We start from the raw sequence: 143,788 nt of genomic DNA on the forward strand, positions 1-143,788 counted from the left end.
GAAAGAGGATCCAAAACCAAATTTGTGTAAAGTTGCAAATAGAAATTTCCAGTTAACTCTGTCAAACGCTTTTTCTGCATCAAGAGACAATATTATGGTTTCAATGTTTTTACTGCATGAGTAGTCTGTTAAATTAAGTAATCTACGTGTATTTGTTGATGAGTGCCTACCATTTATGAAACCAGTTTGGTCAGGATGAATTAAAAGGGGGGTCATTTTCTCTAATCTCTTTGAGAGAGCTTTGCAGATTATTTTAAGGTCTACATTAATAAGGGATATTGGACGATAGCTTGAGGCAAATACAGGGTCTTTGCCTGGTTTTAGTAAGAGACTGATATTTGCAGAGTTCATATTTGGTGGTAGTCTACCATTTTCTTTGATTTCCTGCAACATTCTGTAAAAAACTGGTGCTAGAATCGTCCAGAATTCTTTGTAGAATTCTGCAGGAAAGCCGTCTGGACCTGGAGCCTTATTATTGGGCATACTTATCAGGGCTTCCTGGAGTTCACCTGGCGTCAGTGGCGAATCCAGTGCCATTGCTTGGGTGTCTAATAATTTTGGAAGAGTTATGCTGTCCAAAAACTGATCAATTTCGTTTTTAGGTGGGTTTATTTGTGGTGTATATAAAGTTTCATAGAAATCCCTAAAAATTTTGTTTATTTTTTTAAGATCATATATTGTATTCCCAGATAAATCTTTAACAGCACATATAGTTGTTTTTTCTTTATTGATTTTTAACTGGTTAGCAAGAAATTGTCCGGATTTGTTACCGTGTTCATAATTTTGCAGGCGAAGTCTTTGTACTAAGAATTTAGTCTTTTTATTAATAATTTCATTTAATTCTAGTTTTGTTTTGCGTATTTTGTTTAATATTTCTTGATCTTGGTGTGATACATAGGCTTTTTCTAAGGATTTGATGTTTTTTTTCTAGTTCTTGAATATTTTTGTTTTCTACTTTCTTCTTATGTGATGAGAAAGAGATTATTTTACCTCTCATCACGGCTTTCCCTGCTTCCCAGAGGACAGATGCTGATGTTCCAGGAATGTCATTAAAGTCTAAATATGAAGTCCATTCTTTTTTAAAGTATTTGATAAACTCTTCATCTTTGAGCAGCGATGTATTAAATCTCCAGTTTTTACTTGGTGTGGTATTAATCTTCTGCATTAGTGTTAAAGATACAGGAGCATGATCGCTGACAGCTATAGGATGAATCTCAGTGTCTGAAATGTCGCTCAGCAGTGAGCTGCTGACCAAAAAATAATCCAGACGAGAGTAGGAGTGATGGACATGTGAGAAGAAAGAATATTCCTTACTGTTGGGGTGGAGGGAGCGCCATGCATCGCAAAGACCAAAGTCGCTCATATACTGTTTGATTATATTTGTGAACTGCCAATTGCACTGAGTTCCTGCTGTATTGAGCCTATCCATTTCTTCATTTAGTCCAAGGTTGAGGTCGCCTCCAAGAACAATTGTGCAGTCTAGGTGTTCGGAGAGTGCACTAAAAAAACCGTGGAAGAATGAGGGGTCATCAACATTCGGACCATATATACTTACAATACCTAGCTTTTGGTTAAGTATAGATAGTTTGACTATTAGGAATCTGCCCTCTGGATCTATAACTGTATCGAGTACTGTGAAATTAATATTTTTATGTATTAGAATTGCTACTCCTCTTTGTCTAGAATTATAACAGGCTGAGAACACATTAGGAAACTCAGGTGTTTTAAGTTTATTCAAACCTGTGACAGGCATGTGGGTTTCTTGTAATAAAACAACGTCTGCCTGTAGTTCTTTAAGTTGGTTAAGTATTTTTAACCTTTTTTCCCTAGAGCCAGCTCCATGCACATTCCATGAGACAAACCTTAGCGTGCCCATAGTTGTGTGTTTGTGGCTAATGACATATGCTGTGTGTCTTGCTTAGACGGGTGAGGAAAATGGAAACACATCTTTTTTTTTTTTTGTAAATAAAGAGAAGAAAATGCGCAGTGTGAAGCTCCATAGGTCTGACTATGTGTGTGCATAATAACTAAAATGAGCAAATGTGTGCGTGTGTGTCCTATATCTGTATGCGCTGTGTGGCTGTTGTAAATGTGTTGCCTTTAAACGCATGTGTGTGCGTGATCGTGCAGAGTGAGCATGTAGAAATAGACAGTGTCGTTTGTGGATGGATCGGGAAACAGGTGATCGACATAGTGAAAGAAAAGAGAAGCAAAGAAACCAAAGAGCAAGGTGAGCGACAAGAGAGAGAAAGAGGGGAAAAAGAAATAAAAACGGATACATTCCAATTAAGGCATTGGCGGAGAGTGACGGTGACGTTATACTAAGTTAGCAAACTGATATTACATAGTTAAGCAAAAGTTAATGCAAGAGAGTGTGAGTGAAGAGAATAGCGTAGCGGATTCTTATCTGGTGTGCGGTCAATACAGCCATGGAGTGATGCCGGGGTCGCGGTAGAGCTGTCCGTCCACGTAGAGCCGGTCCACGACGATGACAGCCCGGGAGCCTTTCTGAATAAAACTACGTCAGACTGGGAACAGGACCCTGCGTCGTTCCAGGATCTCTCTGGGGAACTGGTCGTTCACGCTGAAGTCTGTTCCTTTCAGCTCTCTGCCGCGACTCTTCACCTGCTCCTTCTGCTTAAAGTGGCCGAATTTGGCCACAATAGGACGCGGTCTCCCGCTTCCTGTCTTCGGAGCCCAGATGCGATGCACTCTTTCAAACCCTATAGTTTTTCACCGTGTCCTCTGGCAGCTTCAGGTGGATTTTAAAGAAACTTTGTTAAATTCTAGGCTACCATTCTTTTTTTTTTTCCGCCAAATCTCCGGCATCTGACATCACCTACAACATGGGTCGCTTACCTTACCCCGTCACTTCCGTCACTTCCCTCTCCGGATCATTTGAGTGTTTTTTAAAGTATAAAGTAGAGATGGACCGATCCGATATTACGTATCGGTATCGGTCCGATACTGACGTAAATTACTGGATCGGATATCGGCGAGAAATAAAAAATGTAATCCGATCCATTAAATATCAAAAAAGCACCTCAAAAAACTTGCGACACGGCGTAACTCGGCTCATAACCGTAGCACATCGGAGCAGTATGCATCACGTGACAGAGCGGCTGTGTGTATTTGTAGCCTCGCTAGCAATCCATCTCCGAGGAAGTTATCCCAGAGAGAAGTAAAGCAAGTGTGTAAGTTCATCTCTGAATGTTTATAAAGCATTCCCGCATTAAGCTTAACAACCGATATATGGAGTGACTGCCTCTCTCTCTCCCTCCCTCTCTTGTTGCTACTTCAGTCATGAAACTGATCAATGATCAGCTGATCGGCTTTTCTGTCGCGAGTCCGTCTCTCTTCTTTGTTTTTGGCCCACTTTGCACCAGAAAGAGGAAACCAGCGGCTGAACAACAGCAGCACGTTTAAGCTTGATAAGCTGTCGTTAGAATTTATTTAATATTACTTTTTACACCAGGATCCTTTTCTACGTAGCTGACGGCTGGTAGCTGTGCAGGGGCGGATCTAGCAAAGTTTAGCCAGGGGGGCCGATAGGGCATGAACAGGGAAAAGGGGGCACAAAGACGTACTTTTCTTTCTTATTCTCATTTAAATTGTCTAGCTTTTAATAAATAATTATCCGAATCTTACACCCAAAGTTTTAATCTGATGTAAAATGTATAGAAGTCCATTACTGTATATAGTAACTATAAAGTCTAATATACCCTAGTAAGCTATACTACTTTTTCCTTTGGGACGGTACCATCTGTGCAGTCTGCAATTCTGTTGAAGAAAGATGTTGAATCTATTTAATTATTCTTGAAAAATAATTGATTTCTGTGCTTTTTTTTCACACTGCATGAAATTAAAGTTGATTACGTCGATTAAGCATCACAAGGTGGAGGGTGGGGGTTCCCTATTTTTTTTTTTTCTTTTGCTGGGAGTTTTAGAACCCTATTAGTTAGGTTGCTTACTCTTTAAAATACCAGAATAGGAAGGATGGAGCAGGTTTAAGTTTATTAGGTTGATCAGTATTGCTGAACTATGAAATGTTTTGGGTGCAGTGTATTTTTTGCATACAGGTATAACAGAATAGCTTTAGTGTTTGTTTTTTTAACTTGAGTATGAACTTATACAAAAAGCAGCAAGATATTAACAAAACAGTTTTATTGATTAAAAAACACACTATATCGGATTCATATCGGTATCGGCAGATATCCAAATTTATGATATCGGTATCGGACATAAAAAAGTGGTATCGTGCCATCTCTAGTATAAAGTATAAATTGTCAATCAATTCAGTGTTACATCTTAGTTTTACTTAAGACCAGGGCCCTGTTTCAGAAAGCCGGTTTAGAAAACTCAGAGTTAAAAATGATACTCAGGGTTGAGTAACCCCGAACTGTCCAACTCGGAATATTCGGTTTCAGAAAGGCTGATAACAATTAGTTCAATCAACGCGGAGTTGCTTTAACCCCAAGTTAAGCACGCGCATAAAGCCCTGATTAGTGGAGCACAGATTAAGCGAGTCACCATGGAGACGGAGGGAAAGAAGGCGCGGCCAATGTATTTTACAGCGCTTGAGGCCGAAATTCTGATGGCAGCATGCCGATAACATGCAAATTTTGCGGAAAAAAATTAAGACAGCCTCAGCTGCAAAAGAAAGGGAGCATGCATGGCAATACATAGCCGACAGAGTCAATGCATGAGTGTTAATTTAAAAATTGATCTAGGGATTTCCACCCATTTAACACGTTATTTTATTATATTTCATTTTATTTTTTATTTTATACATTTTATTTTGTGATGTGATGTGAGCGCATGTGCAACCCAACAGGCCCCAAACGTTCCTGGCAGCAAGTAAAAATGAAATATAAAAAATGTAGAGGAAGAGGGTCCAGCCACTTCTCCAACAAACCTTTCCTCGGTAAGATGTTCAGCACTGATTTACAACCAACCTAAGTAGGCATGTACTATGAATGTCAATGCTATTTTCTGTGTTTCAGTAGCTCCCTGTAAAGCAGCTGTACAAGACCTGTTTGATCAAGAAAATAAAAAAATGCTTTTTGGAAATGGAACACTTCAAGCAGCAGAATGGAATGTGAGTGCCATCTATACAGCCAATCACGCCTGGGAACCCTGAAAATAAATGTAAAATCTAAGTAGTAGTTCAAGTATCACCACATCATGAATTAAGTTTTGTTCATCCTGATACCTGCAATTTTGTGGAATCCCTCTTTGATAAATCTTGTGGGTCTATGACCGGGGAACACCACAAATGAGTACAGGAGACGTTTCAGTGCAACTGTAACATTCCTGACTGCCCGACAGACGGTAGCCTTGGAAACATGCTCAGCGTCACCAATATTATACAGAAAGCTCCCGTTTGCAAAAAAACGAAGTGCAATACAAATAATATGTACAGAACTGAGAGAATGTCCGCGATGTGTCACATGAGCAATATAAGGCCTGAGGATGTTATTCAAATAAATTATCGATTGTGCTGAAAAACGGTAACGTTCACACAGAAAATCATCAGGACATGATAAAATGTCCAAACGCGCTCTAATCACTCTCTCCCGGCGGAGAGCTCTGCGGAGAATTTGGGCTTCAACATCTACTGGCTCTTCAAGGAAGGGGCACGCCATGTCTGACACTTCCTACAGTCAGGTTTCCGACAAAGAGGCGGAGAAGTTCAGGGTTAGTTGAAGTAAACCTGCTAGGGGGCAGGTTAGCTTCACGGAGTGTGTCGTCATAGTAACTCACTCAGAATTAATCTAAACTCGCTTTGTGAAACCGAAAACCCAGAGTTTTTGTTAACTCGGGGTATACTTACTCAGAGTTTGCACTAAACCGGCTTTCTGAAACAGGGCCCAACACATTAACACAAAATTTACCCAACATTATACTGTGGCATGCAGAAGAATCTTAACAAAGAAGCTCACAGAGAGATTGCAGTTCAACCCCAAACTGGTAGGGAGAGCTCTTTATTAAACACTTCTCTGTACAACACTGTGCTTCAGATGGTCAATAACCACAAGCCTGAACTCACTCATGGTACTACATTCTTTCATCAAATAACTGTCATTGAAATCACTATAGCATAAACACAACATTCAATGCAACAGCCAAAAGCAACGTAAACATAAACAACAAAACAAGAACATGAAAACAGCAGCACCTTCCCAAGGCATGATGGGAGAGAACCAGCCGCTCCCCCAACACGCCACAATACATTTTAGGGCCACCAGACCTTGTTTACAAAAAATACACACTGTTTTTTAAGCGGAAATAAAACAAGAAAATGTAATATTTAATTGTTTAGATAATTTTGACTATCTGACTAACTACAGAGTGCTGTATGTTGAACTTTAGTGAGAAAGTTTTTTTTTGAACCATTTATAAATTTTAAATGGCAGCACATAATCACACCTGTGGTCCTCAGGGGTCAAAAATGTCCCCATCTGGTTTGATTGATACTTAATTACTATGAAGTGGATTTCCCCCCCACTTTTAATTAAAACTTAATTCAAACATTCTGACACATTTTTTTTTATTCCATTTCAAATTTAACTCTGATAAAAACCTCATAAAAATGAATTTTTTCTTTGTTTTCGGGTAAAAAATAAATTAAATCATCAGTTATTGTGATTATCATTTCACAACCAGAGTCGGTTGCTTTAACAGATTATCACAGACGGGTTTATGTCGAAGTTAATTTAGAAAGCTGTTTTTAAACTACTTCAACTTTTTTACTGGCAGCAAATAATCACATCTGTTGTCCCCTGGGCTCAAAAATGACCCCGTCTGATTTGACTATTTATAAAGCAATAAATATAAAATATCATCCATCTCTGTGTTTCAAGGTTTTATTCAACTTTATTCCAACTCATTACCTGACATTTTTCTATGTTTTGGCATGGTAGGAACACCAGGGCATGGGTCTGAGTGAAGGCAAACTTTCATGTCCATATTTGACACAAGTGCAGGAGGAAGCTCAGGTTTATTCCTCTGCACTGGTCCCATCATGGACAGCTTTCTTTTCTGCAGTTGCAGGCCAAGGGTCATATTCAGTAAACAAGTTGTTACAGGTGATTGTTTTCTTTTGGAAACCTGCAATGTTAGGGACAACTCGCGTGCCCTGACTGCAGGCCAGACCGTTTGCCATCACACACTAGCATGTTCCATGTACAGCTGGACCTGGCATCACATACTGCCCATGTTTTTATCTCATAGTTCCCTGGTTTACTTGGGATGTTCTGTTGGAGGGGACAGGGTCCTCTGAAGGGAACTAGGCACTCATACAGTCACATCAGTATCAGGATCTTACATCACAGCAGGAGAAACACCCACTTGTTCCATACACCTCAAATCAGACATGGAAGTTAATTTGCTTAAAATCACAAAAACTATCGATTAATAGTAACTTAAAGTTATTACAATACAATTGGATCATGCAATTATATATAACACCGGTGAAATTGAACAAATATAATAATAGAATTCCAGATACATGTTTTAAATGTGGAGAAGCCCGTGGAACATTTTTTCACTGTATATGGGAATGCAGAATTATCCGTGCATTTTGGCAGGAGGTGATGAACAAAATAAACCAAATTTTGAATAAAAAGATTGTTTTAGATGTAGAAATGTTGTTATTACATGTGTATTCTAAAAATCTTAAACTAAGAACCCATCAAATTGTGTTTATGGATTATTGTATATTACAGGCAAAACGTATGATTGCATTAAATTGGAAAAAATTAGATCCTCCTGCTATTGGGGCTTGGATAAATTCTTTGGCACAGTGTATGGCAATGGAAAGGATAACGTATTTTCTAAAAGACAAGTTAACATATTTCGATGAAATTTGGAAGCCATTTAAAAACTTTATAAAAGAAGTAAACATCGGACAACTCCTGCAGAAATGTGGATGAGGAGAAAATGGTTTAGTATATGCTAGCTATTTTTTTTTATTGTTCATGTCTTGAAGTTGTATAAATACCACATATTGTACAAATGTATATATATTCTATGTGTTTTGTTTTTCCTTTTATTGTTTTTTTTTTGTTTGTTGTAGGTTTGGTAGAGAGCAGGGTGGGAGGTGAGGGTGGGGGAAAGGGTTTCTATTACTACAGCATATTACGGGGAAAACAAACCTTTGTATGCTGTTGCAAAAAGCAATAAAAATATTGAAAACATACACCTCAAATGGGAGCACGTTTGTGTCATGAACGATGATCATCTATTGTGTCTTTATCAAGAAATTATATCCTTTTTACGCTTCTATGATTAATGTAATTTGTTCATCTAATTGAATATAATCTATTTGTGTATGATTGTCAGTCCAAAGAGGGAGAGAGGAAAGAGGGGAACATGAGGCTACCAAAAGGTGATAGACAGATTTGCCAGTCAAGGTGAGGCGACATAGGTTAAAATAAATTAAAAAAATCTACAGAGCCATAGTAGTATCTGCAGTAAAGATCTTTTCATACATTGTACCATAGGCAAAGTTGCAAAACAGTGATGTCATGTATCGTGACGAGGACCCAGGCACACAGAGACTTGATGAATTTAAGAATCTTATGATTTCATAAAGAAATTTGCAGACTTGCACAGAGATGGTAAAATTATGATGACTGATAACAGAGACGAGGACAACAGACGATGAGGACAGGGTGGTACAGGGGTTTAAATGCACCGAGGAGACAGACAGAGAGAACTCGGGACAACTGGAGACATGTAGGAATGCAGGGACTGACAGAGACAGCGAAGACATCTCATCGTGATGAGTAAAGTTGATTTTGCCTGGCTGAGCAGCTCTGAGTGCTCAGCACCCCCAAAGCTCTGATCCTAGAATCGCCCCTGCTACCATGCAACCCAACATACTACACAAATGCACGGCAACGCCTTGAAGTCATTCTGTTGTTGCCAAAGAACTGATGAGAAAGATGTTCGACGAGCTTAATCTATGTGTTAGCCAGTAGTTTGTGTAGGAGTCATATGAGCTGTTCCGTTTTTGATTAAGTGGGTTGGTTTAAATGCACTCACTGTATTGGTAGACGGGTGTGGGGCATGACTCATGGGTGTGTTAGGTGATAAATGTGGTTGCACTCACCTGTTCACGGCACCTGATGTTGATGAGCAGAAAGGTAGGGTGAGCCTGAGGCGAAACCTTCTGTTGACCGCAGCTTGAATCATTTTGATGCATTTTTTGACTGTAACTTGATGGTTTATGTATACTTATGCACTAAGTTATGCAATAGGCCAATGTTGTAATTTGGCATAGTAAATGGTGCAGTTATTTGTACAGTCTGTGCATTTGTTTAATGGTTTGAGCCTGTGTGCCGATTTGTATAGTGGACAGTTGTATGTGGAATAAAAGTAGCAAATAGTACAGAAGTGTATCTCATGTGTTTAGCCTGCCGCGGCCGTTGGTTGGAGGAGCCGCAATAGTTTGGATATAGAGAATGCTGCTGGCATGAGTGAAAATTTTTGAAGCTTCGCCCAGTGATGAAATTGAAATCATAATAGGGAGGGATTCTTCTATCAGATGGAAAGATGAATTAACAGCAAAATTACAATATGTGAGTTTGTAAAGAAATATTATAGACAGTTTTGAAAGATATCGATAGATCTGTAAAGATGTCAAGCAGCTTCTAGATGCTTAAAGGAAGCAGTAAGGTCAGTTTCCATTCTGGGTTTTCAGCATTAATAAAGAAACCTGCAACAAGGTGAGTAATGTTTGAGGTCCAAAAGAAATCAACACAGAAATTTTTTACAGTGCTTTTCTACCTGAACATTCAAAGCGCTCTATACAGGTTGCCTCATTCACACCTGTTCATAGAAGCTCTTTTTCTGTGCTTTCTATCTAACATTCACACACATTCATACTCTGATGAATGCATCAGAGAGTGACTTGGGGTTAATGTCTTGCCCAAGGGCAGTTAGCATGCAGTCTGGAGCAGCCAGGGATCGACCCAAAAACCATCTGATTAGTAGATGACCTGCTCCACCTCCTGAGCCACAGCCACCCCCTTTTAGAGGTAAAGAATCAATTAGAAAGTAAGTACAGTAATTTTTTAAGATGATTTGATTTAAAAAAAACAAAACAAAACAAAACTCTTTTGCTTCTAATTACATAATTGTGTCCATACTTCAGAGGTGGAGTTTCCAGCATCTCACCTCGGCCTCATCTGCAAACAATCAGCAGGAGGGCTTCTTAAACCAGCGCTGCCTGCTACTCCTCGCCAGTTTGTTCTGCCATCTCCAGTGGTAACTAGGCTTCACCTCTGCTCCAGTTCTGGCTTGCTCGTTCCCTGTGTTTAGGTCTCCTCTGCCAACGTACTCATCCTACCCTCAAATTCCCTTACCCGTCCAGCAACTTCTTCTCCCTCTGTTGCAGAATTCCCGTTGGATTGTTCCCATCAGGAGCCAGGTGTTCAGTCTCTCGATAGCTTTTCCTCTGGTTCCTGCTCTCTGCTGACACTCGTAGCTCGAGCCACCTTCTCCATTCCCTCTCTTTAAACAAAGTCTCATAAATAGTTTAACCATGTGCATTGAATCTGCATTTGGGTCTAAGCCTTCTATGGAGGGAAGAAATCATCACAGTGACATCTATTCAATTTTCAATTCAGTTTTATTTATAGAGCACCAAATGACAGCAACAGTCACCTCAAGGCACTTGATGTTGTAAGGTATACTTACAAAGAAAACCCCAACAATCATATGACCCCCTATGAGCAAGCACTTTGGCGACAGTGGGAAGGAAAAACTCCCTTTTAACAGGAAGAAACCTCCAGCAGAACCAGGCTCAGGGAGGGGCGGCCATCTGCTTCGACCGGTTGGGGAGGGGCAAGGAAAACAGGATAAAGAGATTCTGTGGAAGAGAGACAGAGGTTAATAACAAGTACGATTCAGTGCAGAGAGGTCTATTAAACATAGTGGGTGAAGAAGAAACACCCAGTGCATCATGGGAATCCCCCGGCAGCCTAATGCTGGGCATACACTGTGCGATTTTTAGCCCATTTTGAGCCGATTTTTCAGTCGTGCGACCGTTTGGAGGATCGTGTGTCGTGCATCGTCTACATGGGGTAACGAGAAGCGATTAACACTTCTCGACCAGCTCCCGATCATCAATCGTTTGCTCGTAAGAAAATCAAACCTGTTTGAAATCCTGTCGGCCGTCCTGAGGGCGTCACCGCAGCGTCTTACACTGCGCACGCGCAAACGCAGAAATGAGTGTGAAAAGACGGAGCAGAACGGCGGTGCAGCGTGTGATCTGGACACGAGCGATGGAGGCACAAACTTCTCATCCCTGTGAGTCAATCGTACAGTTTGACCAGGAGCTGAATAACGCGACTGAAAAAATTGCAGCACAGTGTATGCCCAGCTTATTGCAGCATGGAGGATTCAGGGTCACCTGAGTAGGCCATCAGCCTACTAAAAGGATACTGAAGAAACCCGTCGAAATGGTGTTAGTCTTCATCACTGCTGCTGCTGGACTCAGTTGAACACCTCCGAAATTTGCATACAGGCAAGTATTCCTCTTCTTCCTCAAAATCCTCTCGGAACACTTCCTCGAGCCTCCACCTTCATGGTTGCCAAGCTCTTCGTGTGCATCTTCAAAAAGTTCATCACTGCTGCTCTCAGAGTGGTCGTACACAGCTGAGCTGGTCCCCGAATCAGAGTGTGCAAGCCTGGATTTTTTGCTATCACGCTCTTCTTCATCAACATCTTCCTCTCTGGACCTTTTCGTGGATCCACCAGGCTGCGGTTCTTCTTCTGTTGACTGCTGACTGATGTCCTCATCGGCAATATTACCTACACGAGGACAGCTCTCGCTATCAGTGTCACAAGCAGAGAAGAAGTCAGAGTCATCATCAGAAAACTCCTCGCTCCATCTGATTCTTTTGTTTGGTTCCACATCTTCTTCTTCATCCATCTCTCTAGACCTCCTCCTGGATACACCTGGCTGAGGGTCGTCTTCTGGGATGTGCTGGTCAACATCCACACAGTCTTCAAATGCCTCATCCGAATCCTCATTTTCAATGCCAACAACAACCACAGCATTATGATCCTCATGCTGTTCGTTGTTGTCAGCATTAGCATTAAATTCCCTTACATTAATATTTTGAACATTGACGTTGTTGTCATTGTCATCGTCATCGTCAGTGTCATCGTCAGCGTCAGTGTCATTGTAAAGGTAATTGTCATATTGTTCCAGTACTGAAGCTATTAGCCTATCCAGAAACAAATAAATATCACGAAGAGCAAGATAAAGATCGTTCGCGAAGCCCCGGAGTCCACCGATATCTTCGTTAGCTCGTCGGTTAGCTCGTCGGTTAGCTCGCCGGTTAGCTCGTCGGTTAGCTCGCCGGTTAGCTGGTTGATGAGCAGGTTCCTGATCTCCACTTGCAATTGATTGTGGGTTAACCTGTTGGCCTGCAAGATCATTTAATCTTTTAATTAGCATCCATAACTATCTGCTGAAAATCTGTTTTTGATCAATTTCAAGACTGAGTGCATGTGCTTACCGTTACGGTTAGTTTGAAATCCATCTCCACTTCCACTCATTTTGACTACAAGGAACACAAAACAACAATGATCACTAAACCTCAACTCAGAATGTTCAGACAATTTGCTTTTTTTGAGATGACTTTAGGCTGCGTCCGAACGTACACGGCTATGTTTGAAAACGGACGTTTTCCTTTTTCATTTAAAAAAAAAATCCAGTCCACATGTCCGTTTTCCTCGTCCACACCTAAACACAAAAACGTCGTTTTCAAAAATCCCCACCCTGGCAGGAGTTTTAAAAAAATCTCACCTTTCAGTGACTCAATCTGCTGTTTAGGTGTGGACAAAAGGCCCGAATGCAGAGACAAAGCTGCGCTTTCAAAAATAGCCGTGTACATGTGGACGCAGCCTCAGTTTGTTTGAGAACAAAACTTAAGTCTTCTCTATTTCCTAAATGAACAAAATAATCTCAGAAATAATCGTGTTAAAAAGAGCTTCTGTCACTCTAAGATATGATTAAGAACATTTTCAAATTTATGTATAATTTGTCAAATATTACATTTATATATTTAAGTAAATGATCTTAAGTTTATAAACTGAAATTTGAGCTTACTTTAGTTCTTGGTAAATTACGGAGCAGTTAATCCTCAGGGAAACGTCGAAATGTCACTAAATAGTGGTCTGCTTTCATACGGTTGCAGTGTCTCTTCAGTTTTGTGTTCATATGCTGATGTTTTCCTTCAAAACATGTTTAAATGCTGTGATGTCATTTTATGGTCCCTGGAGGCATCGCTATGGCAACAAAACAACATGTTCCAAACAACAACAACCAAGCTGTTTCCAGTGCTTAATATTTAACATGTCTTTGTTATAAACTTTATTTGTACAAATCTGTGATGTTGATGTGCACAACCTGGGATTCAGACCTCGGAGGGTTAATCAACAAATGACGAAAAATTAGGTTTAAATTTCTGTTCATGACGGTGCAGATTTCTGACATTTTGTGTACTTTAAGCATTTAACAATTTGATTGTTTTCTAATAAAAACTGTGTGAAACTCAAGTTAGACCTGTGTTTGTAAATGAACCGCTCCATGTTGTGTAGCTTTCTGGATTTTATACTTATTGGGCTACATATTAATTTATTATACAGGCTATACAGTAGATAAAATCTAAACTCACATGTTTAAAGTGTTTAATCATGTGGGCTACAGACAATAATCAAGTTATGGACTATATTGATATGAAAACGTGCATACTTACTGCATTTGAATCATTTTAACCATATGTAACCACCTGCATGTCATGGTCCGGGACTTCTACCTGGTTTTTGTGTCTCTTGTTGTTGTTTGATGTCAGTTTTAGGGTCCCTAGGTTGTTCTGTTAAGATGTTGCTTATTTGATTTCCCCTCGTGACTTTACCCCCTGTGTGCCCCCTCTGTATATCTGCCAGTCCCCATGCCTCGTTTCTCCTCCTTGTGTTGTATTCCATGTTTTCCCCAGCCCGCTATGTCTGTGTTCTCTTCCAATCTGGTCTGCGTCTCTGTGTGCTTCCTGTTTTACTTTGATAGTCTCCCGTCAGTGTTGTGTTACTCCTGCCGTGTCTCGTTATCAGTGTCACCTGTGTTCCCCGTGTGCTCCCACCTCCCTCGTTAACCCTCTGTGTATTTATGTCCGCGTCTCCTACATTTCCTACATAATAGAGCTGTAATAAATGTTTGTTGGGGTTTTTTAAGTACAGAAATCAGCTGCTAAAATAATTGTACTGATATTTGGTGTTGAGAATGCTTTACAGTCTGTTCTGTAGCAAAGCTGAATTAATATATTGACTGTGTGGCCCCTTCTGGCTACTTAATAGTTGCTGAAGGAGATTTTGTTCATCCCCAGCTGATCTCATCCATATTTATATAAAATCTAGCATACTCCACACCACACAAAGTCAGAAGCCAGTTAAAATCTGTACGTGGTACCTGAGGCGGCGCTGCACTGACCAGTTGTTTCTGGCTATTTGCTGGTTCAGCCTGCCTATCACTGCAACTCTTGGCTCTTATTGGTCAGTGCAGGCTGACGGCATGCTCACTCAGCACAATATGAAGAGGACAACAATAGAAACATTAGTGCTGTTAGTCTGCTCCATTATAGCTACAGCGGTATGAAAACTGCCTTTTCATTGTCGCTCACTCACTAGTTTTCACCTTCCCAGTTTATCACCCTCTATTTTCAGCATACCCCCTATGTAGCACTATATGGTGTGTGTGTGTGTGTGTGTGTGTGTGTGTGTGTGTGTGTGTGTGTGTGTATTGTAAAGACTTGATTCCCACAGTCCAAGTCAGGGTTTTAAAATGCGTTGCTGTTTCCATCCAGCATCAAAGCTGCAGTGAAATTTCCTTCAATGAAATTTTGGCTCAAAGAAAAACAGTGTTGTTATTGTCAATCTCCAATTAAAGTAAAAGTGTAATTAAACCAAGGCAGACTTGTATTGACTGGACATGGTAGAATTCTGCTGAATTACCCTCTTTATTGCTGAGTCATGCAAATGGTCTACAGATGGTCGCAGGAAGTGCTCCACCGCAGCTTTCCTGGGCCGCCACGACTTTCAACTCTCATCTGATCACACACGAGATAGCACGAGTCTGCACCTCAGCTGCCTGAATGCAAAGCAGGGAGGATCGTGTAAGGATCGCCAGACTCGGCATTTCAATACACAGATGGGGTTTTATTCGTTTGAATACGACTTATGCCCGAGAAGATGATCTTTAACACTTCCCCATTCCTGGTTACTCTACAAGTGAGAATCATCAACCATGAGAGCATTGCAAACATAAACTTCTAATGCATATTCAGCTCCATTTGTCATGGTTCAGAAAGCAAAAACAGGCTGAAGGCCCCAAGATGATGACATCTGTAGTTCAAACAACTTTAGCGTTAAATATTCTCCAGTTAGCAGTGACGCTGATAAAAATGTGTGCAGTCATCTTTCGCCATCTTTCAATGCTGTGATTGCAGCCATTCCCCAACTCTCTGTGAATGGTACTCATGGCCATTCGAGAATCTGTGTCTTTGATTAGTAGTCGTTGATCAATGGTCATAAGAATTTGCATACTAACAATCATGGAACTAACCCCCCAGCACATTGTTCATTCAGTGGTGCTAGTTTCCTTCGCTGTGCAAATGTACTGCTTATAAGGTTGGGGAAACCTGCAGTCAGCTGAGACTGAAGAAGTCACTTGGATGAGTGACAAAACGTTTCTCCCACTGAAAATGTCCAAATGAACAGAATCAACCTTTTGGAATTTACTTACCTGGATGATTGAGCACGCATCAAGACATTATTTTATTAATATTTTTGAAATGATAGCAGCGCAAACGAAAATTTTTGCAGCACAAACCAGCACAAACGTTTGATACCACTTTTGTTGGATTTGAAGAAAGGGGGGGGCAACTTCACTCACGTGATCTCCTAATATCACACCACAAATTATAATTGTGTAACTATGTCACATTATTGGAAACTGAAAGCAGCAGAGCCTGTTGCAAAAAAAGCTGTCACAACAATCGTCATGTGATTGACTGATACGGAACAAATCCAAGCGAAGATGATAAGTGATAAAAACCTGCTTTAAATCCAAACACTTGCAACAATGTGTGGATGGACACGTGGATCAGGTACATGTGTCACACTGCAAAGTCAATATTAGTTTCTGAAGGTGGTTACGGGTTTCACCTGCGCATCCTCACAACTTTATCTCTATGTGACGGCACCCAAGCTGTTGCAGTTTAGAATATCAGCCACTTGTCATGTTAATGAGGGCTAAATAAAGCTGAGACAGAAAATGGCCGGTGTGAAAACTGCTGAGCTGATCGTCATCTGTTTCATGCTGCTACAAGGTAAGGCAAGAAAACATTTTATCAACACATTTCACAACAAAGAAAGCAACAGCAATGTGTTGATTTACTTCCTGCACAGTCGTAACACCTTACACATATTTACTAATGTATGAAGGATTTATTAAAAGTTAACATTAAAACTTCCTGTAAGAAAAACAAACCTAACTTAGAGACTGAAGTTAAATGAAGTATTACCTTCATTTCTTTATACATGATATACATGCAGATTAATACAGAACAGAGAAGCTAAATGGTTAAATGTTTAAAAACTGTCCCATCACTATTATTTTTGTCATTAATTTTCAAACAAAGGAGGTCGTTCAGTTACATCCATCTCAATAAAGGGCAGCACTGGATCTGCTTTTATTTTTTAGTGTTTTCAGTACAATTACATTTTCATTACAAACAAAAGAAACGAGTAAACACACTCGGCTCCCACGTGTTTACCAGCTGTAATAAAATAAGCATCTGCTACACCAAAAAAATACAAATGGAAGAACTGAGGCTGCGTGTTTTCATGTTCAAGCATTTAACATAGTTGTACGTTTTCTTTGCTTGTTCTCTTCTTGATCTCAGGCTTTGTGGCAGCTTTCAACTGCACCAGCCCAACTCCTGCCGCCCTGTTTGATGAACTCGCAAAACATTTGTTCTCTAACAAACTGCTGCGTCCCGTCGAAACCTTTGCAAAGCCAATAAACATATCCATCAGCATAACAGTGGCAGGAATTTTAGGAGTGGTGAGTCTACACAGCTTATACACAAAATATTAACATCATGTCATCTATGTGGAACTAATAATCCTTATGACTCTAATATACCTTCTAATGTTACTCATCTTTAGGATGAAAAAACCCAAACACTGTCTTCAGTCTTATGATCCCGATCTGTGTCAACTTGCCAAAAGACTCCACCTACTAAAGACACATTTATTTTGGGGGGGTGTTTTTTCAGCTCTCTGAGATAAGGCATCTATAGCTGTAATCCAGACATTTCTTAAACACGATGGTAACTAAGACTGAGAAAGAGAATATGAGCTCACATGTGAAAATGATTTAATGAAAACTGTTCTGAGTTCTTCCTGTCTTTGGTGCTGTTTCCTGCAGATGTTTTCTTCTCCATCAGTCTGGCGCTGATGGTTGCCAGCCTGTTGGAGACGCTGTTCATCACAAACATTCAGTACAAGCCCAGAGAGTACAGCGCAGTGCCTCACTGGCTCAGTGTCCTCGTGTTACGTTATCTAGCTGTTCTTGTTTGTATCCCTCCAAAGGAAAGGAGCAACCGAGTCACAGTCTCCCTCAATCCATCTCACAAAGGTACGTTATTATTTTTATAGTCCCGTTATTAATAGATTTTGTTAAAAGCCCAAGTTGAAGAAACAGCTGTGGCCTGTATTGACTATAGTGGACTATGTGTTAGGTTAAACAACATAATGCTGGGATTATGGCTGAGGGTTGTGTGTTCCAGCTATAGAGAGATCACATTCCTGAGCCTCCCTGGGAAAGTCTATGCCAGGGTGCCGGAAAAGAGAGTCCGTTCGTTAGTCGAATCTCGGATACAGGAGGAACATTGTAGTTTATGTTTTGGTTACAGAACACTGGACCAGCTGTTTACCCTCTGGAGGATACTCGAGGTGTATGGGAGTTTGCACAACCAGTCTACATGTGTTTTGTGGACTTGGAGAAGGCATTCACCCAAGTCCCTTGTGAGGTGTGCCTCGGACGTATGGGGTGTCTAGCCCCGTTGATACAGGCCATTCAATTCTTATACAAATGTTGCAGGAGCTTGGTCCGCATAGCCAGCAATAAGTCGGACTTGTTTCTGGTGGGTGTTGGACGCCGACAGTTCTGCCCTTTGTCACTGAATCTGTTCATAATCTTTATGGACATTATTTTTAGGCATAGCCAAGTGACAGAAGGCTTCCACTTGGGTGGCCTCAGAATTTCATCTCTGCCTTTTGCATGTGGTGTGGTTGTGTTGGCTTCATAAGTGGCACTGGAGTGGTTTGCAGCCGAGTGTGAAGAGGCAGGATTCAGAATCAGCACTTCCAAATCTGAGGCCATGGTCCTCAGCCAGAAAAGGAGTGCCCACTCAGGGTCAGGGACGAGTTCCTGCACCAAATGAAGGAGTTTAAGTACACTCTAACATGAAAGCATAGTACAAATAAGCAATTGGAGTTTTAAAAAAAGTGATGGAATCAATTTCTTTTATGCAACGCAATGATGGCTGCATGTGTTTCTTTGCAGGTAACCAATGATTTCAAAAATGACCCTCCTTTTAACAAATCCAGTCCGCTATTTTAACTCAATAAATGAGTAATAATAATGATCTCCAGGCTTGTGCTCATCAACATTCTCATCTGAGTTAACAAGAAGATTGTTTAAATGATGTCAGCAGATCCTTTTATGGCAGCGATGAAATGCGGTGGAAATGCGGGTTTTTGGAATGACGTTTATTTTCATGGCAATTCATCTGATCACTCTTCATAACCTTCTGAAGTATTCCCAAATTGCTATCAAAAAACCTGAAGAAGCAAACTTTGTAAAAAATATTATTTGTGTCATTTTCAAAACTTTTGGCCGCGACTGTATCTCGTGGTCTTGTTCACAAGTGAGAGGAGAGGGAAGCTGGAGATCTACAGACAGATTGGTGCTGCTACTGTAGTGATGCGGAGGCTGTACATCATGTTGAAGAAAGAGCTGAGCGTAAAAGCGAAGCTTTCAGTTTACCCGTCGGTCTACGTTCCCACCGAAAGAGCAAGATTGTGGATACAAGTGGCAGAAATTAGCTTCCTCCGAAGGGTGGCTGGCGTCTCCCTTAGAGATAGGGTGAGGAGTTCGGCCATCCGGGAGGGGCTCAGTGTAGAACCACTTCTCTTCAACTTTGAAAGGAGGCAGTTGAGGTGGTTCAAGCAAGGATGCCTCCTGGGTGAGGTGTTCCGGGCATGTCCCACTGGGAGGAGGACCTGGGGCAGATCCAGGACACGCTGGAGAGATTATATCTGTCAGCTGGCCTGGGAACACTTTGTTGTTTCTCTGGACAAGCTGGAGGAGGGGGCCAGGCAGGAGGAGGTCTGGGCTTCTCTGCTTAGGCTGCTGCCACTGTGACCCGGCCCCGGATAAGTTGAAAACCATGGATGGATGGAGGGATGCAAGAAGAATAAACGAGTTGAGGAAAGTTTCTCCTTCACTGAATTATATTAACTTGTACCAGAGAGCCAAACCACTGAGAGCTTCAAGAACTAATAGAAGGATTTTTAAGGCAAATCTGTGTGTGTGTGCTGGGAGCCAGTGAAGTGACATAAACGCTTGGGTAATGGTTATATTTGCCTATATGTAAGACACTGATGATGGTGGTCATCCTGCAAACAGAGCGTTACAACAGTCTGACCCGTTCGATATGAACGCATGAATCATTTTCTCGCAGTCAGTTTGAGTTACCAATTTTTTTTAACTTGTAAACAATTTGATCCTGATGAATCTGGACATGTAAACTTTAGGTCACAACTCTCCACAGTCATGCCACGTATCTCTCAGCTGTAAAGTACTTTATGCTTATCCTTATTTAAGCCGGTAGTAATATAGTCAATTTTAATCACCAACTACGACTTAAGAAAAAGTAACCACTTCTTGTGGTCTCAGGGTGTTTTGTTTGTTTTTCACAGCGCCATCAGCGAACACAAGCGCCACAAGCCTCTCAGACCATCAGAGCATCTCAGATGTTACACTTTCAGGAAAAGCAGCTCCAGCTTCTCTGGACTCTCCAGAGCCAGTTGTGGAACAACTGAGGATGTTAGGCAGAGAGCTCACAGCTATCCGAGTTCAGATGGACAAATACTGTCAAGGGACCAAAGCCACGCAGGAGTGGGAAATGATCGGGACAGTGATCGATCGTCTGCTGTTTGGCTTGTACATCATCTTCATTTTTGTGAGCTTTATCACAATAATAAGCATCTGGATATGGCATAATTCATTTGCTACATGATTTGATCAAAAACTGCATCACATGGAGTAGTGCCATGGCAATCTTCACTTCACGCATGTACTTGACCCCGTGCTGATTCCTTATTTTTTTTGCATATTTGTCACACGTACGTGAAAGGAATTGATGACCTGAAACATTTTAGTGTGACAAATACACAAACCAAGAGCAAAGAGGGCATGAGATGGATTTGCTGAGATCAGGAATAACAGCATCATTTAGTATAATGAAAATAGCCCTGCTTCTGTTGTCTGCATTTCATTCCTGTAATCAAACAGCATCGGTTAATGAGCATTTGTCTGTCAGGTAGTTGGCCTTGGCAAACTCTGCATTTTACAGTCACAAACATGACTGTGGTTTACTGTATCCTAACACTATTTACTGGAGCTTTTTCTTTTTAACATATCAGTAGCCAGAGAAAATATGAAAGAGGGACACATTCATAAACTCACAGGCCTGGGCTTACATCCAGTAACCACCATTTTCCTTGCAAACCAGAACCATGAACACATTTAGACTCTAATGCCATTAATAGAAGTTGTACTTGTCTTTAAGATTCATTAGCAATTAAAAACTATTACGACTATTATTGTATTGTTTTTCCATTTCACTGGTTGTGGTTTACCTGCATAATCAAATTATAACAGTGGGTGATTTGGTCTGCAGCAATTTGTGACAAAGAAATAAATAAGTGTGACAATGAAATGTAAGCGATGGTCTCAGCTCTGCTACGTAACCAGCCAGGCATCTAAACTGAGTAACCAAAAATGACGTTTTATAACAATTAAAGCTGCTTCAGTTTGAGGTTATACCGCCACCCTGAGCACTCCAGATGTTGCTGATCTTGGAAGTTATGCAGGGTTGGGCCTGATTAGTACCTGTATGGGAGACCACTGGGTAATGTAAGCTTGGGCAGCTCTAGTTCAAGATGTAGAGCAGGCTGTCCACCAATCAGGTTTCATTTGCAAACCACTTCAGTACTGAACCCCAAATTTGCTCCAAATGCATCCATCAATGTGACTGGATATCACCTAAGGCAATCATTTCCAATCACCACACCAGCAGAAAATGAAGACTTTCAGCTGGGTTTTCATTCATTTTGATGTTCTGATGACTTGATTCTTCATTACAGCTTCACTTTTGCAAATCAGGATTTTTTTTTTAATTACATCAATAGACAATAGTGGATAAAAAATGAGAGACACTGAGAGAGGACTTTTTATTAGTGATCTTAACCATAATTTTTTTCATATTAATGTAATTTGTTCATCTAATTGAATATAATCTATTTGTGTATGATTGTCAGTCCAAAGAGGGAGAGAGGAAAGAGGGGAACGTGAGGAGAAAGTACAAGGTCAGGAAGAGCCAGGTAAGAAAACAGACAAGGAACAGTGACAGGCAAAACAGAAACCGTTTAACTGCTTGAGAGAGTTGACTACCAAAAGGTGATAGACAGATTTGCCAGTCAAGGTGAGGCGACATAGGTTAAAATAAATTAAAAAAATCTACAGAGCCATAGTAGTATCTGCAGTAAAGATCTTTTCATACATTGTACCATAGGCAAAGTTGCAAAACAGTGATGTCATGTATCGTGACGAGGACCCAGGCACACAGAGACTTGATGAATTTAAGAATCTTATGATTTCATAAAGAAATTTGCAGACTTGCACAGAGATGGTAAAATTATGATGACTGATAACAGAGACGAGGACAACAGACGATGAGGACAGGGTGGTACAGGGGTTTAAATGCACCGAGGAGACAGACAGAGAGAACTCGGGACAACTGGAGACATGTAGGAATGCAGGGACTGACAGAGACAGCGAAGACGTCTCATCGTGATGAGTAAAGTTGATTTTGCCTGGCTGAGCAGCTCTGAGTGCTCAGCACCCCCAAAGCTCTGATCCTAGAATCGCCCCTGCTACCATGCAACCCAACATACTACACAAATGCACGGCAACGCCTTGAAGTCATTCTGTTGTTGCCAAAGAACTGATGAGAAGATGTTTGACGAGCTTAATCTATGTGTTAGCCAGTAGTTTGTGTAGGAGTCATATGAGCTGTTCCGTTTTTGATTAAGTGGGTTGGTTTAAATGCACTCACTGTATTGGTAGACGGGTGTGGGGCATGACTCATGGGTGTGTTAGGTGATAAATGTGGTTGCACTCACCTGTTCACGGCACCTGATGTTGATGAGCAGAAAGGTAGGGTGAGCCTGAGGCGAAACCTTCTGTTGACCGCAGCTTGAATCATTTTGATGCATTTTTTGACTGTAACTTGATGGTTTATGTATACTTATGCACTAAGTTATGCAATAGGCCAATGTTGTAATTTGGCATAGTAAATGGTGCAGTTATTTGTACAGTCTGTGCATTTGTTTAATGGTTTGAGCCTGTGTGCCGATTTGTATAGTGGACAGTTGTATGTGGAATAAAAGTAGCAAATAGTACAGAAGTGTATCTCATGTGTTTAGCCTGCCGCGGCCGTTGGTTGGAGGAGCCGCAATAGTTTGGATATAGAGAATGCTGCTGGCATGAGTGAAAATTTTTGAAGCTTCGCCCAGTGATGAAATTGAAATCATAATAGGGAGGGATTCTTCTATCAGATGGAAAGATGAATTAACAGCAAAATTACAATATGTGAGTTTGTAAAGAAATATTATAGACAGTTTTGAAAGATATCGATAGATCTGTAAAGATGTCAAGCAGCTTCTAGATGCTTAAAGGAAGCAGTAAGGTCAGTTTCCATTCTGGGTTTTCAGCATTAATAAAGAAACCTGCAACAAGGTGAGTAATGTTTGAGGTCCAAAAGAAATCAACACAGAAATTTTTTACAGTGCTTTTCTACCTGAACATTCAAAGCGCTCTATACAGGTTGCCTCATTCACACCTGTTCATAGAAGCTCTTTTTCTGTGCTTTCTATCTAACATTCACACACATTCATACTCTGATGAATGCATCAGAGAGTGACTTGGGGTTAATGTCTTGCCCAAGGGCAGTTAGCATGCAGTCTGGAGCAGCCAGGGATCGACCCAAAAACCATCTGATTAGTAGATGACCTGCTCCACCTCCTGAGCCACAGCCACCCCTTTTAGAGGTAAAGAATCAATTAGAAAGTAAGTACAGTAATTTTTGAGATGATTTGATTTAAAAAAACAAAACAAAACAAAATCTTTTGCTTCTAATTACATAATTGTGTCCATACTTCAGAGGTGGAGTTTCCAGCATCTCACCTCGGCCTCATCTGCAAACAATCAGCAGGAGGGCTTCTTAAACCAGCGCTGCCTGCTACTCCTCGCCAGTTTGTTCTGCCATCTCCAGTGGTAACTAGGCTTCACCTCTGCTCCAGTTCTGGCTTGCTCGTTCCCTGTGTTTAGGTCTCCTCTGCCAACGTACTCATCCTACCCTCAAATTCCCTTACCCGTCCAGCAACTTCTTCTCCCTCTGTTGCAGAATTCCCGTTGGATTGTTCCCATCAGGAGCCAGGTGTTCAGTCTCTCGATAGCTTTTCCTCTGGTTCCTGCTCTCTGCTGACACTCGTAGCTCGAGCCACCTTCTCCATTCCCTCTCTTTAAACAAAGTCTCATAAATAGTTTAACCATGTGCATTGAATCTGCATTTGGGTCTAAGCCTTCTATGGAGGGAAGAAATTATCACAGTGACATCTATTCAATTTTCAATTCAATTTTATTTATAGAGCACCAAATGACAGCAACAGTCACCTCAAGGCACTTGATGTTGTAAGGCATAGGTGTCAAACTCTGGCCGCGGGCCAAATTTGGCCCGCAGCCTAATTACATTTGGCCCGCGAAGCCATACCAAATTACTAATGCTGGCCTACTGGTATTATACAGCTAATATATATATTGTTTAGTATTAAGCTTTGCTTGTTCCATATTCAGTTTTTCAGCAAAACTTGTTTGAGTCCATAAGAAAAGATTCATTCTTATATCTGGAGGAAGATTTTTTTTCAATAAATATTAATGTTGGCCCGCGACTTTGTTCCAGTTTTGAATTTTGGCCCACTGTGTATTTGAGTTTGACACCCCTGTTGTAAGGTATACTTACAAAGAAAACCCCAACAATCATATGACCCCCTATGAGCAAGCACTTTGGCGACAGTGGGAAGGAAAAACTCCCTTTTAACAGGAAGAAACCTCCAGCAGAACCAGGCTCAGGGAGGGGCGGCCATCTGCTGCGACCGGTTGGGGAGGGGCAAGGAAAACAGGATAAAGAGATGCTGTGGAAGAGAGACAGAGGTTAATAACAAGTACGATTCAGTGCAGAGAGGTCTATTAAACATAGTGGGTGAAGAAGAAACACCCAGCTGTTCCGTTTTGCATCATGGGAATCCCCGGCAGCCTAATGCTGGGCATACACTGTGCGATTTTTAGCCCATTTTGAGCCGATTTTTCAGTCGTGCGACCGTTTGGAGGATCGTGTGTCGTGCATCGTCTACATGGGGTAACGAGAAGCGATTAACACTTCTCGACCAGCTCCCGATCATCAGTCGTTTGCTCGTAAGAAAATCAAACCTGTTTGAAATCCTGTCGGCCGTCCTGAGGGCGTCACCGCAGCGTCTTACACTGCGCACGCGCAAACGCAGAAATGAGTGTGAAAAGACGGAGCAGAACGGCGGTGCGGCGTGTGATCTGGACACGAGCGATGGAGGCACAAACTTCTCATCCCTGTGAGTCAATCGTACAGTTTGACCAGGAGCTGAATAACGCGACTGAAAAAATTCCAGCATAGTGTATGCCCAGCTTATTGCAGCATGGAGGATTCAGGGTCACCTGAGTAGGCCATCAGCCTACTAAAAGGATACTGAAGAAACCCGTCGAAATGGTGTTAGTCTTCATCATTGCTGCTGCTGGACTCAGTTGAACACCTCCGAAATTTGCATACAGGCAAGTATTCCTCTTCTTCCTCAAAATCCTCTCGGGAACACTTCCTCGAGCCTCCACCTTCATGGTTGCCAAGCTCTTCGTGTGCATCTTCAAAAAGTTCATCACTGCTGCTCTCAGAGTGGTCGTACACAGCTGAGCTGGTCCCCGAATCAGAGTGTGCAAGCCTGGATTTTTTGCTATCACGCTCTTCTTCATCAACATCTTCCTCTCTGGACCTTTTCGTGGATCCACCAGGCTGCGGTTCTTCTGTTGACTGCTGACTGATGTCCTCATCGGCAATATTACCTACACGAGGACAGCTCTCGCTATCAGTGTCACAAGCAGAGAAGAAGTCAGAGTCATCATCAGAAAACTCCTCGCTCCATCTGATTCTTTTGTTTGGTTCCACATCTTCTTCTTCATCCATCTCTCTAGACCTCCTCCTGGATACACCTGGCTGAGGGTCGTCTTCTGGGATGTGCTGGTCAACATCCACACAGTCTTCAAATGCCTCATCCGAATCCTCATTTTCAATGCCAACAACAACCACAGCATTATGATCCTCATGCTGTTCGTTGTTGTCAGCATTAGCATTAAATTCCCTTACATTAATATTTTGAACATTGACATTGTTGTCATTGTCATCGTCATCGTCAGTGTCATCGTCAGTGTCATTGTAAAGGTAATTGTCATATTGTTCCAGTACTGAAGCTATTAGCCTATCCAGAAACAAATAAATATCACGAAGAGCAAGATAAAGATCGTTCGTGAAGCCCCGGAGTCCACCGATACCTTCGTTAGCTGGTCGGTTAGCTCGTCGGTTAGCTCGCCGGTTAGCTCTTCGGTTAGCTGGTTGATGAGCAGGTTCCTGATCTCCACTTGCAATTGATTGTGGATTAACCTGTTGGCCTGCAAGATCATTTAATCTTTTAATTAGCATCCATAACTATCTGCTGAAAATCTGTTTTTGATCAATTTCAAGACTGAGTGCATGTGCTTACCGTTACGGTTAGTTTGAAATCCATCTCCACTTCCACTCATTTTGACTACAAGGAACACAAAACAACAATGATCACTAAACCTCAACTCAGAATGTTCAGACAATTTGCTGTTTTTGAGATGACTTTAGGCTGCGTCCGAACGTACACGGCTATGTTTGAAAACGGACGTTTTCCTTTTTCATTTAAAAAAAAATCCAGTCCACATGTCCGTTTTCCTCGTCCACACCTAAACACAAAAACGTCGTTTTCAAAAATCCCCACCCTGGCAGGAGTTTTAAAAAAATCTCACCTTTCAGTGACTCAATCTGCTGTTTAGGTGTGGACAAAAGGCCCGAATGCAGAGACAAAGCTGCGCTTTCAAAAATAGCCGTGTACATGTGGACGCAGCCTCAGTTTGTTTGAGAACAAAACTTAAGTCTTCTCTATTTTCCTAAATGAACAAAATAATCTCAGAAATAATCGTGTTAAAAAGAGCTTCTGTCACTCTAAGATATGATTAAGAACATTTTCAAATTTATGTATAATTTGTCAAATATTACATTTATATATTTAAGTAAATGATCTTAAGTTTATAAACTGAAATTTGAGCTTACTTTAGTTCTTGGTAAATTACGGAGCAGTTAATCCTCAGGGAAACGTCGAAATGTCACTAAATAGTGGTCTGCTTTCATACGGTTGCAGTGTCTCTTCAGTTTTGTGTTCATATGCTGATGTTTTCATTCAAAACATGTTTAAATGCTGTGATGTCATTTTATGGTCCCTGGAGGCATCGCTATGGCAACAAAACAACATGTTCCAAACAACAACAACCAAGCTGTTTCCAGTGCTTAATATTTAACATGTCTTTGTTATAAACTTTATTTGTACAAATCTGTGATGTTGATGTGCACAACCTGGGATTCAGACCTCGGAGGGTTAATCAACAAATCACGAAAAATTAGGTTTAAATTTCTGTTCATGACGGTGCAGATTTCTGACATTTTGTGTACTTTAAGCATTTAACAATTTGATTGTTTTCTAATAAAAACTGTGTGAAACTCAAGTTAGACCTGTGTTTGTAAATGAACCGCTCCATGTTGTGTAGCTTTCTGGATTTTATACTTATTGGGCTACATATTAATTTATTATACAGGCTATACAGTAGATAAAATCTAAACTCACATGTTTAAAGTGTTTAATCATGTGGGCTACAGACAATAATCAAGTTATGGACTATATTGATATGAAAAACGTGCATACTTACTGCATTTGAATCATTTTAACCATATGTAACCACCTGCATGTCATGGTCCCGGGACTTCTACCTGGTTTTTGTGTCTCTTGTTGTTGTTTGATGTCAGTTTTAGGGTCCCTAGGTTGTTCTGTTAAGATGTTGCTTATTTGATTTCCCCTCGTGACTTTACCCCTGTGTGCCCCCTCTGTATATCTGCCAGTCCCCATGCCTCATTTCTCCTCCTTGTGTTGTATTCCATGTTTTCCCCAGCCCGCTATGTCTGTGTTCTCTTCCAATCTGGTCTGCGTCTCTGTGTGCTTCCTGTTTTACTTTGATAGTCTCCCGTCAGTGTTGTGTTACTCCTGCCGTGTCTCGTTATCAGTGTCACCTGTGTTCCCCGTGTGCTCCCACCTCCCTCGTTAACCCTCTGTGTATTTATGTCCGCGTCTCCTACATTTCCTACATAATAGAGCTGTAATAAATGTTTGTTGGGGTTTTTTAAGTACAGAAATCAGCTGCTAAAATAATTGTACTGATATTTAGTGTTGAGAATGCTTTACAGTCTGTTCTGTAGCAAAGCTGAATTAATATATTGACTGTGTGGCCCCTTCTGGCTACTTAATAGTTGCTGAAGGAGATTTTGTTCATCCCCAGCTGATCTCATCCATATTTATATAAAATCTAGCATACTCCACACCACACAAAGTCAGAAGCCAGTTAAAATCTGTACGTGGTACCTGAGGCGGCGCTGCACTGACCAGTTGTTTCTGGCTATTTGCTGGTTCAGCCTGCCTATCACTGCAACTCTTGGCTCTTATTGGTCAGTGCAGGCTGACGGCATGCTCACTCAGCACAATATGAAGAGGACAACAATAGAAACATTAGTGCTGTTAGTCTGCTCCATTATAGCTACAGCGGTATGAAAACTGCCTTTTCATTGTCGCTCACTCACTAGTTTTCACCTTCCCAGTTTATCACCCTCTATTTTCAGCATACCCCCTATGTAGCACTATATGGTGTGTGTGTGTGTGTGTGTGTGTGTGTGTGTATTGTAAAGACTTGATTCCCACAGTCCAAGTCAGGGTTTTAAAATGCGTTGCTGTTTCCATCCAGCATCAAAGCTGCAGTGAAATTTCCTTCAATGAAATTTTGGCTCAAAGAAAAACAGTGTTGTTATTGTCAATCTCCAATTAAAGTAAAAGTGTAATTAAACCAAGGCAGACTTGTATTGACTGGACATGGTAGAATTCTGCTGAATTACCCTCTTTATTGCTGAGTCATGCAAATGGTCTACAGATGGTCGCAGGAAGTGCTCCACCGCAGCTTTCCTGGGCCGCCACGACTTTCAACTCTCATCTGATCACACACGAGATAGCACGAGTCTGCACCTCAGCTGCCTGAATGCAAAGCAGGGAGGATCGTGTAAGGATCGCCAGACTCGGCATTTCAATACACAGATGGGGTTTTTATTCGTTTGAATACGACTTATGCCCGAGAAGATGATCTTTAACACTTCCCCATTCCTGGTTACTCTACAAGTGAGAATCATCAACCATGAGAGCATTGCAAACATAAACTTCTAATGCATATTCAGCTCCATTTGTCATGGTTCAGAAAGCAAAAACAGGCTGAAGGCCCCAAGATGATGACATCTGTAGTTCAAACAACTTTAGCGTTAAATATTCTCCAGTTAGCAGTGACGCTGATAAAAATGTGTGTAGTCATCTTTCGCCATCTTTCAATGCTGTGATTGCAGCCATTCCCCAACTCTCTGTGAATGGTACTCATGGCCATTCGAGAATCTGTGTCTTTGATTAGTAGTCGTTGATCAATGGTCATAAGAATTTGCATACTAACAATCATGGAACTAACCCCCCAGCACATTGTTCATTCAGTGGTGCTAGTTTCCTTCGCTGTGCAAATGTACTGCTTATAAGGTTGGGGAAACCTGCAGTCAGCTGAGACTGAAGAAGTCACTTGGATGAGTGACAAAACGTTTCTCCCACTGAAAATGTCCAAATGAACAGAATCAACCTTTTGGAATTTACTTACCTGGATGATTGAGCACGCATCAAGACATTATTTTATTAATATTTTTGAAATGATAGCAGCGCAAACGAAAATTTTTGCAGCACAAACCAGCACAAACGTTTGATACCACTTTTGTTGGATTTGAAGAAGGGGGGGGCAACTTCACTCACGTGATCTCCTAATATCACACCACAAATTATAATTGTGTAACTATGTCACATTATTGGAAACTGAAAGCAGCAGAGCCTGTTGCAAAAAAAGCTGTCACAACAATCGTCATGTGATTGACTGATACGGAACAAATCCAAGCGAAGATGATAAGTGATAAAAACCTGCTTTAAATCCAAACACTTGCAACAATGTGTGGATGGACGCGTGGATCAGGTACATGTGTCACACTGCAAAGTCAATATTAGTTTCTAAAGGTGGTTACGGGTTTCACCTGCGCATCCTCACAACTTTATCTCTATGTGACGGCACCCAAGCTGTTGCAGTTTAGAATATCAGCCACTTGTCATGTTAATGAGGGCTAAATAAAGCTGAGACAGAAAATGGCCGGTGTGAAAGCTGCTGAGCTGATCGTCATCTGTTTCATGCTGCTACAAGGTAAGGCAAGAAAACATTTTATCAACACATTTCACAACAAAGAAAGCAACAGCAATGTGTTGATTTACTTCCTGCACAGTCGTAACACCTTACACATATTTACTAATGTATGAAGGATTTATTAAAAGTTAACATTAAAACTTCCTGTAAGAAAAACAAACCTAACTTAGAGACTGAAGTTAAATTCAATTCAATTCAATTCAATTCAATTCAATCTTTATTGGCAGACTTCATGTCCATAAAAAACAAGACAGAAACACACACACATATATATCTATATGTAGATAAATAAGTATATAAAACATTAGTAAAATATAAAGCATTTGTAAAAATTTGTAAAAATATAAACCATAATATACATAAAACACAATTACTTAAAATAAATCAATAAATACACAAACACTTTAACCAGTGCTTTCTCAGACTGGATGAGTAACGGGAACCACTCAGTGTCGGATCTGTAAGTGCTAAAATTATACTGTTACTCGAACCATCCAGTCGTTCTCTAAAATTGTACATTAACTTTCTTAAAAGTGCTTTAAAAGTCCAAACACCCACAGCTACAAACATCTGACTGGCACTACCACTTCTAGGTATCCTGCAAAGGATTCTCATCGCATCATTATATGCAACATGCAGCTTCTGCATGCTACATTGTTTGTAGGATGACCACAAGGGGGCAGTATATAGCGGTGTGCAATACGCTTTAAACAAAGCCACTTTAACTGGAAGTGAACAAAAACTGAATTTGCGTGCAGTAGTATTTGCCTGCACATAGAGCTTACATCGTTGTCTGTAAATGTCATCATCATCATTCATTTCCTCAGTAATAAAGTGACCGAGGTATTTCACCTTTTTATGAACTTCAAGAGTTTTTTGGGCCAGTTTAAACAAAGGGAAATTTAGCTGTTTATCCTGCTTGGTTCTACATATCAAAACAGCACTTTTAGCAGCATTGTACTCTATGTCATATTGCACACCATATTCAGTACAGACATTAAGAAGATCCTGCAACCCAGCACTGCTTGGACTAAAAACAACCAGGTCATCTGCATACATAAGATGATTTATCAGTGTTTTACCTAATATACACCCAGTGTTACAGGCTCTCAGCTGTATGGACAGATCATCAACATATAGATTAAATAAAATTGGAGACAAAATCCCACCCTGTCTGACACCATTGCTGACACCAAAGGGGGCAGAAATACTACTTCCCCATTTAACCTGCATGCTCTGATGAGCGTACCAGTAAGAGCGAATCCTCACGATGTATTGAGGAACTCCCCGTCTCTTCAATTTATCAAAAAGTTTTCTGTGGTTCACTCGATCAAAAGCCTTAGAGGCATCAATGAAACACATGAGGACAGATGAATTTTTAGCCCTATACAAACTGACTATTTCCTTGAGTGCATATATGCACATGTCAGTGCCGTGCTTTGGTTTGAAGCCAAACTGATTATCCACAGAAGAGATGAACACACTAACTCTGTCAAACAAGATTCTTTCTAACACCTTAGATAAAATACTGGCTAGTGCAATCGGCCTGTAATTATCCAAACAGCTCACTTTTGAAGCTTTGTCTTTCATAACTGGTACCAATAAAATACACAGCATTGAGTCTGGTAATATGCCATGAATCATAAACCCAGTGAAACAGAGTGCTAAAAGAGGAGCTAGCCTTAAACTAGCATGTTTTAAATGTTCTGCAGTGATGTGATCCAAACCAGAGGATTTATTATCAGGCAACCTATGAATGGCTTCATATACTTCATGTGTCCTTACACTTATTGTGTCATTACTCATGTCAAAATTGTCCTCATATGGATCACTTTTTATACAGTTAAACAACGCGCTGTAATGCTGTCTCCATAATGCTGCAATGTTATCTGCCCCAGAAACACCTTCAACAGTTGATGGTAAAGATGGTTTACAGTTATTAAGAGCTTTCACCTCTTTCCAAAAATCTGTCATATTATTACACAGCATTTTCCTGGCCAAAGAATCTGCTCTCAGCATTTGCTCATTTTTAGTTATAAAGCGAACAGCGTACTTATATCTGGCATTCGCACATTTTTTCTGTTCAAATTCTGGGCCTTGTTTAGGTCTTCCAGCCATGGCCCAACATTTATAAGCTATACGAGCTTCATCATGGTACATAGATACATGTTCTTTCCACCCAGGTCTGATGTTAGGTTTCTTATGCTTATATTGTTTATCAAGCAGTGTACCACTTTCATACAGAGCAGTCACTATATCATCATACACTATATCATCATACATTAAATGAAGTATTACCTTCATTTCTTTATACATGATATACATGCAGATTAATACAGAACAGAGAAGCTAAATGGTTAAATGTTTAAAAACTGTCCCATCACTATTATTTTTGTCATTAATTTTCAAACAAAGGAGGTCGTTCAGTTACATCCATCTCAATAAAGGGCAGCACTGGATCTGCTTTTATTTTTAGTGTTTTCAGTACAATTACATTTTCATTACAAACAAAAGAAACGAGTAAACACACTCGGCTCTCACGTGTTTACCAGCTGTAATAAAATAAGCATCTGCTACACCAAAAAAATACAAATGGAAGAACTGAGGCTGCGTGTTTTCATGTTCAAGCATTTAACATAGTTGTACGTTTTCTTTGCTTGTTCTCTTCTTGATCTCAGGCTTTGTGGCAGCTTTCAACTGCACCAGCCCAACTCCTGCCGCCCTGTTTGATCAACTCGCAAAACATTTGTTCTCTAACAAACTGCTGCGTCCCGTCGAAACCTTTGCAAAGCCAATAAACATATCCATCAGTATAACAGTGGCAGGAATTTTAGGAGTGGTGAGTCTACACAGCTTATACACAAAATATTAACATCATGTCATCTATGTGGAACTAATAATCCTTATGACTCTAATATACCTTCTAATGTTACTCATCTTTAGGATGAAAAAACCCAAACACTGTCTTCAGTCTTATGGCAGGTCCTGGTATGTCTTGAACAGCTCTCAGAACTAAAACAATAATGTCACATTTCTTATATGATTATACTGACATTTTGTAAATTATTTCTGTTGCAGCTGTTTGTATTTTCAGCACAATGAACCAATCCAGAGCGATTATAAGAATGAATCAAAATGTTTGGCCACTGAATTAATACATAAAGAATACATTACTTGTTCTTTTAGATTTCCTTAAGTCTGTAACAGTAATTTCAAATATTTATTATCAGTTGGGAACTTTTTCTTATAGTCTAACATGACTTAATACCAGATGTTGTGTTTCCCTGTTTCAGCAGTTAACATGATAGCTGTAGTGCTGTGGAACAGTTTTGCTGTTGTTCTGTTTAATGTAGGAGTGGGATATCGAAGGACTGAACTGGGATGAGAAGGAATGTGCAGCTAAAAGAGTTTCGGTTCCTCGGGACAACCTTTGGGTCCCAGACATTCAAATAAAACAGCTGTAAGTTTAATGAATTTTGTAAATCAAGTCGAAGAAATTAACTTTTAATTAAAACACTAAAAATGTCAGAAATGACAAAGCAGTCATGAGAGACATCGACGTCGACATCAGGCTGAGCTGGAAGACCAACACTTGCACTGTAAACAGAAAGTGGAAGAGCAGGCTTTCTTTGCTAAGGAAGCTTACGTCCTTCCACATGTGGTATAATGATGAATATTTTCTATCACTTACTTCTGATGAGTGCAGTGTACTTTGCTGTGGTCTGCTGGGGGAGCAGGAGATAAATAAACTAATCAGGAACCCCGACCACCCTCTGCACCACCTACTGGACATTTATTTTCAGTGTTTTCAATTCAATTTTATTTATAGAGCGCCAAATCACGCTTTATATTGTAAGGTAGACCCTACAATAATAAAAACAGAGAAAAACCCAACAATCATATGACCCCCTATGAGCAAGCACTTTGGCGACAGTGGGAAGGAAAAACTGCCTTTTAACAGGAAGAAACCTCCGGCAGAACCAGGCTCAGGGAGGGGCGGGGCCATCTGCTGCGAGAGGGTGAGAGAAGGAAGACAGGATAAAGACATGCTGTGGAAGAGAGACAGAGATTAATAACAGATATGATTCGATGCAGAGAGGTCTATTAACACATAGTGAGTGAGAAAGGTGACTGAAAAGGAAAAACTCAATGCATCATGGGAATCCACCAGCAGCCTACGTCTATTGCAGCATAACTAAGGGAGGATTCAGGGTCACCTGGTCCAGCCCTAACTATATGCTTTAGCAAAAAGGAAAGTTTGAAGCCTAATCTTGAAAGTAGAGATAGTGTCTGTCTCCTGAATCCAAACTGGAAGCTGGTTCCACAGAAGAGGGGCCTGAAAACTTTACTTTTAAATACTCTAGGAACAACAAGTAGGCCTGCAGTGTGAGAGCGAAGTGCTCTAATAGGGTGATATGGTACTACAAGGTCATTAAGATAAGATGGGGCCTGATTATTTAAGACCTTGTATGTGAGGAGCAGGATTTTGAATTCAATTCTGGATTTAACAGGAAGCCAATGAAGGGAAGCCAAAACAGGAGAAATCTGCTCTCTCTTTCTAGTCCCTGTCAGGACTCTTGCTGTAGCATTTTGAAGACTTTTCAGCGAGTTTTTAGGACATCCTGATAATAATGAATTATTGTTCTCCTACACTCATCATATATTGTTTTTCATATATATTTTCTTCAATGTTTTGTTATTGTATTCTGTTCTATTCCAGCCTGGACGAAGCCAGCTCTACCAAAACTCCCTATGTCTACTTATATAATACAGGTCATGTATATGATGATAAGCCCATCACAGTGGTCACTTCTTGCCAATTGGGAATCTACACCTTTCCCTTTGATATCCAAAACTGCTCGTTGACCTTCGGATCATATATACACTTTGGTAAGGCTGCCTGAAAATTAAAAACAAACAAAACTCAAAGAGTCTTAAAAATTATTTTTTAAACTCTAAAACCATCCCTATAGACCATCCATATTCTGATTTTAACACAAAACTATGTGCTAATATGCAAATAAGCAAAACTCTTGAATGTCACTCTAGCTACAGATATTCAGATGATTCAAGGCGCCACAGCTGAAAAGGTCCTGAAAGAGTCCCGAGATGTGATCGTAACCAATGGGGAGTGGGAGCTGGCAGATATCAATATTGCCGATTCCAGCCTGCATTTAGACGATGGAAGCTACTCTGAGATCACATACTATGTAAGCGTGTTTTTACTGACTTTTTCATCCTTCTGATAATTTATTTTGTACTGTTATAGCTGATCACACTTTATTGTTTAATAGTTCCTAATTGTGGGAAGTCTTTATGAACCAGTCGCTATCATATTGAACATGTTTGCCGTGAGAATGAAAGTAAAAGTAAAATCAGGTGCAGATGATGCATGAGTGAAACATAAAGAAACTGACCTGTGCTGTGGTGGCACAGGACAGCAGGGATTACGTCCACCATTTTGGAAGTAGTTTCCGTTTTAAAAGCTTCATTTCTATTATTTGATGTAATGAGACATCTCATTTATTAAGCCAAAATTCTGAAGCAGTTTGTAAAAACTAAGTACATCCCATGATTCAGTGACTTTAGCAGCAACAACTTGATGTAATCATTTGCTGTCCGTCACATCGCTGTAGAGGAAAATCTAACAAAAATCTTACAGGTTTAATACTTTTGTCTCTTCCCAAGATCGTGCTAAGACGGAGACCAATCGTCTATGTGGTCAACCTCCTGGTCCCCAGCTGTTTCCTAATCACAGTGGACCTCTTCAGTTTTGTGCTGCCCCCACAGAGCGTGGACAGATCCTCCTTCAAGATGACACTCATCCTGGGCTACACCGTCTTCCTGCTCATATTGAATGACCTGCTGCCTGTTACCGGGGAGAAAACACCGCTCATCAGTGAGTGTACATAAATGTAGTGTCGGCTGCATAGTTCTTCTTTTGAAGAAATACACTTAAGGAATTTAGAGACAGTGTTTCTGAAAAACAATACAGTGTCCTTTGGATTATGAAGGGTTGAATTCAAACATCTGTGGAACAGACGTCTTAAAATCTGTACAAATTTCACCAAAACTGTCAGTTCCTAAAAAAACAAGTTTTCTAAACTGTGAAACTCTTCACCGAAGTACATTTTGCAAAACTGGATGATCCCGATCTGTGTCAACTTGCCGAAAGACTCCACCTACTAAAGACACATTTATTTTGGGGGGGTGTTTTTTCAGCTCTCTGAGATAAGGCATCTATGGCTGTAATCCAGACATTTCTTAAACACGATGGTAACTAAGACTGAGAAAGAGAATATGAGCTCACATGTGAAAATGATTTAATGAAAACTGTTCTGAGTTCTTCCTGTCTTTGGTGCTGTTTCCTGCAGATGTTTTCTTCTCCATCAGTCTGGCGCTGATGGTTGCCAGCCTGTTGGAGACGCTGTTCATCACAAACATTCAGTACAAGCCCAGAGAGTACAGCGCAGTGCCTCACTGGCTCAGTGTCCTCGTGTTACGTTATCTAGCTGTTCTTGTTTGTATCCCTCCAAAGGAAAGGAGCAACCGAGTCACAGTCTCCCTCAATCCATCTCACAAAGGTACGTTATTATTTTTATAGTCCCGTTATCAATAGATTTTGTTAAAAGCCCAAGTTGAAGAAACAGCTGTGGCCTGTATTGACTATAGTGGACTATGTGTTAGGTTAAACAACATAATGCTGGGATTATGGCTGAGGGTTGTGTGTTCCAGCTATAGAGAGATCACATTCCTGAGCCTCCCTGGGAAAGTCTATGCCAGGGTGCCGGAAAAGAGAGTCCGTTCGTTAGTCGAATCTCGGATACAGGAGGAACATTGTGGTTTATGTTTTGGTTACAGAACACTGGACCAGCTGTTTACCCTCTGGAGGATACTCGAGGTGTATGGGAGTTTGCACAACCAGTCTACATGTGTTTTGTGGACTTGGAGAAGGCATTCACCCAAGTCCCTTGTGAGGTGTGCCTCGGACGTATGGGGTGTCAGCCCCGTTGATACAGGCCATTCAATCCTTATACAAATGTTGCAGGAGCTTGGTCCGCATAGCCAGCAATAAGTCGGACTTGTTTCTGGTGGGTGTTGGACGCCGACAGTTCTGCCCTTTGTCACTGAATCTGTTCATAATCTTTATGGACATTATTTTTAGGCATAGCCAAGTGACAGAAGGCTTCCACTTGGGTGGCCTCAGAATTTCATCTCTGCCTTTTGCATATGGTGTGGTTGTGTTGGCTTCATAAGTGGCACTGGAGTGGTTTGCAGCCGAGTGTGAAGAGGCAGGATTCAGAATCAGCACTTCCAAATCTGAGGCCATGGTCCTCAGCCAGAAAAGGAGTGCCCACTCAGGGTCAGGGACGAGTTCCTGCACCAAATGAAGGAGTTTAAGTACACTCTAACATGAAAGCATAGTACAAATAAGCAATTGGAGTTTTAAAAAAAGTGATGGAATCAATTTCTTTTATGCAACGCAATGATGGCTGCATGTGTTTCTTTGCAGGTAACCAATGATTTCAAAAATGACCCTCCTTTTAACAAATCCAGTCCGCTATTTTAACTCAATAAATGAGTAATAATAATGATCTCCAGGCTTGTGCTCATCAACATTCTCATCTGAGTTAACAAGAAGATTGTTTAAATGATGTCAGCAGATCCTTTTATGGCAGCGATGAAATGCGGTGGAAATGCGGGTTTTTGGAATGACGTTTATTTTCATGGCAATTCATCTGATCACTCTTCATAACCTTCTGAAGTATTCCCAAATTGCTATCAAAAAACCTGAAGAAGCAAACTTTGTAAAAAATATTATTTGTGTCATTTTCAAAACTTTTGGCCGCGACTGTATCTCGTGGTCTTGTTCACAAGTGAGAGGAGAGGGAAGCTGGAGATCTACAGACAGATTGGTGCTGCGACTGTAGTGATGCGGAGGCTGTACATCATGTTGAAGAAAGAGCTGAGCGTAAAAGCGAAGCTTTCAGTTTACCCGTCGGTCTACGTTCCCACCGAAAGAGCAAGATTGTGGATACAAGTGGCAGAAATTAGCTTCCTCCGAAGGGTGGCTGGCGTCTCCCTTAGAGATAGGGTGAGGAGTTCGGCCATCCGGGAGGGGCTCAGTGTAGAACCACTTCTCTTCAACTTTGAAAGGAGCCAGTTGAGGTGGTTCAAGCAAGGATGCCTCCTGGGCGAGGTGTTCCGGGCATGTCCCACTGGGAGGAGGACCTGGGGCAGATCCAGGACACGCTGGAGAGATTATATCTGTCAGCTGGCCTGGGAACACTTTGTTGTTTCTCTGGACAAGCTGGAGGAGGGGGCCGGGCAGAAGGAGGTCTGGGCTTCTCTGCTTAGGCTGCTGCCACCGTGACCCGGCCCCGGATAAGTTGAAAACCATGGATGGATGGAGGGATGCAAGAAGAATAAACGAGTTGAGGAAAGTTTCTCCTTCACTGAATTATATTAACTTGTACCAGAGAGCCAAACCACTGAGAGCTTCAAGAACTAATAGAAGGATTTTTAAGGCAAATCTGTGTGTGTGTGCTGGGAGCCAGTGAAGTGACATAAACGCTTGGGTAATGGTTATATTTGCCTATATGTAAGACACTGATGATGGTGGTAATCCTGCAAACAGAGCGTTACAACAGTCTGACCCGTTCGATATGAACGCATGAATCATTTTCTCACAGTCAGTTTGAGTTACCAATTTTTTTTAACTTGTAAACAATTTGATCCTGATGAATCTGGACATGTAAACTTTAGGTCACAACTCTCCACAGTCATGCCACGTATCTCTCAGCTGTAAAGTACTTTATGCTTATCCTTATTTAAGCCGGTAGTAATATAGTCAATTTTAATCACCAACTACGACTTAAGAAAAAGTAACCACTTCTTGTGGTCTCAGGGTGTTTTGTTTGTTTTTCACAGCGCCATCAGCGAACACAAGCGCCACAAGCCTCTCAGACCATCAGAGCATCTCAGATGTTACACTTTCAGGAAAAGCAGCTCCAGCTTCTCTGGACTCTCCAGAGCCAGTTGTGGAACAACTGAGGATGTTAGGCAGAGAGCTCACAGCTATCCGAGTTCAGATGGACAAATACTGTCAAGGGACCAAAGCCACGCAGGAGTGGGAAATGATCGGGACAGTGATCGATCGTCTGCTGTTTGGCTTGTACATCATCTTCATTTTTGTGAGCTTTATCACAATAATAAGCATCTGGATATGGCATAATTCATTTGCTACATGATTAGATCAAAAACTGCATCACATGGAGTAGTGCCATGGCAATCTTCACTTCACGCATGTACTTGACCCCGTGCTGATTCCTTATTTTTTTGCATATTTGTCACACGTACGTGTTTCAGATCAAAGGAATTGATGACCTGAAACATTTTAGTGTGACAAATACACAAACCAAGAGCAAAGAGGGCATGAGATGGAGTTGCTGAGATCAGGAATAACAGCATCATTTAGTATAATGAAAATAGCCCTGCTTCTGTTGTCTGCGTTTCATTCCTGTAATCAAACAGCATCGGTTAATGAGCATTTGTCTGTCAGGTAGTTGGCCTTGGCAAACTCTGCATTTTACAGTCACAAACATGACTGTGGTTTACTGTATCCTAACACTATTTACTGGAGCTTTTTCTTTTTAACATATCAGTAGCCAGAGAAAAATATGAAAGAGGGACACATTCATAAACTCACAGGCCTGGGCTTACATCCAGTAACAACCATTTTCCTTGCAAACCAGAACCATGAACACATTTAGACTCTAATGCCATTAATAGAAGTTGTACTTGTCTTTAAGATTCATTAGCAATTAAAAACTATTACGACTATTATTGTATTGTTTTTCCATTTCACTGGTTGTGGTTTACCTGCATAATCAAATTATAACAGTGGGTGATTTGGTCTGCAGCAATTTGTGACAAAGAAAATAAATAAGTGTGACAATGAAATGTAAGCGATGGTCTCAGCTCTGCTACGTAACCAGCCAGGCATCTAAACTGAGTAACCAAAAATGACGTTTTATAACAATTAAAGCTGCTTCAGTTTGAGGTTATACCGCCACCCTGAGCACTCCAGATGTTGCTGATCTTGGAAGTTATGCAGGGTTGGGCCTGATTAGTACCTGTATGGGAGACCACTGGGTAATGTAAGCTTGGGCAGCTCTAGTTCAAGATGTAGAGCAGGCTGTCCACCAATCAGGTTTCATTTGCAAACCACTTCAGTACTGAACCCCAAATTTGCTCCAAATGCATCCATCAATGTGACTGGATATCACCTAAGGCAATCATTTCCAATCACCACACCAGCAGAAAATGAAGACTTTCAGCTGGGTTTTCATTCATTTTGATGTTCTGATGACTTGATTCTTCATTACAGCTTCACTTTTGCAAATCAGGATTTTTTTTTAATTACATCAATAGACAATAGTGGATAAAAAATGAGAGACACTGAGAGAGGACTTTTTATTAGTGATCTTAACCATAATTTTTTTTCATATTAATGTAATTTGTTCATCTAATTGAATATAATCTATTTGTGTATGATTGTCAGTCCAAAGAGGGAGAGAGGAAAGAGGGGAACGTGAGGAGAAAGTACAAGGTCAGGAAGAGCCAGGTAAGAAAACAGACAAGGAACAGTGACAGGCAAAACAGAAACCGTTTAACTGCTTGAGAGAGTTGACTACCAAAAGGTGATAGACAGATTTGCCAGTCAAGGTGAGGCGACATAGGTTAAAATAAATTAAAAAAATCTACAGAGCCATAGTAGTATCTGCAGTAAAGATCTTTTCATACATTGTACCATAGGCAAAGTTGCAAAACAGTGATGTCATGTATCGTGACGAGGACCCAGGCACACAGAGACTTGATGAATTTAAGAATCTTATGATTTCATAAAGAAATTTGCAGACTTGCACAGAGATGGTAAAATTATGATGACTGATAACAGAGACGAGGACAACAGACGATGAGGACAGGGTGGTACAGGGGTTTAAATGCACCGAGGAGACAGACAGAGAGAACTCGGGACAACTGGAGACATGTAGGAATGCAGGGACTGACAGAGACAGGGAAGACGTCTCATCGTGATGAGTAAAGTTGATTTTGCCTGGCTGAGCAGCTCTGTGTGCTCAGCACCCCCAAAGCTCTGATCCTAGAATCGCCCCTGCTACCATGCAACCCAACATACTACACAAATGCACGGCAACGCCTTGAAGTCATTCTGTTGTTGCCAAAGAACTGATGAGAAAGATGTTTGACGAGCTTAATCTATGTGTTAGCCAGTAGTTTGTGTAGGAGTCATATGAGCTGTTCCGTTTTTGATTAAGTGGGTTGGTTTAAATGCACTCACTGTATTGGTAGACGGGTGTGGGGCATGACTCATGGTTGTGTTAGGTGATAAATGTGGTTGCACTCACCTGTTCACGGCACCTGATGTTGATGAGCAGAAAGGTAGGGTGAGCCTGAGGCGAAACCTTCTGTTGACCGCAGCTTGAATCATTTTGATGCATTTTTTGACTGTAACTTGATGGTTTATGTATACTTATGCACTAAGTTATGCAATAGGCCAATGTTGTAATTTGGCATAGTAAATGGTGCAGTTATTTGTACAGTCTGTGCATTTGTTTAATGGTTTGAGCCTGTGTGCCGATTTGTATAGTGGACAGTTGTATGTGGAATAAAAGTAGCAAATAGTACAGAAGTGTATCTCATGTGTTTAGCCTGCCGCGGCCGTTGGTTGGAGGAGCCGCAATAGTTTGGATATAGAGAATGCTGCTGGCATGAGTGAAAATTTTTGAAGCTTCGCCCAGTGATGAAATTGAAATCATAATAGGGAGGGATTCTTCTATCAGATGGAAAGATGAATTAACAGCAAAATTACAATATGTGAGTTTGTAAAGAAATATTATAGACAGTTTTGAAAGATATCGATAGATCTGTAAAGATGTCAAGCAGCTTCTAGATGCTTAAAGGAAGCAGTAAGGTCAGTTTCCATTCTGGGTTTTCAGCATTAATAAAGAAACCTGCAACAAGGTGAGTAATGTTTGAGGTCCAAAAGAAATCAACACAGAAATTTTTTACAGTGCTTTTCTACCTGAACATTCAAAGTGCTCTATACAGGTTGCCTCATTCACACCTGTTCATAGAAGCTCTTTTTCTGTGCTTTCTATCTAACATTCACACACATTCATACTCTGATGAATGCATCAGAGAGTGACTTGGGGTTAATGTCTTGCCCAAGGGCAGTTAGCATGCAGTCTGGAGCAGCCAGGGATCGACCCAAAAACCATCTGATTAGTAGATGACCTGCTCCACCTCCTGAGCCACAGCCACCCCCTTTTAGAGGTAAAGAATCAATTAGAAAGTAAGTACAGTAATTTTTTGAGATGATTTGATTTAAAAAAACAAAACAAAACAAAAATCTTTTGCTTCTAATTACATAATTGTGTCCATACTTCAGAGGTGGAGTTTCCAGCATCTCACCTCGGCCTCATCTGCAAACAATCAGCAGGAGGGCTTCTTAAACCAGCGCTGCCTGCTACTCCTCGCCAGTTTGTTCTGCCATCTCCAGTGGTAACTAGGCTTCACCTCTGCTCCAGTTCTGGCTTGCTCGTTCCCTGTGTTTAGGTCTCCTCTGCCAACGTACTCATCCTACCCTCAAATTCCCTTACCCGTCCAGCAACTTCTTCTCCCTCTGTTGCAGAATTCCCGTTGGATTGTTCCCATCAGGAGCCAGGTGTTCAGTCTCTCGATAGCTTTTCCTCTGGTTCCTGCTCTCTGCTGACACTCGTAGCTCGAGCCACCTTCTCCATTCCCTCTCTTTAAACAAAGTCTCATAAATAGTTTAACCATGTGCATTGAATCTGCATTTGGGTCTAAGCCTTCTATGGAGGGAAGAAATCATCACAGTGACATCTATTCAATTTTCAATTCAATTTTATTTATAGAGCACCAAATGACAGCAACAGTCACCTCAAGGCACTTGATGTTGTAAGGTATACTTACAAAGAAAACCCCAACAATCATATGACCCCCTATGAGCAAGCACTTTGGCGACAGTGGGAAGGAAAAACTCCCTTTTAACAGGAAGAAACCTCCAGCAGAACCAGGCTCAGGGAGGGGCGGCCATCTGCTCGACCGGTTGGGGAGGGGCAAGGAAAACAGGATAAAGAGATGCTGTGGAAGAGAGACAGAGGTTAATAACAAGTACGATTCAGTGCAGAGAGGTCTATTAAACATAGTGGGTGAAGAAGAAACACCCAGTGCATCATGGGAATCCCCCGGCAGCCTAATGCTGGGCATACACTGTGCGATTTTTAGCCCATTTTGAGCCTATTTTTCAGTCGTGCGACCGTTTGGAGGATCGTGTGTCGTGCATCGTCTACATGGGGTAACGAGAAGCGATTAACACTTCTCGACCAGCTCCCGATCATCAATCGTTTGCTCGTAAGAAAATCAAACCTGTTTGAAATCCTGTCGGCCGTCCTGAGGGCGTCACCGCAGCGTCTTACACTGCGCACGCGCAAACGCAGAAATGAGTGTGAAAAGACGGAGCAGAACGGCGGTGCGGTGTGTGATCTGGACACGAGCGATGGAGGCACAAACTTCTCATCCCTGTGAGTCAATCGTACAGTTTGACCAGGAGCTGAATAACGCGACTGAAAAAATTGCAGCACAGTGTATGCCCAGCTTATTGCAGCATGGAGGATTCAGGGTCACCTGAGTAGGCCATCAGCCTACTAAAAGGATACTGAAGAAACCCGTCGAAATGGTGTTAGTCTTCATCACTGCTGCTGCTGGACTCAGTTGAACACCTCCGAAATTTGCATACAGGCAAGTATTCCTCTTCTTCCTCAAAATCCTCTCGGGAACACTTCCTCGAGCCTCCACCTTCATGGTTGCCAAGCTCTTCGTGTGCATCTTCAAAAAGTTCATCACTGCTGCTCTCAGAGTGGTCGTACACAGCTGAGCTGGTCCCCGAATCAGAGTGTGCAAGCCTGGATTTTTTGCTATCACGCTCTTCTTCATCAACATCTTCCTCTCTGGACCTTTTCGTGGATCCACCAGGCTGCGGTTCTTCTTCTGTTGACTGCTGACTGATGTCCTCATCGGCAATATTACCTACACGAGGACAGCTCTCGCTATCAGTGTCACAAGCAGAGAAGAAGTCAGAGTCATCATCAGAAAACTCCTCGCTCCATCTGATTCTTTTGTTTGGTTCCACATCTTCTTCTTCATCCATCTCTCTAGACCTCCTCCTGGATACACCTGGCTGAGGGTCGTCTTCTGGGATGTGCTGGTCAACATCCACACAGTCTTCAAATGCCTCATCCGAATCCTCATTTTCAATGCCAACAACAACCACAGCATTATGATCCTCATGCTGTTCGTTGTTGTCAGCATTGGCATTAAATTCCCTTACATTAATATTTTGAACGTTGACATTGTTGTCATCGTCAGTGTCATCGTCAGTGTCATCGTCAGTGTCAGTGTCATTGTAAAGGTAATTGTCATATTGTTCCAGTACTGAAGCTATTAGCCTATCCAGAAACAAATAACTATCACGAAGAGCAAGATAAAGATCGTTCGCGAAGCCCCGGAGTCCACCAATATCTTCGTTAGCTGGTCGGTTAGCTGGTCGGTTAGCTCGCCGGTTAGCTCGTCGGTTAGCTCTTCGGTTAGCTGGTTGATGAGCAGGTTCCTGATCTCCACTTGCAATTGATTGTGGGTTAACCTGTTGGCCTGCAAGATCATTTAATCTTTTAATTAGCATCCATAACTATCTGCTGAAAATCTGTTTTTGATCAATTTCAAGACTGAGTGCATGTGCTTACCGTTACGGTTAGTTTGAAATCCATCTCCACTTCCACTCATTTTGACTACAAGGAACACAAAACAACAATGATCACTAAACCTCAACTCAGGATGTTCAGACAATTTGCTTTTTTTGAGATGACTTTAGGCTGCGTCCGAACGTACACGGCTATGTTTGAAAACGGACGTTTTCCTTTTTCATTTTAAAAAAAAATCCAGTCCACATGTCCGTTTTCCTCGTCCACACCTAAACACAAAAACGTCGTTTTCAAAAATCCCCACCCTGGCAGGAGTTTTAAAAAAATCTCACCTTTCAGTGACTCAATCTGCTGTTTAGGTGTGGACAAAAGGCCCGAATGCAGAGACAAAGCTGCGCTTTCAAAAATAGCCGTGTACATGTGGACGCAGCCTCAGTTTGTTTGAGAACAAAACTTAAGTCTTCTCTATTTTCCTAAATGAACAAAATAATCTCAGAAATAATCGTGTTAAAAAGAGCTTCTGTCACTCTAAGATATGATTAAGAACATTTTCAAACTTATGTATAATTTGTCAAATATTACATTTATATATTTAAGTAAATGATCTTAAGTTTATAAACTGAAATTTGAGCTTACTTTAGTTCTTGGTAAATTACGGAGCAGTTAATCCTCAGGGAAACGTCGAAATGTCACTAAATAGTGGTCTGCTTTCATACGGTTGCAGTGTCTCTTCAGTTTTGTGTTCATATGCTGATGTTTTCCTTCAAAACATGTTTAAATGCTGTGATGTCATTTTATGGTCCCTGGAGGCATCGCTATGGCAACAAAACAACATGTTCCAAACAACAACAACCAAGCTGTTTCCAGTGCTTAATATTTAACATGTCTTTGTTATAAACTTTATTTGTACAAATCTGTGATGTTGATGTGCACAACCTGGGATTCAGACCTCGGAGGGTTAATCAACAAATCACGAAAAATTAGGTTTAAATTTCTGTTCATGACGGTGCAGATTTCTGACATTTTGTGTACTTTAAGCATTTAACAATTTGATTGTTTTCTAATAAAAACTGTGTGAAACTCAAGTTAGACCTGTGTTTGTAAATGAACCGCTCCATGTTGTGTAGCTTTCTGGATTTTATACTTATTGGGCTACATATTAATTTATTATACAGGCTATACAGTAGATAAAATCTAAACTCACATGTTTAAAGTGTTTAATCATGTGGGCTACAGACAATAATCAAGTTATGGACTATATTGATATGAAAAACGTGCATACTTACTGCATTTGAATCATTTTAACCATATGTAACCACCTGCATGTCATGGTCCCGGGACTTCTACCTGGTTTTTGTGTCTCTTGTTGTTGTTTGATGTCAGTTTTAGGGTCCCTAGGTTGTTCTGTTAAGATGTTGCTTATTTGATTTCCCCTCGTGACTTTACCCCCTGTGTGCCCCCTCTGTATATCTGCCAGTCCCCATGCCTCGTTTCTCCTCCTTGTGTTGTATTCCATGTTTTCCCCAGCCCGCTATGTCTGTGTTCTCTTCCAATCTGGTCTGCGTCTCTGTGTGCTTCCTGTTTTACTTTGATAGTCTCCCGTCAGTGTTGTGTTACTCCTGCCGTGTCTCGTTATCAGTGTCACCTGTGTTCCCCGTGTGCTCCCACCTCCCTCGTTAACCCTCTGTGTATTTATGTCCGCGTCTCCTACATTTCCTACATAATAGAGCTGTAATAAATGTTTGTTGGGGTTTTTTAAGTACAGAAATCAGCTGCTAAAATAATTGTACTGATATTTGGTGTTGAGAATGCTTTACAGTCTGTTCTGTACCTATTTTATTTTTATTAATATTTTTGAAATGACAGCAGCGCAAACGAAAATTTTTGCAGGACAAACCAGCACAAACGTTTGATACCACTTTTGTTGGACTTGAAGAAAGGGGGGGGGGCAACTTCACTCACGTGATCTCCTAATATCACACCACAAATTATAATTGTGTAACTATGTCACATTATTGGAAACTGAAAGCAGCAGAGCCTGTTGCAAAAAAAGCTGTCACAACAATCGTCATGTGATTGACTGATACGGAACAAATCCAAGCGAAGATGATAAGTGATAAAAACCTGCTTTAAATCCAAACACTTGCAACAATGTGTGGATGGACGCGTGGATCAGGTACATGTGTCACACTGCAAAGTCAATATTAGTTTCTGAAGGTGGTTACGGGTTTCACCTGCGCATCCTCACAACTTTATCTCTATGTGACGGCACCCAAGCTGTTGCAGTTTAGAATATCAGCCACTTGTCATGTTAATGAGGGCTAAATAAAGCTGAGACAGAAAATGGCCGGTGTGAAAGCTGCTGAGCTGATCGTCATCTGTTTCATGCTGCTACAAGGTAAGGCAAGAAAACATTTTATCAACACATTTCACAACAAAGAAAGCAACAGCAATGTGTTGATTTACTTCCTGCACAGTCGTAACACCTTACACATATTTACTAATGTATGAAGGATTTATTAAAAGTTAACATTAAAACTTCCTGTAAGAAAAACAAACCTAACTTAGAGACTGAAGTTAAATGAAGTATTACCTTCATTTCTTTATACATGATATACATGCAGATTAATACAGAACAGAGAAGCTAAATGGTTAAATGTTTAAAAACTGTCCCATCACTATTATTTTTGTCATTAATTTTCAAACAAAGGAGGTCGTTCAGTTACATCCATCTCAATAAAGGGCAGCACTGGATCTGCTTTTATTTTTTAGTGTTTTCAGTACAATTACATTTTCATTACAAACAAAAGAAACGAGTAAACACACTCGGCTCCCACGTGTTTACCAGCTGTAATAAAATAAGCATCTGCTACACCAAAAAAGTACAAATGGAAGAACTGAGGCTGCGTGTTTTCATGTTCAAGCATTTAACATAGTTGTACGTTTTCTTTGCTTGTTCTCTTCTTGATCTCAGGCTTTGTGGCAGCTTTCAACTGCACCAGCCCAACTCCTGCCGCCCTGTTTGATCAACTCGCAAAACATTTGTTCTCTAACAAACTGCTGCGTCCCGTCGAAACCTTTGCAAAGCCAATAAACATATCCATCAGCATAACAGTGGCAGGAATTTTAGGAGTGGTGAGTCTACACAGCTTATACACAAAATATTAACATCATGTCATCTATGTGGAACTAATAATCCTTATGACTCTAATATACCTTCTAATGTTACTCATCTTTAGGATGAAAAAACCCAAACACTGTCTTCAGTCTTATGGCAGGTCCTGGTATGTCTTGAACAGCTCTCAGAACTAAAACAATAATGTCACATTTCTTATATGATTATACTGACATTTTGTAAATTATTTCTGTTGCAGCTGTTTGTATTTTCAGCACAATGAACCAATCCAGAGCGATTATAAGAATGAATCAAAATGTTTGGCCACTGAATTAATACATAAAGAATACATTACTTGTTCTTTTAGATTTCCTTAAGTCTGTAACAGTAATTTCAAATATTTATTATCAGTTGGGAACTTTTTCTTATAGTCTAACATGACTTAATACCAGATGTTGTGTTTCCCTGTTTCAGCAGTTAACATGATAGCTGTAGTGCTGTGGAACAGTTTTGCTGTTGTTCTGTTTAATGTAGGAGTGGGATATCGAAGGACTGAACTGGGATGAGAAGGAATGTGCAGCTAAAAGAGTTTCGGTTCCTCGGGACAACCTTTGGGTCCCAGACATTCAAATAAAACAGCTGTAAGTTTAATGAATTTTGTAAATCAAGTCGAAGAAATTAACTTTTAATTAAAACACTAAAAATGTCAGAAATGACAAAGCAGTCATGAGAGACATCGACGTCGACATCAGGCTGAGCTGGAAGACCAACACTTGCACTGTAAACAGAAAGTGGAAGAGCAGGCTTTCTTTGCTAAGGAAGCTTACGTCCTTCCACATGTGGTATAATGATGAATATTTTCTATCACTTACTTCTGATGAGTGCAGTGTACTTTGCTGTGGTCTGCTGGGGGAGCAGGAGATAAATAAACTAATCAGGAACCCCGACCACCCTCTGCACCACCTACTGGACATTTATTTTCAGTGTTTTCAATTCAATTTTATTTATAGAGCGCCAAATCACGCTTTATATTGTAAGGTAGACCCTACAATAATAAAAACAGAGAAAAACCCAACAATCATATGACCCCCTATGAGCAAGCACTTTGGCGACAGTGGGAAGGAAAAACTGCCTTTTAACAGGAAGAAACCTCCGGCAGAACCAGGCTCAGGGAGGGGCGGGGCCATCTGCTGCGAGAGGGTGAGAGAAGGAAGACAGGATAAAGACATGCTGTGGAAGAGAGACAGAGATTAATAACAGATATGATTCGATGCAGAGAGGTCTATTAACACATAGTGAGTGAGAAAGGTGACTGAAAAGGAAAAACTCAATGCATCATGGGAATCCACCAGCAGCCTACGTCTATTGCAGCATAACTAAGGGAGGATTCAGGGTCACCTGGTCCAGCCCTAACTATATGCTTTAGCAAAAAGGAAAGTTTGAAGCCTAATCTTGAAAGTAGAGATAGTGTCTGTCTCCTGAATCCAAACTGGAAGCTGGTTCCACAGAAGAGGGGCCTGAAAACTTTACTTTTAAATACTCTAGGAACAACAAGTAGGCCTGCAGTGTGAGAGCGAAGTGCTCTAATAGGGTGATATGGTACTACAAGGTCATTAAGATAAGATGGGGCCTGATTATTTAAGACCTTGTATGTGAGGAGCAGGATTTTGAATTCAATTCTGGATTTAACAGGAAGCCAATGAAGGGAAGCCAAAACAGGAGAAATCTGTTCTCTCTTTCTAGTCCCTGTCAGGACTCTTGCTGTAGCATTTTGAAGACTTTTCAGCGAGTTTTTAGGACATCCTGATAATAATGAATTATTGTTCTCCTACACTCATCATATATTGTTTTTCATATATATTTTCTTCAATGTTTTGTTATTGTATTCTGTTCTATTCCAGCCTGGACGAAGCCAGCTCTACCAAAACTCCCTATGTCTACTTATATAATACAGGTCATGTATATGATGATAAGCCCATCACAGTGGTCACTTCTTGCCAATTGGGAATCTACACCTTTCCCTTTGATATCCAAAACTGCTCGTTGACCTTCGGATCATATATACACTTTGGTAAGGCTGCCTGAAAATTAAAAACAAACAAAACTCAAAGAGTCTTAAAAATTATTTTTTAAACTCTAAAACCATCCCTATAGACCATCCATATTCTGATTTTAACACAAAACTATGTGCTAATATGCAAATAAGCAAAACTCTTGAATGTCACTCTAGCTACAGATATTCAGATGATTCAAGGCGCCACAGCTGAAAAGGTCCTGAAAGAGTCCCGAGATGTGATCGTAACCAATGGGGAGTGGGAGCTGGCAGATATCAATATTGCCGATTCCAGCCTGCATTTAGACGATGGAAGCTATTCAGAGATCACATACTATGTAAGCGTGTTTTTACTGACTTTTTCATCCTTCTGATAATTTATTTTGTACTGTTATAGCTGATCACACTTTATTGTTTAATAGTTCCTAATTGTGGGAAGTCTTTATGAACCAGTCGCTATCATATTGAACATGTTTGCCGTGAGAATGAAAGTAAAAGTAAAATCAGGTGCAGATGATGCATGAGTGAAACATAAAGAAACTGACCTGTGCTGTGGTGGCACAGGACAGCAGGGATTACGTCCACCATTTTGGAAGTAGTTTCCGTTTTAAAAGCTTCATTTCTATTATTTGATGTAATGAGACATCTCATTTATTAAGCCAAAATTCTGAAGCAGTTTGTAAAAACTAAGTACATCCCATGATTCAGTGACTTTAGCAGCAACAACTTGATGTAATCATTTTCTGTCCGTCACATCGCTGTAGAGGAAAATCTAACAAAAATCTTACAGGTTTAATACTTTTGTCTCTTCCCAAGATCGTGCTAAGACGGAGACCAATCGTCTATGTGGTCAACCTCCTGGTCCCCAGCTGTTTCCTAATCACAGTGGACCTCTTCAGTTTTGTGCTGCCCCCACAGAGCGTGGACAGATCCTCCTTCAAGATGACACTCATCCTGGGCTACACCGTCTTCCTGCTCATAATGAATGACCTGCTGCCTGTTACCGGGGAGAAAACACCGCTCATCAGTGAGTGTACATAAATGTAGTGTCGGCTGCATAGTTCTTCTTTTGAAGAAATACACTTAAGGAATTTAGAGACAGTGTTTCTGAAAAACAATACAGTGTCCTTTGGATTATGAAGGGTTGAATTCAAACATCTGTGGAACAGACGTCTTAAAATCTGTACAAATTTCACCAAAACTGTCAGTTCCTAAAAAAACAAGTTTTCTAAACTGTGAAACTCTTCACCGAAGTACATTTTGCAAAACTGGATGATCCCGATCTGTGTCAACTTGCCGAAAGACTCCACCTACTAAAGACACATTTATTTTGGGGGTGTGTTTTTTCAGCTCTCTGAGATAAGGCATCTATGGCTGTAATCCAGACATTTCTTAAACACGATGGTAACTAAGACTGAGAAAGAGAATATAAGACAAGATAAGATAAGATAAGACTTTACTGATCCCACGACGGGGAAATTTTTGCGTCACCTCAGCTCAGGTACAGATATCAGAAAGAAATACAAAAAAAAATACAAATAAGTACAATCAATGAAAAAAGTAAGATAATACACTATATACAATGGTAGCACACACAGAATATGAGCTCACATGTGAAAATGATTTAATGAAAACTGTTCTGAGTTCTTCCTGTCTTTGGTTCTGTTTCCTGCAGATGTTTTCTTCTCCATCAGTCTGGCGCTGATGGTTGCCAGCCTGTTGGAGACGCTGTTCATCACAAACATTCAGTACAAGCCCAGAGAGTACAGCGCAGTGCCTCACTGGCTCAGTGTCCTCGTGTTACGTTATCTAGCTGTTCTTGTTTGTATCCCTCCAAAGGAAAGGAGCAACCGAGTCACAGTCTCCCTCAATCCATCTCACAAAGGTACGTTATTATTTTTATAGTCCCGTTATTAATAGATTTTGTTAAAAGCCCAAGTTGAAGAAACAGCTGTGGCCTGTATTGACTATAGTGGACTATGTGTTAGGTTAAACAACATAATGCTGGATTATGGCTGAGGGTTGTGTGTTCCAGCTATAGAGAGATCACATTCCTGAGCCTCCCTGGGAAAGTCTATGCCAGGGTGCCGGAAAAGAGAGTCCGTTCGTTAGTCGAATCTCGGATACAGGAGGAACATTGTGGTTTATGTTTTGGTTACAGAACACTGGACCAGCTGTTTACCCTCTGGAGGATACTCGAGGTGTATGGGAGTTTGCACAACCAGTCTACATGTGTTTTGTGGACTTGGAGAAGGCATTCACCCAAGTCCCTTGTGAGGTGTGCCTCGGACGTATGGGGTGTCTAGCCTCACAGGCCATTCAATCCTTATACAAATGTTGCAGGAGCTTGGTCCGCATAGCCAGCAATAAGTCGGACTTGTTTCTGGTGGGTGTTGGACGCCGACAGTTCTGCCCTTTGTCACTGAATCTGTTCATAATCTTTATGGACATTATTTTTAGGCATAGCCAAGTGACAGAAGGCTTCCACTTGGGTGGCCTCAGAATTTCATCTCTGCCTTTTGCATATGGTGTGGTTGTGTTGGCTTCATAAGTGGCACTGGAGTGGTTTGCAGCCGAGTGTGAAGAGGCAGGATTCAGAATCAGCACTTCCAAATCTGAGGCCATGGTCCTCAGCCAGAAAAGGAGTGCCCACTCAGGGTCAGGGACGAGTTCCTGCACCAAATGAAGGAGTTTAAGTACACTCTAACATGAAAGCATAGTACAAATAAGCAATTGGAGTTTTAAAAAAAGTGATGGAATCAATTTCTTATATGCAACGCAATGATGGCTGCATGTGTTTCTTTGCAGGTAACCAATGATTTCAAAAATGACCCTCCTTTTAACAAATCCAGTCCGCTATTTTAACTCAATAAATGAGTAATAATAATGATCTCCAGGCTTGTGCTCATCAACATTCTCATCTGAGTTAACAAGAAGATTGTTTAAATGATGTCAGCAGATCCTTTTATGGCAGCGATGAAATGCGGTGGAAATGCGGGTTTTTGGAATGACGTTTATTTTCATGGCAATTCATCTGATCACTCTTCATAACCTTCTGAAGTATTCCCAAATTGCTATCAAAAAACCTGAAGAAGCAAACTTTGTAAAAAATATTATTTGTGTCATTTTCAAAACTTTTGGCCGCGACTGTATCTCGTGGTCTTGTTCACAAGTGAGAGGAGAGGGAAGCTGGAGATCTACAGACAGATTGGTGCTGCGACTGTAGTGATGCGGAGGCTGTACATCATGTTGAAGAAAGAGCTGAGCGTAAAAGCGAAGCTTTCAGTTTACCCGTCGGTCTACGTTCCCACCGAAAGAGCAAGATTGTGGATACAAGTGGCAGAAATTAGCTTCCTCCGAAGGGTGGCTGGCGTCTCCCTTAGAGATAGGGTGAGGAGTTCGGCCATCCGGGAGGGGCTCAGTGTAGAACCACTTCTCTTCAACTTTGAAAGGAGCCAGTTGAGGTGGTTCAAGCAAGGATGCCTCCTGGGTGAGGTGTTCCGGGCATGTCCCACTGGGAGGAGGACCTGGGGCAGATCCAGGACACGCTGGAGAGATTATATCTGTCAGCTGGCCTGGGAACACTTTGTTGTTTCTCTGGACAAGCTGGAGGAGGGGGCCAGGCAGGAGGTGGTCTGGGCTTCTCTGCTTAGGCTGCTGCCACCGTGACCCGGCCCCGGATAAGTTGAAAACCATGGATGGATGGAGGGATGCAAGAAGAATAAACGAGTTGAGGAAAGTTTCTCCTTCACTGAATTATATTAACTTGTACCAGAGAGCCAAACCACTGAGAGCTTCAAGAACTAATAGAAGGATTTTTAAGGCAAATCTGTGTGTGTGTGCTGGGAGCCAGTGAAGTGACATAAACGCTTGGGTAATGGTTATATTTGCCTATATGTAAGACACTGATGATGGTGGTAATCCTGCAAACAGAGCGTTACAACAGTCTGACCCGTTCGATATGAACGCATGAATCATTTTCTCGCAGTCAGTTTGAGTTACCAATTTTTTTTAACTTGTAAACAATTTGATCCTGATGAATCTGGACATGTAAACTTTAGGTCACAACTCTCCACAGTCATGCCACGTATCTCTCAGCTGTAAAGTACTTTATGCTTATCCTTATTTAAGCCGGTAGTAATATAGTCAATTTTAATCACCAACTACGACTTAAGAAAAAGTAACCACTTCTTGTGGTCTCAGGGTGTTTTGTTTGTTTTTCACAGCGCCATCAGCGAACACAAGCGCCACAAGCCTCTCAGACCATCAGAGCATCTCAGATGTTACACTTTCAGGAAAAGCAGCTCCAGCTTCTCTGGACTCTCCAGAGCCAGTTGTGGAACAACTGAGGATGTTAGGCAGAGAGCTCACAGCTATCCGAGTTCAGATGGACAAATACTGTCAAGGGACCAAAGCCACGCAGGAGTGGGAAATGATCGGGACAGTGATCGATCGTCTGCTGTTTGGCTTGTACATCATCTTCATTTTTGTGAGCTTTATCACAATAATAAGCATCTGGATATGGCATAATTCATTTGCTACATGATTAGATCAAAAACTGCATCATATGGAGTAGTGCCATGGCAATCTTCACTTCACGCATGTACTTGACCCTGTGCTGATTCCTTATTTTTTTGCATATTTGTCACACGTACGTGTTTCAGATCAAAGGAATTGATGACCTGAAACATTTTAGTGTGACAAATACACAAACCAAGAGCAAAGAGGGCATGAGATGGATTTGCTGAGATCAGGAATAACAGCATCATTTAGTATAATGAAAATAGCCCTGCTTCTGTTGTCTGCATTTCATTCCTGTAATCAAACAGCATCGGTTAATGAGCATTTGTCTGTCAGGTAGTTGGCCTTGGCAAACTCTGCATTTTACAGTCACAAACATGACTGTGGTTTACTGTATCCTAACACTATTTACTGGAGCTTTTTCTTTTTAACATATCAGTAGCCAGAGAAAAATATGAAAGAGGGACACATTCATAAACTCACAGGCCTGGGCTTACATCCAGTAACCACCATTTTCCTTGCAAACCAGAACCATGAACACATTTAGACTCTAATGCCATTAATAGAAGTTGTACTTGTCTTTAAGATTCATTAGCAATTAAAAACTATTACGACTATTATTGTATTGTTTTTCCATTTCACCGGTTGTGGTTTACCTGCATAATCAAATTATAACAGTGGGTGATTTGGTCTGCAGCAATTTGTGACAAAGATAATAAATAGGTGAGAAATCAGCTTCTGTGACAACGCAATGTAAGTGATGGTCTCAGCTCTACTACTTAACCTCCTAGGACCTGGTGTCCACATATGTGGACATCACATTTTGGGTTATTTAGACCAAAATACTGAAATTTTTTTTTTTTTTTCTTTTTTTTACAAGGGCCTGATATCCACTTGCGAGGACATTATACTGCTACTGTTCTATCAAAATTTTAAACGAATATCCTCATATGTGGCTCTTAATTTTCTTAAAAACAAAAATAAGGGGAAAAAAAAAAATCTGGTAATTCTTTGTTTTTACATTCATCGGGCCCCAATATGAGCAAATATCAAAGAGAAATTAAAAATGCATGCCGTGGAAGAGTTCGGGTCTTAGGAGGTTAACCAGCCTGGCATCTAAAACTGAGTAACCAAAAATGATGTTTTACGATAATTAAAGCTGCTTCAGTTTGAGGTTATACCGCCGCCCCGAGCACTCCTGATCTTGGAAGCTATGCAGGGTTGGGCCTGATTAGTACCTGTATGGGACCACCAGGTAATGTAAGCTAGAGCAGGCTGTCCACCAATCAGCTTTGATTTGCAAACCACTTCAGTAATGAATCCCAAATTCGCTCCAAATGCATCCATCAGTGTGACTGAATATAGTTAGATATCACCTAAGGCAGTCATTTCCTAAGGCAATCATTTCCTATCACCACACCAGCAGAAAATGTCTTTCTGCTGGGTTTTCATTCATTTTGATGTTCTGATGACTTGATTCTTCATTAACAGCTTCACTTTTGCAAATTAAGATTTTTTTTTTTTTTTAATTAGATCAATAGACAATAGATTAAAGTAGATCAAAAATGAAAGTAGGCTCAAAAAAAAAGAAGAACAATAGCAATTAATTTTTTCTGATTATTTATTCATTTTCAAAATTACTTTGCTTTATTATGTTCGTTCAGTTTTTTTTTTCATGGCAATTTTAAATCAAATTACAAAACCCAAGTCATAAATTTCTTCAGGATTCCAAAATAATCATAATCAGAGTTTTCAAACAGAAAAATCTATCAGATTTTGGAGCCACGTTTTCCTATAGACTCTTATAGGAATCAAACCAAAAAGATAATCATTTGAGTCACCCTAGAAATAGGATTATGGCTTATTAAAGTCTCAGAAGTGCATTTAAAATTACACATTCCTATTTATTTAAACTGCATGTAAATTACATATATGAAGGATTTAAATTAACGTTCAAAATGTGTTATTGTTAATGATCTCCTGTAGTCGATCTGGAGTACCTTTACGACCCACCAGGGGGCGCCAACCTATAGTTTTGCAATCACACACAAAAACCCCCAAAACAAAACAAAAAAACCAAACAAAAACAAACCACAACCTCTGGGTCTTGGCAGCTGTGACTCTGATGTATTAAATATTACTGATTATGAACATACACAGCAGATAAACTTCTAAGACTTCTGTTTATTAATTTTTCTTGGTAAATAAAAAGTGTCATTCTTCATTTGATGAACAGTCTAGCCAGTCATTTATTATCAACATGATTACAGAACCAAAGCAAATGAACACACAATCATAATAATCAACTTTTTTAATAACATACATTTGGATCTGTAGTGCACTGTAAGGCTCCTTCGTTCCTCCATGTTAAAGGCAAAAAACACAATAATCGTCATCTAAATGGAGGTTTGTCCGTAGAGCTGAGCAGTCACTTGGTTCAGTGTTTCTTCTAAAAAGCATCTCGAAATTCAAAAATCAGTCTTTCTGGCAGTTTTTGAGGACATAAATATTTCATCCTTATGTGCCCAAAACCTCAACTTCTTCAAATCTACAGATGGGATACATAAACTCTGGAGTTTTATCTAGTCTATCGAAGGACTTGAGGACTACAAATGCGATCAATTCAGCTTACAACAGAGCCACTAATCAGACATTTCTATTCCTCTGTGCGATGCTCAGTTTGCAAAAAAGTCATCAAAATGAAACGATCAGAGTTATAAAGATATTTTTGGTTCAACTACTGAAATTCCTCATCTGCTACCGATGATCACGGCACTCTCATACAAGGTCAGAACCTACAGCCTGTTACAGTCAGTTTAAACAGTTAAAGGAGACTCCAAGCTAGCAGTCCCATTGGAAGGAATTGCACTCGCACACAACTCTGTGTTAAAACAGTGAACCGTCGTGTTTACTTTCAAACTGCTGGAAGAAAAAAATAAAAATTTAGCCCAAGAAGTGATAATGGTATGTCTCTTCTACCTCGTGGATCTTATTTGTTGAGAAACTCAGCTGGCAGGAACTTTTAAGACTGTTCAAGATCAGGGTTCATGTTCCTGACACACATCTAATCTAATTCACCCAAAGAGTGATGTCCCACCCTCACCCCCTCCAACAAAAACATGGGATCAGTGCAATTAACCAAACCTTCTCCAATATTCCAAATTCTACAACGAGCAGCCGCGTGCCAGTTGGGCTACACGCACAGCAGGTAGACATGTGCACAAATAAACACAAGCACCCACACTCACGACACACCTCTCTCCAGTAACCAAATGCACACAAAGCAGCAGCAGCACAAAAAAAATTATTTAAAATACTCTCAATGCTGATTTGAAACACCTCCTCTGAAGTGTTTTAAATGCAGCTTTGTCCAAGAGGCACACAAATGTGTGTAAAACGGCTAAAATCGGGACAGTAAGGAGCGAGGAAGAGAGAGCATTCATGGGTTATTTTAATACAGTGTCTTAACTGGGAAACTGATCAGTTCTTCAAGAAAAAAAAATTAACGTTTTGCAATCCCAGTTTAAATATTTAAAAAAGAAAAATGGGGACTTTCTGACAGGTCGAGAATCTTTGGCTCTTTTCACACATGAAACTACAACATGAGAGCATCAAACATCTGTGTAAGGCAGCACGTTTTCTTATTCACACACAGCGATTTTATTAATTCAGGAATGATTCAGCACAGCTGAAACAAGAAAGGCGCCCTCTTTTAAAACTCACTTTGGAGCAACAGAAGCACTACCATACGGAGACGCTGGCAAGAATTTTTAGTTCGTATTTACAAGGAAATTTAAATAAAGTCATCAGCAAAGGACAGACAAATCTAATCCAATTGCCAAATCAGGGAGATGATTTCTAAAAATCACTACCATTCTAGCAGGATGCATTCTTAGAGTAAAGTGCATGTCTAAAAGAGATTCACCGGAAAAATCAACACCAGCCTTGGTCCTCTTTCTGAGTGATGCGGCTGCCCTGATGTAGTAAAACCTGCATTGCGAAGGCGCCGTCTCCCCGAGTTACAAAGGCTGGAGCGGAACGAGAGATGGTCAGCCACTACAATCATGGTCGTGTTGTGCTTCTCCTCCTCCTTCTCCTCTTTCTCTGAGGCTCCCCTGTTGCAAGCTTTAAGCCCCACCTCCCTCATCTTCCTGCTCCTCCATGTTTTTGCGTGCCATCCTCTCTCTCCGGTCTGCCAGCCGCTGGCAGCGAGGACAGCCTTTACCTGTGCGGAAGCAGGTGCGGTGGTAACACGCGTGGCAGTCTGAAAAAAAAGGGGAGAGAAAACATTTTTTTTTTTTTTTTTAAAAGAAAGCCAGTTTAACAGAGCTCATGTGTCATCTTAACAGGAAAGCAACACCTGCGCATTGTAAACCAGTTTAACTAGTTTCATCTTTGGACTGCACAAACAGCAGCCAATCACAATCAGAGCTGAGGCAGGATGGGTGGAGCGGGGAAGGTATAAAAGGCGCAGAAGAAAAAGGCAGAAAGCCACAGGGAGCAGGTATGTCAGGCAAGTCATATCCCGGGATAAGCTCAGCTCAAGGAAACCTGTCCAGACACGTCCTGTTTCATAACTCAGCCTCATTCCCATAAGATGCTCTAACAGAGGTGTCTTTTTTTCTGTTGATGATGGACTCATGAAACAACAGGCAACTCAAATTCAAAAACAATGTTTATTTTATGATGACATAAAATAAAATCAAGCTTAAATTATAGCAATCAGAAGCAGAAGCAACTAAAAAGCATAAATTACACATTCAATCGGATTCACCTCCGCACGTTAAAGTAGTTCCTTTGACAAAAGTCTAAATAATAAAATAAAAGGGTTTAAAAACACAGACAGGCGAGGCAGCGTAGCAACAACTGCAGCAGAGAGTCCAGATTTACATGACTCTTCTTCAGCCGACTTCACACATGAACAAAGGGAATGAAATCACCAGCTCAGGTGGAACACGTGCGAGAAGACGACTCTGACAAACACAAACACCGACCGAAACGAAGCATGCAGAAATGTAAACGTTTCAGAGCGATGCACCACTGTAGTTCAGTCGCCACGTTCCCAGGAAAGATCTTAAGAAGAATAAAAGCAGCAACTACTAGGAGCAGCGTCCCTGTCTCAGTGACACACAGCAGCAACACAGAAGCAGCTCAGAGCTCAGAGAGAAAGATGGGAACGTAGAGCGCCAGCACCTCCACAACCTCAGCCAAAAGAGATCCACCACCAAAAAAACTCCCAAAAGCATCTACCCTCCACCAGCACCGTAATAACGGAAACACACCAACACCTCAGTGACAAATAACAACAGTACAACTGTGAAGTGCCTCAGGTGAAAAAGACGGCCGAAATATGAAGGTACGACTACAACATCTAATAATAATTTAACACACAAGATATATTACAACACCTAAAGGGACAGTTCAGCATTTCCTGTGCAGTTAGAGAACACCACTCTTATGTCTGCAAAGTAATATTGAAACTACATATTTAACACTGGATGTAAACACACGAGACCCAACTCGTGCATCTGCAAAGTTTAGAGAAGTTTATAGACCTTTATTATAGGCCGTTATTTTACCTTTAACGGGCAAATATAAGAGTGGTATCAATATCATCATTAAACTCTTGGCAATAAGGATTGCCCAACTTGGTTTCTATAAGACTTGCTGGTTTTGGTAAACATTAATGCACAGCTACACAAGTGTTAACTGCCAAAAATGTGCGTTTGGGGTAGTAACATTTGTAATATCAAGACTGAACACTGTAAAAAACATGTAACTCAAGGGTGGACAAAATTAAATCACCATAAAATAACTGCTTGATAGTCTTATTCAAAGGATAAATAACCGTTAGGCTTTTGGTTAACTGTAATCAGAAATCCATCGCTTGTTCTGGACAAACAGGAGCTAGTTTTAATCCAGCAAATGTATCAAGTTAAACTTTGTCTTTGCTGTGAGCCGATTCCAGTTTTACCCAGGTTTCCTAATCCTTCGTGATCCCAGGACGCAGCCCTCCTTTTTCATGTCCTCCACCTCCCCCTGTGTCATCATCTATGTCGCTTGTCTTTGTGTTCTCCCCTCTTGTCTTATTTTTCTCCCTGCCTTCCCTTATCTTCCTGCCTCTGGTTAACTTCCTGCCTTTGCGAGTTTTATGATTTCTCCAGTTAATCTGCTTCACAAATCCTGATTCTTCTTGGCTTTCCTCCTCAGGGTTTCTCCCTCTTCCTCCATCACTTTCCCCACTTCCACTACTCTGCTCCTTCTCTTTGCTTCTCCCTCTGGAGAAACCAGTTGTCAGCTGATGAGATTCTAACAGTCTCATAACAGGAAGTTTGTCAGCCACAGATTCAGTTTTCCCCGTTCTTTCAGCTTGTGTCCCAGTTTTCTTTTCCTCTGCCGTTCCCCGTGCTTCCTCTGAGGATCTTTTTTTAAACTCTTCATTTCTATCTTCCTCTTTCACTTCTGGTTTCTGCTCATCCTCCACGTCTGTTTTTGAAGAACCTTTGACTCGACTTCCCATCACTGATACCTTGCCACCTCGCTTCCCCTCTTTTCCAATTTCATTTAAACTTTCCACGCTGCTGCCCATTTCTCTATCGCTGTCCCTTTTGTCTCCTTTTGAGATGCTTTTCTTTAATCTGTCTATCTGAAGAACCTTCAAGAAGTTGATTTTTTCCCTTCTTGTATCTCTGTCCTCCTTTTCCTTGCTCCGCTCCCCCTCACTGCTCTCCACCCCACCGTGCTGACCAACGCTTCCCTTGTCATCATGCTCCATCTGTTCCTCCCTCTCTGACTCCCCGCCTCTTGTCATCTCCTGCTCCTCCTCATTAAGCTTATTCCGGGAAAAAGCTTTAACCAGTTTTCCAGCAGTAAAACCTTGAAATAGCCCCCCTTTCTCATGTCTCACTTGTGCTGTGTCTCTTGATGCTTGTCTCACTTCCTTCTGCTCCTTTTGCTCTCCGCTCTTCACCTCATCTACTCTCATCCCTAAATCTTCCTCCCCACCCACCCCCTCTTTCATGCCCATCGCAAGGGCTTTTGCCAGGCTACGAGGCTTGGGGATCTTCCAGTCTGGCCAGGTAAACTGAATGGAGAAGCGGGAGGAAGGCCGTGCACCACCCAGGCCTGCCACCAGCAGAGAGGGCTCACCTTCGCAACGCTGGCACTTGCTCAGGTGGAAAGGGAAGATGATGTCTTTGTCGTTCCCACAGAACTCGCAAACAAAGCCTTTTGCTTGGCACAGCTGGGGATAAGATGAGGGAAAAGGAAATAAGAAAATTTTAGATTAACATGAAAAAAATAAAAAGCAGAGTGTTTGTTGATGTTATTGCCCAAAAGACCAATTTAACTTTAAAAAAAAAATATGCGTTTTATAGAGGAACCTGTTGCTCATCTTACCACACAGTTGGCTACATGCATGGTACCAAGTTTCAGCAGCTCTTTCATTCGGGAACCCAGCTCCCCGTTGCGCACAGCAGTGAGGTCGTTGAGGGAGAAGAGGTGAAAGTCCTCTGTCAGGTGACCCGGCAGGCTGTCGAACTGGTCCAACAAGCTGAGGAGAGAGACATACAGAACCTCAAAATAAGTTTGTTACCAGGTTTTATGAAATGATCGTAAACTACAAGAAAGCAGAGATCTCTTACTCTTTAGCAAGGCGACATGTCTTGAAGAGATTTTTCATGTGAAAGAGCTGCATCCTCAAAACCTTTATAGCACATTAGAAAATGATGTTTACTTCACTGTGCATGAGAAAAATACAGTCTTACAAGTCGTGTTTTACTGTATGGTGCAAAAGTCTCAAACCACCCCTCATCGCTTTATATTTTCCAGGAAAATCAGAAGTATGTGCAGTAATTTATTGAAACACATGCAAAAATATATGCAAATACAGGATATAAGATAAAGACAGAGTGTGAATTATTGCGAACACTCTTTCTTAATGATATTGCATGGTGGTGATGTTAGTCTGAACGTGATTAATGTCACTGCTGCCTCTGAACTCACCCGAACAGTCTCCAGAGATTTGTTTTTCTTGTACAGCCCGCTGTTGATATCGTTGAGGTTGAAAAGCGGATCTCCAGAAATCTTGCTCAGCAGGTCTCGGGCAAAGTTGCTGACATAGTATTTGCTGAAGTCCCACTTCCTCAGCACCCGGCCGGGAACGACTGCCTGAGCGTTTTCATGACAGCACTGGCAGAAGTACCGGCCGAGGTATTCACAGTAACGTAGCCGCTTAATGTAGTCTGAGGTGAGGACAGGTAACAAAAACACAGGGAGGTAAGGATGTGCAAGCAGAACAAGTCCTTTAGCTTTTATGTTGTTGCTGGTTATACCTGGGTCAATGCGGGTGCCACAGCCAGCACAGCGGTAGTTCTGTTTAGCCACAATTATCTTCCTCCTGAAAGACAAGAATTAGTTAAAAAAAAAATGCAAACTGCAAACAGTTGTGTCTCTTACTTGATTACTGCATGTCTGAAATGATTAATAAATATAAGCATATCTTTAAATTTTCTGTGAAAGAGCCCACACTCATCACCATTATTCCTGAAAAATATAAATTAATCTGACTGGTGCTCACAGAACCCTAATTTAGACTTTTCTCCTCCACCTACTGTATCCACTTTAATCCCTGCAGTAAGCTTACCCCTATAATTTTACCCTTCTTATTAATATTTTATATGTCTGTGTGTGTTTTCACAAAGATGAAGCAGATACTGAGGGCAGATAACATGATGTGGACTCACTTGGGTGCAGGATGAATGTTGAAGATTATCTGTGGTCGCGGCGGTGCCCACTCGAGGTTACCTCTCACCCGAATCCTTAACTTGTAGATGTCTGCGTGCTCGCCGTCATCGGGAGAGATCGGCAGAGAGTCTGGGATGGGCAACAACTGGGAAACGGCATGATCAGTTGAGTACAATGTTCAATGTCATGTCTGGAAAACTGTAAGCGGCAGGGATATGTACCTTCTGAGGGGCATCCTGTTCTGGGACCAGCCAGTCGAGCTCAGAAGCTGCAGGAAGCTGCATGCCCTCAAACTGCCTGAGTAAACCCATGGCTACTGACTCAGCTGAGTTAGACTGGAGGAAGGAGGGGGTGCTGCTACACACAGGAAAGCAAGACATTTTTTTAAAAAACAGGACAGTAAAATCCACAATCTGATTCATTTTAATAATCAAATTTGGAATTCACTTGATTGATTAAACTAACTAAATTAAGTCAATGGGGTGTGGGAAACCAAAGCATGCCTTGTATTTGGGGTTTTTTCTGTTTTTTTAAGTGACTTCAACTTTGGTCTTCAACTCCAAATAGGCAATGCCCTACTTGCACAGGCAAGTAGAGGAAATACTTTTAACCTTTTTCACTTAGTACCTACTTGGCTCAACTTGACTTGTTGTGATGGAAAATGATCTGCGTACCGCCCAATGTACGTGAGATCGTTACAGCAATCCAGCTGAAAGTCCAGTGGCAGTCTGTTGATGCCACATTTTCCGATCGTTTTAGATTGTTTGGAAGCTCGGCTCAGCAGGTAATAAAAAGGTAGCAGGTACTACCACCTAATAGAAAACCCTGAAAACCGAGTCGAGTCGAGCCGACCCCAGTAAGTACTAGAGGAAAAGGGCTATTTGAAAATTGCTGTGGTTGGGCCAGTGGCTATTATAAAGGGGGTCGGGAAACCCTGTGTCCTTGTTGTGATTGGTCCGTCTAGATAGACGATGTGGTAGTGAGCCAGTTTTTGAAGAAAACTGACAAAATTATGATGTAAAGAGAAATGAGAAACATGTACTTACAATGAATCTGAGCTGAGAAAAGATCTGCCGCTGGAGCTTACACTGGGCTTTATGTCCGCATCTAGAAGATACAGCGAAAAGGTAAAGGAGATTTGACCAACTGAAAACATAAAGTAGCAGGACTCATTTTAATCCAGCAGCCACAGACAGCAAAAACAACTTTTTAAAAGGGTGATTTTTTTGTGTCAGATGATACATAAATTTGTCTAGAGAGGGCTTCCAAAGGCTTGCAAGCAGCTGGAAGATTGGATGGCGTTTCTTTGGTTTGTTGCCACTATTTGCTACAGCAAAGCAGAGTTGAACAATGTGTGAAGAAATTAATCAAAAAGGTTGAAGATTAAAAAGTGAAACAAATTGAGGAAGATAAATTTGACCAAAATATCATCTCTTCTCTTCTCATTCAAGCTAATTTTAAATTCAATTAAGCAGAAAACATGCAGTGAAAGCTAAACAGTTTCAATAATATCACTAAAACATGTGTTCTTAAAAAAAGAAAAGAAACTAGGGGGCAAAGACAAAAGCAGCACAGGTTTGGCAGAACAGGAGACCGCCTGCATGGATTTACCAGTTTCTTTCAGGATCAACATTCCTGTTTGCTCATATGAGCCCAGGTTACAGCCAAAATTTCAGGATTGCAGGCAATTAAAGTTGGTGCAGAACAGATAAGATGGATTTTAAAAAAATCTTTTGATTATGTGTGTTATAATAGCTCCTACTAAGCAAACACAAGACCTACAGATACAAAGGTCTGACTGGTTGCATTTGTTCTGATTGATCGATGCGATTAAAAATCATTGTGTGAATGTGGAATTTTCAATTAGTGGCACACAACGTAAGTCATGTGAGCATAGAAGCTCTGACAACTGATTTTTTTGATCAGTCTGTGTTCAGAGGAGTGAGTTGCAATTACAGCACAGTTAGAAAGCTGATTAGATTTGTGGGGATATTTTAATCAGTGGTGTTAGCCAATTTCGTTGCCTTCTCTTTAAACTGGGCATTTTCAGGAAAATGCTATGAGAAAATTAAGGCTGCGATGTCTAAATGAAATTCCCCTAAGAGATAACCACTTCTTTGTCACTCCTCCTGAAGTGTACCTTATAAGGAATAATCCTAGTACCAGTCTGGTTACTGAGCCAACTTCTTTAAATATGAACACATGGTGAGAGGACGCATGTGTGATAACACCTGGTTGTCACTGGACACATGTTGGAAGTAATGAATAATGACTGGGATGAATGGATAGATGGATGAATAAGTGATAACCTCAAATGTACGGCCACAGGATGCAACTGGTTAACTCCCTTGTCTCCTTCCGAGAGCCTCTTTAAACAGGTACAGGCACATTCGTCTTCCTGCACCACCAAAACCCCGGAGCATTGAGCAACAAGCACTAACACAAAAAGCCAAGAGCACAGTTTCACTGAGGTGAGGAGGCAGGTGGCTCATCTCCAAACTGACAAGTTCTTGTAAAGAGATTAGATACTCTACACAACAAGGAAAATAAAATAACTGGAAATATGAGTGAGTATGAGATTGAGCCATTAGCATCACAACTGTGTTTGGTTTTTAGTTATGGAAGGAAACTGCATGTTGCTACTGCTTAGAGTGGTTATCCAGCACTCTATCATATGCAATGATTTGCAAATTTTATAAACTTGTATTTTATTCTTAATAGAACAAAACACACCAAGTGCTTAAACTGAGACATATTATATACATAAATATTAACTCGTTTTGATTTGATGGCAGCAACATCTCAAAAAAGTTTGGACACAGGAAACAAAAGGCTGAAGCCTAAGTGTTTCTAACCTATTTTGTCCACTTGACCAAATACGAGATGGAGACCACCCAGCTTGTTGTCAGCACTCATTTCAAACAATGGTATGCGAGTGCATTAGTGCCTATGGAATTAGCAGCTTGTATATCAGCCATCAGACCTGAAAGGTATACACAGGTTTTAGAGCAACATATGCTCCCATCAGGATGACTTGTTTTTCAGAGAACACCTTGAATATTTCAGCTAGATGTTGCAGACTCCATGTTCTGAACTGGCCTGTCTGCAGTCCAGATCTTGGAGCGTAATGAAACAAACAAAAAAATAAATACATACAAGTACAACAAAGACAACTGAGGACTGGAGAGCAGCTATTGTGAAATGATGAAGGGATGCTATGCGCCAGTAAAATTAAAAATGATCTTAAAAATGTTACATAATCTCAGTTTAAACACTTGACATGTTGTCCAAGTTTTTTTGTAAATAAGACTTACAAATCTGTATGTTCTCTTTATTTACATTTTACACAGATCCCAACTTTTTTGGAATTTGGTTGTAAATTAAACCCAGAAATATATCGTCAATTTTTTTAATGGCTTTGCTGCACAGCCTGCATAGCTCTCAATTAAATACTTAAAAACTATAAAAGCAGGTAAAGATAAGATATTACTGCAAAACCTTACATGCACAATAGTATAAAAATTAGTGGTTGAAGCTGGGTGAAATGGAAGTTTAAAAAAAAAAAAAGAAAAAAAAAAAGTATTAATATGAAACTAAAACAGTAAGTAGCGCGGCAATTATGCATGACCCACATCCAGCACAGTTACAGCGATTAATGAAAGAAGGTTTCTCAGTTTGGAGCAGAACCACCAGCTTCCTCTCAGAGGAGCACAGCCACAGAAAACTGCCTGTAAGTAGCTGTGGAGCCACGCCCACCGCTCCAGCCCGCAGATACCTGAGAAGAGGGAGGCGAGTGACAGGGAGAGGCCGTTCTGAGACATCGCCAACAGGGACTGACCCTCACAGCCATCTGAGAGACACAAACTGTCACCACATGCATACATTTTCACACTCCACAGAGTGTGTATCAGTGCCACACGCAAACATTACACTGCACTGCCGCATCCAGAGGAGCATGTACATGTGGAAGTCATGCAGGTACACAGGGCGAAAACACATGAAATGATTTTACTCCAATCTTCTCCTCTGACATCAACAAGGCTTCTTAACTCAGAGAAATGCCACGCACTGAATATTTTCTCCTTTTTTAGAAAAGTTTCAGTAAGATTGCAACAAGTTAGCAGTTTCTCCTAAATACCTTTCTTCCCTCTTCTAATGCTCAGTTTCAACCTCACAGAATTACAGCTAACCAGCTTAATATTTTCATTATAAGTAGTTTAACAGGTATATTGAATTAAAATGGCTGGTGAGTTTATATTCTGAGGAAACAGCAAATATTTTAGTTCTAGGTAAGATAACGTTATTAGTAATACTACACAAAAAACAAACAAACAAAACTGCTGCTTCATTATTGCAAAAGCAGGAATACATGCAAATGTATTGCAACAACCAGCAAAGAGAGTCTGTAACAAGCACCAATACTAAGAGACTAAAGTAAAGCTGAGTTGGAAATGATATCAGGTCGACAGATGAATAACTAAATATCGGCTTCATAGCATCTGTCCATGATTGTAACTTCCTGAGCACTTTGGGGTCAACGTTTCTTTTCCCCCCACCAACCAACCTAACCAATTCTTCTCTGCTAACATTTAGTTAAATGTTAGAGGACAGCCCTACTGTTAGCAGAAATCCCAAAGATGTTAATTTCCAAGTACAGTTAAATACATGTAAATACATTCATACATAAAACCCACCAAGACACAAGAAAAACCGCAACCCTTATTAGCAGAATCAAAGCAATTCATAGACTACTGTTGTTTGTTGTATGAGAAATATGACAGACTTCCTAGAATAGCTACGCCTTTCAAAATGAGTATGACTATAAAAATCCTTAGTGTGTGTGATCACATGACTTTAACAGCTATATATAAATGGCAACAGCAGAAATAGCAAGTATTATGTGGCCTCTACGCTCAGACATTCATATTTAGGGTCTTTGGTGAAATGTGACATGCTTGGTGAGCAGACAGGCTGATGAAGAGGTTATGAATTATGACCAGAAAGTGAATTAATGGATTCAATGATGAATTATAAAATCTAGAAATAAAACTAATAATTATTCCAAAATATATATATTTGCTTATTTAGCCCCCCCACACTGTTCTGTCATTCTCTCTCTACCTCGCAGTTCACACTCCTCCACCTCCTCTGCTGAGCCCGAGTCAGACAGGCCCTGGGAGGAGTCCTGAGAGCTCCTCCTGGAGCCTCCACTGTCAGTGGAGTGAAAAGCTGCACAAAAGAAAGGAAACAAAAATAAACAACGTGTACAATTAAAACTATTTCATAGATGGTTTCTCTAGTATTTTTGTGGTCCATCTGTATATGTAAGGATCTATTAAAAGCTGGTACTTATTTAAAGATCTGTGCATCAGTGAAAGCTACTTTTAATTAAACAGACACATTGTTTAGGAAGATTGACAACTAAAAAGCTCTCGCTCTACTGAGAGACCTAGAATCACACCAAGGAAGTACGGTGTCTATGTACAGATGACAAAAGGATTTCATGTAACTGATGTTTGCACACCGTGTTGGGAGTTTGCGGATGGCGGCAGACGGCTGCGTCTGATCTGCTGCCTCCGCAGGCGAATCTTCTGCTTCAGCTGCTGAATCTCGCTGTCACTGTCTCCTTCCTCCTCGCCCTCCTCCTGACGCCGCATGTTGCATTTCATCAGCTCAATGGCTGCAATAAGCGACTCGGAGATGCTGAAATGGGCATTTTCCTGCAGCACACAGAGGTAATTAAAAAACATTCAGAGGCAGAAACTAGAATAGAAGAATATAATAGAATAGAATAATCTTTTAAGTGGGAAATTTGGTTGTAATTATCATCATATCTTGACCCATAATTTCTACATTTTTCTCCATTTCAATGTGTGCATTATGTTTGCACTGAGATACAATTTACATTTGCAATGAATTAAGCTCTGACCTTCTCAAGGTCTGCACAGCTGCCAAAGTCCTGCTCTGACAGGTAGCTGATGAGGCTCTGCCCCTCTGACGGCCTCCTGAACATCCCCTCTGAGGTACTGCTGTACTGGGACCCATCTGAAGTAAACAAAGCATACACAGTTAAACACAAATCCATAAAAGACATTTACACACTGCACTGGAGTTTAAGTGTCATAATGCTGCTTACAAATCAAAAGGTTCTGATTTTTGGCTGCCAAAAGAAACATTTTTTAATTAATGTGTTGGTCAAGACAGATTTACTTTTATCAATTTTACATAATCTTGGACAACTGCATTTTGAATAAACAAAACTAATAAAAAAAAAAACAAAAGCCGAGGGTTCCTGACTACAAAGGCCATTTAACTTATTTGCTTTTTCTAATGGATGTTTTTAGGTCTCCCATTTTATGTAAAAATGTTTAAGCAAACCTTGCTTCAAGAAACAGAAACCTGAATAAATGGGAGATGGCAGCTGACATATGCGTGTCAGTATTCACACAGAAAACTCACGAGACTCCATGTAAAGAGAACTGGATGTGCTGGTATCGCTGTGCTGAGGTGAGAACGGGCTGTAGTCTTTCATGCAGCAGTCCTCGCCTGCTGATTCTGAGACACACACACAAAAAAAAAAGTATGTGTGTTAATACCTTTTTATCATCAAGAGTCATTCACCTCATTACGGTATTCTTTTAAAAGAAATGGATGCAAACATGCTTGAGTGCAGGAAAAGCAGCTGGTTAAATGCTTTGTGTTGGACAATGACATCTAAGGCTATTGTGTAGTGTATGGCTACACTGAAACAAAAATGTGGCTTTGAGTGCCAACCAGCCTAACTGCAGAGTGAAACAGAGGTAGTCTGTATCACTCAGTGACCCACTTTTACTTAAAGGCTACAAACTTACATTATTTACACTTTTATTGCTTTGCAAGTGTAAACAATACTGCATTAAAGTTATGTTTTGCGTTGGGAATCTTCCTCTGTGTGAGCTTCAGAATTTATATTAAAACTTCAAAACAACAGAAGAAAAGACAAGACTGCATGATTCTTTGAATAAAATACTGACACGTGGTCTTAGGGAACCTTTATGGTCGCCGGTTACCCCCATCACACTTCAGTTGAAGGCAATTTTGCTTTTTGGGTTCTCAAATAGACGGGACACTCCCAGGTATTTAACCTCTAATGGGGCTGTAACATTGACTATTCTGAGAGTCATTGACCCACCTCACTATCATGCGAGTTGTTGACCCACCTCACTATCATGCGAGTCGTTAGGGTCACATGAGCCAAGGTGTGAATTGTAATAGAGTCCAAGAACAAAAGAAAACAAAGTGATAAAGTGGGACTTTTTCACACCAGTCTGATTTGGTTTAAATAAACAAATAAGAAGAAAACAGTCCTTAAAAATCAAAAACAAATGATGGGCTGAAGACAAGAGTGGAGAATAAGAGGGATGGAGTTCTTCGCCATGCACACAAACAACATTTCTTTTTCTTTTTAAAAAAAGGGAGGGGAAATGAGAATTCATGTGATGGAGTACAGTGAAACTGCACCGCCAACCTGCTACCGGGTCCTCTATTATTATGGTGATTTTTCTGTGGCCCCCTCCTTTATGCAAACAGTAGAAGGGAGAGATAAGAGAAGGACAGAGCAGAAGAAGAGATGATTAATTCAAGCCAAGAATGGGGAAACAGTCTGAGCAAACAGAGCTGATATTAACTGGGTGAAAGCTTTAAAACCTCAGACAGGAAGCGTGCAAGAACACCGCCTAACCGCATATCAGAAAGCTGTGAAAAACACAAATACTATGCAGGTAGAACAACAGCTTAACCTCACCCTTAACTGCATTAGTCAGGTACATTAGTCTGCTACTTACAGTAAAATTAGGGTTAGTTTAATTCTGAAAATGACTTAAACTCTTCAGAAATTTACAAACTCGCTCCAGAGAAACACACCAGACAATTACAAGTAAATACCACAAGTACTACAGACCATGTTGTGATCTATGAACATGCAAAACAAAGTGACTAAGCAAGAAGTGAAGTGGCTACCAGCTGAAGCTGAACTTCACCACTTTAGGAAGTATTACAATCAGTTTTGGAGTAAAAGTTTATCTTTTGAATGTTTCTCATAGGAAAGAGACGTTCCTTAATTAAACAGAAAATTGCTATACACTGTAATTTAAATAAATAAAACAATCCCTTCCAAAGTGAAACTCTTAAAATCTCTTACTCACCATTCCTGAGTTTCTGATTGACCCCTGTGTCAGAGAATGATCGAGTGTGTCCTTTGAGCCCCCTCCCCGGCCCCTTCTGGCCCTCTGAAAAAGATGAACGCCTCTGCGGGGCCTGTGTAGTGGAACTCCGCTGCAGGGATTGGTCCGTGTTCTCCCCCCGCTCGCTGCTGTGGGTGGAGCTTTGGGAATTACGTCGACCGTTGCGTTGCCCGAGGTTACCGATGGCCAAATACTCTGGACCATCGTCAGAGTCACCGCCGCCACCGTACTCGTCGGCCTCGGACTGAAGGAAGGAGGATGTGGAGTTGGTGTCCGTTAATGAGATGGAAGGGATGGACGCTGAGCCAGGTGGGGGCGACGCACCTCGTGCGTTCTCCCCCGGCCTGGTGACAACCACCCATTGAGATTCCAGGCTGCTGGTTTGAGAGGTAGTGTCTGCAAGACAAATGAGAAAGACTAAGATTTGTACTCGTGTTTTGCTCATGGGTTTTTTTTGGTTTTTTTTTTACTACTAATTTCACATATTTAAATTTTTCTCCCAGAATTTTCTGCCCCACGTGGGCTTGCGTATGTACACAAGCATGTCTGTTTTTGTTCATACACACTGAGAGTCTAAAAGTGGTGACACGCTGCAGAGGTTTTAAATCCACTTAAGCCATTTTTTAACCACCCTTGTCCATTTTAGTGAGCACATTCAGCTCAGGACACTGACTTCGCAGGCCGCATCAACACATTCTTCACCAACTGGCTTTGCCCACAAACAATCAGGCCTCTGTACGGTTAACTCAGCCTGCCTATTCACATACAAACTGTAGTGTATTCATAGTGCCTTACCACAAATCCACCCGAGTATACATGCACGCACAGATGACAAAATAGTCACCAACTGCTCTCTGCGTACAACCTCAAAATTCTTCAGTAAAACAGACAAAAACATAAAGTCTGTGAAAATTATTTTTTCTGCTTCTGAGCGAAGTGCTGCAAAATACTGCAGAAACAATGATTAAGCAATGATCTCCAAGCTATTTTCAATATATCCATGAGAATAACAAAGTCAAAGAACAGTGAATATGCCAGGTATGCCACTTTAAGTATCAGAAAAAATAAAACGACAACCCAGCCTCTTTTCTCACTTGTGCTGCTGCTGTTTGGGGATTCAGCTGCTGTAGTGCTCGCAGAGTTTTGGCTGGTGGCGACTGCTTCTCGCAGAGAGCAGTTGGAGGTGGTGAGTCTGCGACTTAGAGATTCTCTGCTGGGAGCCTTGTCGGCGTTCCTCCAGGCTCCACCAGATCCAGGCAAGACACACAGACTCTGGCTCTTCAGTAGCCCTAGGCATGGTGGGGCCTTCAGAGGGGACAGCTGGGCGGTGGAAAGAAAGAGATTTTTATTAAAAGTCAAAGGAGTTTCTTTTCTTTGAAAAGTTAAATCACTTTAACACCACTCATCAAAGATGGGTGATGGTTAAAAACTGAATGATGTGTTTGAGGTGTGGTCAAACTTGAGTGAAACAGCGATGAAAAACCTTTGCACAAGTGACCTTTTCATGAATAAACAGGTGATATGTGCAAAGATGTCGGAAAACCCACCCCGACAGTGTCTACTTGGGCGAGCAGTTTGGGATTATTCTGCTCCACAGCTTCCAGACACTGGAACATGGCGGTCACATGAGGCTCGCTCAACAGAAAAGCATCATCTGAAAGATGGATACAGCACGAGAGAGGGGGGAAAAAGAAGTTAATACAATTTATACACCACAGCAATTTCTAATACAAGTATATCAACCTGGGCTATTATTAACATGGCTCACCATTGTAGTATTTACGCATGTGCCCCAGATGCTTGAGCAAAGGTCGGAGCTGCGCTGACAGCATGTGAACCTGTAAGCTGTGAAGCAGCCAACGCTCAGCCTTGTAGCTTTCACCAGCACTCTTTATCCCACTGCTCAGTACCGGCTCCAGGTGCCTGAACTGAGGATGGAAAGAGAACAGCAGATGGGAAAGTGTTGGCACAGGCTAACACTTTTATATGTCTGTAAAAGCACATTTCCATCTCTAATTATGTGATGAAACTTGTAAACCATCAAAATTTCAGCTGATGAGGCCATAAACATTTCCTTAACTGGATTTTGTTTTTGTGACAATCAGCAAGTGGTGCTGGCTTTGGAGTTCATCCTTGGCGGTTAATTTTTTCTACACCTACCCAGATCTTCTTCTCTTTATTTCAAACTAATTTCTATTGGTAAAAGAAACATGAAGCCAACACCGAGTCAACCTAACTGCTCCTTTTATGAGTTTTCCTGCAATCTTTCCCCATAAGCGTTTCCCACCTGTTGGTCTAAAACTTCGAGAAGGGTTTAGGAAGAAGAGACAGAAGCAGACACCAGGCTTGAAAAGAGAGAAACACAAGTGGAATGTCAGGTGATAAAAAGCAGCACAAAACTAGAGGACGGCAGCTATGAACAACAAACAATCATCACATGGTGATTGCATTATGCCTGAGTGAGCCCTGCTGGTCTGTAACACCAGGGGAATAATGAGGATAACTAGATTACTCCAAGTCCATTTGCTGTTATACAACTCCATTACCCCCTGACAGACAGAACTGGGGTTAAAGGGGGACCGTTTTCCACAACACACTAGGAAACAAAAAGTCAGCAATCAAGCAAGTCTAGTGGCTCTACTCAGGGCATCAGATCATGTGAGTTTTGGGGGGATTTTTCAAGAAATGTATTATAAGGCCCGTGTTATTTTTCTCAAACACATTCTAACATCACTTTATGGGGATTTTCCACAAAAGGGAGGCAGTTCCACAAATCTAGCCCTTCAGGCTTGATGGGACAAGCACACATTACAGGGTAAAACAAAGTAAACTATAATTTTTCCTCCAGAACAGATAAATCCTCCAAATCCAACCTTCGCACTAAAGATGTGTTGGGTTTGTAGTAAACAAATGCTTCTTCTGAGCCTACATTATGTAATTGCTCACTCTTTGCTTTTGCAGCTCTCTCAGGAAACTTGCCATATTTTCAAAACAAACACACAGCAACAGCAACAACAGAAAAGATATAAACAAACGTGTGCATCTCTGGTAGCTGTGAACAAGGATTGGAGAACTGAAACATTAGCTCTTTTTACAGGTTCCACATTTACAGTAAACTAATCAAAAAACACCCAACACTGTTTAAAGCTTTCGAACAAGATGACTCAGAAGTAGGAAACGAGGCGACCCCACTGGGGGAGAAACTTATCTAGAAATGAAAACCACATTAGCAACCAATGTAAAGTAAATAAACTACACATCACACTTAGCATTAAATCAGAGTAGCATATGTTGCTCATAAAGACTGCTAAACAGCAGCTATTAATTATTTAGTTAAGGAGAACCTGAGCCAAAAGAGTGTATACCGTATTTTCAAAATATACATTTTGTCACAATATTTAGGGAAAAAAAATTAAATCACAAGATAAAAACAAAAAACTGCTAAGTTTTTTTGTTAGCAGTAGACTTTAAGATGCTAAATTCTAATTTTTACATTTTTTTGGGGGGGGGGGGTGTCACAGAGAGGATATTTATTATGGTCAACTCTAGCACACAGCTCTGACTGTGAGCACAAAAGCCCCGCCCACCTGAGGTTCAAAATCTCTGTTTGTAAAGGCCAGCCAATCAGAAGAAAGCTGGCTTAAAGGGTGTTAGCGCTAAAGAGCTTGTTTCAGCCAGAGGATGAAATAAGAGTCTGTATCACAGTTTGGAATAAGAAAGAAATTGTACCATGCAAAGAAAGTCTAGTAGAAATATTTATGTGTCAGGAAAGTTTAAAAGAAAAAAAGTTACATCCCAGCTTTAACATGGCTGAGCATACCTGTTCAACGTGGGAGGCGAGCTGTGGGCTGATGTAGCGAACACACCAAACAAACGGCCAATAGTTTCTCTGCTTGTAGTACACCTGCAACACAAGGCCAGAGGCTTGTATGACCCAGTTTCAAAAGTACCAGCTTTAACCAACATAGTAAGTCATTATGAAGAAGGAGAGTTGTGTTCCAATATCGTATTTTCCTTAAATTTTAGAAGTGCAACTGAAAAAAAAAGGAGAAAATATTTATCCAGTTATGTAAAAAGAAAGTTTTGATAAATCAGTTTGCAGTAGTTTGCAGAAACACCTTAGTAACAATAACTTGAAGTTATGATTTTCTGTTTAACTTTATTAGTCTCTCACATTGGTCTGGAGCAGCTTCTCTATAACACTACTTAAGTTCATTGACATTTGCAGGCATTTGTTTATAGACAGCTCTCACGGCTCCACCACAGCATTTCAATCAGGCTAAGATCTGGACTTTGACTGGGCGGCTGCACTACTTTGATTCTTTTCATTTTCAGCCATTCTGTTGTACATTTGCTGCTGTGCTTGGGATTATTTTCGTGCTGCATTACATAATTTTGGCCAGGCTTTATCGTTGGACCAACGGCTTCACATTTGACTCAAAAATTCATTGATATGAGAGTTTAACAACTACAAGGTGTTCCTAATTCTGTGGCTGCAAAATAAGCCCAAATCCTCACAGTTCTTGACAGCTGGTATGAGGTGTTTGCACTGGTATACTGTGTTTGATTTTTACCAGACATGATGACAAAATTCTCCGAAGTGCTCTCATCTGTCCAAAGGACATTGTTCCAGAAGTCGTATGATTTGTTCAGATGTGGTTTTGCAAGCCTAAGCCTTATTGACATGTTCATTTTAGAGAGAAGAGTCTTCCCCTGGTAACGCTGTCAAACAAGCCAAACCTGTTCTGTTCCCCCCCCCCATTATACCATCATTTAGCATTTAACATGCTAACTGACGATCAGACCACCAAAACATTTGCTTGTACAGAGGTCCTCACACTTCCTGATGATCTGTTAATCAAATACATTTGCACCTTGCTGCATCTTATCCTCCTAATTCATGGACGCAGGGGTGTATTTAGATATATCACAAGACTGCACAGTCCTGTGAAAAAGTCTTTTTTTCCCCCCACATGACTGTAAACCACCTGATAAAAAAAAAAAAACAACAAAAAAAACAAACAAATCACACGCTTCCATCCCGGCCAGATTTATTAGGGTTTTATTTTTTTCTGATTAGTTCACATTTGTGTTTCACTTTTGTTTTCAATTTAGTTTGGGGGCAGGTGGTTTCCAAAGCAGGTTTTCCCATTAGCCTGATATGTAGAGTATCTGTCAATACAAACACTTCAGTCAACATCACTCACATAAAACATCCAAAGTCTCAATAAACGCATGCACCAAATCCTCATCAGGCAGGCTGTGTTGATACAGTTGATCAGGTTGATTTAGTTTATAATAACCTAAAACTATATATAGTCAGATTATATAAACAAGCAGTAAGTAAGAAAAATGTAGCTTCTCAGACTTGTCTCTATAAGTTACAGTTACATTCACCTTCAGTGCAACACTGTGTTTTTGTCCCCTTACAGAATCAGATGGCACAGACACAGCACGGGTAATACGATACAAAACACACAGGACGTATCTAGCAAAATCAGCATTCTTTATTTTCCCCCAAGCATGCGAATATGCTGATGTTATTTTAGCAAATGCCATCCTTTTTCTGTTTTGTTTTTTTGTTTTTTTTTCTTAAACAGCTGGTAGATAAGGTTTGTTGTTGTGACCGATATGGGCTTTGTGTGCTGACCTGCTCATTCCTAAGTCCATGGCTGAGGATGTTGTTCATGTCCTTGTGCAGCCGCTGCAAGCCACCATACCGCGACCACACGTTGGGGTTGTTGGTGGACAAGAGGCCCTCCACTGTGGTCTTCAGGCTGGACAGCAGCTTCCAGTGCTCCTTTCTGGAAGGCAACAGGGAAGCAAGAAGAAGTTTAACAAAGAGGAAGGAGGTACAGAGGTTTTGGTGTTGGCAATGTAGCTGATTAATTCATTAATCATCTAAACCAAAATTCTTTTCTCAGAAATAATCAGAAATTCAATGACTTATTGGAAATGCTGAGCATTACTGAATGTGTGAGCAGTGTCATTACATCCCAACATGAACACATGGACTTTTCCTGATAGACAAGAGTCTGTCTATCAGGAAAATTCAGTACTTTTGAACCCATTATTGATGTTATGATACATGACATTCTATATTTTGCGTACAAATGTAAATAAAAGGCAGGTCTTGAACCTAGTGATAGTACCTTCATGAAGGATACTGCAAAACAAATTCATTCATTGACATGTACACCCTGAGCACTGAGTCAACCCTTATCTTTAGGATACAGTCAGCAGTGGAAGGTTGTTTCTCAAAAAAAAAAAAAAAAAAAAAAGTCAGATACTACATAACAGACACTCCCCAAAAGCCATAAACTGCTGGCTCACAGGACTTCCTCATTCCACCTCAGCTCAGCAAGTCAAACTTTACCAGCCGTGCAAAAATGAAAAAATTAAACAAAGAAACCTTCGTGTTACCACTGAGGATGAACTCCTTGATTATAGGAGAACTTAACTGGACATGTGCTCCATGGTGTTAAGTAAATCCAGTAGATAATATAAAAACACAACTGCAACAAAATACAGCAGATTATGTGTTGTAAGGCTGTGAAACCAGACTTAAGAGTTCTTTGATCTAGGATGATATGGCCAAAGACAATCACAACAATTTTTGTTCCTAATAGATCAAAAACAGTATCTCAGGCAGAGACCGTGTGTGAAAGTAGAATGGCCAGCTAGAAAAGTCAATAAAACCTGAAAGAAGCACAACAGTGAACACAAGGTCTTTTCTTAGGCATCAGCAGAATTTCTCAGCAGCAGCAGCAGCATCACGAGTTAAGACACAGAGCCAACTAATCAAATCACATAACATGTGTAACACAGGAGGGGGGGGGGACGAGGCCGGAGGTTAGCGAGCATTCTGCACATACTGCGGAGCGTGGTGCATCTGTGAGAGGGGTGAAGTTATGTAATTAGCACCTCCACATCCAGGGGTAAAATTCCTCTAGACTCGGAGAGATTATTGAGGTTTAGGGATTACCTTCCACTCTTTTATTTGTGCGTGCTCATGCACGAGAAACAGTGGGCTGTGCAAAGAGGATCTGCAAACATGCATCCTTCTAATCTGCTAGGGAAAACAATCCTTGAACTTCCCAAAAGTCTTCCAGTACTTACACGGTCAGTAATTTTACTGATCTTCAGTAAACCTGCATATAAAAACCACCTGTTTAGCTTGCTGATTTCACGCATATTTTAATCGTATTAGACAACAGTTACTTTATGTGGTCAGTTTAGCTGTTAGCACAATCTCACTGTGTGACAGCTAACAGCTCTACCGCTGACGAATAAAAGCCTTTCTCTCGTCTTTCAAACAACGATTCTAACAACGCCATATTTTTACAACACTGTAAATAATAAACCAGAAGACCTTTGGGCTAGAGTCATTAGCTCCAGCCTGTCAAACCTTGGCATGTCAGGTTAGCCTAGCCTAGCTTAACGGCTAATATTGGTACAAGTACTTCACTAGTGTTCATACCTACCTACTTAGCCTGGCATTTTTTGCAGTTAGCTTAGCTTAAATGTGTTCCCTGCTGGTCACCCTTTTAAACGAAGCTCACAGGTAACAAGTGACATAACTCTAGTTGCGTTGTTTATGAAACCATGGGTGTTAGCCGTATACCAACGCTGCCCAACCTGTCACTCACCTGCGCTCCTCCGCTTCTCCCTCTGCCATGATCTCCATGTCCTCCGGGAGGAACCGAGTGCCGTACAAAGCCGCCAGCTTCCCGGAGAATATCCCGTCCTGTTAGGTACAATGGAGATGTATCACAGTAGCAGGGTTGTTTGAAAGAGTCACCCGGACTTAAAGTCTTCCGCCATCTCTACCCTGTCTGTCAGAGCCGTGGATCAAAACAGTGGAGGCCGCATGACCTGCTACCATCATCAGTGGGCGGTGGTGTTCAGCGCAGCTCTGCCCACTATTTAACGTAACAGTGCTTACTTTAAAATAACACCAGATGATACCGCCCTCATTTAATTTGCAAATAATTTAAAAATAATAGGCTCGGTCGTGTTTTATAAACAAGTTTATAAAGAGTTAAAGCTTTCAGGCGGCTGGTGAGGAAAGAGCTTTCTAGAAGACAAGATAGAAACCCGGTCCATGTCGCCACCTGTTGTTACAGAGCAGTACTGCAGGTCTCTATTTTCAAACTGAAACTTTAAAATATTAGCAAAGATTAAACCACATAGCGACAGCAAGGAAATTACCACTGACCATTATAATTTTACAATGCAGTAGACTGAAACATTTACTAAAAGAATAAATTATTATGGTTTACAAGTGACAGCCTAATTCAACATCTAATAAATGAAGAAATTAATTGACACTACACATAACTATATATTTTTTAAAGGCATATATACGAGTCTTTAAACAACGTGAAAAATACAAATAATAATAATTATTATTATTATTTATGGCTGTGACAGTCGCCCCACTTGACCAGTATGTACAATAATAAGAATAGGAGAATCTCTTCCGGTTTAATTTTCAATTAACCTTTATTTAACCAGGAAGATCTCATTGAGAGATTAAAAACCTCTTTTTCAAGGGAGACCTGGCCAAGATAGGCAGCAGCAAGTGTTTCACAGTTACAGAAATTACTCAATTAAACACAGGCAGCAACAACACACATGCAAAAATAAATGAAAAAAATAAATAAAATAAAATTCAATTCTGTCCCGTAGAAAGACATTTTTACTTTAGGTAAAAATGTTAAAATGTGTTTACAACGAGACAAGAATAGAATACAAAGAATAAATAGCAAACAGAAAAGATATAAACAGTCGAAAGGAGTATAGTGCAGAAATAACACGTTTTCACTTTCTGACCACTTTATTAGGTACTAGTACCGGCTTGAACCCCCATTTTCCCTTCAGAAATGCATTCTTCATGGCACAGACCTTGGTTACAGCCAGCGGTTAACTGAGTTAAACATGAGTGTTGATGAGCAGTTGTGCAGGTGTACCTAATAAAGTGGTCGGCGAAGCTACCTTCCTGCGATCCCCACATGATGGCACCACAGTCTTACACTGTCTGTCTGCGCGAAGCCGTACGACTCTGCTGTGACGCCTGGTGGCAGTGGAGAGTCACCGCAGTGCAGAGTGTTGTCCTGTAACAGCAAACTGTCATCCTCAGTAACTCCCAGGCGTGGTTACAAATGACTGAATGGTGAGTAATTGCCCTTGCATAACGCACATGGACATGTATAACGTGGACAGTCCCTCGCCATGTACAAATAACCCCTGCGATTGAATAAGACTTCCTTCCTCTGTGCTATTTGACAGTGCGTGTCTGTGTTATACAACATTAGACATTCTTAGCTGAGTCAGAGGTAAGGAATACTTTGACCGTAACAGAGACATCTGACCTTATTTCCGTACTCTCTGGAAATATGAACAATGTTCAGTTTCAAAGTAGTATGTGCCTCCAGAAGACGTACAGCACCACTGTCAACAAACCGTAACCAAAAACAAAAATGTTGATTATTCCAAAATGTAATTTCATAATTTATTTATTGGATTTACTTTAACCAACTCGAAATAACAGTTTAATTTTGGTATTAGATGGGGTAAATGCTTTCATGTGATATTTTTGTGTAATCAAATGTTCTTTAAAGATTAAGATGTTCTGCTCGGCTCATCAGAGCTAATCTGATTTATATGGTCATAGTTTCTTTTGTTTTTTTTAATTCAATATTTCCATCTGAAATTTAGTGAAGCAGGAAAATGAAGTGATGTAACCTTGTACCAGCAGCCTTCCACCACCTTAATAAACCATTAAGTTGCACTCAACGTGTTTGATATGACCCATCTCGACCTTTGACACACATTTTACCACCTGTCATGAGTCAGAACATGTCAGGTCACAAGATCGCAGTCAAATCAGGGAGCGGAAATGTTGATTTTAGCGTTCTTCCTTCATTCATAGTGTTGCATTTGCTGAATTGTATTTGCTCACAGTGACGTTTGAAACACTCCCAGTTGTGAGCAAATACGGGGTGAACATGCTGCCGCATGACCGCATGTAATAATGTGTGGAAAGTATGTGGTTGGGAAGACCTGTCACGCTGACACAAAAACCTGGTCCATCCAGTTCTTTAGTTTTGCAGCAACGTGCAGTTTGCATCCTTTGTGTTGTAGCGTAGCCACAAATGCACACCCTTTAAATGTCAGCAGATAGAAGAAAAGCTGAGAAAACTAAAGGATGAATTTTGTCATTTTGTGCAAAATGCAGACCATGTTTCATTATTCCTGGCAGAGCAATGAAAAGAAATTATGAATGCAATGAAATAAAAACCAAAAACTTCAAATAAAGCCGTCTAAAAGTTAAGGGGTAAATAAAACAGGGTGAAATCTTCATTCTCTTTGACTTGAATTAACCTTGATGAGATTAGATGCAACTTTGTAAAACTCTGACAAGGAAACTGGATTCACATGACGCCACCTGTGAACACAGAGAACGGCGTTCCAAGGAAGTCGGTGTTTTCTGCAGAAAAGTGCAAGTAAGGGCATCAACCTGCTGTTTGACTCAGCCAAGGCCAACTCCTGATACATGTTATTCCAGATTTTAGGTATAAATGTTGAAAGCATCCACAGTTTTCAAGAGAAAGAGGGAAGCTTAAGAAAGACTCTTTTACAGGCCAGTGCAAACAGCATTAGCTGTATGTGTCGACTGATCTTTTGCAGTTCAAAGAGGCAAAAGGTGGCTGTGAAGAAGCTCACGTGGATTTAGAAAATTTCCCACTTTTCACAAGTAAATGTTAACTAAAGTACAAACATGATTTCATGCTTATTCAGTTTCGTACAGAGCAGTTTCCTCACTTTATCCTCAGATAATCACACCGACAGATATTTGCATGTAGTATATATTTCCAGAGATGTCGTAAATCACACATTTTGCCGATCCTTAAAAGCAGGGAAGGGCATTCGGTTTATTGGCTGTTTGGTCGTTGCCAAAAATCAAATTGAGCTGTACCGAAGAGGTCATGACAGCCGAGGGTCCGTTTTAATAAATGAAAAGGATTTATTACATAAGAGTGTCCCAGAAAAACAACTTAGAGTTAAATTGGTTTACATGTGACCGCAAACTCAGCTAACTGAGAGATTCCGGCCAGAGGAATACTAGGAAAAGAAAAGCACGGTATTCCGAATAAAGCTGAATAAAGATTTTTTCCGATGTTGTAGCTGTGTTCGTTTGAAAATAACTACCTTTGTTCAAATTTATGCCTGAGATGTCAGGCAGGCGATGAGTGATGCCTTAATCTGTGCTGGTGTCAGTTTCCATCCTCCTTCAGGAGAAGTTGGGGCAAGCAGGCAGAGTTACTTCCTCCTTGGAAAAATGAATTCCTCAGAATGAGATATGTTTTTCCTCAGAGCGCTATCAGTCTGTGAGGAATTTTGGAAGAGGACAGATGATTGTTACGGCGATATAATGAGGTCATAGTAGGCTGCATGCTTCGTTACACATGTAAACAGCTATTTTTGGTCAGAGCTTTGTTTTCATTGTGAATTATTTTAATTCCAATCATTCATCAGCCACTTTGCTAGACCTTGCTAGACTCCCTTTTGCCCGGGATGGACTTAATTCTTCATGGTCTAGATTCAAAGGTGGTGGAAGCAAAAAATGCCAAGCACATATCCATTACACCAGCCTGAGCTAGTGGTACGAGGTGGGATGGATCCATGCTTTCATTGTGACTGATGCCAAATTCTGGCCATCCAAATGTTGCTGCAGAAATCGTGACTTGTCACTTGCCAACTATTTTCAATCCACTGTTGGAGGAGTCCATGCAAACTATAGTCTGGCTTTCCTGTCCATAGCTGACTGGAGGGCCACCCGGTGTGGTCTTCTGCTGCTATGGCCCATCTGCGTCAAAGATGTGTCTTCTAAGATGCTCCTCGGAGTACCTTTGTTCCAACAAGTGGTTATCTCAGTTACCGCTGCCTTCCTATCAGCTTGAAGCAGTCTGGTCATTCTCCCCTGACCTCAGGTAGCAACTCATTCTCACCCAGAGAGCTGCTGTTTACTTATTTTCATTTTTTTGACAGTTCTTCGGAGATGGTTGTGTGGGAAAACCCAGCAGATGAATAGCTTCTGACGCATTCAAACTAACCTGTCTGTTCCCAGCAACCGTGCCACGTTCAGTCTTTTCAATCACCTTTCTTCCTCATTCTGGTGCTCAGTTAGAGCTTAAGCAAGTCCTCTCGACCATGTCCTCATGATTAGACACCAACATGATAAGACACTGCTGACGAATTTGGCAGCGATGCTAAGTGGTGAGCGTGAGGCTCCTCGTATCAGTCTGGGGAAAAGGGAGGGGAAGATAAAATAATAATATTTATAATAACAATAGTGAATTAGGAAGAAAAAGAATAGTAAAATTAAGAAAGATATTGCAGAAGAATATATGGAATAACTAACAGTCCCCAAGTCAGCAGCACTGGAATGACGGAGAGCCAACTCGGAGGCTATACCCAGAGGTTAGCTTCGCTGGAAGAGGTTACCCAGGTCAACAGCAATACTGTTTTTTTCATGGAGTGTAAATTCTCCTCTGTATTACTGTCTTTCTATGGGACACGTCAGTTTGGAGACAAGTTCGCTGCTACAGAGCAGAGTTGACCCCAGACCTGACGGGAGAGAGTCAACCCTGAACACACCCCCGTTAACAGTCCCGAGACCCAAATGAGCCCATAATAAGCGGGCTGTCAATCATGTTACACTGAATTCTGTGCTGCTCACAGGATTGATGATGAAAGTGAGCTGGAGCCCCTCCCAAGCAGCCCACTCTCCAAGTTGACCAAATCATTGAACTCAAGCTCCAGCTACTGTGAACGGGGTGGAGGGTAAATAAGATATTCCATTAATCAGTATCATTATAATACACTATTATTAATTCATTACTAACACACAGATATAGACCATCCAACAATGACAGCTTTTATACATACACACAGTAGTGCAGAGAATTCTAGCAGTAGAGGTTTGTAATTGTATTGTTGATAAGTCTCCTAGGAGGCAAACCTCGGGGGGATGAAGGGATGCGGCGTTCCAGTGTGTGTGGTAAGTGTTATATAACTACAGCGCGGTGCCAGGTTAGCATGCAAGTACTTGTCAGTAGTAGTTGCTTTGTGTGCATATCTGACTCTCCACATCCTTTTTTTTTATTTTTGTAACTTTTCACCCATATAAGGTTTATTGTGAACAGGTGTACCTAATGAAGTTTAGTTTGCCATGTTTATATTAGTTTCACAGGAAAATTGAAGTGACAAATGTTTTCTGCGCCTGTTCAAACACAACCACCGTACACACAATTACTAAACGTTAATGAGCCAACTCTCAGGTTGACCCAGCTTTTCTGCCATCATCGAATTCACTTCTGTATTTGTTCCCTTGCAGGACCCGTGTAACCTGCAGCAAATTTTTCCTTTTGTAATTTTGCCTGTTTGACACTCTGGGAGGAAAAAAGAGATTTGGGCAAAAGGCAAAAAAAAGTAAGTTTATGATTTAAGGTGAAATTACAGGACGTGACTAATTTTATTTTGTAATTTTGTTGCTTACATTAAAAAAAAAAAAAAAAAAAGCCTCTTAGTAATGCTGGAAGGGTGACACTTTCGTAACACGGGGATATGTCAAGGAAGAATGAACACACATGAAGACATTCTCATAATAAAACAGTAATTTATTATCTTTTTTTTGTTGTTGTCGTTGACCGAAAACTAAAATTGTCTGAACAGCACATTACAAGGGCATCGTTAAGATATTTTCTCCAAGGCTCAGTGATCACTTTCATACAGTACATTTGGCATGTACACGGTATCTCCTTCAAATGAAAGAACAGAAAAAAAGAGAAGCCCATTTGCCAAAAAAGAAAAGAAAAATGACTGATTGTACAATTACCAAGCAATTTGGTTCTAAGCCACAGAGAAAGACGCCGATGGCCTGCTGACAGCAAGCGTCAGCAGAGGAGGCACAAAAGACGCGATTACAGACAGGATATCCCATAATATGCTCATACACAGCTGATTGAGTTCCAGCTTGAAAGTGAGAAATGTTTAATAGTTTGGATTGTTTCATTTTGCTGCAAGTATTGCTGTTTAGTTTTTGTGTTTTTTCCACTGTAAGCAAACTGTTGTGCATTACAATTAAATGGTGCATTCATCAAACTCTGCAATGTAACAAAGCCTTCGCAATGCATATGAAATTTAACAGCATTTGGATGAAAACAAAAACTGCTCCTTTTCCCGCCTCATGCACCAGACTTTTCCTTCCATTCTTCTTCTTCTAACTCACACCATCAGCTACTTACTCCAACCTCCTATCCATTTTCTCTCTCAGAAACCTTCAGATTTTCATTCAACAGAAAAACAAGAGTTCTGGATAAAAACTATGAGGTACCAAAGTGGTTTGATTACAGATCACGCAGAATATGCAAAATGGCGACAAAGAAGCACAAGGAAGGAGAAAGTAGAAAAAAATATATAAGTGCGCGTTTTCTTAAAAAAGAAAAAAAAAAAAAAAAAGGATTGGAAAGGAAAAGAAAGACTTACACAGCTTTGTGTCTTTGGTTATAAAGTAGGTCAAACAATTTTCACAGCTTTTCATCCCCCCCAAAGCCAAACCCAGCAAATTCATTTCGTTTTGACGAAGAAAGTCTAGAAAAAAGTTAATCAACAGTTTTCTTTATCAAAACATCCCATCACATATTACTTATCTTAAACAACAGGTGTTCTCCCGTACAAACTGCCCATGCTCTTAATACTTTACACTTTACAAAATATACATTCAACCTGGATTTCATCTAATGTAAGCGCAGCTTTAGTGTTAGCACTATTTCATGAAGAGGCAAAAAAAAGAAGTCTATTTTTTTGGAAACTTATTGCCTACCTGTTGAGAACTACAAGTTGCAAGAATCTATCAAATTTAATACCCGACAGATTCTAAATACCAAAAGACCAAAAAGAAAAAAAAGGTTTCTTTTTTGTTTTTTAATAAGCATCTCCATGACATTGTTCATTTACATTATGAAAATAGCAGCCCTGAAATAAATAAACGCAAATACTAAAACTGAACTAATGAAAATTTATTATGATTCATGTCAAACGTATGGTGGCTCTGAGAACAACACAAGCTTTTTCGATGCAGCATATAACAAGCCGAGGCTGTCGGCTCAATCCGCTCGAGCTGAGCCGCCTGCCGGTGGCGTCCTCTTGCGCTCAGGGAGGACATATCCTCCAAACCACCTCTCCATCACCCTCTCTGCACTCTTGGCCTCTTCCAGCCCTGCAGTGACGTTGGGTGCAGACACTGGGAGGTCAGTCTGTGTTGGATGTTTCCAAGGATCCTCGTCACCCCTCTGGACCCTGGCAGGGACACGCTGCTGTCTTCCCCCATTTGTTGCCCCAACAAATCCAGCTCTCTGTGCCCTCTGACCCCTGCCATCCCCTACACAACATCAACATGCAGTTGTTGGTTTTTGTTTCTTTTCTCTTTTTTTTTTTTAAATGCACAATGGCTGCCCTGCTCACCCCCCACCCATTTGCCCCTCATCTCCTCCTTTTTCAGCTCTGTTGCAGCCAAACACAAGGCCTGAATAAGACTTTGCACAGGATGGTAAATGTCTTAAATAATGTGAAGGCCTGATGACATCAGCACACGCTGAAACACGGCTCTCAGTGACAAACACAGATGTTGCTTTGTTGATTTGTCCTCAAGTGGAGCACTTTGAACACAGAGCAGAGTCCATTTGCTGTATGGGGTTAAGGGGACGGTAGTAGTTAGTTGTTGCCTTTGCTAACAGACTCCTGTCCGTGGGACGTGTGTTTCTGACAGTTTATAAAGAGGGAATCACGCTGAGGTGATGTTGGGCTGATGAGGGACGCTCTGGCTTCCCTCGTGGTGAACCAGAGAGGGGGTGCTGTTTGTGACGAGCGGGTGTTGCTGCTGCAGTGGCGGCGATCTGCTGCCATGGGTGAGCTGATTGGTCAGATGGCTGAGCTGCTCCGAGTTGGCCAGCGACTTCAGCACGGCGTTCTCGCGCTCCAGCATAGAGTTTCTCTCGTACAGCTCCTTGATCTGCTCCTTCAGCACCTCCACCTCCTCACGAACAGCATACATCAGGTGACTCTTCACCAGATCCTGAAAGTGAGGACAAACTATAATTAGCACACAAAAATGACAGTGGTCTTTGTACCAAGGCGTCACTGCTGCAGCTGCTTTTTAACAAATCCCCTGTCAATCAAAAGGGACCAGCAGCACAGACGCTAAATACTTGGGCTGGTCTGAGGCTCATTTTTCCTCTCCGTTTCCTTCTACAAGATGTTTCACGTTCATCCTCTTTCAGCCACTTATGTTAACATCAGCAGAGTAAAAGTTATTGTGAAACATGTCATTGTACAGACTGGCAAGGAATCCATATCACAGGATCCAATCTGATATGACACTAAATATGCGGAAAAACTCACCATTGCCTGCTCAATCTTGTTATCGATGGCAACGACGCTGGCTCCCGATGCACTGTGGAGAGAAGAGGAGGAAGTTTAGATATCAATCTTGCTTATGCCCATCGGACATTTCACATTCACCAAGTGCCAAAAGTGGCTCCCCCACAACTTGAGATTTCACTTGCATCGCTCAGGTGAATCAAAACAAACCCTCGAGCATTTTCACTCGTGCAGATTAGCTTCTAGAGAATGAGATTAGACCAGGAAAAAAACAAAGCAAAAACAAAACCCGTACTATTTTTAGTGAATTTTCCATTGTGTTTAGCACAAACTGGCAGAGGGCCCATGTTTGGAAAGGCAAAAATGCAAGACGGCATGCTACAAACGTGATGCCGTTTTCAGAGATCAGAAGCACGGGAAAGATTGGGGTGGAAGGTGAAGACATGTCTTGTTATACACACCAAACTCTGTTTCAGCAACAGCTTTATAACCCAGACTTGAAGCCGTTGCTCTACATGCCTGCATTAAGTGAACCTTTCCAGAAACTTTCCATACTGCTGTATGTTGGCTTTCATGGCTCACAGTCTCTGTTCAGTATAAACAGCTGTCCGACTCCACATTCAAATGTGCCACCAGTGAATCAGAGCACAGCAGCAACCAAGAGAAACCAAGACAAAAATCCACTTGTTATAACAGCTAAAGCAAAACGCAACTATCTGCACATATATCCAGGTCAGATAGCATCTCTGCATGGCAGACAGGGAGTCTGGTCAGTCTTCCAAAACGTGTTCCGCCTAGTACTGGTCCTGCCATCGGTAATCAGTTTACATCATCAGTACACGCTCTCTTTTCTAAATTATATCTGCATAAAATACCAAGCACCCACTTAACTCCTCTCTGCCTCTCACATCGTTATAAAAACATCTTCATGTGGCCTCAGAGGAGCTCGATCCTTTATTTTACATCTCACCATTTTTCCAGCAGGAAGCGATGATTAAACGTTTAATTTAAACACAAGACGATTAACTTACGAGTCCGTGCTACAAATCCTCATGAAACCAAACGACGCCGACTTTTCACCGTTTGCCTTTTAACCTCCTCCACAACAGCGCTTTTGTTTTTGAACGATCACCGCCCTGCTCCGCTGTGGAGCGAAAACAAAAGCAATCGATGTGTTCTGGAGCCGCTGGACGGCGCTCTGACTGGGAGCTGGAGCAGCAGACGGAACACAATGTGCAGACTGCCTCTAATTATTATTTTTAGAGCTTCCACGATGTTGAAAAAAAAAATTAACGTTATAAGAATGTGTAATTACACAAGATAAAAGTAGATGTGAAGCAGTTTCCTTTGAATTAAATACAGACGCACAATTATTGTGTACTGAGGTTGGGGGTTGTACGGAGCTTAAGTTAAGAAAAAAAATTGTTACGTTATGTTTACATCTTTTTTTAAACATAATTAGATTTTTTTAAAAAGAAAGAAACGTGGAAATCGCACATTGCGCTAACATCAGCTTGGCACCAGTCTATCCATCATTTACACCCTGCGTGCTGGAGCGCACGTAGTGTACGGCTCCGTCGGCATCTCGTGGGGGGACACGTAGTATAAACACAGATCAAACAGATGCCACATGTTCGGGAAGAGAGTGGTGAACACACGAAACAGCTGCTGGCAAAACACCTCAAACTATGCGGGGGACAAAATGAGCGCAAATGGCCATCGAGCAACTCTCAAATTACGTACAAAAACACCGACAAGGAGCCAAATGTCTGTAGTTAGTAAGTAAGATTTAAAAAATAAAAGATAAAAATATGTCAACGTTTTCAGTTAGTAACGCAAAGACGCCGTAAAAACTCCACACGCGGTCTCGATGGGCACGCGTAAAATAAGCCCACATGCGCGGACACAGAAACAGCTTTTAAAGGTGTTTACCTTACGCATCGGGCTCTGTAGGCCACCAAACGTCCTGAATGTGGCGGGGATGTTCCCGGCGAGCAGGGCAGGCTGTAGCTCATTTTGCAGCGCATGGTTCCTGAAGTTTTCTCGCAGCTACACGTTTCTTACTGAGTAACAAACACAACAAACTGTCCTGTTTGAGTGGAGGCTCACGGTTTCTTAAAACCACTGCTTGGTCACATGGTGAGGCGGAGTTCAGCCTTCGCCGCCTCCTCCCACCATTCATTTACTCCGAGAAGCCTCTTTCACAAGTTACATTATTCAGAGCTGAAACGTACGTGCGGAACAGCCACTCCAGAGGCACACGGGAACATATCAAGGAAAGGCACAGTTCTGTATGTACCCTATGTCTTGTGTTAGTGCCTTAAACTCCATCTGCACCATCACAAGGCTTCTGCAGCCCTGTTTCTCCACGTTTATTCCTTGAAATCTTGAGGCAAACTTTGGGCAGTTTGACAGTTAAAATGTGCATACAACACAACAAGGAGAATTAAACAACAGTTTAATTTTTTAATTTGCACAAAGGCAAATAAGAAGGTAGTTTTATTGATCACATTAAGACTGTGCATTAAAACATCACAGGAATAAATTCATGTCCTTTTTGGCTAATTACATTAGCAAAGCAGTCCCTTCCTCCTCTGTCATTTCCAGTAAAAACACCAAGATTAAAACATGAGATGACTTAAAACTGCCCGCTTATTTTTCCAGTCACTCAGTGGATTACCGAGCACCTAAAATGGTTTAACTACACGCCTAAGATTAGTCAGAGATGTCTGCGATAAGAATGGCAGCCTGGGTGTACCCCCACATTCCGGCTTTTTTTGACTGCTGGGAGAGCCTCAAGCGTCTCCATTGCCCGTAACCCTGAATTGGACAAGCGGAAGCAAAGGGATGGACGGATGTCAGAGATGTACTTGTGTAATGACGGTGAGGTAAATGAGTTGCATTCCAGCACAAATCTCATTCAGATATGTGATTTTAAAGTCGATAGATGACGGCAGCAGCAACAGAACACATTCTTCCCTTTGAACTAAGCACTTCCACATCTGGGACAGTGAAAGAGATATGTCCACGAGCTTTGGCTGGAATGTGTTTTTATCAATAGCAAAAGACAAGAGGCATGCAGGTTGAACTAAAAAAAGAAGTTTGGCTGTGCAATCTGTACTTGAAGAGTTAAAGAAAAAGCTAGAAAGGAAGAAACAGGTTGTTGTCATTCCATGTTCAAGGAAAACAAAGCAAACTGTATATTTTATTCAAGGAAGAAGACATGTGGTGGTTTATATAAGGACCACTGGCTGTGTTAACCTCAACACGGGCCTTCCCCACAGACTGCAGCAGAGTACAAATGTACTCACCACCCCGCAAACAAAGTCTCCGGGACCACTAGGCAGCACATTCCAGTTCTGGCCACCTCCGGCCCCGAGGCCAGTGCATTCAAATGCAGACATCTGTGTCACAGCCACCAGGGCTGGCTACAAAGTTTCTACCATGCATGCCTCCCTTTTGACACCGAGCCCATCTCCTCTTACACTGCACGGTGTACCCACCCTCTACCTGGATCCATGTACATCACAGCAGACACGTGCAGGAGCAAAACGAACTCCCTAAATCATCACACACTGTTTTCCAGCACCAGAAATCCAATGTGTTCTCCATTAGGGCCACAAATGCACCGGCACTCATCCCCGTCCCAAAGCACATAAACACACTCTGTGGGGGAAGGCAGCTGAATAAATTAGACCTTTGTCTTACAGTAATAACCCCCCTCCACGATCATATTTCAAAACAATAGCTGGAGGGTGGGGGCTGCAACAACAGATGAGTGTGCTCGCTGACAACTCACTGTGGCTCTCGTTCCGATGCAAACGCTGGCTGCAGCCGGCCGCTTGTTTGAAAAGACAGGAGGGTGTAGTTTGGCCACTGCGCCAGTTGGCGTCAGCAGAGGCCCCCGATTAGCTGCAATTCAAAAGTTCAGCAGCTTCAGGAAGAGAGCAGTTTAGCTATGACTTCATTATTATGGCACAAATCAGCTTGGAGTTTATGTTTAATCATGACGCAGCTGTAAAATTAATTTGAAAATACAAAACAAAGCATGTTTTTGCTCCATCAGAGCTACAGGGGGCCAATTCTCTATTTATCTGTCTGAAAAGGGTCAAAAGTACTGCGTGACCCAGCAAACAACCAAGCAGGCTCCACAACACTCTGCTCAACTAAATGATCACTCACTCTGAAAACAAAGAAACCAGTATTTTTGCAACAGGGCGTTCTCAGCAGCAGACCTGTGAGCCCCTCATGTTTACCCATCTGCTTAAATCAATCAGATCATATCCAGTTTTTCCACAGAAACAGGGAGTAAAAAAAGAAAAACAAAAAGAAGAGGAAACTTGGATTTCAGTCAATGCAATGTCTGCCGACATGAACAGATTTTTTAGAAATATGTCTCTATAGCTGGATTTGATGTGTGGACGTGGGTTCTAGTTTCTTTTGATCATATATCCTTAGATTTAAAGGCTTTGTTTCATAACAGATAAATCTATAATATTTCAGATGATTCTGGGGTGAAATAAAGAAAAGGCATTACCGTTTCAGATTATCTTATTCAAACTTTTAGATTTGTTTAGATTTTCAGTTTCTGATCGCATCAGCCAAATAAATCAAATCCTCACATATGTGAAGCTGAAGTTAATCTGTATCCTAAGAAACAGTTTCAGATTATTTCCTGTCACGCAAATAAAACATTTTATTCACTAGTAAAACTGCAATTAGAAACTCATTAGTCAAAATTTTATATATTGAAATCAGTTATCAGGAAGAGCACCATTTACATTCTAATGTGTGTGAAACATGTGAGTCAACACAGCCTCAACGCTTTTCATGAAAATAACCTGAAACTGGAATATTAAAAAGGGGAGAAACAGGTTACACATCCCACAGGGAATTCTTGTGGTTTACAGCAGTTTATTTTTCCTGCAAGCACATACATTTGCATACTGAACTAAAATAATCCCCAAAGAAAACAATCTCGACAAACTACTTCTGCCCTCCATGGACTGCAAAGCTTCAAACAACTATGACAATCGCAGGATGCAACAAGTATGTTAATACGAGCCTGTGAACATGGCGCATATTTGGATGCTGTATTGTTGGGAGCATGTCTATATAAGGGGTGGTCCATATTGACACAATGGAGTCTAAACAAAATAAGAGAGACCACGGGGAAGTTTTATTTCTCCAACACTAAATCAAAGTCACAAGTGGGCGTGTCTGCTGCCACAGCGCTTCCTCGTAAACAGGCCGGAGGAGTTGTCCCACTGCAACCTCATCTGTTGCGCAATATCGCTACACTGCTGCACAAGCAGCTCCTCGTGTAACATACGCGATGTGACTGGAAGGGAACCGGCCCGTCCTTCCACCACATGGACAGCTCCAGCAGACATCTTGGTAAACAAAACAGGATGACGGGGGAGCATGAGAAGCAGTCAAGTCCCTCGGGGGCTTATAAAGACAGGATAAAATCTGAATTCTTCAGACGGCAGATGAACTTCGTCCATCACTGTTAATTTAAGCAGTCCACAGAAGGCCTCTTTTTTCAAAGCACAGTCTTAGACGTGATATCCGTACCTACCAACAAGCATGAAAACATATCAAGTGACCAGTCGCGTACACATGTAGGCCACTGTAGCACGTTCACAATTCAACTAGACAAAAGCTGCTGGTTTAGGGAACAAGCTCACCAAAGCAACATCTGCAATCTGTTCCCCATCTACAACTAACTACTGCTAGTGAAGGTTAACATTTTGCATTGTTGCAGGAAAAGGGGCAGGCGATAAGTAGCAAACGGACCAGCAGAAGTTCCAAACGTCTCAGGTGTCCTAAAACAGTAGAGTACTGTGAAATCCACTAGAAAGTGTGAGTTTTAAAAAGAGGCTAAAAAAAAAATTCACCAGCAGGGCTGTTTGTTAATGGCGACTGTACTCGACCTCTACAGCTCCTACAGAAATCCATCAAAACCCATATGCAAACAGTGGGAATGCAGCTCAAGGGTCCTCTGACCATAATTACCTAAACACAATGTGCTGCAATATCAAATTACACTTTTTCAACGCCTGAGAGACTTGAGCTTCGCCACTTGTTTGTCTCAATCTGGATTAAGACCCCCGCTGGAATGTGCATACGTAATAGTTTTGTTCCTGAGGCTTTAATGGAAAAATCCCGGCACCTCAGTGTTAACGGGCCTCTGTATTCAGGAGAGCATTTATCACAAGATCAAGGACTCAGCCTCATTTGGGTTTACTCTCTGAAGCAAAGGGTGTGGGTCAGAATAATGTCGTTAGGTAGTACAGTCTAATTACCCCTAATACACATGTCAGTGCCTTTATCAGTGACACTTTAAGGGGACTTTTGGAAAACGCTGACGTTTAATGTTCTAAACATTGCATTTTAAAAGCAACCAAAAGAAAATCTGGCAAGTTCAATGTGACTACTTAACACCAACTAAATCACTGTGCTTTAATTTTTATCTTTGGTAGTGTTAATTATTTGTTTAATCTCCTCCTCAAAAAACAGGACACAGGCTTTTAATTTGGTGACTTTGCAGACAAAATGTGATACAAAATAAAACAGCCATTTTTAGCATTTTCTGACCAATAACTGCCAATGTCCATCGCCTACTATGAATCATATATCAGTCTGACCTCAAGGTGGTTCAGCTGGTAATTTCATGGTCAGTCGGTGGCTATAGTTATATATCAGGGTATCTCCTAAGTGTGAATGTCTTTAACTGTCCGAGCTCTAGCAGACACGATGTTGGAAAGGCCTGTGTGTGCTCAGCAAACCCTTCCTGGATAAATACAGATCAAATGTCAGCAGCTTCCAAAGATAAAGTAGCCAGAATGAAAATGCCGCCACTAAAACAGTACAATCTTTGTGACAAGTGGTGTGTTATGCAAGCTTTAAGATCTTTCATGGATATGACTGCCATCCATCAAATTCTCCACGAATCTAAAAAAAGGTGTCACATTTGAGATCCGCGCTCTGTGCACGTACAGTCCTGTCCTGGCTCCCACACAGCTGTTGGGTAACCTTTAATTTTTTAAAGGTAACTTTACTTCCTCAACAGATAAGACACTGCAAATATATTGGGATGGCTCTTCTGAGGATAAGCCCCCCCCCAGCTTTTGGCAATTACAATCCGAGGTAAGTCCAAGTAATAACAAAGGTGCAATAAATCGTGACAGTTTATAAAAGTTATATTTCTCAGTTATATTTTGAAGGCAACTGCAGCTAAGTTGATAAAGAAGTTTACCATGACAGTGTTGTCCAGTCAGCACATCAGAAGTGAAACTTCAGCATTCAAGAGTTAAACTTTGCTCCTCTCCCCAATAATGACTGCTCGTTTCTGAGCCATAAACAGTGCTAACAAATCTGATCTGGTTTAAATAACTCCCCACTGGCTGAGCATTGGCTGGGCCTGAGGCCACCAATCAGGTGTTCTCTGACCAAATATAAATCTGTCTATTCTTTATTATCCATAATCATCGAGTTGATCTTTGTGGACAGAGGACTGTAAAAGGGTTGCTGCCTGTGGGTTACGTGGGACTAATCACAGCCTTATAATAAATCCATTCAGCACGGACCAATAGATCGCTTTCCTGCTATGTTTACAAAAGCAGAGTTCAAGTTGTAATCTCGTTAGGTTAAAAAATAAATGTGTGTGCAGAGTTTTTAACAAGGGAAGACTAAAGCAGAGCTGTAGGGGATCAACTATGGACCAGTGAGACTTTGAGTTTGTGAAATGTTGTTTAGAAAAAACTCTGCATCCTGTGGTTATACTTCTTATTAGCACTTAGAAAATTGAAAAAATAAAATTACTGCATGGGAAATCCAAGACTGAATATCTTAGATGACATGTGTTAATAGACCTCTCTGCTGAATCACTTGTTATTAATCTCGGTCTCTCTTCCACAGCATGTCTTTATTCTGTCTTCCTTCTCTCACCCCAACCGGTCGCAGCAGATGGCCCCGCCCCTCCCTGAGCCTGGTTCTGCCGGAGGTTTCTTCCTGTTAAAAGGCAGTTTTTCCTTCCCACTGTCGCCAAAGTGCTTGCTCATAGGGGGTCATATGAGTGTTGGGTTTTTGCTCTGTATGTATTATTGTAGGGTCTGCCTTACAATATAAAGCGCCTTGAGGCGACTTTTGTTGTGATTTGGCGCTATATAAATAAAATTGAATTTAATTGAATGTCAAATGGGGAAAAAAGTTACACATGAATGCACATTTGTAGTACAATTATACAATAAGTACAAATTCACTGCCACTGCTTTTATGGATCCATATTAGAAATTCTGTTCAGTTTACACAACTTTCCAAATTTGAATCTGTATCCTGATGTAAAAAAAAAAAAAGAAAGAAAAAAAAAGAAAAGAAAAAGCTATATGGGTGCCTTTGAGTGTTTTTCGAGTTTCGTGTTTTCAAAATTAAAATAACATTTGCGCATTTTATTTTATTCACAAGCAAAAATTTCTAATGCAGCGTTTTTCCACAGGTTTCCAAAAGGCTATCAGCAACCTCTGGTTTTAAAACTAATTCGGGTTGTAATGCCACAAGCTCCACATTGCTGATAGAGCAGCAGAAGATTTGGCACCGATACGTTTTGATCCCCACAGCGAAGCAGAAACTTGTCTAAAAATGAGAAGATGAGCAGGCACTGTGCCCAACTGAGGTTTTACATTTTTCACAAACCCACTCATTTTGAGGAATGCTTTAAAGGGCCCTCAAACTGTTTGTGTGCAGTTCCCCTCTTCATTTCCAACAAGTCCAACCTTGCAGGAGAGCTGGCTCGGGACAAAGGGAGGTGGAATGAGGCGTCTCCCTCAGGTTTACCTGCGGTTAGTTGAAAAGTTCTGAATAAAGCTGCACTGTTACTCTCAGAGCCCAGAGGCAAAGCGGAGCTGGATGAGGAACAAACAGAAGCACAGAGTCTTTTGCCAGCTGTGACGACGCACTGTTGCTCAACTGCTACTGTTGTTCAGTAAACAAGGACCCTTATTTAGGTCATATGGACGATCTCATGCTTAATGCAGTATGTCACACACAATGTCTGATTGGTTGCCAATCCCTCCGCCACTTACTGTCACTTGGCAACAGAGGTTTAAAGTCACAAGCATTGATAAACTACAGTTGTCTCTCATCTAGTGATGCAATTTTAAAAATCCATCAATCCTTGACTAAAATTGCATATATTATCAAGATGTCACCAAGAACTAAATTTTTAAACAAAAATCATTCAAAGTTCAAGAATTGTAAAATCGACCTCTCAAGTCCTTCATCACATATTTATCACAGGGTAAATATGTTAATATATGGCATTATTAAGTCATCTTTATTTTCTTGCTTATTCCCAAGACTCCTCAGAATTTTCTGCACATCACTTCATGACATAACAAGTCAACCGCATGTTTAAGGACTTAAACGATAAATACACCTCAACTTCAAAGTTTGTTTGCCGGTGTCTGTTGGCAGCTTCCATGAGAGAGCACATGGGAACAGAAACTGTTTATGGTAAATGCAAACCACGGATTCCCAAGTCAAAACAAGCGCCATTCATTTGTCTGCGTTATTGACAGGTACCTATGCAACGAAACAAATAGCTCATTAAAAAACAAATCATTAAACACAGAAAATGAAGCCTGAATTCTAAATAAAGCAAGATTTTCAAATTCTTCATCCCATATTTAGCCCCGAGTGAAACGGATAAGTTAGCATCACATTCACAGGGAGACGATGAAATGAACATAGTATATATCCTAAAATCCAAGGAATTGGAAAAAAGGTTTTTTAAAAACATAGATGTTAATAATCGCTGTGACAATGTTCGTGCAAAGTAAACATACAGATATATACATACAACATGATAATAACAGCATGTGTTGATTGATATTTTTCATTAGCAACTCAAAGCAAATCCGTAGTTATGCAATTTCATAAAATTCAGCTTGGGAGTTTTACTGTAATCTCTGAAAAAGAGCACATACCTGTGCTTCAGCTCTTGTCTTGGTGGTGGAACAATGAGAATAATGAAGAAAAAAAATAAATTAATTAAATGATCGCCAGTAGTACGCATTTTATAAAAGAATCAAATATATGAATGTGGCCACACTCTAGAAATTTATACAAAAATGTCTAATCTAGTAACTTCTAACATATTAAAATAATTAAATGTTACATTTTTTGGTTTGAGCCAACATGAGGACAGCTACCTTTGTGTAGCCGTTTTTGAATTGAAGATATTGTCTCTTCTTTTATTAGACCTGTCAAAGTTATTTTTGATTACTCTGGCAATTTCTCTCATCTTTGTAGTCTATGAAAGGTAACAAGAAAAATCGAGCTCTCCCTGAAGACACATTTGTTGGAGCTGGAACAGTGGATTTAATACTTTTTTTTTTTTTTAATTTAAAAATTAAAAAACAGTTCTCAAATTTACACATAATCCCGTCCTTTATGGTTAATATAAATCAGCTGAAAGCCAAGGCATGTTAGTAACAAGCACAATGCCACAGCTCTGACATGGACTTTTTTTTTTTTTTAAAGGATGAGCTTTTAAAAGTTGAGAATTAAGCTTAAGCTTAAAAACACATTTGTAAAATCACCAACTTCTCATCTGATCATACCGATGACAGGCTTACCAAAACATCGGTCATGTTATTACATTTGGATCTGCAGTACTCAGTACTAAACCTCTTCGGCACTTAGCTGCACACATCGTAGGGACAAGGGAAACCTGAGCCCCAGATCCTTGTGACTGGCAGACCACAGATACGCCGAGTGTCACAGAGATGTGAAACACTGCCAGATCAGCTCTAGTGCTTCTTCCACTGACATGCTTTCTGCGTGCTGTACACTCACACCTGCTGAAATGTCCAGTTTGACCAGCCGTTTAATTCAGTAATGAGTCCCAAAATTATGCTTTTTTATTTCAATAAAATGAGAAAAGTCTGGACTTCTTTAATAATCTGGTAATCATTCGATAGATTTGGTCTTTTCCCCTCACAGATAAAATTTGTGTGACACACAAGGAGCCAATTATTCTTTGGTTTAATTCTGGCTGAAAACTTGCTGTTTAAATAATAGTATATTTAGAAATAGATCCATAGATACATCTATCAGAAAAGCAAATAAGATCTTAACCAGAACAGGTCATCGTTTTCTACACTAAATTTAAAGTACAGCTGTAGTCACTTGTAAACTATATAAATCAGGGGTGGGGAACTCCAGGCCTCAAGGGCCAGTATCCTGCAGGTTTTAGATATCACACTAGGTCAAGACACCTGGATCAAATGATTAGTTGATTACCAGGACTTTGAAGAACGTCAAGACATGTTCAGGAGGTAGTTTAGCCATTTAAATCAGCTGTGTTGGATCAAGGAAGCATCTAAAACCAGCAGGACACCGGCCCTTGAGGCCAGGCGTTCCTCCACCCCTGACATAAATCATCCTCTGATTGTTTCTAGAAATTTATGACAGATGCTCACACTGAAATCAGTAAAATCAATTAATTACTTGAGGACTCCATAAATAGAATACAGGCTGCTGAAGATGGACATTTTCCTTTAGGGTGCACAAGGTGAAAGGGGTACAGGGTCCGGTTAAGCCAGCCAGCCAAGTCAAGGCCACACACAAGTTAAAACACCCGAGCTCATACCTATCGTTGATGGGCTTTGACCCTCGTAATCGGCTAGGCCGGAAAGCCTGGTAGAAAGCAGTGGACGGGTTCCTGTATTTTAATTAGGAAGGGAAAAAAAGAAAGTAAAAGCATGAGTGAAAAAACAGAAATATGCATAGTGAGGAAGTAGAGCAAGATCCTGAACCACAATGAGGTAAAACTGAGGAGAGAAACATTTTTCAGTCATCCAAGTGACTTCTTCAGTCTCAGCTGACTGCAGTTTCTCCACCTTATAAACAGTACGTTTGCATAATGACTGAAGCTAGAACCACTGATTAACAAAGGGCTGTGAGATCAATTTCATGATCATTAATTTGCAAATTGTCATGACCATTGATCAATGACCATGAGTACTATTCACAGAGAATTGGGGAATGGCTGCAATCACATGATTGTAAGGTGGTGACAGATTAGGTCCCCTCCTCAATTCAGAGATGGTCTTTCCCTTTTTGGGTTTGAGTAGTGAGTCAAGGAGGCTAAATATAAGTCTGGTGAAAAACAGGCTAAATGTAGGCTAAATGTAAGTCTGGTGAAAAACAGGCTAAATGTAGGCTAAATGTAAGTCTGCAGGGTACTGAGGTGACAAACAAGAATCATGTCATTTGTATGAACAGCCAACTTAAAGCTTTGACATGTCCACTCCAAACTTTGTGGCTCATTTCCCCAGACATGGATTAAGCATAGTCTTAGACTGAAACTTGTTTCCATTGGAGATCATTGAATGTTTTTGTAGTTGAGGACTAGCTTTAATCCATGTCTGAGAAACTGTCTGACTATAATCAGCACTATTTATAAATTAAAAAAAAAAAAAAAAAAAAAATTAAAATCCCCTGGACAGACGAGACTTCAAATTGGAAGAAAAAAAAATTAATGCAAGGTTCGTGCTGGTTATTATGCCACGTCTGCATCTTCAATAATAAACTTTCTGTGGAGCCTCCTCCTACAGTGTCTGCAGGGTGGTCGACCAAAATCACAAACTACACAGTTTAAATATATACAACACCCTGGAGGACCTAAAAACAAAATCAGGCGTGGCTTAGGAATTCAGTTCCAAAACTAGAAGAGTGGGGTTAACCATCCACTACTGTATACTGTACTGGTGACTGTCGAGCCTGATCTACCACTGACTTTTCATATGCGAACCCTTGATAGATTTATATGTGCCACTCCCAGCCAACAGCAGCTCAGTATACCGAAGTTTTCTGCATCTCTGCTTCGGTATTTAGACACTGTCAGTTTATAGAGCTCCCAAACAACACACTTCATGACAGCAGCTGTCACATCAACTATGACAGAGCCAAAATACCTGGTTTTATTGGGATGGGGAAAATTTTGCATGCAAAATGAGCTCATCGTATGAAAGAAGAGAGCCGCCAGGTATGAAGAGAAGATGAGTGAAGGGGAATCATTCAAAAATCAAGGAAGTAGAGAAAGAGGGGAAAAATAAGGGGGAAAGAAGCAGTTATTAGGAAATATGGAACCACTGTGTCACCACACACCTCTCAGCATTACCCTGAGCAAAAGGTTGGTTTCTCATAGCACACACTATATTACAGTGCACAGGACTATAGAGACTTTGTTTGCCTTTGCAATCACTCTGTGTTTTAGATCTCATTTGAAGGAAATAGACTTTGTTTTCTTTTAAAGTGGGCAGAAGGCTAGCAAGCTACGTTTGAGGTCCTCTCTCTCTCAGTAAAGCAGGTCTACTTTAGACTACTTGGCACTCGCCTTTGTGGGAGAAAGAGCAAGTAAAAGTGAAAGAAAACGTACACCAGTTACAAGGCTCCGCACTGTCAGCAACTGGTGGGAGATGTGTGCGAACATAGGACTTCTGTTCCCCCTAAAAAGGAACAATAGCAAAGAAGCGCAGGTGAGGTAGATATGGTAGTCAGGAGCCTCACCCACAGGTAATCTAGCTCAGAGATGAGACACCAAAGCAAAAAGTTTGTCATAATTTAAGTTTGTGACAGTTTAAAAGGAGCCTTTATCACAAAATAGAGGAAGCACCAAGACTGAACACCACCAATGGCAACATGTGTATATACTGGTATATTAATCCAATCTGTGTCAAACATTTTATTTGTTTCTCCGGGATTTCTCCCTGATGCTGAAAACTAAAATATCAATTATTGTTCTCCTACTTTTTCAAACTCAGTTTAATTTCATATTTCATGTTTACTTAGATGTTGTGAAAGCCGCGTTGCATCCCTGGCTGAAGCCTCACAGTGGAGCAGAGCATATTAGGAGCTTAAGAAACTGAAAAATTGTGCAATTATTGGATGAGAATATAAAGCTGTCCATTTTTAAATTTGCCACAGTGCCTCCAGCAAAGTGTAAAATGTTGTTTTATTGCTTTACATAAAGAATTTGCCATTTTATTTATTAGACATGCACGTTAGAGGTAGGGGTTGGCGGTATAAACGGTATACGGTAGAAACAATACGAATTTGGCCAACAGTAGAGATTTTGACTATACCGCTCAACCATGATGGCGCATGTTGATGGTGTCATCAAGCTGCGCCTGTTTTGGTTGAAAGCATCACAGCAGCTGCAAGTAATATCATCTGCAAATTATGCCGGGCGACAGTACTAGCGAAGAGACGAAGCACTTTTGGAATATGGGAAAAGCCAAAAACTGCGCTTCCTCCACTTCTGTACCATTGATTCATTAATACTGAATTCTCTCGCAGCTGCTAGATTCCCATGTTGTTGCACTATATTAATGACTAACCTCATATTGTGAATGGATTATCTCAGTTGTTCTCCTGACTGAAGTTTTGCTCCGTTTACAGCATCCTGCCATGCGACTGCATTTGTCCGTAACCACCAGAACTTTTATCGATTGGAAAAAAGTTATCGTGAATATATCACGATATATATCGTTACCGCACATGCTTCAAATTATACCACGATATGGATTTTAGGCTATATCGCCCAGCCTAGTTAGAGGCATTGAATCATTACCGAGATTTACATTTGTCGTTTCCTCTTAGTTTTGGTTTGCCGTTGTCGCCATCATGAATGGTTCAGTTTTCTTTCAGTCTGTTGTGCACTTCAATTTTTGCAGGCTGCTGACTGATACAGAGTACGGTGTTGGTTCGGGGCAGAGGTGACATCACAGTTTGTGTGTGCAACAACCAAAAAACAACCAAAGCGGTGACCATAGGCAAGACTACATTTTTGCTTCCCCCCCCACCCACTGTTAACATCACAGCACTGCTGCACAAGAAACAAAGACTGCTTGCAGCTTTATTCTCTTAATCTTAAAGAATCTTCTTGTGCTTAAAGTCACAGTCACACATGCAGAGTGGATACATGTTGAAGCTGTCGCTGAGCTGCATTTGACAAGTAAACTGAAAGTTAATGTGAGGAACTGAAGCTGTTATTAGTCATGTGAGTGACCAAGGTAATAGTGAATCGCTCTGGTGTATCAAAAAGGAGTTTTCTATGAATAAGTCACTTTTGGCTTTACGAAACATAGTTCACAATTTATCTTTTGGCAATTGGCAGAATAATAAAAAAAATTAATGACGTTTTTGTACTTCACCTGCTGCCACTAGCATTGCTGCTGAGCTGCTGAAGGTGAATATTAAAGAGCACTGAAAACAGCTTCTTGCCCATTTGACCTTCAGCTACTGGGGACATCGGTTAGAAAACATGAAGAGACTCTTGCGCAGCCTTAAGGCATTAATTTAGAAGTCACTTATCACAAGTGCACATGACTGCACTTGATCTTAATCTGACTCTCTGTCGATCAGAGTTACAGTTTACTCATTGTTCCTGCATTAGCTGTTGTGAAAAGCCATAGAGTACCTCCAGCTCGAGCCATTGTTTGCATGACTCCTCGAAGAGTATCACAGTCCCTGAGATTTAAGGAGAGGTAATTTCTGATCCATGCTGTCAAAGTACAGGTTGTCCTGGATTTATTTACCTGACTCAAAACAGTGAACGAAAATGACGAACTTAATCAGGTCACAGAAACACCAATTGACTGCTGCCAGGTGGGAAAAATAAAACGTATACTTCACCTTTCCTCTTACATTTTACATAAACCTAGGCAAGCAGTAAAGAAAGAATGATGTATCCATTTTATAATACAATAAAAATGTCATTATTTTAGGTTTTCTCTCACAACTTTTTGGAGCAGGAACACCTTATGTCCCATTGTACTGTCAGGTACACTGAACAATAGCACCATCAACGGTCTACTGCAATAAAGAAAATAGAAAATACTCTACAAAAAGATTACAAAAAAAAAAAAATATGCCTCCTGTTGGCTGTGCAGTCTGACATAAAGTCACCATACTGTCACATCTGAGAGACTGTTCCCTGGTCTCATGATGTATGCTGGACGAGGGATTTAACAGCCGGTGCTTTTGTCAATAAAGGAGGGTCGCTGTCACAGCCATTCATCACATGTGGAAAAAAGGACCTGCCAAATCAAACACGCAAGAACCATTTGGAGCAGTAACCACCATTTATGACTTAGATACTTTGGTAATGATAACATTCTGAGAACAGTATACATTATGTGTTCTGCTAACTTCAATGACATAATCATAATCTCTGGTGTGACAGGAAAACATGAATGGCTCGTAATTTTTTTTTATTAATGTATTTTTTTCTCAAATAACTTTTTAAAAAATACAAATTTATGGGCCAAAACTAGACTCTATAAACCTAACTTGAGATTCCAAACTGGGTTTTGAAATGCTGCTTGTTTTTCTTTGAGCCCACTCTGCAGCGCCATCTTCCCGTTTATGGTCACCAAAAACTAAATTTGTGTGGGTGTGACCTGATGGTGGGCCGAATATACTGGAAACTGGACGGTGGACTGAGCAGTTGGATGAATTTTTCCTCATAACACGGTGAGCGCGAGCGCCTCATCGGCCAACGGGGACGTAACCCTTTGCATGGGGTCAAGCCCGTGGCCGTAGCCGACAAAATCCCAACAGTGACGGCGCAACCCCGCCCACTCTCCTATGGGAGGCTACAGAAGGCAAGAAATAAAAGAGAGGTTTGTTGGGGCATCTGTGGCTCAACTTAGAAAAACCTCAATAAACAACATCACAGCTCAGGCTTTAGCAATGTTAAAACAGGCAGCAACACACCTCAGCCAAGCAAACATGTAAAAGTCAGAGAAAAGCTAGTGAAAATATGTCACGCTGATATGAGCATTCTCGTAAGCACTGGGTGTTAATTTCTGCTCGAGTTACACATAATTGTTACCATGAGCACCGATGAGTCAGTCTAATTCACAATCTGCGGTGGCTTATTCAGTTGGGTGGCAACCGATAGCTTCAGCCTGGAGCTACAAAGCCACCATTTCTGCTCAATTTCACTTTGCTGCGTTCGTGTTCACTGACTTTGCCGGTTTAATAAAGTGTAGAATCGGTTCCTGAAGCGTGACACTGGCCTACTGAACTCTGCCACACTGGCCGTCAGCTCTGTTTCTGTCTCGACTCGTCAGCTGTTCTGTACCAACAGTGGCCTGTCACTCACACGTAGCTCTAAGGTCAAGCAGGAAAGCAGGACGACTCAGGGAGCACTGCTATCTGACAAGAAGCATGAAGGACATGTACTGCAGGGAGGGCACATGTGATAAGCTTTACAAAATGAATTGATTCAAGATGGTAATACACAATCATACACTAAACCCCAACAGTGGAGGCATTGGGGTTTAGTGACTATAAAAGCTGGGTTGGGAGCAGTTGACTCCCTTTATTGTTTCCCTAAATAAATAATAAATAACTCACACGCAGCAACTTCCAATGCAAGTGCAGCTGCTTTGATTTAAGGCCTTTTCTTCAAGACCGTCCCAGCTGTCTGTGCATTCATACCCTCGTGCAGATGAAGCAGTAGCAGATTCCTGTGACAAATCACAGCCAACTCCTTTAAAATACCACACACTGGGTGTGTCTCATGGGCATTTCACTTACTGCCCTGAGATAAACTCAACCTGATATAGATCTTTATCTGCTACAGGGAGTGTACAATGCAAAGGTTCATTTTACTTCTTTGCAATGGTGTCAAATATAGTGCAAAGTTATCATGTTTGTTAGTGAAAAGTCAGTTACATTAAAATGCACTTTTGCAATTCACAATGCCTGGCAAGCTGGATGAAAAAAAAACGACTTAATTGTTGCAGACTGCACTGCAACACAGAGAGCTTTCAGATCACCCCTGCCACTGTGCCAATGCTCATTATAAGCTACTTTTTCAGACTGCAGAGAGCAGGATCTATCAAACAACTACCCTTCAGTGCTTCTCGCGGTCTCTCGCAGTGACTAGTTCAGCGATAAAATCCCAACGCACTACCCTTCCTGGCCTTAACTGCTGCCTTGCTTCATGTGGTACACTCTACTGACAAGACGGGAAGTGGTAGCTGAATATTTTCCATTGTTTGGTACTGAGTTTTTCTGGCTGACCTCGCTCTGAGGCTAGAGCAAGGGGGGTGGCAAAGTGATGAATTGGATGAGTGGTGCACAGAAAACTGCTTTTTTAAAGGATGATTAGCCCTTAAGTGCAGAAACTATAAATATGGATTCTTAAAGTGCAGCACTGTGTCAGCTGTGTTCATGTTTCGCAGCTCTGCAGCAGCTGATAAGAATGTGGGTGAAATATTTTAACATGTTAAACATAGAGGCTGACTCAGACGTAAAGTAGAAAGGCACAACGGTGTGAAAGTTCAGAAGGAACCAGTCATCCCATCTCACCACGGTGATGTCCAAGAGGTCAACTTGTCTCACAATGATTAATGTTTTTCAAAAAAAAGAAAGAAAAAAAAGACTAAAAGTATTAGTGCTAGCAATTAAAGAGTATAAAAAGCGAAAAAAAAAAACCAATATGGGCGTAATTAGTGCTTCTACAAATTTCTGCATTTTTTTCCCCCCTGAAGAAATCAAGTCTGATTCATAAGATGATGATGCAACAGGTTCAACAAAGCGTTATGAAAAGAATAAATATTTCATTGAGTTACACCCGCAGATATTTGAAGATAATTAGAGGAAGTTATTTGTTAGAAGCCGGGATATAAATCATATAAATCTGCACAGTCTCACTAAGTGAAGACACCGAGTTTAGGCACTTATGACAAATCCATCCTGATGTAGTGATAAGCCAAGGTGCCATCTGTTCAGATGTTGGTTTGAATGAGCGACAGTATGGTTATCAGACTACCCAGCCACAATGACTCACGTCCGTTTCCTATCAGAAGTCTGCTCATTGTAAGACATCAGAGAAGTTGTTTCGGTGTTGGGGGCAAACTTAAACTGCAGCATAATGCAGACAAGAGGAGACACTCGAGACAAACTCAACTTGAGAAAAGGAAAAGGAGGAAGACGGCAGAGGAAGCGGGCCACTGAATATGAAAGTGCACAACAAAGTATGAAAGGAAACGGAAGTTCTTACAGAATTTGCACGTTTCTCAGCTGATGACAGAAATGGATATAAGATTCATCTTGCAAAAGAAATATGATCTCGGCTGACCTTTCAAGCAGGTTGTGCTCGTCTTCCTTACTTGTAGAAAACTTGTGACTAAATTATTCAAAACTGAGTGCAGGGCTGCACCCACATAACCTGATTAAACCGCGTTTTTGAGGGGGGGGGGGGGGGGGGGGGGGGGGGGGAAATGCAAAAAAAAAAATAAAGGAAGCCACTGTAACGTCTTTTATTTTCTATGCCAAAACTGTCCAGGTCAAATGAGGTGCAGATTTTAAACTGATTTGTCTAACTGCATAGCTACACACTCAAGATACCTCAGTGGGAAGAAGATAGACTTAAGGAGAGGGGAAAAAAATTGGCAGTGATTGGTTATTGAAGAGGACAATCACGGAGGCAGCCAAACATGAGCACCGTCCTGAAGTCTGAACTTCACTCTTTCAGTCAGTCCCACGCTGCCATACTGCAACACACACAGAGAAGGAGGACCAGAAAACAGTGAAGAGTCACACTAAACCCACCCAGACTAAACCCACTGAAAGCAGGCGAGAGCTCTGAGAGGATGGATGACTCAAATGCAGCTGCCTGCCATGCTTTCCACACATCCTCATTACTCACTATGTAGACATCTTGGGCTCTGCGGGGCCCGAGGCACTAAAACCTCGTTGTTCAACCATTGCTTCTCTCTCTGAGAAGACTGAATGGCTCGACACACAGCTCTGCATTTTCTAAAGCAACTGGTTGTTGCTGAGCAGAAGACTTTTATATCCCACAGACTTGCAGCCGACTTGCTTCTATTCGTGAACAGCTCTGATCTGCGGTCAGCCTTGAAAGCCTTGAACCACAAAAAGACATTATCCCAGAACTGCTGAATCACCTCTCCACTGCATTAACCCCAAATTATTTGAATGTTCTCGTTCTTCCTGCCCTTCCCCATTACAAGCTCCTTCTCCTTCTGCCCTCTTTTGATTTATCATTTCTCATTTTAAGCATTTTTTTTTTTAAGAAGTAATCAAAAGGAGGATAAAGTGAAACTTGGTTGTGTGACCAGTTCTGCCCAGTTGCCTTAAAATCGTGGCATCTGACACTTGCAAAGAAACAGTCCACGAATAAACTTTGACAAGCTTTTCTCTCTTTCACTTCCTGTATTTTGTATCAGAATATCTTACTTTATCTCCATCTGTTGGGTTACGGTAAAGTCGGAAATAAGTAAGGTGACTTCTGAGGAAGAAGACTCTGAAGCGCCACAGTCATCAAAAAGGGTACCGTTTTAAACATGCAAAAGTGCCCTAATGGTCACCGAGTTGCATGCGATTTTGGTCTGAACCGGTCAGTGAAAGTTTCCATTGAGTGAAAAAATGACTTTCTTGGCCCTTAGCCTAAATTCACTTCCTAAAACTGAAAGCACTAGCAGTCGCAAAGAGAAAAAAAAAAACAAAACTACATTTAGACTTTAAATAAAGAAACCTCAAGAAAACAAACCATGATACAGTTTCCTGGTAATCACAGAGACCGGTGGTAAGCATTTTATCATCTGCTACATAACAATTGTACACGTGAAAAGCTTTTCACTGACGGGGTTTGATCAGCACATCAAATGCTGTTGCACTAATAAGTTGACAGGTGAAAAGTCCACATGATATCCACCTGCATCGATGTGCAAATAGCACGTGTAATAACAGGTAAATTCACAGCCAGCAACAGGTCAGCCAACCAACCAACGCATTACTAAGCAGACATGCAACGATCCAGCATATTCCAATCCAATCCAATACCTTGGGTGTGGGCATCTACAGATACCAATCCGATACCAGTTTTAAATTAATAAGCTGTAATCCTAACTGTGAGGATTGTGTGAATTAAATGAAAATTGTTTTAAAATGAACAGAAGCAATTAATCTAATTTATTTACTTTTCCTTCTCATAGGCTTTTTGCATGGGAGCTGCCAAACAGCTGGAGTAAAATGTCATTTAATCAAATCGGGGAGAATTTGTTATGTTACTAAAAACTTCCCAACAAGTGTTAAACCAAATATAATATATAAACCAAATATAATCATATAATTCTTCTGACCAAATACACCAAGGTTAAACAAGCATCGAGAGAAAGCATCGCTGTGGTCAAGTCTTTATGATCATGTCGATTCGCTTTCAGTGTTTGTAGCTAAGAAAAACACTTAAGCGAAAACACGAACAGAAGGTGTGAGTGTTGCAGGTGTGAAATATCTCCAACCTGCAGCCACATCGCTAAGCTTAGTTTTGCTGCTAGCAGCTCAGCTATCGCACGGTCAACACACACAACACTACAGAACTGAATGGATCAAACCATGGATCAGTTCATTGTTGCCAACATTCAATCCAGCTTTTTTGGGTGAGTATCAGGCTGCACCAGTGTACGTCTTCCACATGTAGTTTTTCCTTCACTTGTGGGTTTGCTCCTTCTTCTTACAGCATGATAAGGCTAGACTTTAACACGTGTAGCCATATGCTGCCCCTCACTGCCTCTGTACATCCACTGTCAACAGTTCCCAAATAAAAAAAAAAAAACAAAAAACAAATAACACTGCGTTTTCAGAATTTAGGTATCGAATGGTACAGCAGAAGTATTGCTTCCGGTGACATCGGTAACATGGACTGGAACATTACACATCAGTCACATGTAGGAAGTACAAACTGGTAACGTGGACCTGTCAACAGCTAGTCCCTACGCTGGGAGGCCATTCTTTGAAAAGAGCTGAAGCATAACTGTCATCCTGTAACCACTCAGTCGAACCTGTTTTATACTCAGATTTGAAAAAACACCATCAGTTTACAGACATTGTCCTCATTGCTGGAACGTACTCTGGCTGATTTAATTGCTTTGCTTCCAGCACAAACTGAGTTAGCTACAGTGGCCCGCCAGGCTCTTGGTTGTTTACTTGCTTTGGCAAACCCGTCCTAATTGGAAGTGATCCCCTGACCACATCTTGCTGAGATAACAGGGTGGGTCCTGCTATGCGAACTTTTTCAGCCACTTTACCTCACACCGCTGACCTCTGTGAGTCTTTATAAAAAACCAAAACTATGAAAAAAATCTTAAAATCAATTTACTGTGCCATCAAATAAAGAGGGCCATTTTTGGCAAAACTAGTGAAACCAGTAATCAGCACTGTAAGGGTAGTTTGAGGAGGCACGATTAAAAGCCAGATTTGGTCGGTTATTAAGCATGTAAAAAATGCTGGTGATTGCTCAACCCCTAAACTTCCACCACAAATTTAAAGCAGAGGGAAGCCCAAGTATGACCTGAGGCTTCTGATGAAAGAACAGCACTGTTATTTAATTAAACCAGAAAAGGCAGTTATGGCAAACAAAAAAAAAACTGCATCAGCAGTTTAGAAACAGACAGTGTGTTACCAGCTCGGTTTCAGGAGACAGAGCTGGCATGTTAGACGGAGACAGACAGGAGGGCAGGCTGAGCGGTCTCGCCCAAAAACAGAGCTGTTGCAGACCCGCTCACTCAGTCTCCAGCCCGGGGCATCCCACAATCACAGCCATTCAGCAGTCCTGGAATATGTCCCCTGGAAGTTCAGGCAGGTCAGCTATCTGTGGAAAATAGCTGCTGCCTTGTCTCCAAGCACTATAGAAACCAAACCAACCCACACACACACACACACCATCCCAAACCTGCCTGTCCATCCCACACTGTTCTCAATCTTTTCCAACTGGAAGAAGTCAAAGGGGTAAGGCACTACAACACATGCACATTCAGACTGCCAAAATTGAAAGTAGACATGCTTTCTTAAGGAAAAATAATGGTCAAAAGTTACAAATATATGATAGGCATGGAAGAGAGAAGCTGTGGAAAAGGTGGCTTAACTATTCTTCTTTAGATGAGATCCAAAACAACTCATTTGTAACAAAATAGTCAGCTGAGAACCATTGCAGGCTAAGCGTTGAGCTACTCGCTAAGCTCTTACTCAGCTTTAAGTCAATCCACTGTTAACACATTCTTGTTGGCAGCTGCTTTAAAGAATGCCATCTGCATTAAATGTTGCCCTCCTTCTAGTAAAATGACTCTCCACTAACTGAGTATCACTTTTCCCCTAAAATGCTGGAGGAGTGCAACTCCTCTGGAGGTAGACCAATCACAGTTTCCACTAAAACTGAACTCACTGTGCGTCTGACCTTTCACAAAGCTTTGTGTGACATTTAATGTGAATGAGGAGAAATTCACAGTGTAATATTTGAGTTTCCGCAACTTTATGGTGATGACATTAGTGGACTGTCGGGGAAGTTGAGAAAGTCTGGCAGCTGTCTTGCCTTCTTTTGGTTGGCACATGTAGATCAGCTTGCTTTGCAGATAAGAGCGGCAGTCTTTTAATCTGGCGGAAACCTAAAGTTTATAAACCAAAGAGTGTGATTATATGGTAGCTGTTTCAAACACGCAGAATGACCGGAAAATTCCCTTCACTTGGGTTACTGCAGTTCATATTCTTCGCATACAACTCAGTGTGCAGCTCTCAAGTATGAAGGTGCTTATATGCACAAAGGTGAGGAAAGGTAAACACGAGCCATTTCCACATGTAAACCTCTGACAGCGTCATGACAATCAGTTTAAGGCACTGCCCTCTCTGTCATGTACCACATGATGGCAGATTCTGCAGATTGGACGGGTTCTCACTACAGAAACGTTCTTTCATGTTGTTGGTGAGGGTAGGTGTCTGAACAGAACGTGTCAGACACATGACACCTCTCTTCCCTTTTTTTTTCTTTTTTTTTTATATATATAAACATGGACTGTGGGTCTGTTGAGGTAAAGACTGATTCGGACGTGCGCTTTCTCGCCACCAATCTGCTTCTGTAAATGTCTCAAAGCCATATAATCTACATGATCACCACCCATACAAGATAATCACTTGCAACAATATACAGAAGCTGTAATTAATCTTTCATTTTCACCAATTTGGAAGCTTCATCTCAGCCAAACCTACATTTTAGCACAGAAAGTGAGTCAAAACAGTCTTTCAAAAATACAAACAGGACCTGCCTGAACTGTCTCAAGAAAAATGGCAATCAACGTTATCGGACAGGGAAAGGTGGACGCTGTGCGGGAGCAGCTGAGAAAAGTCAAATGTAAGGAAAAAGACTCTAGTAAGAAGTGGCGGGCATGGGGAAAAGTGCCGGGATATAAATAAACCAGGAGTAGTAGTTATTAGTAATAACACGTGAGAACAGAAGGCATTTTTAAAGCATAATCACACAACCTACAGGTACTCCGAATGAGCAAAACCCCCTCAGCATAATCAATCTGATTTATATTCAGTTCCTGAAAATGAAACAACAAAATGGCAAACAGTCTCAGAATTAGCTGCAGACTGCTTTTTATCCCGTTGCATAATTAAGCCTCCACTACTGGGCCGCTTGAAACAATGTCATCAATTACACATTATTAATTAACATTCCTAACTGAGGCGTTACAACAGGGGGTGGTCTCTCCTGGGAGAGTCGAGAGCCAACTGCTCCAACTGATGGAAATCGATTTGTCCCGGGGCAGCTTCATCACTTTATTTGGCGAAGAGCGCCGAGCATAGACACTAACCATTCCAAGCTGGAGGAAAATCATTGTCATCTCACAACTCCACCCCCACAATGCTTTGTTCCACTTTTTGTGATGCACTCTAATTCAAAACAGAACAATGAAACTTGGAACAGATTCCTCAGCGAGACAGCGGTCGTTCACCCAACGGGAAGAGAACAAGCTGGGGTGTGTTTCATTAAAAACTTTTCTTTTTTTACAATCCATTTCTATCTGAGACTTGCAAGAGTTATGGGTTACATGACATTTTAAGAGATGTGCATAAAAATGATGCCACCGGCAGCCCGACTCGTTTTTCCCGACAACCTCTCCTCACAAAAGGTTTTGAGATCTGTGAAAACTGAACACGTGAAACAGATAAAATTTGATATTTGTTTCATAAATCGCAACAAGCACTTGCAGCCACAAGCAGCAACAAAGGAGGAAAAGTCAAAAACTGAAGTACTGACATATGAACTTTAACCAAAAGGTCAACATCTACTCTGTATGCTTGTAACAGGGCACAGCATCTCTTACAGTTTCAGGTCAGACCTCGGGGGAGGAAAAAAAGCTTTTAAACAACATTTCTAAGGATCAGAAAGCATCAGCCTATGTAGCCGAATGAACTCAACTAGTTTGTCATCAATTCAATATGCCCCATGTCAATTGCAGGACTGAGAATCTTTGAACTGGTATTTTAACCAAACTTATTGAGCCTGGGTTTAGAGGGGCGGCATTTGATGTTAGATCAATGTAGCACTATCCACAGAGCTGTAATGCTAATTGTGATGGTGGGGCTTTGCACACATATGCACACAGACAGTGGCTGAAACAGGAGACACACCTGTGGGCTCTGTTGCACATTAAAAAAAAACTGCCTATATCAGCAGTAAAGCATCAGCTACTTTTGTAAAAGTAATAATGTTACATCCAGGTGCTTAGTCTCAGCAAGCCTTTGGACACGCAATACAGCTTATTCTTCAAAAACATCCAAATCATCCACCCATTTTCTTAACTGAATATCCGATACAGTAGTGTGCAGACGGCTGGAGTCTAGCCCAGCTGTCATAGGGGGAAGAGTAAATCCTTGACAGGTTGCTGGAGCATCACTGGGACACCTACAGCCAATTCAGAATCAATAAATAGAATAGCATGTCTTTGAAATTTAGTAGGAAGCTAGAAAAGCTGGAAAAATGCCACACAAACACACCGAGAACATGCAAACGCCACACATTCCTTGTTGTGTACGGGCTGCTTGGGACAGTTGATGGCTGTGATTGTGGCTATGTCACCACACAGTACTGCTACAATGCCACAGAGAAGAGAGAGTGTACACAAAAGTCATATATCAGAATATCATGAGTCAAGATTAAATGAGTCAACACCGAATGAGGTTGATGTTTCAACATTGACAACTCAGAACAGGCCTTGAAGTAGACAGAGCAGAAGGTAGCTATCGTTCAGCTGATGTGGTCAGCTGTGTCACTGCTGACACACAAACAGACAGCTTACGTGCCTACCATCACTTCTACAGGTGTGTGTGATGTAGGTGTGTGTCTCCCGTCTGTCCTCCCCACCTCTTCTTGACACGTTCTGTCCTGTTGCCACAATCTACACAATCACTGATGTCACTATCACTCACTCTGCCCCACGCACGTGCACGCGAGTGCCAAGAAATCGATACTGTATGATCACGCACACGCACGCTGCCATCCGCTCATTATTAAGCCTTGCTTAATGCTGCTAAGACAAAAAGTTTCCAGCAAATATGATTTGCTTCATCAGTATCTGGACTAAAGGCAATAAAAATCAGGACTCATCTCCTCAAACACACACACACACACCCTTCTGCTCTAACTATGTCATGCACAATAAGCACACTAATAAACACAGACCAACACAAATACAGGACAGAGTATGCACGTGTGTGTGTGTGGACACCATCTAGGTTATTCTTGGCTCAGACATCACCTCTCCAGCAGCACTGTTCGCTTCGAAAAGAGCAGCAACATTTCAGTTCAAGGTCTGCAAAGGCCATTCGACAGATCCTAAATTAGACTGCGTGTACATTAGACGCCCACTGTGTAGGCAAGTGAGGCGTCTGCATTTACAAGGTTGGGAATACTGGGAAAACTGCCCATGGTGAGTATGCTAACCATCTCTAGACAGAAAGGAGAATTTAAAAAAAAAAAAAAAAGAAAAAAAAAAGCCACATTTGGGGAGGTGGCTGCAAAACAGCTACTGTCTGTGTTGCAACTTATTCAAGAGCTCGTTATCGTCCCCTCAAAAGCACAGATGCACTCTGTGGCTGAATGGGGGTTTGAGAGATGCTGAAGTGACAAGTAACTATCCAGTGTGGACTGGATCCAGCGTGAGTGCTCCATTATTGTCAAAGACAGAAACTAGCTCCCATCTACGCCTGTTTTTATTTGCCATCTACTCCTCAAATCCAAACTTAGTCAAAAACATTACTCAGAAAAAAAAATAAAAATACTGCTTTGTGTGAGTACTACCGAACACTTAGTCACAGCATGCTTTATTTGGGCAATGATGAAGAAAGAGGTGTTCTCCACAGTGTTGAGTATGACCACACTGCTGCAGAATGAAACAATGCTTAGTATGAGGGCACACTTCCAGATACAAAGTTGCTAGCTGTAAAAATCTAGCACTAATAGACTTCAAGTAAAAATAAATAAATAAATAAAAATTTATTGTAGGCATTTGTTTACTCTCTTACCTGTCCCCGTCCATATCCATGGTAATATGGATGCCAAACAGGTTGTTGACAGCAGGAGAGGCCAGGTTAGGGCCCTCGCTGAGAGGCTTCACACCATCTTTCTCTGGCACCACACCGGCACTGTGCTGAGGTAGGGCATCAGTATTCGGTCCGTTATCATCTGGCTGGTTACTGAAGACAGGGGGAAGGCCTACTGTGGCTCCTCCGTGAGCTCCCTGGAGCTGGACAAGTCCTCCTGGGTGTCCGGGACTTGGCACACCCGGAGAAGTGTTGGCTATACTGGGCACTGTGGAAGGCACATTATGGCCACCGCTGTGAGAGGTAGTGGTGGTGGAAGGTGCAGGAGCAATGCCTAACCCTCCTGAAGGCTGAGTCTGACCGGCGGCCTGACAGGGGGCTACCATAGATGGTGCGCCACCAGCTTGCAGCGGCAGGCCCTGTGCTGAAGCTGCTTCTCCACCCGGCACCACTGATCCAGGACCAGTAGGGGTCATTACAGGCGGGGACACTTGTCTAGTTGGAGGCCCTACAGCGATGGAAGTCACAGGAAGGTTCTGAGCGCTCGAGCCAAAATGGGGCTGATGAGTTGAGTAAGGAAACTGCTGGGCCTGTGGGGCAGCAGGCATGGGAGTATTCTGCTGCATTGTAGATTGGTGCACACCATTGAAGCTGTTAGAGGGGAAGGTCTGGGCAGCTACAGGCGACATATTAACCTGAGCCTGGTGTGGTTGCTGTGATGATGAAGTTGTGTACCCCGTGGGTTGGAAGGCACTTGCTCCGCTTCCTATCTGAGAAGCCAAGCTGTAGCCTTGCTGCCAAGACTCTGAAGGGTGTGGGTGGGCGGGGTTCCCAACAGAGGCAGAGTAGCCGCTCTCCGTGGTGGTGTCCAAAGTCTGAGAACTGCTAATGAAGACAGAATTACCAGTGGCCCCTAATCCACTGTCCCGGTCTAAACTGTGGTCATGAGTCATAGTGGACTTTATACTGTCACTCCGATTAATAGTTGAATCTGAATCTCTCTCATAGTACTCAGTGCATGTCCACCTGCCCCGTCTGAAGGGCTCTCCAGTACCATGGTCAAGTTTGATGACTCTGAAACGGGAAGTAAAGTTGGTGCTCACGGGAGCTGTCTGAGCAGCACTGCTAGATACAGTGGAACCAGGGACCGCACTGGTGGCTGAGCCTGAAACAAAGGGCTGAGCTGTAGCTTGCATGCCCACACTTCCTCCAACACTAAGTGGGGTAGCACGCCCAGAGACTATACTGATATTATGAGAGAGCCCCCCATTGACAGGACCCGTGTTAGGCAGATGGCCCTCCTGAGACTCCCCGGCATTGCTTAAGGTTTCCTCGGATGAACTCCTGTCACACACCCCCAGTTCGCCCCGAGAGCCGTCAAATATTTCCGACGACACGTCCTCCGTCCGGGATTCGTCCGGATCGTCCAAGCTCTCGGCGTCGTCAGGGATGGTGCTCGCCGCCACCTGAGCCTGCGTTACACTCGTGATCTGGAAACAACTTTTCTTCTTCGCCTGCATTTTCGACATGTTGACTAACTGCGTCAAGTTCTGTCAGCTTCCAGATGAAACCAAGTGCTGCGCTTACTGCTCTTGCTAAGTGTTCACAGATAAAGGATTTGACACAGACACGTACCGTCACAGTACATTTCCATACCGTTCCTCTTTCTTCTCCCTCCTGTCCGAGCAAAAAAATGTGTTACAACCGAGGCCAGACCCCGACAGGAGTCCCGCAACGTTTCCGCGGTGTCCGGTCGCAGCAGACGGGCCGAAGCTCTTCTCCTTCTCCCGGCCTCTCTCTCCCTCTCACACACTCTCTCATACACATACACACACGGTCGGCCTTCCTTGTGTCCCGGCAGCGGAGTTGTAAACGGGCCCTTGTCAAAGTTCTTGCTGAGCAGCTGCCACCGGTACTTTAGTCTGAGGCGGGCCCGGTCTCTCAGACCACTCTCCTCTCTCAGCTATATATGTACTTCTCAGCAGTTAGCCAAGTTATCTGATGTTAGCGACTTTTCCCTACCTCGGCACCAGCATGTGCGACATCATGATGTAAACAACTCGTCGGCTTGTCAAAAAATAATATATAATCCAGCAGCGTGGGGAGAAAACGTCTCAAAGTCGGCGAAGTTTGCCTCTCGCCGTGGGGACAGCTCACTTTTGGCAGCAGCTACTAGCAACTAGCTGACAGATAACCACTTTACTACGGCGGCTGTGAGCTAACGGGCAGCTAACTCCTGCCCACCGCTCTCCTTACGCGACAAGATGGCAAGCCGAAGTGCATCCTGGGTATGGAGGTCAAACTACTTTTCGGATATCTTAAACATAAATTTCACAAATTAAAGGCATTTTTTTTTAAATATATCAAATGTTTCAATTTAAGGCTGCCAAAAATTAAAAATTGTTAAATGTATTTAAACTCCGTTCATTGCCGTCGTCAGTTCCGGTTGACGTCACACACGCAGTGGAAGCGGAATGATTCCGCCAGTATTTCGTTACGAGATTGAATTGTTTTGAGGTTTCTTTAGTGTTTTCAAACTGATTTTAAATCCACTTTTTGTGTATTGACATGTATTACAGCTTTTCATATTTAACAGCGCCCTTCTAAACCATCTTAGTTAAAAAAAAAAAAAAAAAAAAGCAACAGTTCATTTTAGCTGTATGGCTAAAGACATGCTATTCTGACCTCTTTTACAAGAATCGGTTTCTATACGGGATTAACGCGTGACACGTGCTTTTGATTCATAGCGAAAATTTTAAAGAGTCATGGCAGTGAGTCATGACGGGTAATTGTTTATGTATAAATCATTTAATTAATCTTAGAGCGCCTGTCATAATCATACAAACCTTGCTTAAGTAACTCAGCTTAATGCTGTGTATTAATATCTGCAACTAAAAGTGACTACAACTTAAAAGTTTAAGACAGATAATATGAGAAGATCTCACATTAGGTTGCTGCTGCTGGAAAACGCTGACATGAAGCTTTTATCGCACAGTCCCAATTCTAAACAAAGTAGAGATGCTATGTAAAATGTAAATAAAAACTCAATGTAACCCTTTCCCAGTCTCAAAAACCACATGATGTTCAAACTGAGACATTTTACTATTTCATAGAAAATATGACCGCATTGTGAATTCGAGGACAGCAAAACATCTCAGAAAATTTGATACAACAAAAAGCTGGAAAAGAAACTGAAATTAAAGAGACACAGCTGGAGGAACATGGTGCAGGTTAGAGTATCTGGCAACATAATATAAAAAAGAGTATCTTACAAATGCAAACTTCATGAATCTGCAAACAACTCCATCCACAAATTTTGGCACAATTTCAGAATAATTTTCTACAGTGTAAAATTGCAAAGACATTGATTGTTTTTACCAAAGCACATAATATCATCAAAAGAGTCTGAGAAAATGGAGAAATTTTTGTGCTCAAGGAACAAGGCTAAAAATCAATATGGGATGCCCATGATCTTCGAGCCCTCTGGCAGCATCATGTGAAAGAGGTGTTATTCTGTCATGGAAATCACTGCACGGGCCCAGGAATCACTGTCTGTGAACACAGTTTGTTATGCCATCCACAAACGCAGGTTAAAGCCCTATCATGCAAAGAAGGAAAACTGTTGAATCAAAATTTCAAATACTTTTTAGAAAACATGGACGTTTCATCCTCCTGAGTAAAGAGAAGAGGGACCATCTGGCTCGTTATTTTATTATTACTCATTTAAAAAGTCTGTGTCTCTGATGGTAGGGGAGTGCATTAGTGCCTATGGCATTGAGAACTCACACACCTGGAAAGACTACATCAATCCTGAAAGTTTTATACAGGTTTTACAGCAACATATGCTCCAATCCAAGTCCAGCAGCTGGTGTCCTTAGGCTTATGGACTGCTGTTAAAAGGTGATAACGGTGATAAACTTGGCCCCGTCACAACCTTTCTTTTCACTTTTTGCTGCCATCAGATTCAAAATGACCTTATTGTTTCCTTAAAGTTGCACATTTTGGCCGTTTCAACATTGGATGTGTCTTTTTCATTGGATTAATGAGATTTGAAAATGACTGTATTCTGTTTTTTTTTTTGTTTTTTTGTTTTTTTCAGTGTCCTAATTATTTGGGAATTGTGGTTGTAGTTTTTTTTTTTTTTAAATACTCATTTACCACCATGAACTTCTAGCTGATAATTACCCGGCACACTCAGTCTTAAAGTTTTATCCCTCACTTAACTCTGTGAGCTCACACATCCTAACAGAAGATACGGGTCCAGATCAGTTATGTCATTTGTCAAAACAATTCATTCCAGCACATCACAGTTGCTGGAATACTGCCAATTGTCATTCCCAGTTTTGTCCATGAGACAGGAAATGATTCACATGGCTCATGGCCAGGTTGACCTTTAATGGGAAATCACATTGCTAGTAGAGGTCAATGTATATGATAGAGTGTTTGTGAGAAACAAGTAATTAGGGTTGTAGTTTTTTTTTTCTTTTTTTGCAATAGTCAACATGTGGACATGTGGAAGAATGTACACACGGCTAAGCGGCCCGACGGTAAGATGACTTCATTTATTGTGGACTTTAGGGGGGCCAGGAATCCTGTGATCCCTGTTTCAATCCAACGGGTCAATGTGGACATTGTGGAGGATTATAAATACCTCAGAGTACACATAAACAATAAACTGGACTGGCCAGAGTCGTCTCTATTTTCTAAGGCGGCTGAGGTCTTTTAACATCTGTTGGACAATGCTCAGGATTTTCTATGAGTCTGTTGTGGTCAGTGCCATCCTCTATCCTCTATGCTGTTGCAGGTTGAGGGTCTCAGATTTAATGTAGTTCAGTGTGTTAATGTTCTTATTGTCTTGGAGTTTCTTTAAGGATTAAAAAGGTATTTTTATTCTGATTCTTGCACACAGGATGTAGCGGCTTTTGCACAATTTCAAACTAATCATTATTTGTTTTCATATAATATCTGCAAAAATGGAGCTCACTCTGTGCAAATATGTCCACACAATATTCTTTTTTTGTTAAATTCAGTGCACACAGGGTTAAGCTGTTTGTCCTCTGAGTTAGAGATTATTCTGTAAATCGTATATATGAGTATATCTGTGGGAAACTTGTTTCACAAGCTTTCAACTGCTTAATTGGGACTAAACTTCAAACAAATGTCCAAATGGAACAAAATCAACATTTATATCTTTTTATTTGTTGAAACTGCCCACATGGTGAAGCCTTTTAATCCTGGTACAAACTCAAACTGTCTAGGTTATCATCCGGCATGACCGGACACGAGGAGCTGCTCCTTCTGTCGGTGCTTTCCAAACATGCCCTTTGTGTCATTCCCATTAGTTTATTCTTGCTGTGTAATTCACATTTTTTCTCAGATTATAATTTTGATTTTCTAAGTTTGATAAAATAAACTGGCTATTAAAAAAACATTCTTAAAAAGTAGCTTTTGTTATATTAACAGAAAGGCCCATAAACTGGAGGGCATTAACACATGTGGCCTTGAGTGCTCACTCCTCTGGGGACAGAAATATTTTCATTATGGACAGAAGTAAAACCTGCTTAAAAATAGAAGGGGAGGAGGAGCGGGAGGGCGGAGCCCGGTTGTGACACATCTCATATCTGGGTAATGTGTTTGCTGGCCAGGTGATTTCACAATACAAACTTGAATTCATGCGGCCACAGTGACTCAGACAGCATGAGTGGCTCTATTGCAACTCACAAGATATGAATCCCAAGATGTGAATCACACAGATTTAATGATATGGACTCATAAAGCCTTTGGCAAAATGGGCGGCGTGTTGTCTTGTGTATTATCTCAGAGTGTACATATTGTATATGCATGTGTACATATATCGCTTGCACTTCGGATTAGATGGCAAACTGCTCTTTATTATTTGAGTTGTATACTTTTTCAGTGACATTAAACTGAATCTAATCTAGTCTAGTTTTCAACACCATAACCCATTTTTCCCGATTTTATCCACACTAGTAATGACCTCATTCCCTGATATTGACTTATTTCCAATGACCTGATGGTTAGAGGTTATTGCATCAGAAAAAACAAAGGCTTGTGCTCAACTGCTGGACAGTTTGTCACAAGGTCAGTGCATGACACAAGGAAAAATAAATGTGTCATGAAGTTGATTATCTCAGAGGCTTCAGTTGGTTTACAGTAAAGAAGGATTGTTTTTCATGACCTGTCACGGAGGTTACATTTTTCTGCTATTTTTGGTTGTAGCAGTAAGTTGTGAAAGCTTGCAAGGGATCTGAAAAATTGAAACGTGATGACAGGTTACAACACAAGTAAAAGGAGTTTAAAAAAAAGAATAAAAAAAACATTACTGATTTTAACTGAATGTAAAAACATTAACATTCAGTTTCATTTATATAGCGGGGGATCTTCATGGTGGTTTGAACAAAGCTGCAGTTAAATTTCTTCAAATGTCCTCTGTTGGATCTCTTTCCTCTCATTTCCTGTCACTTCTAATTGTGTGAAAGCAGGGGCGATTTTAGCCCAAAATGAATCAAAGCACCCCCAAAGATTTCTTACTTTTTTGACAATATTTGCTGTTTTTGTGACACACTACTAAAAATATAAAAAGCATACAGTACTTGGTTGAGACGTAACATTTCAACAACAAAAGTATAGATTACCCCCGCCCTTCCAAAATGGTTTGCTTGCTGCCAGAGATGGTGGCTGAGACGCAGCGGAGCAGAGGTGTGAGTGCCTGGCTTAAAACAGGACATATTAGCTGCATTTAACCTTCAGTTACTCTTTATATAGTTAGGTAGGAGTCAGACCATGTTTCTTTTTAGCTGAAAAACATTACACCAGGTAACCTGCAGTGTTGAAAACGTGTTTTCCAACGATGTTTGCTACCCTACAATCCGTCCTGCTCTGTAGTAAAATCAGCGACATTTGACCGTCCTGTTGTTCCCATTGAAATGTGTATAGCCAATTTAAAATCTAAAACTTAAAATTGTCCGTAGCCTGCTGTTGTTACCACTGTCCTGTTTGTAATGGATACTAACTAGCTAACTGACTGAATGCCCATTAACCTTATAACTCCTGTTGTGTGTGTGTGTGTGTGTGTGTGTGTGTGTACAGAAAGACAATTCATAATGGATATAAGGAAATTTTTTCAAAAAAGGAGCCACATTCAGGTAAAAGTGTAAAATCAAATGATCCGTCAATAAAGGATAATGTTGGATCAGTGTTTCAGTATTTATATATTTTATTAGATGTTCATGTTGTTTGGTTATATACCTTTTGGTTGAAAGTACACTGAGAGAGGACTTTTTGTTGGTGATCTTAATAGTATTTTTTTCATATTAATGTAATTTTTTCATCTAATTGAATACAATCTATTTGTGTATGATTGACAGTCCGAAGACGGAGAGAGGAAAGAGGGGAACATGAGGAGAAAGACCAGGAAGAACCAGGTAAGAAAAAAGACAGGGAATAGTGACAGGCACAACAGAAACTGTTAAACTGACAAAGAGAAAAAACCTGATTTTACTCACACAATCAGGAAGTTACGTTCTCCCTGTATTAAAGCTGCTATACAGAATCTGCAAAACAAACTGGGTTGAAACATTTTTGACCCTCTTTAACAACATTCCAACATAACATTATCATTGATTGGGGAGATTAAAATTAATGACATATTTTTATGTGGTTCAGCCACAACTCTACTAAAACCTCAGCCAGTAATAGGTAGGCCAACTTTTGGACCGTCCAGTTGTCTGTATGACTGCAGTACGTGCACCACATTTGTGCACTGAATCAGAAAGTGCCAAACAGTGCTCCGGTGGAATGAGGAGCGTAAAGAGTGTAAAGAGAAGTAGAGTGCTCTGTTTATATTCTAAAAGTGTTTTAAGTTAGCTTGTTTCAAAAGATTCTGTACTGCAGCTTTAAATGTTTTCCAAAAGCACACATACACTTATCAGTGTTTCTCAAACTTTTTACAGTGTACCACCTGATAAAATGTCAAGCTCTCCCAAGTACCACTATGAATGTATGAAACTCATAAATCTTACAACACAAAATTAGTATTATTAAATTAGTCAAATTAGTATCTGCAGTAAAGATTTTTTCATACATTGTATACATTCTACCACAGGCAAAGTTGCCTCCATTTTTATATTTTTTAATTAATATTTTGTAATAATTTATTTGTAATAACTTATTCTGTTTTGGGAGTATTTTTTTTTATGTATCTGTATTATATTATACATACTCATTAAAAGTGAATCTCTGTCCAAAAAATGCAGTCAGTTTACTTTTTACTCACTATGAGCATCATTCATTATTCTCCCCCAGTAATTAGGGTTAGGATATGTATTTTTTTTATTCCAATCCATTCTTCTTTTACAGCATTTAAATAACCTTTATCAGATTTGATGGTTTTGTTACAGACTTTTTAAAAAAGTGTTTTGCTTTTCTTTCACAAATGTGGGGATTAAATTGTGTTAAAATGTACAAAACAGTGATGTCATGTTTTGTGACGAGGACCCAGGCACAGAGAGACTTGATGAATTTAAGAATCTTATGATTTAATAAAGAAATTTACAGACTTGCACAGAGATGGTAAAATTATGATGACTGATAACAGAGACGAAGACAACAGACGATGAGGACAGGGAGGAACAGGGGTTTAAATGCACCGAGGAGACAGTCATAGAGAACTCGGGACAACTGGAGACATTTAAGGATGCAGGGACTGACAGAGACGCGGAAGAAGTCTCATCGTGATGTGTAAAGTTTATTTTGCCTGGCTGGGCAGCTCTCTGGGTGCTCAGCACCCCCAAAGCTCTGATCCTAGAATCGCCCCTGTGTGAAAGGTTAAAATGTAAGAAAATAAAGAGTTTTATTTAATTTCTTATCTGCCGTCTATATGTGCACAGTGATATCCAGGTCCAAGTGAAAAAATCCATGATTTTATCGTCAGGATAAATATGTTTAAAGACTTGCATAGTCTATTATTATTATTTGTATTTATTATTTTATGAGGGAAATAAAGATGTTAATCTGACTTCACAAAGGAAGAAAGTTTGTGGGGGGGGGGAGGTTCACATAAAACAAAGAAACAGAATTAGATTTTTAAGGTCAACACCCTTCGCGCTCTCTTAATTTAGTCAAATGTAGTACAGATGTTGCAAATAAATGTACTTAACTCTTGTGTGGAACAGATGTTTACTTTATCCCAGCTCTGAACAATACAGACCACATATTTGGTTAATATTCAGAATTGACCCTAGTTATAAAGTTGCCATTCATTTTTTGTATTTTTTGTCATAAACAGAAAAATCTGTTATAATCAAGATATGGGTGAAAAAAAACATGTTTATCTTAAGCAGAGTTCAGAGTTCAGCCCAGTTGAATAGTCTGTTCATGCCAGCCTATAAAAATATCTGTTGTGTAAGTGCTTCTTGTACTTGATGATGTGTTTTCCTGCCAATCTTTCACACACACAATGCAGCTGTTCTTTTTGAATCTAACAGAATTTAGATTTAAATCAGGGAGCATCTCCTGTTTTGAATTTCTAAATGGCATCTAGGGTGAAAAGTTGGCTCATCTCAGAGTTCACTGATGCTTCTTCAAACTCACTTTCAACACTCGGAATTGATGTTGTTGCTACAGCACCTGGTTGAGCAGGTGGGCTGTCTACTGAAGGTTGGAGTCCTTGTTGTAAGGTTCTGGGTTTGAGTCCGTTTCCTGCGTGCTGACATGGAGGAAACACGAAGCAAGGAAACAAGCACCAATGACTGAGCAGGCGACGAAGGACCAGGGTAAGACATTTATACACATGATAATGAGGTGAGGGATAAACGCTGGGAGATACAGAGGGAAAACATCAGGAACACTGAGGAGAGGGAAGTTAAACTAGACAGTGCAGACAAAGGACAGACAAAACAGCAAGTAACTAAACATGAAATCAAAGACAAAATCATGACAAAGCAATGCAAGACAAAACACAGAGACATGAACAGACATGAGGACATTAGAGAGGAAAGGGATATGATGTAAAATAAAAACAAGATCAGAACCTGATGAGAAACCAACTCCCTGGGTTTAAAACCAAAGAAACATAATTGAATGCTGCAACAGGGCCCAAAACTCAACACTCTGGACTCAGGAACCCTAACACTATCCAGTAAAGTCAAAAAGACTCGTGTTCTGAAAACACTTCCTCTTCATCATCTTCCAAATCTTCTCTCTCGTCTAAAATCCCTGAGCAGAGAATCTTCTTCAAGTGTCTTCATCAAATAAATAACTCGACACAGGTGAAGCTATTCACGAGTCCCAATCCCAATTTACAGCTGGGTGCCTCTACACTTTCACGTGTCCAGTGGACCCAAACAACACATTTTTCATTTCAGGTCAATTTTATCTATAGCACCAAATCACAACTGTTGCCTCAACACATTTTCTATTATACGGTAAAGACTCTACAATTAGACGACTTACAGCTGTCGTAAAGCAAGCTCTGGGTGAGAGTGGGAAAGAAAAAATCTGCTTTAACAGGAAGAAACTTCTGGCACAATCAAACATAAGAGAGAGCTAGAGTTTGAAATTAATTACTGTATAAATAAATGAATGAAGCCAGTGTGAAAGTGTGATTTTATATGCTCTTCACAGAAAATGAGCCAAAGTCAAGGAATAATAGGTTTAAATAAAAATAAATCAGACAATTTATCAATTGACAAAACAATAAGAACAAGTCCCACAATGCCACACAAAGGTTAAGGAAGCTGCTGTCAGTGTTTTATTGTAAAAGAAATACTCAAGCGAAGTATGAGAAGGACAAGGTTGCACTTTATTGCTTCGGTCACTTCCTACAAGTGTTCAAAACAAAATCGGAAACATTTTGTGTAACGTAAAGCTAAAAAGTCAAACGAATTCTGTTTCAATGCAACACAAGAACACTTCACTCGGCTCAGAGACTCTAGATTTCAACCCTGTGACCTCTACCTCAGCTCAGCCACTTCCACTCTGATCTTCCTTGCATTTTCATTAATGCTTTTTTTTAAGGATGATGAATAGCACAGGTTGAAAATAGCATTGCTATGTTATTCCCCTGACACAACTCGCTCTCATTAAATTACACAGTTACATAATGTCCGGATGGCAACTCACAAGGTCTGTTTCACAAAAACAATTTCATGTGGTTCTTAGATAAGACAGAAAAGATGGAAAACAGCCCACAACATGAGAATTCATGACTAAATGTCAAAGGAATAGACCTCATTTTATTTCAAATATAATGAAAGCAGAAGAAAGAATACAAGTGTTGAAAACTATATAAAGAATCTTTTTAATCGTTGCGTAGCACAGCAAAGCCACACAGTTAAAGTGAAAACATGTAATTTTTCTGTTGCACACAGCTCTGGTATGTTGTTTCTGGGTTAGATATGTTTTTATTAGCTGAACATCGCTTTGTGTTCCTCTCTAAATGGTCCTGGAAACAACTCCTTGTAAAAACAATGTTGCAACATCAGTTGCAACAAGCCCTCTATACTTAGATGCTCCCCTTTAGTAGCAGGCTGTGCGTGGGCTTTCCCAGCCCCAGCCAAAGTGTTTGTGTAGCTGGTTGTGTTTATTTACTCTGGTCTGAGGGCGAAGACTACCAGGCTGTGCTGCGAAGCGTGTCCCAGTCCAGCACGCTGGGTCCACTTTCAGTTTGCCACCACAGGAACAAGACAGGCGTTGTGCCGCCTGTATTTTGGGGCCCGGGGTCCAGGCCAGCGGTCACTTTCAGCAGCCCAACCTGAGGAACTTCTGGCCTTTAGCAAAGCATTGTGGGCTTTGAGAGTACACGATTAACAAACAGCCTGACCAAACATCAATCAGCACTCGCTAAAAAAAGAGATTCCCAAGAGAGAAGTGTACAAGGGGTTGGTTCAGGGCAACTTGACCAGCCTGAAAGTGAAAAAAAGTAATATCCACGTGAACCTTGTGCATGGTTTCAGGTTTACTGGGCTCTGTTTCCACAGAAAACACACTTCGACTTGTTAGTCTTGACCGGGAGCATTTATTTCTCCATGTCTGACTGCTAATAAAAGTAAGTGTTAAATAAAGTCAAAATGCCATGATGAGTATGCTTTTCAAGGTACAGCTCTGTTCCCCCCACACGAGGCCGGCTGTGAGTTCCAGCAATGCACAGAAACAGCTCAGAGTTAAAGTCTGCTTTATTTTTGGAAGCTACTGCTCATTGTTTTCTCTCATTCCATAGTTTTACCTCATAAATCCTCTCAGAGGAAGCATATTGGAAGCCTAGTTGAGTTGTTGCACAATATCCTGACATTATATAACACAGTATGTGAGGTAATCCATAAAATGCAAAGATTTCCCCTATATGGACATGGCACTGAACCAAGCTTTCAAGTACTGTTGCAATACATAAATAATGTGATGTTCGGTGGCTTGTTTTGACACTGAGTGTACTGCATATGGCAGCTTGTGTCACCCAACTCATCGAAACTCACACCAGAATAATCGTTCTTTCCTTTTGGAGCTTTTTCCATGAACTGTGAAAACTCTGACTAATACAACATCAACACACAAGGAAGTCAACGTCGGCTTCGCATGCGAAATCATTTCTGCTGAACCTGCTTGTGTAACGTATGTTTGTTCCATCTAATTTCCTTCAAAGCCAAAGGCAGGTTACGTACAATGTCATGCTTCAGGAGAATACCAGGGAATTTGGACAAGATTTTCCCCTTCAAACTCTGAATCAGAGGCGTTGAGTCCCTACACAACTGCATTCATCATCTTCAGTGCAATCTCTTCAGAATTTTAAGCGAAGAAGTGAGAAGGCCTGTTTTAGTCCACTTCCCCGAGAAGAGGGCTTCATATCGGTACAGAGCAACAGAGCGGTTTGTCAGTATTACTTAGCTGAGTTCACATACACTATAATGATACACGTAATGCAATTTATCAAAATCTAATTATAGCTGTCAGGAGGACTGAGACTGATCCAACAGCTTCAACATAATCTTAGAACATGTAGGCTAATTTTAGATTTAATGTTGGATCTGAGAGCCAAATCACAAGTTCAGGGAACTGCTTTCTAGTTTTGCTGAGATTTACAGTGATGTCTGTATTTTTTCATTTATTGAAACTAACAGAAACTACAGTAAAATTAATTGGCAGTCACTGCTGGGAGCACCAGTCATATATTCTTTGACTCACCTTTTTGTTGCACCACCTTAATTTCTCCAGAAAAACCACAAAATTACAGTGCAGGAAAGATGCAGAGCAAGCATGATTTCTATGAGCCATAGCAGCATCTCTCTCTTTTTTATTATTGTTATAATGCTTTTTTACTCTATTTGAGCACACACACACACACACACACACACACACACACACACACACACACTTAAATTAATGCACCAGGAGCCACCTGGTATCTAGTATTTTACCCAAGGATATTTCCACATGCAGACTGGAGGAGCCCACTTGCCGATTCACCAGTTGAGGAGCCCAACTGGTGATGATGGTGCAGAGTGATCTTTTGCACACTGGTCTAAAATCTCATACAAGTGCTGCTCAGCGTTGCACTAGAGACAAAGGACAAGCCTTTTTGGGGGTGTTTTAATCCTACACTGTGTTGCAAACTCCCGCTCCTGAACAAGACATAACCAGGACAAAGACATAAACAAAAAGAGCGCAGACAGGAAGACAATCATGGAAACGAGTGTAATGCATATAATGTGTAAGGAGTTTTCCAACCATATTCCCTCAGTGATCAAATTATACATAAGCAGAAGAGAATAAAAATTTGAGTTTTATGGCAGTTATTTCCTGTTTTAGACTCAACAGGGATAGAATGAAAGCGTGTATAAATTAATGTGTGATGGGGTGAATGAAGCTTGCGATAAAAAAAAGTACTTTGAGTGCTCAGTCAGAGTAGTGAAGTGCTATTTAAAGTAGCCTGAATGTGTCCAAAAAGCCAGCACTAAATATGGATCTTTGCTTAAAAAAGAAATGCATATGTTCCCATGTTCCGGTAAATTTCTAATAACAGTTCGAGACGGAAGTGCTTAATTTACCTAATTATGAAAATACCAAGCCACCAATAATTACAAGCACACAGTTCAAGGTCTTGGAGGTTTAAAACCCTTGCAACACATTGAATAACGCTGTTAGGGGAAGTGAGAGAACATTCCTTGAGAGGGCAGATTTTTGAGCTCTAATCCTGAACGAGACCGCTTCATGGCTTCATTATGTAAAAAACGCAGCAGCGACCAAATAAAACAACAGAAATCTCTCTTATCCAACCACTAGGCCTAAAGGATTATCTCTCAAGTGTCTGACAGAGAGAAACTTGGTGATTCATGAATCCAGCTACAGGTTGCCGAGCATGCAAACAATAGTGTGCACGCCCACTTAGAGCCGACCGTGTATGTTTTTCATGCTTATGTGGAAAGTACAGAACCGCAGCAAAACAATAACAGAGCAAATCTCCAATCCCCTCGAACAGTTTCCCCCTTTTTTTGGATTTTGGGTTATTTTGTCGACGCTACTGTATGATGTAATGCAGAGGCGCATGTTGCCTAAGCAGAGCGAGCATAAACAGGCATTTGTGAGGGAAAGGAGAACTGTCTTTGGTGGAAAATTTGCAGTGATTAAATTCTGCTCTACCTTCAGATGTTTATCTCGATCATTCAGCTGAATCATTTTGACAAAAACATCTCGTTCCCAGAAAATGATTTAACTGATGAAACAGAGTCTTTATTCCTAAACAAACCTCCTACATAGTCGGAGGATTGCAAGCGTCTTTGTGTCTCTAGCACACAAATAACTAGCATAACACATAACTAGTACACAAATTTCAAAATGTAGGTTTTGTTAAAAAAAAAAAAAAAAAAAAAAAAAAAGGTGCCTGAGAGCTGCTCGCCTCAACCCTCAACTATTTCATGTTTATAGATTTTTGTAGTTATGTTTTAGAGGTGAAAAGTCAAACTTTCATTCATGTTCTTTGATCCCAGCCTTTTATTTCAAGCTACAGATGGTCCCCGTGCATGTCAGCATGATGAGATGTGGGTTATTTCAAGTAAAATCAAAAGAAGAGATGTTTAAAACATCCAGCCGCCTCCATCTGCAGTCGTTAAAGCTAAAATCTATGAAGTATTAATTATGTATGCAGAAGAACTTCTCAGGGCTGCAGCTTGCATTCTTGCATACGCCGACTCTTCATCTACACCAGGGGTGGGGAACTCCAGGCCTCCAGGGCCAGTGTCCTGCAGGTTTTAGATGTGTCCTTGATCCAACACAGCTGATTTAAATGGCTAAATGACCTCCTCAGAGGCCTGGTAATGAACTAATCATTTGATTCAGGTGTGTTGACCCAGGCTAAGATCTAAAACCTGCAGGACACCAGCTCTTGAGAACTGGAGATCCCCACCCCGAATCTAAACTGAGGAAAATATTTATGCCAGAATGGCCAACTCTAAGTAATTTGATTACATCCATGTTATTTACATTTTAAAACATTAAATTTCATAGAATCTGGTCAAAATGAAATTTACTAGATTAGTATACATCCAGTTTATACCAAGCATATTTTCCTTAATTGTTAATTATTTAAATACATAAACCTCTGATTTTCTATTGCAAAATGATTGCTTCATGTTTATGAGGGAACACATGCTGACACCTATCTCTGCTGTGCCCAAGACTTTTATAGGTTAATAAAAGCGGCCTATTTTAATGTGATTATCGGCAGTGATAAGCAGTGATGAGTCTCTGATAGCCAGGAGATTTGGGATGGTGAGGTCACAGACAAACAGACTCAGGGACAGCTTTTATAGCCCTGATCAGTGCTAATACCTGATGTTGCACAAATACTTTCTTAACTCTGCACATATTGTCTATATTATATTCGATACATATGGTAATTATTTATTGTGATTTGATTGCCTTTCATGCAGCAGTGACGTGGGACAGTTCTCCAGTTTGACACTGTGACTGTGCAATGACAATAAAGAGTTAAAGTTATGCAGTTAGGACTATAATTTGTTAGGCAAAGACACAAAGTTTGTAGTTTTACCTCTGTACACAACTACAGCGGCTGTTAAATCAAAGAACCAGCGTGTGATTGAAGTGCAGACTTCAACTTTAATTCAGTTTAATTTAAGTCACAGTCCCTCATCTTCAGAGGCCCCTAATTAATTGGACAACTGACTGACTGGTGATGCCTGTTCCTGTGGTACTTCAAGAGAAAGTGACAAAGTTTGAATTTACATTTTATAGCTTTTCACTTTAATTTCAAATATGAGGCCCAAAGAGAAGTCAGTTCAAGTGACGGAGGCCATCACTGAGCAGAAAAACAAACACAAACTTCTCAGAGAGATAGCAGAAACTTTAAGAGGGGCCTAATCAGCTGTCTGGTCCAAAAGACCTGAAAGACCACAGAAAGCAACTTAAGTCTATAATAAGATAAGAAAAACAACTTCGCAATATCTAACCAGGCCAAGAATGCTCTCGAGGAGATAGGTGAGTCGCTGTCAAGGTCTAAAATCAAAAGTCACTTTTATGCGTGGAAATTCAGAGGATTTACAACAACATGCAAACAGGAAGCCAGCCGTCATCTAAAGCATACCACATTACTGTCGAAGATGGAGGAGGCAGTGTTACGGGGGGACGGGGTTACTGGTGTTTCTGGATGATATGAACGCTGATAGAATATTTAAAATGAGGTTAGTTTGTCCAGCCTCCGAAATTGCTGTAATTACTTCTGCAAACCTTTGAAAAAACAACAACAAAAAAAGAAAAAGAAAAAAACACTTCAATTAAAACTGAAAGCCTGCACTTTGGTCACACATGACCGTTGTGCTGTACAGAGGCAAAAAAGGAAAAGTCCAACAAATTACGGAGCTAACCGTACGTCAGACATTGAGTTAAATAGGACAGCAGTGCACTAGAACAACTTATGGCATATTTCAAAAAGTCAAAACTAAATGAGTAGATTTTAATAATAAAAAAAACATTTAATATACAACCTGTAAGTAACTCATAATAACCCAGACCTATTTCCCCTTGAAAGAAAATTATGGGTAGCATAAAACGGACCGCTGGGAACAAATTCTACCACCCGCTCCCAATATATGTAAATTTACACCCCAGATTCATTGTAGCTATTCCATAGTTCAAATGGTGTGTGGCACCTCTGCCCACACACACACACACACACACACACACACACACGCGTACTTATTCTGGAGCTGAACGTGCAGATGCTCTGCGGCTACTCTTCGTCTACATGTGAAAGCGAGCTGTGGCGTCATCTCCCTGTGAGTAATCGTTTTAATCTGTGCTCTGTCTTTGAGCAGAGCTTGCCTCCAGCTGTAGTAACAGTGTTTGTGTATAAAGAAGGAAAGTACACTGTACTGTATATATGTGCCTACACTTGACAGGGTATTTGGGTCATTGCCCGCCCCCTATGACTCAACGGGTTTTGCTCTGAGCAAATTACATATATGGTTTCTTTACAGCCTAGATTTCAAAATAAGATTAACTTTCTGGGCAGTGTTGACTATTGCTGTGCTGCAGCGTTAAAGAAAAATTGTGCAGTTTTGATAAAGTTGCGGTGCTCAAATATCTGCATGACGATTTATTGCATTACACTAAATGATTACCGAAAGCCTACTTAACCTCGCACTCTTCAAACAGCACATCTGCAAACATTCATTGTGTTATCTTTCCTACTCTCTTCCTCCCACCAGCCTTACAGGACTCACTGTCTTGTGACCTTTGGCCTGACAGGCCATAATGTGCCCCTACTGTTTTTCTAGCAGGCGTGCTTCCATCTTTTAATCTCCTCATTGTGTTCCAAGTCCTGAGCAACCTGTTTTCTTAATTGCCAGGCTTGATCTGGATTACAGTGAGGGCCATCAGGAGGGTTTAGGCTGGGGTGAGAGGTGCGCGTGGGTGTCTCCAGCGATCTATCCAGCTAGCACTGGATAAACAAAATGATTATTGGTCAGGCCCACGCAGGTTCTGATGCTGTGCTGTTTAACAAAGGGGGGAACACTGGTTGGTTTTGTGAATCTGGCTTTTAAAAGCTGAGGATGTTAGCATGTAGGAGGCAGAGAGGGTCTTGCAGGAAGACTCAGTTCAATACTGTGCCACCAAGAACTGGGGCATATTTAATCTGAAAATCTGCTGCGGTTTCCAGGATGAATGACATGTTTCCTTGAATGAGTGTGCACTCTGCTGTGCAGGGCATTGCAAAGGCAATTTTTATGTACATTTTCTATCAGAATGTGGCTGTGTTGAAGTTTGACCCTATCAGAAGCCTACTTAATGAATCAGCTGCGACAGGTGCACCAGAGTGCGCTACTGGGGCATAGCGTATCTTTAGCATTCAACCACCTTTGGAGCATTAACATTAACATTAATTTTGTTACAAATGTTTCGACTGTTGCTAATCATTTTCATGTCTTTTGGGACCGTCCCAGGTTAAAACATTTCTGGATGGGTGTCCAGGCCTCCTTAAGCACAGTCTTTAACGCTCAAATACCTCTAGATTTTAAGGTTCTATACATGGGTCTGGTCCTTTTTCTGGAGATTAAGTTGGTGCAATTACTCTTGGTGGCAAGTGAGAAAACAATTCCAAGAAGATGGTTAAGCCCAGTCCAGCCTACCCTGGATGACTGGTTTGGGATCATTTTAGAGATATTTAGGATGGAAAAACTGACATATCTGTTAAGAAATCAAAAGGCCAACTTCTACCAAATTTGGAACAACTGGATCCTATTCATTGGCTGACTTTACTTGATCTCACTGTTACTTGTACTTTTGCAACCTACTTATGTAATTTCTGACCATTGTTAATTCATTTATTTTATTTACTTATTTTTCTACTTTTTTTTCTCTCCATGGCAGCAGCACAGGCAACCCCCCAGTTCATGTTTATAGTTCCATATAATGTGTTCTACCTTTATGAGTCCCATTCTGGAGAACATGTGAACCTTGCAGAACTTTATTTATCCGGCAACTCTCCTAGTAATATCCATTAGAGGATAATATGCACCTGTCGATCACTGTATTTATCATTTACTCTCCTGGTCTTAGCTCTAACAACCTGGAAGGACTCTGTTTTCATCTTATTCATAAAATTGCTATGTTGATGGATTTTTCCTGTCCATTCCCAATAAAGATATAATTAAAAAAACAAATGTTTTGTTATTGTTGATTAATGGCTGATTAAAAATTAGATTGTTGGTGTTAACTGTCCTGAGTGCAGGTCATTTGATTTCACTGTGAATACATGTGCTGGAATGATGATAAAAACCTTGAGTTCTGAATCTGGGACTCTCCACCAATTGCTCTTAAAACTGAAGACGCTTCTCGGATGAGAGGTGAAACCAATGACTGTAGAAAACATCAGAAAAAATCTTTTATAGAGACACTGGGTGAAACGTCTTGAAGAAACTTATAGAAGTCCAGACGCTTTTCTTTCCAAGCTCCTTAGACTACGATGACCTGGATGACTGAGAACCTTCACAGACATCTTGAGTCGTGAATCTTATTGCTCCTAATTACAGAAGTTGGCTCCAGTGTTCCTAAAAATGATCTCTTAAATTAAAATGTCTTGATGTGAGAAGAGCACAAGAAACAGCACAACGCTGCTGCTTGGAAGGACAAAACTGCAGCTCCAATGTTTCATTTTTATGTATCTTTAAATAAAAAAAATTAGACAAACAACATTAAATAATCGGATAAATCAGCTTAAACAAAACTGTGACTTCTTGTTGTTTGTTAACACTGACGCCAGATCAATAATCCTGCAGAAACTAATGTGTTTCCCCTACAGCAGCTACGCCTATTATTTCATTTGTTTGTTGTCAGATTAAAGCGAGGGCGGGCTTCACGGCAGGTAAATGCCTGCAAAATTTTCAAAAGATGAATCATTTTGAAATTTTAATGTGATACAGTATAGAAGGCTATCATTACAGAGACAGGCCGCATCTTTTACATGCAAAAAACCTGTCGTGAAGCTGTAAGACCTGAGCAGTTCAAGTCTGTTCCTGTGCCTTTAGATGAGAAGGTGGCGTATAGGTAAATCACGGGCGAGTGCCAGCATGTGTGTGTCTGTGTCATCTGTTAATACTCAAAACAAACCTGAGGACAGCGACAGAGTTTTGACTTATTCAACAACTTTTCCCACTGTACTTACTTGCCAGGTTTCATCGATTTGGAAGAGTGCTATGATGTAATTCTACATAAACTTCCCTGTTCGGACTCGGCTTCTCTCTTGCCCGAGGACCTCTCGCTGTGACAATGCCAAGTCTTTTATTTCCCCTCATCCAGCAGCTCTCCAGCACCATCTGTGTCAGACTGCCGTCATGACGCCACTGGGCTGCTGCAATAAACACTTACAACCACAAGGTGTCGTCATTGAGCAGTAAAAGCACTCTCTTGCTTTCTCTTTGTGTATTTAAATATCTATTCATATATAAACAGGGAGGGTTTAAAAAAAGCTATTAAGAGATTACAATAAAATAAAAAAATATATCAATAAAACAAGAGATAAATCAGATTTAAAAGAGAAGAATGATTTAATGGATTAAGAAAAATTTAAAAAAAAAAAAAAAACGAAGAAGAATGCTGCTCACACATTTAGCGGTTAACCCACAGATGAAGAAGGAAAAAGGGGTCTTGTTAAATCCTATTACTTGGCTCGAGTGTGCAGCATTATGGCTCCATAAATCAAAAAGCAATTAAAAGATCCAGCAAAGTAAAATCAAACATCACTGGTGTCAAATAAACTCACTCACACGCAGAGACACACACAAAGCAATATATGCTGCAGTGGCGCACCCCATTTACTATTCTTTTGACTTGCAAATGACAGCTACTCTTTTAAGAAGACTTGCATTGTGGCTGTGAGTTGTGTGGGTGAGTGGGTGGGTAGGGGTTTGCGGGTGGGTAGCGTGCAGATATGTGTAACTGTATTCTTATACGACAGTGGGTGGGGTTTTCAAGGGGTTAACCAGGTGTTGCAAATGTGTACTCAGAGCTTTATAATTAATTGAATAAATAAATGTCAGTCCAGCAGCTCACCAGGTGCCAAGCTGTCATAAATGGACACTTTCAGGAGTGTGTCCACCTGACCGAAGGCATTTGTGCATAAATGTTTACTGCTGTGTTAATCAAATGAGCATGAAAATAATGCAAACAAAACATCCACAAGTGGTGACTCAGTTTTGCTCTCCAGGATTTTAACTTTTGGTTTCTATCTTCCAAAAAAGCCACTCAGTAGCTGCTCTGAAGTGCATCAACTGGAGTTTTTTTTAGCTCAACTTGAGTTTCGCAGTGTTTTGAACCTGCTTCTTCTCCACCGTCAACACAATGACAGTCAATTTTTTAGAAGTTAGAAACCTAAGACCCAGTTTCTCAGTGTATGAGCCCCCTACTTCAAAATAGACCTCTTCTGCTCATCTCAGGATGATGCTTATTTACCTTAAACTGGGTTTTCATGAAGCCAAGTTTCTTCTAATTATCTGCTCCTTGCACACAGATGTTGTGCCTGAGCTGACCACATGACCTTACAACCACACTACATCCCACCTGCACACGGACTGAGCTCATTATTCAAAATCCACCACCGTCACAGTGTACATCTGACAGAAAATAAAGAAATTGTAACAGCTCCAATTTAAACCGGCTTCTGTTGTTCTGTTTTTTGACAAAAAGAAACATATGTCTTTGTAATTGTTTCAAAGATGCCGTAAAAACTGCACATTAATTGGCTTTGAAGATCATTTCCTTTCCCACTCCTCTTTTACAATGGCAATAATATGTTTTGATGTGCAGCGCACACAGCTGTGGGTAATGGTATCTGTGCGTTTCCCCCAAGAAGTCATAATGTTTCACAGTTACCTCACATTAAGATCTATTCTTTCTTCAACAACACAAGTGTGCCACTGGTGAATAAAACCCTCAAGAATCTCCCTATTTTCATTCAGGACATCTTGAACACCGATCTGAGCAAGTAGGAAGGTAAAACAGAGAGATAATAGCACCACCTACAGAATCTCAGAGAGAAAATTCAAAGAGAGGGCCACAAAGTTTGGATAAGGAACAGGTGACTTTTTCATAGTGCGGGGCAGAAAGAGCCAAGAGGTGTGACTTGAAGGACACAGAGCGAGGAGCATAATGCATGCCTTCGTACATCCCAAGACCTACAGCATGTCTAAGTCGCGATATTTGAAATGATATTTCTTACTTATGTTACACTTTGGAAAATTCAGTTTCTATAACATCAGTTTATTTTCACATAAACCTGCCATAGGCATGTTTATCTATTTAAGCGCTTCACTCTGTGCGACCTGCATATGACTGAAGATGTCTTCAAAACAATACTAAAATGAACAAACGTGGAGCTACAATCATCGTAAAAAGCTAACAGAGAACAAAAAATGATCAGAGGATGAAAATAACCCTCCACAATGAGATTCAGATTCTCTTCATCCTTCACGATGAATCATGACTATTCATCTGAGCAGAACACTGGTGCTTTATATCCAGTCTGTACATCATACCACAGAAGCACCAGTGAATGCAGAGCTGCATTTATAGTAGCGTGCTGCTGAAAGGCTGCTTCACTCCAAAATGATGGATTATAAATACAAATGAAATCAGATTTATTCCTTTGTCTTTTTATGACCTTTTTATTTCAAGAAGACCAAAATATGGGTGCTGGAATATTCACATTCATTTAAGCAAGTGTAGCTAGAGTTTTATAAAGGAAGATTTTTACTAAGGAGGTTCATTAAGATGAATATTCAGTTCAATTCAATTCAGTTTTATTTGAATAGCATCAAATCACAACAACAGTAGTCTTGAGGGGTTTTATATTGTAAGGTAAAGAGAACAATTATATGACCCCCTATGAGCAAGTGCTTTGGTGACAGTGGGAAGGAAAAACTCCCTTTTATCAGGAAGAAACCTCCAGCAGACTGGTTTAGGGTCACGGCAACCGGTCACGACCCCAGTTAATAATAACTAATAACTAAATGTAGAGAGGTGTATAAACACCTAGTGGGTGAAAAAGGTGACTGAAGAAGAGTCCATCGAATCTTTATCATCATTCCTAAGAACAAATAGGAAATTAAAGAAGAAAGTTCATCTCTACTTTCTCCAGGTTTTTCTTTTCTCCTAACCTCCTCAGGACTTTCCTTCTGGCCACATCATCGCCCTGGGGGTGGGTTTACACAAGGTAACTATCGCGTGCGTCGTGGACTACGGGTCACGCGTATTTGCATGCCCACATTTTACAAGTGTCTTCACATGAGAAAACGTTTGTGTGCTCAGAATCCATTTGCATGTGTGTGCATGCCACCCACACCTACTGTCACGATCAGTGTACGTCCACTCGAGCTGGGTGGGTACCTGTGTGGAGATGTTACTGTAGCCATGAAATTTTGTATCTCAATTAACCAATAAATATGTTTAAACTTTAATTCTCCAGCTCTGCCCTGACCTCGTCGGATAAAAATACTTTATATTTATAACATTTCTTGAAGGGAAATTCACCGCATCCATCTATTAAAGAACCAATGAAAATGCTTCTGACGGACCATCTGTCAAAGCTGTCCATGGGTTCTCTCAAATGGAGAGCATGTGTGCGTCCACTGGTGAGTATCCATCGCCTCCTCAGTCTTGGCTGCTATTGATTTTCTATTGTCTGTGACAGGCGAGGACTTGGTGAGCAGAGAGGAGACATTTTCTAGGAAAGGAGCTGCTCCAGCACTCCATCTTCTCTACCTGCTGCTGCTCAATATTTAATGCACTGCACCCAAGCTGCCCCAGGAAGGAATTCAAGTTAAAAAACAAACAAACAAAGAAGCTCAGCTTCCTTTTTAAACCATGGCTGTTACATTGGGGTTTGTTTCATAAAACAAAACAGTCGCATTGCTGAGGATGTGGAAAAATGCAAAAGAGAGCACGCTTTAAATCACCCCAGCATAACTCTTTACAGCTTAACAACCCAATGACAAACATACTGTATTTTTTTAAAATGTGTGAAGTGTGCACAAAAATCCAAGTTGGTCCAAAACACTGATTTATTCAGTGACTCTGAAACATCACCGTTAATCTCGTTAAAATGACGTTAATGCCATAACCGCATTAACGCAGCAAATCTCAGTTAGCGAGTTAACACGGATCACCCCGTGCGTGGGGTTGGACAGTGCTAATGCGTTAACGAGCTAACCGTGCTAACGTGTTGGCGCCGTGCAGCCCCACGCACAGGGCAATCCGAGCTAACTCGCTATCTGAGATTTGCCGCGTTAATGTGGTTATGGCATTAACGTCATTTTAACAAGATTAACGCTGACAGCACTAATCTTATCCTTTGAGAAATTTCATGTCCCATCCATCCATCTTCTGCTTATCTGGGGGCCAGGTCGCGGGGGGAGCAGCCTAAGCAGAGAAGCCCAGACCTCCTTCTCCCCGGCCACCTCCTCCAGCTTGTCTGGGAGAACACCAAAGCATTCCAAGGCCAGCTGAGAGATATAATCTCTCCAGCAAGTCCTGGGTCTGCCCTGGGGCCTCCTCCCAGTGGGACATGCTCAGAACAGGTCATCTAAGAGATGCCCAGGAACCATCCTTGTCAGATGCCCAAACTAGCTCAACAGGCTCCTTTCGATATGTAGGAGCAGCGGCCCTATACTGAGCCCCTCCCGCATGCCCAAACGTCTCACCCTACCTCTAAGGGAGAGGCCAGCCACGCTTCAAAAGAAATCTAATTTCAGCCACTTGTATCCACGATCTTGTTTTTTCGGTCACTACCCACAGCTCGTGACCATAAGTGAGGGTATCGATCAGTAAATTGAGAGCTTCACTTTTACACTCAGCTCTCTCTTCACCATGACAGACCGGTACAACATCTGCATCACTGCAGCCACAACACCAAACTGTTTGTCCCACTCTTCTCCCGTCACTCCTGAACAAGACCCTAAGATACTTAAACTCCTCCACTTGGGGAAGGAACTCATTCCTGACCCGGAGTGGGCACTCCACCCTTTTCCAGCTGAGGACCATGGCCTCAGATTTGGAGGTGCTGATTCTCATTCCTACTGCTTCACACTTGACTGCGAACGATTCCAGTGGAAGTTGGAGTCCTTCACCCGATGAAGCCAACAGAACCACAAAATCTGCGATTCTAAGACCACCCAAGTGGAAACCTTCTGCCACTTGGCTATACCTAGAAATTCTGTCCATAAAAATTATGAACAGAATCTGTGACAAACAGCAACGCTGGCGGAGTCCATCACCCACCGGAAACAAGTCTGACTTATTGCCAGCTATGCAGACCAAGCTCCTGCAACAGTTATAAAAGGATCGAATGGCCTGTATCAACAGGCCAGACACCCCATACTTGAAGCACCTCCCATAGGATACTCAGGGGGACACGGTCGAATGCCTTCTCCAAGTCCACAAAACACATGTAGACTGGTTTGCTCAAACTCTAATGCATCCTCAAGTATCCTCAAGAGAATAAAGAGCTGGTTCATTGTTCCACAACCAGGATGAAAACCACACTGTTCCTCCTGCATCCGAGGTTCAACTAATAGACGGACTCTACTACTTTCATATGTATGAGTCAAAAATAGGTCCTTTTTTCCCCTGCTGCTACACAAGACAAAGACTGAACTGGGGTCATGAATAAATAATTTTGTTAAATTGTGGTGAAAAAGGTCCTGAAATGAGTGCAGTTCAGGCTTCTCAAGACAAAGCAGAGCTACCTGCAGATTCTGCCGTGCAGGACTAAAGGTTGGTAACTTCTAACCCTATGTCCTCCTGCTCTAGCATTTATAATGTTACATTAAAAATAACTCGGCTCTTTGCATCGTAAACATGCTGGAGGTCACTGTTCATACTTGATCTTCTTTCGGCTGCTCCCTTTAAAGGTCGACACAGCAGATCGTCTGCCTCCATCTCACCCTATCCCTGTATCCTCCTCTGTCACACCAACCCTCTGCATGTTCTCCTTCACTACATCCATGAATCTTCTCTCAGGCCTTAAACTTTTCTTCCTGCCTGGTATCTCCATAGTCAACACCATTTGTACAATATATCTATTATCCCTCCTCTAAAAATATCCAAACCATCTTAGCCTTGCCTCTCTAACTTTGTCTTCAGCATTGCTTAACAAGCCTTGTTATCATTTATCTTTCAGTGCCATAGAGCTGCCTTGAAAACATGCAGTGGAGCAATTCAGGGATATTTTTCTTCAATAAAAACAGAGAGAACAGCATTTTTTTTTTCTTTCTTTTACAATATCTTCAGGCTGTTTGAGTACAGTGAGCTCATTGTTGTGTTCAAGAAACCACATTGAGATGATCTGAGCTTTGTGACATGGCGCTTCATCCATCAGAAGATGAGTGCACTGTACTAATAAAGGGATGAACACGATAGGAATATTCAGGTAGATTGTGGCGTTGAAAAGATACTCAGCTGGTACTTAAGGGCCCACAGTGTGCCAAGAACATATCCCAACACCCTGACACAACACCACTTGATAAGAGGCAGGCTAGAGCCACGTTTTCATGTTCTTTACGCCAAGTTCTGACCCTACCATCCAAATGTCGGAGCAGAAATCGAGGCTCATCAGACCGGGTGAAGTTTTTCCAATCATCTGGTGTCTAATTCAGGAGAGCCTTTGAGAAGTGTAGGCTCAGTTTCCTGTTCTTAACTGAGAGGAGTAGCACCTGGTGTGGTCTTCTGCTGCATGCCTACATGCCTAAATGCACTAAGTTGCTGCCTTGTGATTGGCCAGTTAGATATTTGTGTTAAGAGGCAGTTGAACAGGTGTGCCTAATTTAGTGGCAGGTAGCAAAACATCTGATAAAACCCTAGAGTGTCTGAAAGCACAATTGCCTTTTTTTTTTTGTAAAGCAGGAGTGAACATGTTTGACCTGTTTTTTTTGTTTTTTTGTCTTGACCCATCAGTTTATCAAGAAATACTCCACAAATATAAAAAAAAGTATTTGCTTAAAGGCTTCTTCCTCAACCTGCATTTGCAGTCCATGACAGGGGTTATTGACAATGAACTTCCTTGTGGTGTAAAGTCCAGGTAATAAATAAATAAATGCAAAAAGGCTGTGCAGTGCAATTTAGCGCAAATATAATCGTATCAGTGCTGCTGAAGCGTTTGCTTCCTTGTACTCTGAACATGTCCTACTTTTTTCAAAATGCCTCGACACAGTCACGGGAAAGCTGTATAAAGAATCACAGAAATTTTATGTCATGACAACATGCACTTAAATTGTAGTCACTTGGTGTGCATGTCCCTGTTTAACAGGATGCCACAGCACATGTTTTGAAATCAGGGCGTGCGCTACACTAACATGAAAACACTGAAAACTTTTTTTTTCTTCAAACCAGTCTTTCCATTTCAGTGAGAAAGTGAGAACAAAAAAACAAACTGCAGCAACTTTATCCTGCTTTTATTCACTTCATCAGAGCATATAAAAAAACTTTCATACATTACAAACACTGATCCCCGAGAACTTTAAGTTGTGTCATGCCTGAAAAATAAGGAATGCATGCATCTGCAAAAAGGAAAAGGAGTGGGGTGGCTGAGGTGGGCGCTGATATCCAGCTATGATGACAATGTTCTTGTTCAAAAAAGCAAACCTTTTCTAAGGCAAACAAGTAAGCTCTTTTCTGTATCTCCATGACTCATGTGTAAGCTGAGTGGTGTGGTTGTGAGTGGTACTATTTTGCCCAAGCAGAAGTGCAAAACAGAGGTGGCCATGGAAACTGTCGGCATCCAATGGGAGATGAGGATATGGGTGTGGCCATCTGACTGACAAGTCTTTCTGCCCTGCTCATGTCCTGCACCTTGGTCAATTAATAACTTTTTTCGCGCCCATTCTTCTGAAGGAAGAGAGAGAGAACAAGGATTAAGTGGAAGTTTCTAGAAAAAGAGATAAGACTGTCATGTGGTGCAGGGCCTCAAAAAGACTGAGGAAGCTGTGTTTATAGCACACTTAAAAAATGCCCACAACGTAAAGAAAAGCTATTTTACTTACAGTTGTTTAGTCTTTTTTTCACATTAGTCTGAGTCTAAAGGATTTACCTCCAATTAGTGTTTTTGATTTGATATCCAAATCCTGCAATGGTTCCAAGTTCCTGGTGCATTTCACTTGAATCCCTCTGGGAAGTTTTTGGCACGCCAGCTTCCTAACACGTGTCATTTCCCTGAGAGTCACGTTAATCTGGGCGGCAAATGCCACTTTCTCCTTTCACTCTTTGCCATGAACAGGTTGGCTGACCTCTGTTTGTTTTTGTACACCTGCCAAATAGAGGTGGCCA

At 41.0% G+C, this 143,788-nt stretch overlaps 6 protein-coding genes across 17 annotated transcripts; 2 read left to right on the forward strand and 4 right to left on the reverse strand.

The window, feature by feature from the left end:
• Window positions 1-10,638: 10,638 nt before the first annotated feature.
• LOC109194861 (fibrinogen-binding protein) lies at window positions 10,639-26,978 on the reverse strand. Of its 5 annotated transcripts, none has more exons than XM_025898954.1 (4): window positions 26,411-26,775; window positions 26,266-26,310; window positions 26,117-26,173; window positions 10,639-12,384 (listed from the first exon to the last, which is right to left on the reverse strand). In XM_025898954.1, exons 2-4 carry the CDS (start codon window positions 26,303-26,305, stop codon window positions 11,432-11,434), a joined length of 1,050 nt encoding a protein of 349 aa, XP_025754739.1. In that variant the 5' UTR covers window positions 26,306-26,310; window positions 26,411-26,775; the 3' UTR covers window positions 10,639-11,431. The 5 variants fall into 5 exon arrangements, with proteins under 5 accessions (XP_025754739.1, XP_019201591.1, XP_019201590.1 ...); XM_019346046.2 differs by lacking the exon at window positions 26,411-26,775 and adding an exon at window positions 26,859-26,978 and having other exon boundaries at window positions 10,640-12,312; window positions 26,057-26,173; XM_019346045.2 differs by lacking the exon at window positions 26,411-26,775 and adding an exon at window positions 26,859-26,978 and having other exon boundaries at window positions 10,640-12,183; window positions 25,922-26,173.
• LOC109194860 (5-hydroxytryptamine receptor 3A) lies at window positions 16,193-39,554 on the forward strand. Its single transcript, XM_019346040.2, has 9 exons — window positions 16,193-16,400; window positions 16,977-17,137; window positions 33,059-33,103; window positions 33,469-33,575; window positions 34,836-35,005; window positions 35,165-35,325; window positions 35,804-36,014; window positions 36,490-36,699; window positions 39,047-39,554. The coding sequence occupies exons 1-9, from the start codon at window positions 16,346-16,348 to the stop codon at window positions 39,364-39,366; spliced, it is 1,440 nt and encodes a 479-aa protein (XP_019201585.1). The 5' UTR covers window positions 16,193-16,345; the 3' UTR covers window positions 39,367-39,554.
• A 3,491-nt stretch (window positions 39,555-43,045) lies between these two features.
• LOC109194824 (clumping factor A) lies at window positions 43,046-46,331 on the reverse strand. Of its 2 annotated transcripts, XM_019345676.2 has the most exons (4): window positions 46,206-46,331; window positions 45,556-45,680; window positions 44,962-45,006; window positions 43,046-44,869 (listed from the first exon to the last, which is right to left on the reverse strand). In XM_019345676.2, the coding sequence occupies exons 3-4, from the start codon at window positions 44,999-45,001 to the stop codon at window positions 43,902-43,904; spliced, it is 1,008 nt and encodes a 335-aa protein (XP_019201221.1). In that variant the 5' UTR covers window positions 45,002-45,006; window positions 45,556-45,680; window positions 46,206-46,331; the 3' UTR covers window positions 43,046-43,901. The 2 variants fall into 2 exon arrangements, with proteins under 2 accessions (XP_019201221.1, XP_019201222.1); XM_019345677.2 differs by lacking the exons at window positions 45,556-45,680; window positions 46,206-46,331 and adding an exon at window positions 45,107-45,442.
• A 423-nt stretch (window positions 46,332-46,754) lies between these two features.
• LOC109194823 (5-hydroxytryptamine receptor 3A) lies at window positions 46,755-55,228 on the forward strand. The gene is made up of 10 exons (XM_019345673.2): window positions 46,755-47,095; window positions 47,197-47,317; window positions 47,894-48,054; window positions 48,159-48,203; window positions 48,569-48,675; window positions 49,936-50,105; window positions 50,265-50,425; window positions 50,904-51,114; window positions 51,763-51,972; window positions 54,314-55,228. Exons 2-10 carry the CDS (start codon window positions 47,263-47,265, stop codon window positions 54,631-54,633), a joined length of 1,440 nt encoding a protein of 479 aa, XP_019201218.1. The 5' UTR covers window positions 46,755-47,095; window positions 47,197-47,262; the 3' UTR covers window positions 54,634-55,228.
• Window positions 55,229-56,774: 1,546 nt separating this feature from the next.
• rubcn (rubicon autophagy regulator) lies at window positions 56,775-79,667 on the reverse strand. Of its 5 annotated transcripts, none has more exons than XM_025899213.1 (22): window positions 79,225-79,667; window positions 77,226-77,379; window positions 75,396-75,479; window positions 73,344-73,503; window positions 73,123-73,229; window positions 72,670-72,895; window positions 71,537-71,971; window positions 70,861-70,908; window positions 69,813-69,908; window positions 69,283-69,398; window positions 68,878-69,073; window positions 68,475-68,582; window positions 67,129-67,203; window positions 64,400-64,460; window positions 63,575-63,707; window positions 63,353-63,498; window positions 62,942-63,006; window positions 62,613-62,851; window positions 62,252-62,313; window positions 62,007-62,160; window positions 61,758-61,851; window positions 56,775-58,872 (listed from the first exon to the last, which is right to left on the reverse strand). In XM_025899213.1, exons 1-22 carry the CDS (start codon window positions 79,260-79,262, stop codon window positions 58,736-58,738), a joined length of 2,934 nt encoding a protein of 977 aa, XP_025754998.1. In that variant the 5' UTR covers window positions 79,263-79,667; the 3' UTR covers window positions 56,775-58,735. The 5 variants fall into 5 exon arrangements, with proteins under 5 accessions (XP_025754998.1, XP_025754997.1, XP_025755000.1 ...); XM_025899212.1 differs by having other exon boundaries at window positions 63,575-63,710; window positions 79,225-79,666; XM_025899215.1 differs by lacking the exon at window positions 67,129-67,203 and having other exon boundaries at window positions 79,225-79,666.
• Window positions 79,668-85,242: 5,575 nt separating this feature from the next.
• Window positions 85,243-117,882, reverse strand: tsc22d2 (TSC22 domain family 2). Of its 3 annotated transcripts, XM_005459884.4 has the most exons (5): window positions 115,430-117,882; window positions 99,678-99,749; window positions 98,011-98,028; window positions 88,043-88,094; window positions 85,243-87,716 (listed from the first exon to the last, which is right to left on the reverse strand). In XM_005459884.4, exons 1-5 carry the CDS (start codon window positions 116,974-116,976, stop codon window positions 87,426-87,428), a joined length of 1,980 nt encoding a protein of 659 aa, XP_005459941.1. In that variant the 5' UTR covers window positions 116,977-117,882; the 3' UTR covers window positions 85,243-87,425. The 3 variants fall into 3 exon arrangements, with proteins under 3 accessions (XP_005459941.1, XP_005459942.1, XP_003455408.1); XM_005459885.4 differs by lacking the exon at window positions 98,011-98,028; XM_003455360.5 differs by lacking the exons at window positions 98,011-98,028; window positions 99,678-99,749 and having other exon boundaries at window positions 115,430-117,879.
• Between the last annotated feature and the right edge of the window lie 25,906 nt (window positions 117,883-143,788).

Source organism: Oreochromis niloticus, linkage group LG15, assembly GCF_001858045.2.
Source record: "Oreochromis niloticus isolate F11D_XX linkage group LG15, O_niloticus_UMD_NMBU, whole genome shotgun sequence".
NCBI lineage: Eukaryota > Metazoa > Chordata > Actinopteri > Cichliformes > Cichlidae > Oreochromis > Oreochromis niloticus.

Coding starts and splice junctions, on each gene's coding strand:
- LOC109194860 (XM_019346040.2), top strand. CDS start 16,346: ATGGCCGGTGTGAAAACTGCTGAGCTGATCGTCATCTGTTTCATGCTG. Junction 33,104..33,468: donor CAGTCTTATGGCAGGTCCTG/GTATGTCTTGAA, acceptor TGTTTAATGTAG/GAGTGGGATATCGAAGGACT. Junction 35,006..35,164: donor CGGATCATATATACACTTTG/GTAAGGCTGCCT, acceptor ATGTCACTCTAG/CTACAGATATTCAGATGATT.
- LOC109194861 (XM_025898954.1), bottom strand. CDS start 26,305: ATGAGTGGAAGTGGAGATGGATTTCAAACTAACCGTAACG. Junction 26,174..26,265: donor ATTTCAAACTAACCGTAACG/GTAAGCACATGC, acceptor ATGATCTTGCAG/GCCAACAGGTTAATCCACAA. Junction 12,385..26,116: donor TCAGGAACCTGCTCATCAAC/CAGCTAACCGAA, acceptor CTGCTCATCAAC/CAGCTAACCGGCGAGCTAAC.
- LOC109194824 (XM_019345676.2), bottom strand. CDS start 45,001: ATGAGTGGAAGTGGAGATGGATTTCAAACTAACCGTAACG. Junction 44,870..44,961: donor ATTTCAAACTAACCGTAACG/GTAAGCACATGC, acceptor ATGATCTTGCAG/GCCAACAGGTTAACCCACAA.
- LOC109194823 (XM_019345673.2), top strand. CDS start 47,263: ATGGCCGGTGTGAAAGCTGCTGAGCTGATCGTCATCTGTTTCATGCTG. Junction 48,204..48,568: donor CAGTCTTATGGCAGGTCCTG/GTATGTCTTGAA, acceptor TGTTTAATGTAG/GAGTGGGATATCGAAGGACT. Junction 50,426..50,903: donor ATTCAGAGATCACATACTAT/GTAAGCGTGTTT, acceptor TCTCTTCCCAAG/ATCGTGCTAAGACGGAGACC.
- rubcn (XM_025899212.1), bottom strand. CDS start 79,262: ATGGAGATCATGGCAGAGGGAGAAGCGGAGGAGCGCAG. Junction 77,380..79,224: donor GGAGAAGCGGAGGAGCGCAG/GTGAGTGACAGG, acceptor GTTGCCTTCCAG/AAAGGAGCACTGGAAGCTGC. Junction 64,461..67,128: donor ACTCGCCTCCCTCTTCTCAG/GTATCTGCGGGC, acceptor TGTATCTTCTAG/ATGCGGACATAAAGCCCAGT.
- tsc22d2 (XM_005459884.4), bottom strand. CDS start 116,976: ATGTCGAAAATGCAGGCGAAGAAGAAAAGTTGTTTCCAGATCACGAGT. Junction 99,750..115,429: donor ATGGATATGGACGGGGACAG/GTAAGAGAGTAA, acceptor ATTAAAATACAG/GAACCCGTCCACTGCTTTCT. Junction 87,717..88,042: donor ACAAGATTGAGCAGGCAATG/GTGAGTTTTTCC, acceptor CCTCACTTTCAG/GATCTGGTGAAGAGTCACCT.